Genomic DNA, 144,179 nt, shown 5'->3' on the forward strand with positions numbered 1-144,179 from the left:
TTGAGAATGGAAATGGGGAATGTGTCAAAGAGACAACAACCTGACCAAAAAAAAACAACAGCAGAAGGTCACCAACAGGTCTTCAATGTAGCGAGAAATTCCCGCACCCGGGGGCGGCCTTCAGCTGGCCACTTAACAAATATATACTAGTTCAGTGATAATTAATAAGACTAGAACTGTTATTTAGTTGTTCGGTGAACAACCAATTCAAGGAAGCTAGAAGCTCTAAAGCTTAACTATAGGACTATGTATCTGATATCTTTTCCAAGCTATGTTTATTTCAATCATTTACAGCTGACTTGAGTGAACCTTTTACGTTATTACTAACGCCATAGTTAATAGTAAGTATACAATTTACTTTCTACATTTATAAACTGATAAATCCTCAATATATGAATGTTTATACATGTAGTAAATTTACATGAATAATTAACATTTATTCACTTGAAACAGTAACCAATAATAAATAACAAGACATTTTTTTCTAGACATATTTATTATAATCATTGCAAAGACAGCCCAAAATGACTATGGGATGGAATAACTGGTTTGAGCAAGCACAAATAATACATCTACACAGTGTTAACTCCTTACAGTATGTGATTCTAGTATTAAACAAAAGTCTACAAATCTAGAAAATAAAACCGTTCAGAAAAAGATCCAAACAAAAACCAGACATCATTCCTTGATCAAAGAAAACATGGACCCAAACAAAATAAAGAGAAAGATAAAAAAAATTCAAAGATATAAATTCAAAATAAACAGAAACAAATTTTATTTACTTTATTATATTTGAGGGACATGATATCATGTACTCAATGAAAATTGTTGGTAATTGTTATTCTTAAATTCTTGCTATCTGCCCTTTCATTATTTTTCATGTGTAACAAGTGGAATGATCTTTTTACTATAGACCTATAAAATAATTTCACAAATATTTGCAAGCAACAGGAATTAACAAACTTTCACTTATCATGCTTGTGAGACAGCAAATTTTTGTGGAAATATTATCCAAAGCATGCTGTAGTTTTTTTTTATTATAACAGTTTTTAACTGAAAACATGAAATATCAATCCATATTTAAAATAAAAAAAGATAAAAATATATTAAAATTTTGTTTTCTTTAAAAAATATCAAAATTGAAACTAAAATAGAACTCTGATGAATTATAACTTAGTCATAGTGATAAAATGTTGAAGAAAAACTAATAAGGTCTGCTTGACATGGAACAAATACATCAAATTCAGTTTTTTATAGTTCATTATTTTCTCTTTTGTTGAAAGATTATCAACTGATATATCATAACATGTTTATTTTGGTCATAATTTTTCTCTTCATGTAATAAGATCACCTTAGCACAACCATTTTATTTTTTTCAATCAAACCTGAAATACATGGACGGACTAAACTTCATAAGGTGTTAGTTTTTTATCATATAATTAAAGTAACATTTTTTTGTAAACATTCCATCACTTCATTGAAGGCACTCTGTAAACTATTATAAGATTTTAATGACCCGCCTCTCTATGGAAAACTGTCAGGAGTAACAACAAAGTGAACATTCTCAAATGACTTAAAAAAATAGATAAATCAGTACTATCATAATAAGGTTTACGTTACCAGTATATCTGTTTTGGAACAACAAAATATTACCATAACATGTTGGTCAGAAATAAGTCATCGTAAATATTAAATCAGATTAACACATTATAAGCAACTTATTTTGCAGATTATCTTTAATTTTATATGAAAACATCTTTCAACTCAAAAAATTGTTGACTTTCTTTTTAATTGAAGTTGGTTTTGATGTTAATTATCTTTCACTTGTTGAGCAATATATAATTTGACTGAAGATTGATCAGTCCTGGTTCTATTATGTGCCTCCAATAGTTTGTTGCCAATATTATGTTTTAAATTCTATTTATTAAATATGAAAACAAACTAAATAATATGATGCAGCTGTGGAATTTATTATTACTTTCGGTGGATTGAGGATTTTTTGGGGTATCCATGAAAATTTTCTAACTTAAATGCACATTCTATTCATGTGACAACATTTTAAAAGTCACATATCAATTGAAAAACAAAAATCAACGGATAGATCCTTACATTTCATAACAAATACAAATTGAGATTATCAAGTGAGAGATTTCTATAGGGTTGAAGATGCTAACAAGTCTGAATAGAAGATTTTTCCACTTACCAATGATAAATACAAATATTATTTACAATGTCACACGTATCTATTTACATTCTCAATAACCTAACAAGACTTGTACTAAAAAATACTGTACATAAAAAAACAATAACAAGTAAAATATGGACGGAATAGATGAAAAAATCTGTAATAATAAATAATTTATGTGAATAAAGACATCTGTTTTAGCAAAATGATCATTAAATACTTCAAACTTACAAACTAAAATGTAATGTATATTAAACAATGCATGAGCTTGCAAAAATATTTGCCACAACTCATATCAAAAAGCACTTGAATTAAATTACAGCCGTTTGGTTAACAAAAATCTGATGAAAATTATGCTAAAATACAATGGCATCTATATGCAAATGTTTCACCTCCTTTATACTTGACTTAGAAAGTCCTACTTCACTAATCTGGATTATATTTAATGTAAATATCCTGAATCTAATATGTATTATCTAAACCTGAAACTAGTTTATACCTGAAACAACTTAGTGTTATCATGAAACACCTTAGAGGTTATTGGTCATTTAGTTTTACAGTGGATAAGGGGTGATCTAAAACCAACAAAAATTGGAATCTTTCTGAAAATAAATAAGTTTTGACAGCAAACTGGATTTTAAATTCAAAAATAACAATAAGTAAAAGTTCAAAATGGTGTTACTACTACTTTTCAAATGCAAAAACTGAAATTTTTGAACATACATCAAAAGCACTTTTGTAACTGATTGAGCTAAAAGTATCAATCTTTGAAATTAAAAAAAACAAGCTTACATTTGATTAAATATTTTCAAAAGATATTTTCCAAAGCTGAGACTAGCAGAAAGATACTACAAATAAGACGTTGTATACTACTTTACTTGCAGTGAGATAATCTCTCACTAAGTCTTGGCCAAATATATAGTATATAGTTAATGATGGAAGCTGAATATAAATATATAATTAGTTTGCTTTTCATTATATACATCAACTATGTCCTCTGTTACAAAAAATTAAGATATGATAGATAAAAATCGAGTGATAAAAATCAAGAAATTTTAAAACATTAATTAGTTGAAGTTAAATACTGCATTCATTTGTTTTTTTTATGTTTATGTTGATGATGAAAACTGAAAAATAAAAATATAAATGCAAACATGAAAAAAACAGCATTTCCAATATACATGAAGTGCATGTTCTACTTTTTTTACGAAATACATATAAATATCCTTGAATAGTTCTACTTATGATGATGAGTCTACAATGATAATCATTATGAACATGTTTTGAAGCCGTCAATTATATTTTTCTTATATACTGCAAATATTATATCTACTTTTCTTATAATTGTATATATTCACTTTAGTCATAATCAAAATTTGTATCAAGTTTCATAAAAACATCTAATATATTTTATTATTAGAAAAGTAATAACTATGTGTATAAATTAGTACATTGTAAACATACAGGATGTTCCTATCACAGAAAGTAAAATGTCTACAAATGCCCTAATAATACTAATACTTTTTACATCGGTGGACATTGTAAAACCTAAAATAAAAATTCCAACATATATTTTGCATTATAAAATTAATGGAGTAAGGTTGTAAGTTGAAACTTAATTTAAGTTTGTGTACAATGTTTTAACGAACAGATATATTCTAACACTGTACATAACACCAGCAATGCTGGACTAACAATTATCCCATAATTATCACATAGTTTTATAGCACTTGACAAGTATACGAAAACACATTCACTCTATGTATTCTTTTTCACAGCAAGCCTATCCTCAAATCTGTCATATTCATTCTAATAAATAAATAATGTGCACTCAGTAAAATCCAGTCAATTTCAGTCTAATATCTGATCTAACAAACTGTAGATTTCAAACTAACAAATGTTTGGGAAAAAAGAATTTACTTTCTAAGCAATAATTTGATGTTACATGGATTTTAATAAAAAGAATGACCACAAATAAAAGTAAATTATCTAATTTAGTTATAGGGCAACAAAAAGCATATTTTTTTTATATGATGCACAAAATATCAAAAATTGACGCATACAGATTTTTTAATTATCACTCTTTCTTTCAAAGGGGAGAGTGTCCAAAGCTTTTTGATTTTTTATATAGATTTTCTTTACCTGATATCTTGAATCTACTTCATTTTAAATCGCTAACAATTCTGAGTACCCAAAAAATGAAGGGACTAAATTGACCCGTTTCTACCCAGTGCATACAACATAAATATGGCTTTGCTGCCATTAACAACAAATGACCTTTATAAGAGGTCAAACAAAGTTATCACAGATCAATTTCATCTCTCCAACAATTCATTCAACAAGTCTAAGTGTCTGGGTGTGACACTAGCATCTGCTGTTGCCTTATCCATAAGTTGTGATCCCATTTCAAAATGTAAAGCATGGACTAATGCATGTGTGGCTGTCCGAATACTAGAACTTCCCCCTTGTACAGCCCCACTACTGTTGGTGGCTCCAAGTAAATGCCACAATAGTGGCAACACATGTAGCACCACTTGTTTTTGTTTTCTAGAATACACAGATCTGACCAATTCTACAAAAATAAAGAATAACATCTATATTGTCTTTAACTAATTCAAACAAGTGAAAATGCAAGCTACTGCTCACTGATGATAAACCCCTGTCGCAAGTAATAATAATTAAAATAGTGTAAAAATATGCAAGTGTTCGGTATACAGGAACTGTTGGTGATGAATCTGAAAACGCATCACACAGTATAGCTGACTTATATAAACCCTGAAACCAACTTTCAGAAATCCATATGATGTAGTTTATGAGAAAAATGCGATGAAAAATATTCATGGGATGGATGGACAGACAGAGAGGTAATACAGTAGACCCTTCATATTTTTTTTAAAGCAGGGGTATAATAATAATTATGAAGGTAGAATGATGACCATTGTTTCATAATTCATAAAATTTAATAGTTCACTAATTATTTTCAGTTGGCATTTAAAATCATTACTTAGTAAATGAATTTCTTTGATTTTAGTTTTTCTTTCAACTTATATTGCATATCATTATTGTTTTCCCCCATTTAAAAAAAAAATATTTTTAGACTAAGGTTGTGAAAGCTTTATAAAGATCTTACCTGCTACTTTGACTACTAAATCAGGTTTACTTCTTGCACTTGCTGACTGTGCTTGGTTAGCTAAAGGTTGTAACAATAATCCACCATCTATAATAAAAAGTTAGACTTGCTCAGACATTTGAACACAAACATTGACAAAACAAAATATATATAATGTAGAAATGCTAAGTTTGCTAAGGGGGAGATGTACATTTTATACCCCAAAAAGTTTTTTGCCAGAAACATGATGATGAAAAAAACAAGTCATTTAACCAGCTTGCCCTCTTTACAATTTATCTGCATGTTCAAGCCCTTGTCTGCAAAACCCAGGAAATTGTAATACTTAAAGCAAATATAGCAATGTTTTATTATAGTACATGGATTCAATATTTCATTCTGCAAATTTAAAAATGGTTGACTTTAAGTCCAGTTTCTCCTTCACATAACAAAATCGAAAAGAAATTGTTTCAGATAGCATCACATTCCAATTTAATGTTACTGAAAGGCCCAAGAAGCAGCAGCTACCAAGGTGCATCTGTCCCCCATTAAATTTCATAAAATCTGACAAGTTAGAACAGTCCCAATACAAATCTGGTTATGTCAATTGAATTAGTTTTATCTAATATAACAAATGCTGAAAACCTATTAAATGTATTTCACAAAATTCCATTAACTAACACTCACCAATATGCTGCATAAGGGCACTGATAATGTCCATTGCAGTATTATAGATCTCTTTATTCTTTGATGACAAGTTGGGAGCCACATTCCCCACTGCCATATTTAAAACAACAGCTAAAGAATCGGACATTAATGGTATTATCTGCTGAAAGACTTGTAGAGCAAACAAGTTCACTTTACTGTTAGGGTCTTGTAGTCGAGGTAAAAATTTGTCAAAAATCTGAAAAAAGTAAAAGACATCTTATGCAAAATTTCTTAATATATTATAATTGAACTTCTGTTTTTGTGCACATCTTTAAGATTAACAAAATAAAATTTAATTTATATGAAAATCTAAGAATTGTATTTTAAAAACTAAAATTATTTACTGAAACATACACACATATTATTTGCAGTCTACAAATATTTGTTTTTACCTTTGTAGCATTAACAGCAACAACCTGTGCATGGGTTTCACAAAATTCTAGAAGTTGTCCAATACCCTGGTGTCTTTCTCGCCAGTCATTAGATGAAATCAGATTAGACATTCTTTTAATTTCATCTTGTGTATTTTCATCTGTTCTTACAAACTTCTTTGGAGATGGATTATTAACATTTTCACTGAAAAATAAAAATAAAGCATAAGCAACCTTTTATAAAGTTTCTACAGGTAGAGAAATGGAGAGAAAATACAGACATGTAAACATATTTAGGCACATTAGCTTCAATACAGCTTTTGTTAGTTGAAGCCAGATCAACAAGTGATACTATGATATCCCGCCAAGATACTTGACAGAAAACATGTTGTTGAAAGATGAATCTGAAAAAGCAACAAACAGTATAGCTGACTGATATAAAACCTAAAATAAAATTTAGCAAATCCTTGTAGAATAGTTCCAGAGAAAAATGTAAGGAAAATTTTCAACTTGGATGTCATGAGTAAAATGATGCAAGTGTTCCAGAAACAGGAAATTGTTGAGTAATAAATCTGAAAACACATCACATGGTATGGTATAGCTGTCTTATATAAACCATGAAACAAAATTTAAAAAATCATTGTAATGCAGTTCCAGAGAAAGCAGGGGTATTTTTAAAAGGGGTATAATAATTATGTTTATCAGCAGAAGTAAGATAAAATGAATAGGTTTAGGATTGATACCTATAAGATATTCCAACGTTTTTAATTCTAATCTTATTCCTTAGCACATTTTAATATGAAATTTCACATTTTCTTATTTTAAAACCTAAACAGAAAAAGGAAATTTAGTATGGGACATGGAATTTGAATGAACTGCCAGACTTTTGTTTTAATGCCTACCAAATTCTGATATGTCCTTTACTCTCAATTACTAATTGCAGACTGCACACTCACACCCAAATAATTAGTAATTTACAAATGGTTTCCATTTTGGATTAATTGCAAATGTTGTATTTTTGGTGTGTAATATTTGCTTATTTGGAACTCATGGAGTGTTCTAGAAACATATCATTTTTTTTCTGACAAAAGTAAGCTCATCAGGTTGATAAAAACAATAAAATAAGTACAATACATCAAATAATTTATATTACCATATAGATACTGATTTGAAAAACAAATATTAATTTGATTTGCCTAAATATTAATAATTATTGCTAAATTGTTGAGTAAAAACTTGAGTCTGTCTAAACTTTCTCTTTATCAGCTGGTACATACCTGCTTGCAGATCCTCCTCGTAAAGTAGAGCCAGCTCTACTACTGGGACCAGACCGCTGACCTCTGGCTGAAGAGGCTTCACTTGGTATGTCTCCTAGACCCTGTACCAAAAATAATAATACTTAAAAATTTGATTACAATTATCCTAGTTATGTTTTCAAAGTGTGTCATTTAAACTTGGAATATATCTTTTACAAACAAAAAAGTTAATCTGAATACTCAACAAGTTGGAAATTTTCTATATATGAAGTGACAGAAATCAACTGTTATGCTGGCTGTGATAGTTAAGGTATACAGCCACTAATTCATTTATACGCATATAAGAATTTTAAAATCTCACTTGAAAAACAATTTCAAACCAGTTTAGTTAACAGTCTAGCTGGGGCATACATAAATTGCTCTTGTTGGTCCATGCAATAACCAATAAGTATGCTTTTTGTTTAATAAAACACTCCTTTTTCAAATTGCAGAAAAAATGATGGACACCTACCTTATTTTTGATGTTATCTACAACTTCTTTGATATTTCTAAGAGTATTTGCTGGCAAGTGTTTTTCTAACATTTTATTAAAGTCTGGATGAGACATCAAAGTGGCTAAAATTCTTCTTCCATTAAACCTGAAACAATGTATGACTCAATTAGTAAAAAACTTATACCTAAACTCTAAATACATAATAATACAGTATTATAGTTTAATAGATAGGAAAGAAAATAGTGTTACAGAAAGAATATTCCTGTTTTTTTTTGGTTTTTTTATTCTATTACAACCAACATTCAACTGAAGGTGTGTTTTATAATTATTTCAGAAAGATGAAAAAATTAAGAATGTCACTCAAAGTTGACCTAACTCATTATCATAGGAATCCCCAAAGTAAAAATGTGAGACAAGTATTTTAAATATATGACATATTGCAAATTAAAGTATTAAACAAGTGTTTCTATGATATTTACCTAGTTTTTGGTGAGCTGTCCAGACAGAAGTGGGCTGCTGTTGGTAAAATACGATCTGTGATATCTTTGACACCACTTAACACTTTCCCAGGACCCATTTTCTCAACAACTCCAACAACATAATTAGAAGTTGTTTGCCGCACAGCGGGATTTTTATGACTGAAATTAAAGAAAAGAAATCTTTAAAATCTAAGATAATGCAAAAAAATAACAAACAGCTAGTCTGCAAACTTGTAAAAGATATTATTTTGCTTAACATTATTGAATTCATTACAATCTAACATATTGTAGCCGATTTCCACCTGACAAGTAATATTTGATTTTAAGATGAGGTAGATTCTGTGTGTCAGAGATGATTTTTCTCTTTTTTGTCAAGTCATTTAGAAACAATGATTAAAACTTATATTTTGACTTTTTTTGTAATTGATGTTTTTTTCACTCAGTTTTTAACAAATATCAAACTTCGTCTTTTACTAAGTGGTTGTGTTTTATTTTTTGGTTTATTTGTTATTTTTAATTCTATAAGTTATTTAAGCAAACAAAAACTATAGAAGCCTGATGTAACTATTATGGTAATTGTGTATTTGACTATTTTTCTATTTCTATACTTACGTAGCACCACCTGAGATAAGGGCTAGAAGAGAGCGTTGTGGAGTGATATAGTTAACCATAGCCTGAAGGACTTTTTTCTATTTCTATACTTACGTAGCACCACCTGAGATAAGGGCTAGAAGAGAGCGTTGTGGAGTGATATAGTTAACCATAGCCTGAAGGACTTTTTCTATTTCTATACTTACGTAGCACCACCTGAGATAAGGGCTAGAAGAGAGCGTTGTGGAGTGATATAGTTAACCATAGCCAGAAGGACTTTTTCTATTTCTATACTTACGTAGCACCACCTGAGATAAGGGCTAGAAGAGAGCGTTGTGGAGTGATATAGTTAACCATAGCCTGAAGGACTATTTCTATACTTACGTAGCACCACCTGAGATAAGGGCTAGAAGAGAGCGTTGTGGAGTGATATAGTTAACCATAGCCTGAAGGACTATTTCTATACTTACGTAGCACCACCTGAGATAAGGGCTAGAAGAGAGCGTTGTGGAGTGATATAGTTAACCATAGCCTGAAGGACTTTTTCTATTTCTATACTTACGTAGCACCACCTGAGATAAGGGCTAGAAGAGAGCGTTGTGGAGTGATATAGTTAACCATAGCCTGAAGGACTTTTTCAACATCCTCACGAATGAACCCATTACTTTCACCACTCTTTGCCAGTAATGCTTTTGCAGTTATATCAATATCCTGAAGAGAAAAAATTCTACCTGATTATCACTTGTGACTTCAGTTATATACAATATTTTCAACCAATTCTCTAATGTTTATACATTTTTCAATTCATGAACTTATATATGGTGAACCAACACCTTAAGTAGTAATCGTGCTGTTGAATAATAGTGGGTGGATTTTTTAATTCAGAAAGTATATACAGAACAGCAACTGTTGTGAACCAAATAATATCTTTCTAATTATGTCAATCAAAACCCAATTAATGCTTATGCAGTTCTATCAATAAAGTTTATCAACATAATACTCACTGCATCCATTTTCTTGGTGAGATGTGAAAACATGTCTCCTATACTGACAATGGCTAATCTAGATACTTGTGACCGCAAATTCTTCACCTTAAACAGAAAATGATAAGGCTAACATACATGAACAAAGATGGCTTTCAAAAGTAAGATAATTTCTCTTCTATCAAAGCTTTGGAACATATTTTTTCTTCAAAATTGACAAACCTTTTTTTTTTTAAAGTCCATGTTAATCAATTGATCTTTTTGGTTCAAAATAACGCAATCTAATGAAGATTATCATTTCAATTTAACATCTGATACATACTGTAATAATTACATACCTCTTTTAATGTTGCTACCAATATACTATGTAATTGGGCGGTGACTGTATCTGGGTGAAACAATGCAAGGCGTCGAATACTGTTTAAACCACTACATTTAACTTCCCTAAAAGATAACAAGTTTCATTTTTATTTAAAAAAATACTGGCTTCTACAACATTTTGATACATTAATAGTTTAAGTTTTGCTGAAACAGCTTCATATGGTCGTGTTCATTTATAGTTTAGCTGTCCGTTTTCTACAAATACTGGCAAAACAACAATACCAACCTTCTGTTTGAGGTGTGTAACCTTGTTGTACAATTTCATATATATCCATGCATTTTCTCTTTTTTTTTTATATAGATTAGACCGTTGGTTTTCCCGTTTGAATGGTTTTACACTAGTAATTTTGGGGCCCTTTATAGCTTGTTATTCGGTGTGAGCCAAGGCTCCGTGTTGAAGGCCGTACATTGACCTATAATGGTTTACTTTTTTAAAATTGTTATTTGGATGGAGAGTTGTCTCATTGGCACTCACACCACATCTTCCTATATCTACTTATACACAAATTGTAGTCACGAAATTACAAAAATGTTTTGCCTCTATTCCCTAAACTTTTAGGACAATAAACCCAAAAATAAATCCCAACCTTCCTTTTCTAGTATGGTACCTTCAGTAATAATTTCATAGATATTTATAAACTTATATTCAAGATATTGTCTGGAAACCAAATGTTTTCAGATGATAATATCATACCATTACACGATTGAAAATATTATAGTTAAATAAAAGTAATATTATTAGCTCTCTCAGAAGACTATTTAGACTTTTGTGGATAGGTGTTTCATTGGTAATCATACCACATCTTCTTTTTTATATTGTATCTTTAGTTCCAAAGATAGTAAGAGGACTTACCATTCTTCACTTGAAAGACTGTTCATGGCATCACGTAATGCATGGTCTGGATCACGATAAGGCTGCCAATCATCTGGGTTATCAGATTCTAACATTGATTTGGAAGTATCTGATGTTTGACTAGAACTAAAAGAAAAATTTCAAAATGTTATCATTTATAAATTGAACTTCCATTCTTGCTATCATCAGATTAAAAAATATCCACGAATTATAGAATCAGACCTTTTTTCTTCCATATTCCAGTCTCATATTACTTTCATGCCTATTATCCAAAAATTGTCATTGAAGTGTGTTTCTAGTTTTTACGTTCTGTTAAACAGATTAACCAATATTTCAATCTCAATTGACTTATTTTCAATAAACATTTCACATACCTTTCATGATTAATGAAGTTCGAACAAGCACCAAAATCCTTTGTGGATTTTGTTCTATACCATTTTTGAATCAATAAGAGATTAAAAAGGCACATAACCATAAGGCTGTTATAAAAATTTGTTAAGGGTTCCCATACTCAATTGCTATTGCTGTTGTAAGTTTAAAAGTGAAATAACCAAACTTATGATTCAAATGTTATATCTTAACCATAAAACAAAGGCCAAAGGTTCATCGAATTCTATGAAGGTTTGAAAAAGTTTTTGATGTTGGATAAACATTAACCCTAGACAGTATCATATTGCTCAAGACACTGATGACACAATGTAGGAATGCTATGTCTCATTTCCACAACAAAGTTTTGTAAGTTCGACAAAAAATGAAGTCCAAGGTCTTAGACAAGACATGACTGTGTTATATTAAGTTGGTTCAAGCACATTCCATGGAAAAAATTGTGAGCTAAACCTGATTTCAGAGAGCAATACAAGAAAAAAAACTTTGAAGCCAGAACAGTCAATTGAAAAATATTTAGTCTATGAGCTGTTAGACTAAAAACTTTCAGCCAATCAAAAGATGTGTTACATCCGTAACTAAATTATTTAAATGTAGAACTTACGTTTTCTTTATAGATTTCCTTGGGGACAATGAAGGAGAAGCTCTGGTTTTGGGTGTAGGAGGTCCTGGTTGGGTAGGAGGTCCTGGTTGGGTAGGTGGTCCTGGTGGTGGGTTTGGTATCGATATTGCTGTAAGAGAAAAATCATATAAAGTAGGAATAAATATAAATAATTTACTAACCGCTTTTAACCGATTAAGTCATTACGACTTGCACTCTAGTTACATAACTCTATAATACAGTGAAATCTATCAACATAATGAGTCCTCAAATTCAATGAATATTTAATTTTCATTTTTCACCTTTTCAAGGAATTCAGTTAAAAATGTTGCTAAAAACAGGATGTAAACAAATAAAATGAAGTTAACAACTGTTTTATTACAGTTTATAATTAGTCATCAACAACCTTCAATACAGATTAAATCCAACTATGCACAATCACCGTGAATGATCAAATTTATAGGATTGTGAAGAAAATTCAATTCTTTATTACCAGCTGTTGCTCCCATTCAGATTGTCAGAATAGTCAAAGATAATTCCTTTACTGATTTAAGTATATCAAATCAAATTTGAAAAGCTTCTGTCTTGCATTCTTCATAATTTGGTTGGATGACATTAGCTGCTTTAATTTAATCAGCACCTTATAAATCTTTCACTAAATACGTAGTAATTAACTTGTAACAGTCGATGCGAGACACAGAAACAAAGCTATCTGATTAATCTCATGGCAAATTTATAAACTATCAATATTGTTTCAGTAGCCTAGATACAAAAGGTGTACTCAAAAATTAATGTCTAGACATAATTATTCTATTGAAGAGGTCATAATTGTATGAAGGATGAAAAAATCTTTAACTGACAATTTTGGCCTATTAAAGTCAATAACAGCATTTTGTAATATTATGACTTTAGTCCCCTTGATAATACCTAGGTTTTCTGAAGAATTATAATAATATGGAATGTAGTATAAGAAGGAATTTTATTTTATTTTATTTGTGAATCTAATAGCATTTTTTTTTTCATTTTCTTATTTACTAGTTTCACATTTCTAATTCAAACTCTTTACACTGGGTTTCCAGTATGAATCTAGGTCATGAGTTTATGTATTGTTTCAAATCCCTAGATAATACTTAAAATTTTTACATCTTTTTTTTATTAAACATTTCACCAATTGCTCTTTAAATAAGTAACCATCAAATTCTTAAGCAAATACCAATATAAACTTTAAAATGTCTTATTTATTAATCAATAAAAATAATCTTATACACCTAATGTAACGGTACCCAAATTGCACCGAGTACCCAAATTGCACCTATTAAGCCAAAATAGTAAAACTAATCATACAAGATTTCCTAGAGACCGTAAACAATTTGTATTTTTATGATTTGATACTATGCGCATCTTCCAACATAGGTAAAATTATTTAGATATGCACAAAACGTTCACAGTATTTATCAACGGGTGAAGTGTTTACTGAAAAAGCAAAATGTACTGAAACGTTGCCATGCGACGTCATCAAAACGTCATCTTTTTAAAATGATCAAATACGATATGTTACAAGTATCCATTTAAAAAAAATAAAGAGTAAGCATGGACTAATATCCAATTGTTCAAAATATTTGAAAAATTAAACAAAAGCTCTGTTATTAGAATTTGACAGTGCGAATTTAAGCATGGATGCAATTCGGGTACTCCTCATTTCAGAATCATTGATGGTTTGGAGGTCAGTTTAGACCAATTTTTCTATGATTCCATATGGATTAAAAATCAAATTGGTGTACCTATATAATAAAGAAGGATACCGCTACAAAATAAACGTAGGTGAAAAAACTGTCAAAATAGGTGCAATGTGGGTACCGTCACGTTAGTGGGGTTGGGGGGAATCCAACCAAAAATAAGTACTCCTATTTATTGTGAAAGCTATAAAAGTTTTGTGTATTAAGGTAAAGAAACTGATTAGTATTGAGTACTGAGTGAGAGGTATATATTGCTGTGCAGCTAAAGACTTACACTCAATACCTATGCTCTCGTTTGTATTTAAACGACGTAGTTTCTCTTGCTGCCTCTCACGTTCTTTCCGCAATTTTTCATCATGTTCTTGTTTTTTCTTTTCCCTTTCAATTCTCTGAAGTTCAGCTTCTTCTTCTTTCTTTTTCTTTTCTCTTTCCAATCTTTCTCTCACAGCTTTGCTCATGGATTTATTTAACTAATAAAATAAGAGTTTATGTAAAATACTTTGTTACTTAAATAAAAGGCTTTACATGATGTAAAGTTATATAACATAATTCATTTGTTGATTACAAGTTGTAATTTTTTAACCACATTATTTTACAAGGAACAATTAGAGCTTTAAACTAAAAGATATGTAGCAATGAAAATTATCAAGAGTAAATTATACTAAGTAAAATTGTAACAGTTGAGTTACCCAGAATAGCTCTGGAATCAAAATTTATCAATTGAATCCAGGAAACAGGTTGTGTGTGTGTGTTAAACACTTTCTAACTAACTTTAAAACAATCTATTTATATGATAGTAGTATTAGAGAATATACATATTCCTGACAATTTATACTCTTGTTATCATCATACTTGCATAGATAAAAAGCGTGATAACATTTTTTTTTAGGTTTGCAGTATATACAATCAATCTCTATATAGTGTTTGGTTGGTATGCTTGAAGTTTGATATCTATTTATTTTTATAAAATGTCTTACGTCTTCTTCTTCAGCGTAATCATTGAAGAGTTCATCGTTAGATCCTGTCCTATTGTTGACACTGACACCCACAACACCACTGGTGAAGTCTTTTCGGTCAGATCGCTGTGGTTTTTTATCATTATCCTTAGATGGGTTATTTCCATTTGATGAATGCTCAAATCCATTACTAGAATCAAACATTCCTAAAAAGATGAAAGAAATAAAAATAATTAGGTTATATCATACAGGGAAAATTAATTGAGTATTGTGTGTCTATTCCTTGGAAAATGGTAAGTAGGCCAAAAATGTTCTAATAATAAAATATCTTGAAATGGCACCATAAAGGAAAATGCTAAGTCAAATTACGTAGATATGATTCCATGAAATTTGGAGTTTGACATCCATGCCTACTGTTTTCAATGGTATGTTGACCTTTAGATGTTACGTTTGTGTTGTTGGGTTGATATTGCATTGTGGTTTACCAGCAAATTTATTTCAAATGCTAATTTTTATATCAAAAATTTTTAGCCAAAAATTACCATAAGAAAGTACACCAGTATGAGATTTACATGTGTAAAGAAGAAAATTATAAAAAAAAAGTTTACATATTCAGCAACTTTTATAAATTGATATTTACCTTGAAAACATCTTTCCTTCATGTTGAATATTTACTTTAAATTACATTAATTCCACATATTAACACCATTTTCCTTGATTTAAATGAAATATGAATATCATATCTTGTTGATTTCTTTGCAATAATGAACGCTTTCTTCACATTTAAATAATTTTAAATGTCGTTTTCGTAGTGACAGAAGATGTTTTAGATGCTTTTTATTGATGATATCACAATATGTTCATGCCTGACTGACTTGTTAATGACTTTTTTTCTCAAAGAGGTATTTGAACCTCCATTAAATTCCAATTAGCGTGAAATCCATTCTATTTTATTTACCTATTAAATTTGGTGTAATGGAAGAACTGCATTTCCTTTTTAGTCTTAATGATGTGAATAAATAGGTGTTCCAAACGTAATAAATTTTCTTTGAAAAATCATATAAATAGTTTATATGGTGCCATATCAAAGCAATTGGGTCACACAGCAAAACAGATAATAATGTTACAAACATGTCAGAATAGCAAGGTATAAATTGTAACTCAATAAATAAAATTTCTTACATAATAATGCAAATTTATGTCATGACTGCAAACAATTAAGTGCAGGTACACGTACACCCCCTGACCACATATAAAGCAATTTTGTGTTCATGCTGTTATCAAATTGCCATTGTCAAACCAATAATGTGAAAATGAGATGAGAGAAATTTCAAATAAAGACAAAAACATTGTTTCCTATTGACAACTAACAGGATTTGACTTTTAATAAGAGTCTATATTGATTTTATATAAACACATTTCATTCATTAGGCTTATAAAATGCACTTGATTCAGTAAACATTACATGAAATGTATTTTCTGCTGATATCAACTCAAGGTAATGTAGTCACCCAATGTACTTTTACAGTTCATATTAGTTTCATAACACATTTCTGTAGTAGTCGAAGATGACAATTGTTTGAACTATGAAATATACAATTTTGTGTGCACATAAAGTTATAAACATTTAGTCCATGCTTGACATTCTTATATAACCATCTTTCTATTTCACACTGTGATCTACTGACAAAAAATGTAGTTAATAGATGATAAGAGCAACATTCTTCTTCTCAAGTCTTCAGATTTGTATTCAAATAAATGTTTTTGTTAGTATTGATAGGCATTATTTCAGGAGAATATATTTCTTCCAAGAACCGAAAAGTATAATTGCATCGTATAGCTTCAAAAACTTCTTCACAACACACAAATGCACAATTATAAACAGCAAATAATTATTTCTATGCTAAAGTACACTATATATAATGTCTACTACTACTGTGAAAATAAAAAGATTCACTTCAAAGTTTGCCGAGTGAATAAAATTAAATTAAAAGTTCTCCTCTACCTATTTAATAGATCAAGAGGTTTCTAGTTATTACATGCTCAAATTTGAGGTAAAAGTTTACAGAAATAAATGTACTTTAATTCACTGTTAAAATGCACATGCATGGATTTTGTCATTCTTTAGCAATTTAAATTCCATTTGTTGTATTTCACGGGAGGAGAAACCATAAATAAAAGAAAATATAAAGAAGCTAAAGAGTATGAATTGCCCACATTGAAATATCCTTCAGAAAATTTAAAGGAAAAGAATTTTAAGCAATTTCCCATGTGGCCAAAACTTAGATAAAGAAAAAAGGCTGAGATAGAAACATGTAACAAAATCAACTGCAGTAAACTAAAATATTTTTGAAAAAACCCACCTAAAAGGTACATGTACATTCAACATAATATAGTTCCAGACAAAATATCAGAACATTCCTTTATATAGAAGCTGAGTAACATATATTATAATAAAGGTTGCTGACATTTAAGTCATCTAGGAAGGAGTCCCCTGTGGATATTGCTTTTATCACTTTTAACCAAATCTAGGCTATATCGCTGTGTTAGACTCTTAAAAATTTTCAAATTTTGTTACATCGCTGCTTTAAGTCTCATAACAATTTCCAAATTTTGTTCATGTATTTATATTTGAGAAGATCCAAATATGACAACTTCGCAACAATTTATTTTCTCGCAAATCATTAATTTGTTTAAACATTAATAATAAACGCCAAAATCAAGAGATAATATCATTGGTCAAAATAGGGGACACCCTTACTGCAAATATAACAATATTTTTATCCAAAAAATTCTGCTAAGAAATATTTGTAACTTAGGTTTGTAATGTTTACACCTACATTTAAGTGTATACCAGCTGGTTGGTGAATTAATTTGGACTTCTTTTAAGATATTTTTTTAGATGATTGTGCTTGTTTACAACAGGCTTAGTGGTTCTAGGAGAAAATTGTTTTATATTAATGAACAGCAGACAACAAGCAATGGTAATAGCACCAAATAGAACAGTGAGCTATATGCATATAAAAAAGATCCTTAAGATTTGAATGTATAAAAGGTAAGAAGACTACATAGATGTTTTGGACTATGCAGGAAATATGGCTAATCTACTATAAAGCAAAAGTGTCTGAACAATGACTCCAGATTGTCAACCTACCCTTGCCAATAACACCAATACCATCTGATGTGGGGATTTTATCGTCATCCCAATCCAAAGCACCGTGACTGTTTACAGAGGCCACGCCTAATGGTGACAAAAGCGGGCCTGCAAACACAACAACAAATGCAAAGGGTAAGTGCTGACTGGTCAGTGATTTTAACCAATCAAAAGGTCTCAAAGGTGAATAGTAACATGCAGTGAATTTCAATGTGAAGGGACGCAGGGAGGGATTTGAACAAAATATTTGTGCACAAAGCATCTAATTACCACAATTTATACAATGATGTGAAAATAATAGGAGTGTGCTTTTTTATCTATCTACAGCAAATGAATAAAATATTAGTTTAAATATGATCAAATGGTGTGGGGGAGTCATAATTAGCTGTCTTATTTTAGCATCAATGTCTTTTCTGTAAAAATCAATATATCAGGGCTTTGTATACTTCATCAGCCTTTATATAAAATTGTGAAGACTGCACCACTTTCACTGAATGTTACTTTTCCCACCAAGTTTTGAGGCCCCTTTCAAATACCATAACACAATGTAAGTGATTAAAAAATCATATGCCTAATAACAAATTGTAACAGTAAATGTTTGTAACTTAACATCTTTTAAATAATTATTTTATCTTACTGAATCAAAACTCGTAAAAATACTAAATACAGAAACTGTTAAAAACTTGAAAATTGAAATTAAATTGAAAAGAAATTTATTTGCATCAAAATATTAATCTGATAATAATAAACATTAAGCAAATAAAAATCTTCACTAAAATAAGATAAAATCAAAACTAGTTTTACTGATTAATTATGAACTTTTAAGTAGCAGTCCAGCTAAGAATCATGCAAAGGGTGATACATCCATAGTGAAGGATATCCATCTGCTATAGTTTAATTGATTCAACTTGAGGCAAAAATAAAATAAATGGCAATTTGACCACCAAAAATCAACCCGTTGCTATGGAAACGGCTGTTCCTAGCAACAAGGTGTTTAATGGCATTAAATACCCAAAATTTGTATATTTTTTCTAATTGGAAAAAGTGCAATACTGATGAACTGTAAAACAAGTATATACCAGATCCTTCAATCTATAATGTTCAACTTAAATAGGAAACATTTGAAAAGATGGATGCAAGAAGGGAAACTTGGTTACCATGACAACCAAATTAACAAATATTTTCAAGTTGGAAAATTGTCAAAAATTCGAAATTTTCAAACTCTATTATCTCCCTAGACCCTGATGATAGAATTAATTTGTTTGATCATTCTATTTCAGTTGACTCTTGTCTAAAACATATCAAAAATAAAAATATGTAGCCTAGTACAGAATTTTCATAAAAATGTTGATCATGTCGTCACGTTTTTTACAATATTTATGCACTTTTTTCTCAAAAATTATATAAATACGCTTTCTGTAGATAACCTTATTTCCTTTTTACTGCTAGTTTAAAGTGAATAATGTTTTTAAACCATTTTAAAAGATAGTCTGTTGAATTCTGAAGCAAAAGCATATATAATTTTTGTGAATATGGACTTTTTAAGGTAAATACGATCCGGTTTTTTCAGAAGTAGATTTTCAGGTTCATGAAGACACTTAACTTAGTAAAATGGTACAAATTTATGTGGCTACACTTATTTAAAACAACCTTTTCTTAATAGATAAATTGAAAAAGAGCATGTCTTTACATCTTAAGAATCAATTGTCAGGGGGGGAGACTTCCCTGACATAACTTAAATTCATCAGTACTTGGACGTGTCAGAAGCATCATTGTTTTTAATACAAAATGGAAAGATAACGAATTGTCATACAAGTGGCAGGTTAGCTTATGCTTGCTATATAGCTAGGTTTGACCCAACATTCTCTTTGAATGCTATCTGTATCATGTAAAAAGAGAAGGGGCAGATCCTAAATCCCCCCCCCCCCCCCCCCCCCCCCCCCCAAAAAAAAAAGGGGGGTCTAATTCAGAAAGCGGAATATATGTTGCATACCGGTAAGCGGTAACTGTATTATAGCATAGTCAATTTATGACTTTCTTTCAGATATTATTGTGTCTGGGAGACGTAATTGATGCCCCCACAGATGCAAAAGTGTTACTCTAAAAATAAATTTAACATTTAACCCCTTATACCATAAAAATGACAAAAGTTAAACTCCCGCTGGCATCTCACAAAAGAATAAAAATCAAACCCTGACGACATTCACATCTTCAATATATGTACAAACAGATAGCAAAGTGAAAACTTTCTAGATTTCAAACTTTAGGAGGAGTTAAGCTGAATAACTATGTACCCATAAAGGGACAAACATGGGTAAAACAATATGCCCCCCCCCCCCCCCCCCCAATGTCCAGTTGCGGGGGAATACACATATTTATTTTCCATGGTATACGCCATCTACCCAACACAGCACGATTATCTGTTTTTTAGAACATCCAGTGGCAAATATTTCATGCGTGTTTCTGACAATTAATTTTAATGAAATATGAATGATAAAAAAACGACATTTAGTCTTTTTTTAAACTGCAATATGTGCAGGCTGACAAGTTGTAAGACTCCACAAGAAGAAAAGTACCTAGACCAAAGTATTTTTCTGACTACTAGCAAACATTATTTAGTACTAATATTTGCTGCTACTTTAAAATTTTCACGTATTCTGTCTTGTACCAGCTGGAGATGGATGTAAGTAAGTACCCGACAAATCTCAAAATTATACACCTTCTAATACCTTTGCTCTCTAGAGGTGAGGTGTCTCATACCACAATGACATCTTCTTTTTTTTTCATAACATATATTTCAACTCATAACACTTAAGATACTGACCAAATATACAATTCTGTTAAGTAGCGAGGAAATTATTATTAGAGTTATCATGGTCATAAGGAAGACTAACAGAAGACGGATTTACAAACGTATGGACAACATTTAGAGCATCTTGCCATGAGTGTGATTTTTAAAAAATGCACAAAACATGAGATGAATTTTGATGTTTAGACTGAAGTTTATTCATGCTGTTTGGGTCAGCTTACAATGTAGCTTAACATTTGACACAGAAAGCTAAAAAAACATTACTTATTGTTAGATCTGAAACTTCAAAACAATGTCGATACCTATATTTTAGCATTGCACAAGCTTGTGTTTTTCCCTGACTGTTTAAGACGTCTGTACACTTGATTCATTGGATGTTGGATGTGTACTGTAAGTGTGTTGTTGAGTTGCTGTCTCCCTAGTGTATACTTCAGTTGTTAGGATTATCTCGTTTTCTTTTCTACATACCTTCTTCATGTTCTTGATACCTTGTAAAACTGATGAGCTATCAGTATTAAGGTTGTTGGGAATATAAACATTGTTAAAAGGGAGCCACATTTTTTTGTTTTAAACCAAATACATGTACCCCTAATCTATTCAAACCATTGCCTTTCTCAATTGGCTTTGTTGTTTCATAATAGATGTGCTTGTGTTGTTTGTTTTCTGTTTCATTGACTTATCCTTTCTTTCATATAGAGTTGATTTTTTATTAGTTGTTAGTGGCTTTGAACAAGCTGTCATATAACTGCAAGTACTCTCAGATCTATTCATTGTGTCTTTTTGTGTCTGGATGTATAAGTACCCGACCACGTCTACTTGTATTTATGTCTTTCTGATGAGTTAAGCCTTTTTCAACTGATTTTTATAGTTCGTTCTTATGTTGTACTGTTATACCACTGTCCCAGGTTAGGGGGAGGGTTGGGAACCCGCTAACATGTTTAACCCCGCCACATTATTTATGTATGTGCCTGTCCCAAGTCAAGAGCCTGTAAATCAGTGGTTGTCGTTTGTTTATGTGTTACATATATATTTGTTTTTCATTCATTTTTTGTCAAGCCTGCGACTTTTGTCGCAGAAAGCTCGACATAGGGATAGTGATCCGGCGGCTACAGGGGTGGCGGCGGTGTTAACTCACTTCTTAAAAGCTTTATATTTTAGAAGGTGGGAGACCTGGATGCTTCATTCTTTGTTTATGGATGCCTCATGTTATGAAGTTTCCGTTAGTCACATGTTTGTGTCATTTTGGTCTTTTGTGGATAGTTGTCTTATTGGCAATCATACCACATCTTCTTTTTTATATTGAAATAACAGCAAATGCCAAATTGTGACAATAGCACCTTTGGTAATTTATTTGGGGAGGTAAGAAACAGACAAGTACATTAGCTATAGCTAACAGCTGGTATTGTAATTGACTTTTCTAAAATCCCATTGCAATATACAAAAGTCATGTACAAAAGATTAATATTCAAAACAAGAGGAAATGAAAATATGTCTTCTCAAAAGATTTATTATTCATTTATAAAGTTAATATTTTGATATATTTCAAAACAATGTGAGCAAAAATCTTTAAACATTTAACATTATATATTTATATATATATATATCATATTCAAATATCAGACAAGTAAACTTTCAGCTTCATATTTTTTTTGTAATATTTGCTTTGTATATACATGTATAAGAATATATTCCTGTTCTGTGTTCTTAAGCTTCTTTCAATCAATCCCTCAATGTTCTGTGTACTGTAAAATGTACATCATTTATATATAGATAAAGACAAGCAAGAACTTTCTCCAACAAATCACTTCTTCCTTTCACATGAACCACCATTGTGTGTGTGTGAAACCTGAAATGAAAGACAGAATTTCCTAATATAAAAGAATAAAGTCAGTGCATAATGTATTTATGTAACTCCCCTTTAAGATATATGAAAGTAATCATGAATGGGAAAACAAATATAGCTTGATCAAATGTAAAGAGTAGTAGATCAGAAACCTTGGTTAGCAAAGATGTTACCTAATGAAAACTGAAGAAATTTATTAACGGCTCTCAATCTCATACATACATGTATATACATACAATTTCCAACTTTAGAGAGAAAGTTGAGAAAATCAAGTGATGCTTGAAATCCAAGGGTGGATGTACAATATTTTACATTACAAAATTCCTAACATGCTTTTTTAAAGTTCATTGCAAACATGAACAATGTACATGATGTACAATTGTATAAGTATAACTGTATAAACCAGTTATTTTTTTTAAATATCAAGATAAATGTATATGCTTTAATGAAACAATTGCACTGTATACATTCATGACATTGTAGGTACATGTACACATGAATTGCTGAAAAATTGACCATCAGTTTTATAATCCATTTAATATAAATTATTTATTAAAAAAATATCACTTACCTTACATGCCTTATTCAGTACTAGTTTTCTTGGTAGACTGTGGGTAACACTGGTAATTAGAAATACCTAAAAAAGAAGACATAAAATGTTGAACATAATTTACATATACATGTAAATGTACATCATGATCAGTACATGTATAACATAGAAGATACAAGTTTTCATTTTGTTGAACAATGTTAAAAGATCAGGATGATCTTCAATCAGTTAATACAATAATTTGTAATTATAACATTTATTACATAACAATTAATAGAATTTATAACATACATGACATATGGGGAGGTGGTTTTTAGTATTTAGTCATTAAAAAAATGTCATTTGAGTGGTCATGGTACAAATTTATAAAACTGATAACTGATATATTTTTCTTAAAAAACTATTTGATCAATTATACATTGTGTAGCTTATCCATGCTGTAGAAAAACATGTAGTTCATTACATTTACATGTACATTTTATACCTACATTGTACCTATTTCTTTAGAATAAATGCAAGTAACTGTTACTATACATTTTATTGTATTATATTATGGCATGTATGGTCTGAAATATAGTTTGGAGATGAGTGAGGTTTTGGCAATTATAAGATTATTAGGCTATACCCCATTTACAAAGTCAGGCTAAATCATTGTAAATCATATACATGTACATGCATTTTAGTCACATTTTGCCAATTTACCCTTTTTTGTGTGTGATCATGGTGCTGGTCAACTCCCACAAAGTTTTAAGAGGTACATGTAGTTACTAGTACTTGTTTTGAGATGAAACATAGAAAGTGGAGGGGTTGGGTAATGATTTACAGTATATAAAACATTTGTTTTAGTTCACTGTAGGTAACAATAAGTTACATCATTATTATTAGACACTTAATTTACTGCACTCTAATATCATTTGAATTCATTATCTCAATATAAATCCATCCTCCATAAAAAAAAGATCATTTAAATTAAATTTATTTAGTATTACTATTACTTACTATATATATAGCTATTACTCCATGGTCTAGGGATCTTTCTGTTTTGGTCATGCCTGGATACTCCTGTTATTGCTCTTCCTTTTCACAGTGGATAGAGGGTACATACACCATGTACACTGTTTTCTTTGATTTATTCCAATAAACAGGACACTGTGTCACACAGTCATAAGACAGTCAAGTGAAAAGCCACACATACAAAAATGTCCTTAGAAGTTTATATCAAGTTATGTCATGCTTCATTTCTTGCTCATGCAGTCATGGACATTGACTATGTAATCTTGGTGCTTCTATTCAATGTATGAGTTGCAGTCTTATTGTCTGTCTAGCTGGTCTTCGTTGGAATGTTTTTGATCATGATACAGTCCTGATATTAAATTGAAAACTTCAACAACAGGACTTCTCAAGCTTCTTTACTGGCATCGGACTCGGTAGCATGGTATATATACACATCAACAAGGCATTGTTCATGACATGCCACTGGAAAAGTTGTGAAAGGACTCGCCTTTGTCTAAAAATGTTCTAAAATATCTCGACATCATGCACAGTAAAAGATATGGACTCCCGTAACAGTAAAAACGGAATAAAACTGTGTAATATCTAATAAAACACAGCAGATGCAAAATCTTTGCAAACAGGAAATGAGTAATTGTAAACATTGCAGTTCAGGGGTGAATTAAGAAAATATAGTCTTTATACTATTTATTCGTTTTAATTAAATAGGAACCACTCTGTATTTTCATAAAAAAGATAGAAAATGGCATAGCTATGTTTAATTCTATTAAAATAACGCCTTTGGATGTTTTTCAGTCACATGGCAACTGTTGTTATGTAAGAGAAAGTTATGTTTCTTGGAAGGAGTTATCTCCCTTAGACCAGTTTGAATAAAAAAGAAATCAAATTTACTCAAAATCAGGACTAGGCTACATATTTTATTTTTTGATATTTTTTAAAGAAAATTATCCTCTTTAGGTTGCATATAAACATTTTCCTTAAAACATCCGGTCTTAGGAGAAAATAGTGAAATTCTTACACTGCAATAAGTGGGGAAAGTTCATATTTGTCCAATATTCAATAAAGCACCAAGAAAAATATACTGTGTTCAATGGTTTAATATTACAAATTTAGCTCTTACTTCACAATATCTTTCGGCACAAAAAGTATTGTGGATTTCTGTGATACAGTGTGTATCACTATTTCATCATTTTGCATGATTCTTAGCCAGACTGCTACTTAACAGAGTGCATAAAAAAATAAATCAATAAATCGAGTGTTATAAAATTTCCATAAAAAAAAAGTGAAAAATATCAAAGGTGTGATAAGAAAATTCATTTTTCATAGCTATTCAGTGACTGAAAAATTGTTAAACTGGAAAACATTGATTTGGTTTAGAAAAAAAAACTTGTTTGAAGTAAATTAAACTATTTTTCAGTGAGAAATCACTTTAAACTAAGATTTTACTTGACAATATCTATATTTTTATCAGAAAAGCACACTTTTCAGATTTTACTAAAATATTTTTGTTCTCCAATGACAAGACTTTCTGTAAAACAAAACAAGTAATACGCATGTGAATAAGTTACATGATTGTCTAAAAATATTCTGAAAATTTTCACTTCTTTTTTTCTTTAAAAGAAAAGTCTTAAATAAATTTTTTAAAATCTACTGACTGTTACAAAGAGTTATTGAGGCATAGAAGTCCATTATGAAAATCTCTTCAGCTTGTTAAGGTATCGAATTAATACTGATTTTTCTCCAAAGCTGCTATCATTTCTGCCGTGACACACAGTAATTATTGATTATGATTAAGTAATGTGCCAAAAAGAAGATCAGTTCATTAATTATCTCAAATGAAACATCTGGATTTTTTTTTATAATATATCAATGAAGTTAATAAGATATTTATCAATATAAAGCTTTCCTCGACTGACAGATGTAATTAATGAAAAATCGGGAAAAAGCATGATAAAAATAACCTGTTATTTCCATTCTTATTTATATTACTAATTAATAGATATTTTGCTGTACTTGTAAGAATGTTTTAAAAATTGAACTTATAAAATTATAAGAATGTGATCTTCTTTTTAACACAAAAATTGCTTAAATTAAAGTGCTTTATGCAATTTAGGTCAAATTATACACAAAAAATTGTGAAAAATATAACAAATAGTTGATGTCAAAAGTACCTTTAGGTTGAACACGCCTCCTCCGACCATTTGCTCCCATTATTATTGGTTTTGTTTCATTTGGCTCATCATTATAACCTTTACCAACAACCTGGACATCAGACGTCCTGTTTTCACGGAAAGTCACACCACTTGATGGATTATAATCTATACGTATCACAGATGATTTTCCTATTTCATTTTTATTAGTATCCACGATAAGGTCGTGTGGTTTACGATCAAGTGAGTTAGTTCTTGCTAATTTTGGTTTTGATTCAAACGGTGATTCTGTTTTCTTCCTGAAAAACAAAAAAAAATCATTGAGAACTTGAACTACTGCTGTAATAATTCCAGTTTGTTATTCTTGGTTGAAATTAAACTTGAAATAGTATATGCGAAAATTATGTCTAACAAAAAAAGTGCCCATAGTAAAAATTTCATATAAAAGGGAACATGTGCACTAAGTTTCAAGTTGATTGGATTTTCAACTCCATCAAAACTAGATACCATTGAGATGGGAGCCATCTCTGTGGGCTCCGATGTCAATAACGTGGGGTAAATAAGTTGTATGGATAATCTGATATGAAGCATTATTTGAAGTTATTACATAGTCTCATGTGTGATTTCATACATTATGACACATTCTCTGGTGTTGGTTAATATATATGTTAAGTTGAAAATGTTTGTCAGGTATAAAGTATGAAATAATAATATAGTGTGGATCAAATTTGTTAGCGATGGACAGACCAACAGACAGACAGACCTTTGACCTAGGAAGTTGTACATACATCATGACACACCCTCTGGTGTTGGTTAAAATGGATGTCAAGTAAAATATTTGAAATCATAACGGTTCTCATGATATAGAGCGGACACGATCTGCACCACAGGACACAGGGTTGTCAACTGAAACCAAAGTTTTTTTGACCTTGACCTTTGACCTAGGAAGTTGTACATACATCATGACACACCCTCTGGTGGTGGTTAATAAACATGTAAAGTATAAAGTATGAAATCATAATGGTTCTCTAGATATGGAGTCGACACAAAGTTAAAGTGATACGGACGGACGGACGGACGGACGGACAGACTGATCACTATAGGGCGACCCGCCTGAAGGCGGGGCCCTAACTACCTTGACCAAAAACTTTAACCTGAAGCAGAACAGACAGACTAACAGACCGAAAAACATAATGCACCTAGGAGGGGCATACAAATCTTTTGATTTAACGGACTTGAATCACCAGGTACTTGTCAGTATTTGTTTACTTCTTTTCAGTATCAAGTGTAAAATTGGTTTAAATCTGACATGTATGTGTTCTATGTCCATGCTGACTCAGAAATTTGTTACTAACCATACAACTAAAATTTATTTCAACACCTCTCTGAAACAGACAGATCAATTTTGGCAACCCTGATTTTTTGTAGTTGACACTTATTTAGTAAATTTTGAACATGCAACTGTAACAGTGTAGTAATCCCTCTGCAGGTAAATAGCTCTTGATATTGCAAAAGTGTTCTGATTTATATTTACTATTGTGATATATGCAAAATACTTGTAAAAACACCAACTATAAATTTTCAGTGTGTTTGTTTCTAATCAGTATAAGGCAGAAATAGTGCATCCCATTCTATATCCCTTTCTGAATCAAGATTTTTTTCCAATTTGAAGGCTTTTTCAAAACTCATCTAATAATGTTTTAAAGAACAGTTTTCATCATCATTGTCAGTAATACCTACCCTTTCCTGCCACGACTTGATAAAGAATTAGCATCTGACTCAGAATCTCTATTTGAAGATGCTGTGCTCCATATTCCACTTTCATGTGTGTCAGGTGATGGTGACCTTGATCTGGAGGATATGCTTCGCTGACTTCCGTGTCTGCTACTTATTTTTTCTTTCTTTTTACTGGCACTACTCCTGATACTCTTCAAGGAATGCATCATCTTAAAAAGATCATTTATACATTTTGAATCCAGGGATAAATGTTGATTTTCATTGTTATGCATTCATTTTAAAGACTGTACTAATGTTTCTCTAATTCTATGGAAATTTGTCCTTTTCTGAAAACCATTGTATAAAAAATATAGTCAACTTATGGTTGCCGGTGATCTCAAAAGATCATTGGATGATTTTAAGGGTCATTACCTTTTAAGCTAACTGGATGAATCAAAAAATGCTAACAGGTGTTAATGAAATTGACAACTTCATGAAATGTGCAAGGCACTCGGAGGGGATTTTAGTTTACAAAAAGAAAATTATTTTATCAATCATTAGAGAAACATATTCTTACATAGTTACTAGTAATTAACAGATTTATCAAATCTCAATAGTTCAATTATAAATATTAAAAGTCCTCGCCGCGGCTCGAACTTTATAAAGAATTTAACCAAATCCGATAATCCACTGGTATCAATGTAAGAATATATATATAGTTCTTCCCTTCACTGCAAAGTATAAAGCAATTAAGAAGTTAAGAGTAAAAGAAAATTGATGCTGCCATTTCTTATACAAGAGAGGATCAAACTATCCTTTAGTCTTCCTTCCCTGTAAATTCTGTATCTATTTTTGTTAAATATAGTTTATCATGTTTTTTCATCTATACCTTGATTTTGGTGAAGCTCATGAAATATACTTGTATACACCTAATCATAGAAAATTATAGGAATTTAATATATATACTAAATAACTTGGTAACCTTCAAATAATTATATGAAGGCTCCATGTGCTTATGAACAGCAATTACTATTATTTGATAAGTTTAATATGAACATGGAAGTAAAAGTGATGACGTTATTCTTATGTTTGTTTCATTTCTACAAGCACATTGATAAGTTTCTGATATTCACACTAATATGTCATTAAACGATAAATAAGGCAATGAACTGATATAATTAACTGTCATAATAATACAGCTCTCCCTGCACTGTTGTAAAGGAGTTCATTCTGAGTTTATTATCCTGAACCTACATCCTGACAATCATGTTCACATCAAATTCATTAATCTCATGTATTTATTGTGTAAAAGTATTGACCCCTCTGTATTCTATAAAGTTTTTTTCATACTATTTTGAATACTTTGCAGGAAACCAATAATTTTCTATGTAGAAACATCTTGAAATTGAAAAAAAAACATAAAAAAATATTGAAAAAAAAACCAAACCAATAATTTGCCAACATTCTTGCAAACTAAACAAATATACACTTTCTTGTCTATGCTGACTTAGAATGTCAATTTTACCTTTCAGGATATTTTCTGCAAGAAATGATACCTGAAACCTTCATCTACAGCTAAATTGCAAAGCAATAAAAAAGCAAACTGTTTAACATGAAACGTTATAACGAATCTTTCTTTTATTTCAATAAAATGATACATTTTTGATGTACATCAAATTGAAATAATAAAAAGAAATCTTCATCTATATATCATATGTAGGTTTGTTTTACACTTTTTCATTTTTTCAAATCCTTAGTAAAACCTTGTGGATGGGATTATATGAAACCAACCTTAGGGCCTCCATGGATACTCTTCAAATATTTCATCATCTGTCAAATAAAAAAACACGTTTGGAAAATGTTATTAAGGGTGCAACTACACATACCTTCAAGCTTTCCATAGAAACAGCAAGGATATGAATTTGTAAAGTGATACATGTATAAGGAAAGTTTAGCTAGCCTGATGTTAATTGTTTTTATTTACAACTTGACAACTACAAAATTAAGTCCAGAAGAATTTAGAATGGTTTTTTTTATCATTGGAAATTAAAAGCCACCTATAAGATATATTGAATTAAGTGCTTTAAGGAGGCCAGAACTTAGAAATATACATTTTGACACCAGAACTTAAAAATATATCTGGGTTTTTTTTTTATAAAGGGAGCCCCTGGGTTGTTCATTATATCGTTATATAAATAGTAAATTGTGTCTTTTAATTCTTTTCCTAACAAAGTAATAAAATCTAGGAAAGAATAGAAGATTCCCTCTTTAATTATTAGATAACAATTAATTTTTTACTTAATGTTACAATAGTATTATCCATAATTGCTTAGACTTTAATTTCATTTTACTGAATATGTTTCTCTAAATGCCTTTGCTTATACATGTTGTTTAAAAGTTGTCAAACATTCAGTTATTGAATAATACAGTGTTAACACAGATAAAGCTCTTATGTTATAAAATTTCTTATAAAGTTATAAATAATAGTCTTCATTCTGGTTGACAAAATTTAAAAGAATTGTGCCTCAAGTTAAAAAAAAACCACAACTGTGAAGTTTTTTTTTAGTCCCAATGCCTACTACTGACTTAATTAACATCAAGCTAGCTAACTAAATAGAATCTATTATACAATGTCATGCACAAAAGATAATAGAATATAAAGATAAACAGTACATGAATAAACAAAAGTAGACAGATTAATAGTTCTGCATGCTTAAAAAATCTAGATATCTAAAGATGACTAAGAAAGACAAGACCAGTAGCAAATTTTCAATCATTATTTTAAACTTCTTTCATTTGTCACAAATATTACTTCAGTGAAAGGTCAATCAGAATTGCATTATTCTCTCCGACACTATTCAGTTTGTTTTATCTAAGTTTCTAGAATTTGTTTTGTTTTTAGTAGATTTTTTAGCCAAACTGTATTGTGGTAAGCCAGGGAAAGTGTAGGAAATACCTGGCCATATCTTGTATTGAAAAGATCTGAATCTATCAGTTGAAAAGTAATGTCTATTGGTTGCCTACTTCTTATTTCTAGTATCCTATACTATGTATTTTAGTATCAAATAGAGCCTAAAAGGTTTATCTGCTGACTAACTATACTATATTTTTTAGTATATCTTTTCTCTTTTAGATTCTATGGAGCAACATAATGTTATTACAAAATATGTTTCTGAAAGGTCTTCAATACTCCTGTCTGCTCAATAAATTAGATAATGTGTAGACCTACAGCTTAACCTCTGAATCTTAAAGAGAGAAGAAAAACTCTTGCCAAAGAAACATCTACACTCGAAGGCTAGCGAAAACTAACAATATGATAGTTTAATTACCTCCAAGTGTGATTCCTCTGCAAGTGTACTCTCTAGGGATGTGGCATATGCACTGTCACCATCGTCATCACGTTGATGGCTTATCAATCTCTCTGTAGATTGTGCGGGTATAGGAGGAACTTTCTTTGGAGTACTTCTTTTCGTAGCAGATCTTGCCAAGGCTGCTTTTGTTGGTATTGGAGACTCATCATCTTTGCCTGTTAAAGTAAGATTTATTTTTTGAGTATTTTGATTATTCATAAATTTGCATGCATGTATGCATATTTCATAATAAATGGTCAACAATGGCATATAACATCTCTTACATAAGCCTTTGATTATTGGTTGCTTAAAGTCTAGCTGCAAAATTTCATGCACATTCAAGTCAAAGACATAAAAATATTTTGAAATCAAATATTTTGTTTGAAAACTGTACATTCAGCAAAGCTTCAAAGATGTTGAAGTAATACCAATAATGTGGAGTAATGATTTCCATTTATTGTTTAAATATCTTAAATCCCACCTGCGACTAATGATTTATGCAATTTTCAAAGATTTTGTAATAAGATTTCACAAATTTATTATTTCATATGGAATTCAACAATGCAATTGGCAATTTTGGTTTCCTTTGATAGAATTGATTTATGATTTACCCCGATTTTGTTTTTTGTCCATGGATTTATGAGTTTTGAACAGAGGTATACTACTGTTGCCTTTATAGATCTTAAAAAAATAACTTTGTTCACTATAAATTGATCAAAAATGAAAAAAAAAATTAACAGTCAACTTGATAGCACTGTTCTAAATTTGTGACATTTCTATTAACCTTAATGATGTAAAATACAACAAAAACTCACAGAACTTTCAATAAACTACAAAACCAATGAAACTACATTTTAATATATTTAGGGCCAATAAAAACTCCAATTTACAATGCTGGTTCATGTTTTCACCTGGCAAAATTGAAGTAGACCTATATATTTGAAAGACATGCGTAATTGTATACAATGTCTGCATATATGACCTATCATGACAGGTCAATACAATTACCATCGAACATTATTCCATAGTTACCACCCATTTAAGGTGTCTACTTGTACAAATGTTTACTTATACTAGGAGAAAGTTTTTTAAACTTTTGTTAACCAGATGATTACAAATATAATCCACAAATCATCTATTGTGTCTCTTAAATGCATTTTTATGCTCTGAAAACATGAAAACCACCCCCTGTTTGCAGACTGTTGAGTCTCAAATTTAGGTATCAAATCCTATGAATTTGTACACTGTCTATACATCTTTCTATATTATGTTTACAAAACTTATAATTGTGCACATAAAACCTTCTTATAACTGTCTTCCTCCCAAAATCAACACGAGTTTAGATAAATTCTTTAATCTACATGTACGTACTATCTTAATAATTTAATTGACCTTTTCTAGAATTGCCTAAATCAAATTTCCTTTTTTTCTTTTGTTCTGAAAAGTATATTTATATCTTAAAACCCAATTATGTTGAATATATAATAGTGGGGGCACAAAAATAACCGTCTTGATGTTTCCCTTGGACTGTGTTTATACATAAAACTGACTACCTTCCAAGTATAATGGAGGTCTTACCTCTCCAATAAGCCTCTTCATTGTGTGTGTTAGGTGGGAGAACGTCAACTACAATAATAGTTAGTGCACAGTTAATATTCTAAGTCACACAATTAGTAACTAAATGAAATTATATACGTGTAGATCTATTAAAACTAACCTGTACTCTTGAAGTTAAACTAAGTTTTATGGATTCATTGATTTACGAGCGTACCAATTTTAATGAATTGAAGAAAAATTATTTTTTTCTGGATTATACAACTTCATGGTTTTACTAAAATTTGCATTCAATCCTATACATAATTGGCACTTTGTTCAGCATCTAAATTTGTGATTTATCTTTATCAACAAGATCCAAGGAAAATTGGTACCCAGGAATATTCTTGAATCCACAAAATAAAATAAATTTTTAGTTGGTAAAATTATTCAAATAACATCTACATAATGGGGTACACATGAACTGATTAACAAGGAATAAATCAGGAGGAATAATAATGAAGATAAGATCTACTCGGGGAAAAAATGAGGAAGATAAATGATCTAGATCTTTTTTAAAAATTAGTAAAAAAAAAAGTGATAACACTAATCAGATCTTCGTTGATCATTAATAAAAGCATATTTCTAACAAAATATCATATGGAAGCAATGCATAACAAATCTACTCAACATTAGCACAAAATACATAAAGCTGGTTTCAAAATGAAATTGTGGTGCTGTTTTTATGTGTGAAGTGCTATAAAGTTTGTATTTCTCAAGGCTTATATCCAACTGTATTCCAACAACTGAATTTTCCTTACTAACCCAAAACCATTTGTAAGATTCCTATTTAACAAAAATCTCTTTTCAAATTACATTGGTGAATACTTTTGAATCATTTGATAAGATATGTGTACTGAAAATATCCTCAGGAAAAACCCAGTTAAATTCTCTAAGTAGCAAATTCTTAATTACTGCTATCAATATCTAAAATTATGTCTTACAACAGAGCGAATCTAAAAATTAAGTCTATTTATTTTCATTCTATTCATGACAGGTAAATAAAGCGTTCAGTCGAGAGCAAGATTACTTAGATTGAAAACTTCAATTAAAACCCCTCAACACATGTAATCATTACTTAAAATGTCAATTTTTGTTTGTAATACGAAGATTTTTTTAACCTTTTCAAACTAATATGGAGAGAAAGAAACTGCACCAACTTGTACAAAGACTGATGACATGATATGGAAAGTCAATCGAACACTTCACGTCCACATACAATACAGAATAGTTACAGGAAAACAAATACAACAGATTGAAAACATGATGTAATTTTACTACCTTGAGAGAACGTTGGTCCAAATATTATGAAATCATTATGGAAATCACAATTATTTCTATCATCAAAATAATACAACACTGAATTTTATTCACTTATTAAGAATAACCGACTCAATTGCCAATTGTGATAACAATGACCTATTATTTAATGTTAAATCTTTGACTGAATTGCAAATTTTGATCCATATCAACATGTTATTAATTTTCAATGGAATCACTTATTAAATATTACTTTCTAATGAACTTAACCCTAGACAGACTGTCAATTTCTAATATTGAATGCAAGTCTTTATTTATTTGATATATTTTTAAGATTTTTGCTTGTCATAGTAGATTTCAAGGATTTAGAAGCCTTTCAATCAATTTCATTTCTGAATACACCCTACCACAAAAAAAATTGTCAAATGTTTTCTGTACTGGTATTTATAAATTTTGGTTGCAAGTTGTTCACAAAAAAGTTCAAAAGGTGCAAATTTTTCCTTCATTTTCTTCTTTGTGTGGTCTTTACTTAAAAACCGAAATCTTTTACATGTGGTCAATTTCATTATTAAATGTCACTCTACTTAAATCTTTACAAAGCAGAAATAATAACAAAAGAAAAACAGAGGTTAGATGACTCAGTACAAGCTAGGTAAAAGTTATTCAATGTGCAATTAAAAGAAAACATAGAACTTAAAAGAATTCCATAAGCAAATAGCTAATGTTTGTCTCGTCAAAACCACTGCAATTAGGATTATTTTTCTTCTTCAATTTTGCATCATAATTGCTAGTTTAAACAAATATCACTATTTTGTTTTGAAATTCCACAAATACCAAAAAATAATAGCAGTACTTTTTGACTCTTAATTTCTTTTTTTCTTGGATCATTCAGGACATATATTAATTTTGCACAGAAGGAATAATTTATAGAACATCTCACAGTAATTAACCTTTCTGCTGAATAAATGGGTAATATTAATGTGAAGTGTATAACTCATCCATTTTCAATGATAGATTTGTGTTTGTTTAGCCCATCCATTTTATAAATCTCCTGCTACAAGGGCTAATAGATTGATGATATATCACTTATTTGCCTCATCCTTACAGAAGACCATCAATTGTTACATCACTGGCATATCCTATCAATATTCAATTATCTTTAAAACTAATTCTGATGCAACTAAATTTCTATGAATATGTAATATTTTCAATTCAGACCCACCAATCATTACTCTTATTTCTTAAAACTGTAAGTACTAGCTTGCAGAGAAAAACATGAAAGATGAATCATGAACTCAATTGCTGCTAACTCAACTGGGAAAAGTAGGTCGCATTCCCTCTTCAAATTTAATTTAAAAAAAAACATAATAAAAATCACTGGAGCCACACTACATGACCCTGATATGCCTGATGGTTTATCAATTTTCTATTGATTTGAACAATTAAAGTTAGGTCATGACAATGTCTTGGAAACACTACAATTTGACAGCAAAAGTCATTTACCTGTGTATTGTATAAGTTTTTTTTAAAGTGTTCTGATAATGCTGTAACAGCAAAATGACCATTAAATGTCTACTTTATTACAACACGTTTGTTTGATGAAAGAATATTAAAATTTCACTGCCCAGAAGCATCAAATGTTAAATTCATTAACACGAATATTACAAAATTAAAAAAGGTACTATTCCATATTTGACTTGTTTTATCGTTTGGTACTAAAATAATCAAAGCTGTAAGTTCCTTTGGGTTATTTTTTATGTCAGCATTTACGTACCAATAACTGGTGGTGTCATCTCAAGGGAAAAATAATGAAAATAATTCTCTTTGAAACTTTTAGTAATCAACTTGTTCAATTAACTGAATCATTTATTTCAATAAGTAAAAAAAAAGTAATAATTGGGTTAAAACACCCACTAAATATCAATGTAACAACCAATAATTATATCAACTTGGCAACTAAAATTTCTAATTATAGAAAAAAAAAAGTTTTACTGATTTTTTTTATTTTTTTTACAAATTACAGAAATAAAAGAGGTCAAATGCTAATGTAAACTATTTAAACTATTATAAAACCAACCCTGATCTACTTGCAGCAGTCAAATTCTACTCAAATATATATTATAGATTAAATGATTTATTTCAAACTAGACTATAAATAATTATTTCTATAAAATTATTGCTGCAATTAGACAATTAAAGCCATAACCCTCTAATAGCAAACATAATGCAAACCACACAACCACCCAGTGTTAAGATGCTAAGCACACATTAAAACCTTTCCCATGCTTGCCTATACTATTATCCTTCATATGGATTATTGCACACATTGTACAGTACTGGCATTTGTTCTGGTACTTGTTTGTATGAATGAATTACATGCTATACACACACTCAAAACAGTTCGAACCTCATACAAGATATCTATTCATATTCTGAATGAATCTTCTTTTTGTCTAATTTTTCAGTTTAATAAATAAATGTAAGTACAAATTCATCATGTTCATATGAATTATTGTGCTGTTCTGACAAAGTGATCAATCATATTTTCATAGAAGCAAATTTTTTCGTTTTCTTTTTATTTCAACAAATTTAATATCATATATAAGTTACAAGATGTGACAAGCTTTTAAAATGCTAATGAAATTAGAAAAAATCTTAATTCTTACAATTTTCTTTTCAAATTTCAAATGCTTGTGGGGTCCAATTTTTTTCACAAACCTATATAAAAAGAAATTTTCAAGAATATGTAATCAAATTCATTTAAATTGACTTTTCAAATCTTAATGACCAAAAATTAAATGAATATTTTATTGCATATAACCAATCAATCATTGTACAAGAAATAGAAGGAGTTAAATCTTGTATGAGGACTTGTCATGAACTGATAAACCGCACACCTATTTTATCATGCATGCAATTCCTACTTACGATTTCCAGTAACCTCTAGGAAAGGTCGCACTTGTGGTTTGTATTGACCGTGTTGGTTGTGGTTCAACTTAATTTTTGATTCTAACAAACAGAAAATGGAAAAAACTTCTAAACATTTGCTTTCTCTAGTAGAAAATGTAGGTATATAAGTAAATAGTCTGTTCTCTTATAAGTTGTAAAAGGAACAGATCAGACAGTGGATATGAGTGAATATTATTTGATCAGAAAAAAAGGTTAATTTTTTAGGGGTTTTATGTCAACTGTTAAATAATTATATACTGCCATCAAGACTCTTACAAGTGGTAGCTTAAATCACCTTTTTTGTCAACCCTGTTCTTTGTAATTAAATGTTCATCATGTTCAATAACACTTAACATTATCAAAAGTCCCAAGGATTATATCCTCAACCTATGGGTTACCATCTACCAACTGAGAGACCTGATATGGACAATAAAAAGATGCTATATTTGTCTCTATTTTAATTCTATATAAAGGTAACATTTTAAAGTGACACTAAAACTAATTGGTTATAAGTAAGACTTTCTTTGAGTCATTCCTGCATAGAACAACTTCAGGCTTTATTAACTGTGTAGGTTTTTAAAAACTCTTTATTATCACTCAACAAAAATAGAAATACCTGTAACGGATACCACTACTTTTTGAGATTTTAATCTTGTTGAATAAAAGTGAAACAAACACTCATATTGAATAGTGTCAAGTAAAATAAATTTTGCTAGTGAATTATAAAATGCACCTGCCTGGTTCAAAGATCTTAAAACATAACACTCAAGATCAAGACTTGAAGTGAATTAAACAAAAACTAAAATTCACAACAGACAACTTGAAGTGCTCAAAAAATATAAATTGAGAGCTTATAACTAAACAAAGCTTTGATACACCTTTTATGTTATCCTAGCAACTTGTTCCTGTATGAACTTTGGTGATATATTTTATACAGAAAACATAGATCAGTCACATAGTGAAGTTTAACAAAATGTCTACTAAAAATTTCAAAACTAAGACTTTATATACTTTTCATACCTTTTATTATGTCATTTATTGTGAAATTTTGATTTTTCCTAAGTCACTCTGTTATTTAACTAGTTTGAATTGTTTCTACTTTCCTCTTGTTCTAAATTTTAAGTATTTTATTTATAAGTTAGACTTAAATTTCAAACTTTCATTACTTATTTCTAGACATTGTACTTTTACGATAAAGTAATTATATTCGAATCCCAGTAATATATACCTTAGCAAAAGGTTAAATATTTGACAAACACACCACCCCACTTCAGAACAAGGGTCAATTCATGGCCAAAATATTAAACAAATGCCATCCCACAACTTAAATAAGAAGTACAATAATGCAATAAATCTTGTAATATCTATAAACAAAAATTTCTTAATCCCTTTAATTTTCTTACATATTTTAACTTCACAAGCCAAAATTTCAAATACATATAATGATACATGAACTTCCAAAAGGTGCTTATACACCTAAATGTACACATATTAAGCAAGTTAATTTTTAGAAATTGCAATTTTTTTGAAATGCTAAAATTTACTATTTCCCAATAAATAATGAAAATGTTTACCGTTTGAAGAAGAGCACACTAGTCCCATCCCATTACCAAAAGTCATAATTAACCATCAATATCCACATATGTTATCCTTGCAACGGTATCGGTAATAACAATAAACATTTCCACAGTCATCGTCAAAATATCCAAAATAATTCAAATTTGTTCATTAAATAAATCTTCAAATATGGATAAACTGGATGAAGAAAGTGCCAGAATCACGACTGTACAATCATGTGATATTCTAATATAGTTAACCGTATTTATAAATGCAGTCAATGGATGTAAATTATCCCTACAATTAAAGTCATAATTTTCCTCTCTCCAGAATCAATCAAGCATGAATTATTACTATATCACAAATTAAAATCAATAAATGATTGATACAGGTTGCCATCTAGAGTCTTTCTCCGAGAAGATATAACTAACATAGAAGCCTTTGCGTAGATAACTGTTGTTACCGTTTTCAAACATTTACTTTTATCTTGATAAATTACATTTTTAAATCCCAAGATTCACTTGAAATAGTATTATATAAACCTCCTACAAGATATTGTACTTTCAAAAAGACAGGACACAGCATAAAAAAAATCTAAATAATTATGTCAGATTGGAAATGAAAAAAAATTAAACTTTATGACTTCACGATTGAATAAAAAACTTTTAATCAAAATATTCTGGTTATTTCTAGTGATCAATTTACTCTAGTTCTTCACTCACTGATTTATAACAAAAAGATCATGATTTGGTAGAAAGGTTTCAAAAAGTCTCTTGTAACTGTGACAAGAATAACCTGACATTATTTCAACATATGTAATTGTATCTGTAGGACAGAACTGGAATACAAAACAAAGAAATTCCTACAAGATTGCTCAAATATTTGACAGGGTGCGTAAAACTGTCAAGGAAAGTGAAACAAATACTTCACTCAATAGTTCCAACCAATTCCTACTCACTTCAATAAAAATATTATTTTTGTTTTTGAACAGAAAGGAATTTTTTTTCTACTAACTTCATAAACCCTGTACTGGTTTCTTTGTTTTGCCACTGCTTATGATTCAAATTTTAAAGCAGTATTATAAATTACATGCAGCAATTTGTTTCAATGATGCTGTAATATTAATAGATTTTTTTTCCCTAGGAGCTTTATAGTCAACAGCTAGCAGATAATCACTATATGGAGAGTTGGCAAAGTGTTACTATGGCACATTTATCATTCTACATAGAATAATACATGGCAAAATCTGTATGGCATACTGTATCATCACGAGAAACCAATATTAGTCCCGAGGGCTGATATTGGTAGAGAGGTGTAAATGTATTATTCTGTTTATCATATATTTTAACAGAATCAGATTTATGCAATATCCTTTTTGTTTTAAATCGTCCAAAAATATAAGCAAGAAAAGAACATTATGATTTTCCTGTATTTTTTTTCAGCTGCCTTTTTCTTTTACATTTTTTTTACTGCCATTTCTACATCTTATTGTATTTATTTTTTATGAAAATCGCTAGTAAAGTTACTGGGTAATAATTCTTTTTTAAATATCGATTTAAATTAAAATGATAGTACATTTTTTTAGTAAGAACAGCAACTGGACGTCATAGGTCAAACGTTGGAAGTCATTTGAATTGTGACGTCATGCAAGGTATGCGATACAGGTTTAACCGTGCGATACGGGGTATGCGATACGGGGTATGCGATACAGGGTAGGTGATACAGACTGGAAAAAAAGAACCTTTATTAGATATACGAAATTGATGTTTTTTAAGTTCATGAAGCCCTAGTGCCTTAAGAAAACCTCAGACCTTTGATAGGAAAACTGACAATCCTAGCCAATTAATATTAGTTTCTTGTGAATAGGCACAAGTAGGGTTCATCTCACAACCTCAGTGTTGACTGGCCAGTGATAACAGGAGTAGGACTACTTAGGCCACTTTGAAACTGAGGCCCCCCTCAAAAAATATGACAAAATCTATCATCTATCTATCTATACAGCTTTAATTTGCTAACCAAACAGCACTAAATGACAAAAAGTTCATACAGAGTTAAAATTTCTCAATCATTTATTAATCCTATTAAGGTTGATGTAATTTTGGTCTAATACTGTGCAGAGTATAAAAATTAAAAGTTCAATAAGAATCAGGAAAAGATGATGAAAATTAGAATTTGAATAGATGTCAGATGTCAAGGTACACTGATGTCTTTCATGTATTACTTTGGTAAACTGCTCTTCAAATTTTAATACATGTACTGTAAAGCATTTCCAGCCTTTGGTTTAGAGAACTATTGACAAGAATTATGTTTTAATCCACAGAAGGTGCACCTAAGTTAATTCAGTATGTTATAATTCTGCACTGAACATGGTTTAATAGGGTCATTCTTGTTACTAGGTATATAACATTTTTAAATAGTCTTTGTACCTTATCACCTTAAATAACCTACTGTTAGAAATATGATAGAGAGATTTCAGAAAATTAAATGAAGTTAAACTAATGAGACCATTACCACCAGGAAGATATTAAACAAATATCCTCCTCCATCCATCTTATTTATCTAATCTTAGATGCAGATATCATCCAATGAACTTATAGGTCTTCCTTCAAAGCCGTAAAGACACTTGTAAGTTTTTAAATGCCAATAAGAACCCTAGGTTTTAATCATAGGTAACCCAAACTAATAATATATGAAAGTATAGGCAATGTCTGACCACTGTATAGAAAAAGATGTCAAACACATCCTAATATTTGCAATTCATTGAATACACAAATTTCGATGAAAACAGCTGAAATTAACCCAATACCTATGATAGTAATGTAAACACGTCTAAATAATTAGACTTTTTATTTACATCAGATTGAATATCTTTCTAAATCATTTTAATATAGTGTACATTGAAAGCTGAATCTGTGTTAGGTAAACTATGAAGTAGCAGTACTTTTATTTCTAGATTATTAAATTACATCTCTGCAGGACCAAATTAAAAATGTTCTGGCTATTTATCACCACAAAGACATGATTAATAGAAAAATGTTGGCAAATTCAAGTAATTATATTTATTCTATTTTTTAATCAAATATATAATAAAACTTATTAAGCTTCAGGTTGGGTCTAGACAGGTTAAATAACACAATGTTCACAACTATTTGAAACTTATAATTCTTTATGTTTTATTCATTATCAAGAATTAGATGACCATATACATCTACCAGTTGTACATAGTATTACAATGTATATGAAAACTATTGGTAACCAAATAAAATTGCTGAAAAACTAGGAACACAATATAACTATCAATATAGGCTACAGAAATGCAAGAATCTGAAATGACTCTCTACTAATGAAATGGTACATGTACCAATCATATTGGACCTGGAAACCCTTGGTCACAGAAATACAACTATCTATATGACCAAGGGAGGAAAATTGCAAGTATTTATCAGAGTTGATCCTGGGCTACAGAAAGACAAGATTCTGAATAGCAGAACAAGGGCTACAGAAATGCATTACACATCTTAGTTTAGGAAATATATTAGTTTTTTTTTTAATTTCTAGAAACAACAATTCATCTTTAACACAAAAAAATTTGTACCTATTTATTCCAACGTTTAGAAACAAGAAAAAACCAGATGCTTCGCAGGGCGTAGCTTTATACGACCGCAGAGGTTGAACCCTGAACGGTTGGGGCAAGTATGGACACAACATTCAAGCTGGATTCAGCTCTAAATTTGGATTGTGATTCAATAGTTGACACAGCATAGGTTTCTGACACAGAATGAATGTGTTCTAATGAACTTAATTTTTTTGTTTTCTCTTAGAGCAATTCACTATGCTGTTCAATATTAATCCTCTCAAAAAAATGTTTGAAGATATTTTCTTTTTATTTATGAAATTTCAAATGAGAAAAATTGAACCCAATTTTTTAATCACATCCCCCTTTCCCTTATTCCAAAACTAATCTCAATTAAAATATTCTAATGGAGTTTGCAACAATTACTTCTCATTTAAATACATCATAAAATATTAAGATGTAAAAAACTGCTTGTTATCACTGAATGGTAAAGATTATTTAAATTTATCAGTTGGTAGTAAAAAGTGAATATACATTGTATATTGTATATAACAAAGATTTAAGTTGATTCTGGACAAAGAAAGATAACTCCAATTAAAAAAAATCTTGCAATAAGATAATTCTTGCTTACTATTTTGGACAAAGAAAGATAACTCTAATTAAAAAAAAAATTGCTATTTCACAATATTGTGAAATTAGATATTTCTTGCCATTGCACAATACTGTGCAATTGAAAAGACTTGCTATTCCACAATACTTAATATAATAATTTTAGATCCTGATTTGGACCAACTTGAAAACTGGGCCCATAATCAAAAATCTAAGTACGTGTTTAGATTCAGCATATCAAAGAGGCCCAAGAATTTAATTTTTGTTAAAATCAAACTTAGTTTAATTTTGGACTCTTTGGACCTTAATGTAGGCCAATTTGAAAACGGGACCAAAAATGAAGAATCGACATACACAGTAAGATTTGGCATATCAAAGAACCCCATTTATTCAATTTTTGATGAAATCAAAAAAGTTTAATTTTGGACCCCGATTTGGGCAAACTTGAAAACTGGGCCAATAATAAAAAATCTAAGTTCATTTTTAGATTCAGCATATCAAAGAACCCCAAGGATTCAATTTTTGTTAAAATCAAACTAAGTTTAATTTTGGACCCTTTGGACCTTAATGTAGACCAATTTGAAAATGGGACCAAAAGTTAAGAATCTACATACACAGTTAGATTCGGCATATCAAAGAACCCCAATTATTCAATTTTGATGAAATCAAACAAAGTTTAATTTTGGACCCTTTGGGCCCCTTTTTCCTAAACTGTTGGGACCAAAACTCCCAAAATCAACACCAACTTTCCTTTTATGGTCATTAACCTTGTGTTTAAATTTCATAGATTTCTATTTACTTATACTAAAGTTATGGTGCGAAAACCAAGAAAAATGCTTATTTGGGTCCCTTTTTGGACCCTAATTCCTAAACTGTTGGGACCTAAACTCCCAAAATCAATACCAACCTTCCTTTTGAGGTCATAAACATTATGTTTAAATTTCATTGATTTCTAATTACTTAAACTAAAGTTATTGTGCGAAAACCCAGAATAATGCTTATTTGGGCCCTTTTTGGCCCCTAATTCCTAAACTGTTGAAACCAAAACTCCCAAAATCAATCCCAACCTTTCTTTTGTGGTCATCAACCTTGTGTCAAAATTTCATAGATTTCTATTAACTTAAACTAAAGTTATAGTGCAAAAACCAAGAAAATGCTTATTTGGGCCCTTTTTGGCCCCTAATTCCTAAAGTGTTGGGACCAAAACTCCCAAAATCAATACCAACCTTCCTTTTATGGTCATAAACCTTGTGTTAAAATTTCAGAGATTTCTATTCACTTTTACTAAAGTTAGAGTGCGAAAACTAAAAGTATTCGGACGACGACGACGACGACGACGACGCCAACGTGATAGCAATATACGACGAAAAATTTTTCAAAATTTGCGGTCGTATAAAAATTAACTACAGGTTTATTAATTTGCTTTCAATTACACATTCAAAAAAGTCATTATTGCATAAGGAAGGTATTTTAAATAAGGCCATAAAACTTAACACAGTAACTAACATTAAAAAGTATCATAAATGATTTTCAAAATTTAACAATAAATATTATGGTTTGTTATAAATAATTTGTCAAATTACTATTTTTCTATTGAATACTGTGTAAACTAGTTCTCAAGCATTGTCAGAATTACATTCAAAGTGTTCAAACCCACTCTAGACGGATCTTTAAATTTGATTTATTGGCAAGAAAATCACTACAATAGAATTTTTTTGTTTGTCAGGTTACCAATACAAGGATTGTAGTGATTGCGAACAACATAACACTTGTCTGACATTATAATAGAATATGTATTTTATGTATTATCAAGGATCTGAAACCTCAGGGAAAGACTTGTCTGACATCTTTAAACAAAATAATAATGTGTAAAACTTTCAACTGTATATCAAAAATATGCCAGAGCCAGAAATCTGGTATGTTGCTCATACAAAACACAAAATCTAAACCGAAGAGAATCCTCCAGAAAATATGAGAAATGTACCGTAGTCTTGATGAAGAAACTTGAAAATTGTGTGAAAAAATGATAATATACTAAAGCATGAGTGACTGTTTCTTATACAAAAGAGAATGGTTTATTACAAGACCATTCTGATATACATGTGAAGCTATACAATAGTGTGCTTGATTAATTGGTTGGTTGTTGTTTGCTCTAGTCCAGTGGAATATATGTCATGGATGTTCAGGACTAGAGTAAATTAAAAACAAATACAACTATGCAGGAGTAGGATCTGAAAATATGGATCAGCTAGCATAAAAGGCCTAAAATGTGATCTACCACTGTAAAATGAGGGTATATATTGGACCGGGACAGACATTTACCCTTATCTTACTGAAAATGTCAAAATGCTCATGTCTGAAAATGTGGCTGTACATCATTTTTATATCAAAAGTGTGAACTGACCAGTACTAGCAGGTCTTGGTAAAAATAAATATCTTACAAACACATATATGTTTGAAGTGAAAAATAAAATTGGCAGAAGACAGCCAAACATTTTATCCATATCTACCACTTGATCTTTGAAATTTTCTAGTAACCAATATTACTGAATTACCACATATAATCTGCTGATACCAATTGACCGTAATTCTATCTACTTAACCTTAAGCCAAATAAAATCTACTCAAATCTAAGTTGACTTTTTCAATTTTAAAGCAAAACTGTCATAAATTTTATTCTGACAATTTGTTGATAACAACTTGCTAACATATTTTTGTATCATAAACTATGCAGAGTTATAAATGAAATCAATAATCCACCCCCTGATACCTTTGAGATAATCCTTTAATTCAACAGGCTAACAGTTTCTCACATTGGACATAAATAATACTAAACATGGCTCTCACCTTACTTAACCAAAGCCATTCATATACAATATTTATGAACTAGGGTCAATTACTGTAATTGCAATGGTTGAATTTAAACGAAGGATCAATTCCCAATTGTTGGTAGTACTTGCTTACAACCACTCGTAAACAGAATGCTTTTCAAGCGAAATTCTTAATCAATTGAGCAACATGAAAAATTGAACAGGGTTAATTAGCTGTTCTTGTCCAACAGGATAGAACTCATAAAAATTTTCACTTCCGCAATTACTATACATAAGACAAAACTTTGTGGATATTAATAACATATTGATCACAATGAAAGATTAACACAAGAAAATGACACTTTATTGATATTTCATATCTTTTTCATTCAGTATATACATAATGACATTGAATCAGCAATCAACAACAAATCAAACTCTAATATGTACCTATTCCTCTAAAGAATCACAGATATTAACAATATTCCCACTACTGTACTTCAGAACCTTAATCCCAAACCAATCTACATCGTACAAAGCCCTAAACACTGAATAAAACATTGACAACAGAAATCGAATATTCATCAAGGCATGGAAAAGAATTCATCAATTAAAATCTCTAACAGAAATCAACATTATAAACATTTAATGAAGGTTACAGCAATCACGTTCACACAATTTATAAAGCGTAAACAGCACAGATACGTCAACTGTATGTGTAAACAAAATCAGTATCCCATTAGACTGATTTGTATTGTGAAACGAGGCTATAAATTTATCCTATGTTTGCTTTTCATTCATGATCATAATATTTAATTGTCAAAGGATGAAATACACATTATAAATTTACATAAAGGTAACTGTTGAGGAACCTAGTAATTTGTAAATGTCTTTTCAACTTTCCTATTTAATACAAGAAAACTATACAATAGTGAAAGAAAACTTCACAATATATATTTTATCCTACAAACAAGATAACTGCTTATAGATATAAAGATTAGTTCTAAAGGGTGTAATAACGCATATTGCTATTAATGATCAGAAATTAATTTTTTTTTTTTTTAATCATACACTATATTTCATCTGATTCCAAATAGAAAACAGAAAATAAGAAATTTTAATACTGTATGTGGATTGATTAATTTAGCTATTTATAAAGAATATTTGATTTTGTGGTTTTGTCATTTATTTAGCTATTTATAAAGAATATTTGATTTTGTGGTTTTGTCACAGTCTAAAACTCTAAATACAAATATTTAGAAAGTAATTACTTTGCTGAAGTTCTTAATTATGGTGTTCCCACATTGACAAAATGCTTGAATTGGTATCTCAGAAAAATGCATGTCAAGTAAATTCACACGTGACAGTAGTGTTTTCCTATGCCTTTGTTTAATGAAAACAATTATCAAAGAAGTTGGAAAGATTCAAAACTAGAATAGAAACATACAGCACACTGAAAAAAATACAGTTGAATAAAGTGAATTTCACAGAAAACAAAAGGTAAAAAAATAATCTACCAGAGGAGGACTTTGAAAGAATGTTACTAAATGGATTACTGCAGAGGGTTTAACAACAAAGGAAAAGGATAATATTAAATAATGACCTCCACCTCTATTCTACAAAATACAGTCATGATTGTTGACTCTGAAGTTTACCTCTATCTGTCTCGGCTAAATCTAAGCCTCCAAGAACACTGGAGTTGACTTTTGCACTTTGGTTATTCTTCTTTCTATTTAGGTAATTCTGTGTGTATGAGCCTAGACAATAGCAGAGCAATGTGTAATTAGTAATGTGCTCAGTGAATACAGCATTCAACACTGGTAAATGAAAGCATTAAAGTTGTGAAAATTGAATGTTCCCTTAAAGGCCTTTTTACTTGATTGTGATACATGTATGCTTCAATTACTTTTTCCAGAAAGAAAAGGTGAGGTTACTCACCTTAAAATAATTATTTGGTCTATTAAATCACATGCAAGTACCTATCATTCAAATAATTCATAATCTTGCTACCTCGTACAGGCCTCTACATTATCATTTTTTCTCACTTGTCCCTTCGGACAAGTTGCAAGAAAATCAACTTGTCCGAACTCTCAACTCACTTGTCCGAATTTATAATTAAAAATCCTCCATATTGATTATACATGTCATATGCAATAATAAACTTGCCCTTTGATTGTTCCTATTAAAGATCAATTAAGGGAGCATTTTATTAAGTTATATGAATACCACATCAAAATTCATTTTATTATTTCAGACTGAAGGCTTATTTGCAAGACTGAGCTCATTGTCACTATCATGTGTCAATCATTAAATCATATATCTCTTCCCATACCACTAGGTTCTCCTATTCATGGACCTATATTCATTCTTAAGTAGTGGTATGGTTTAAACCAAATACACCTGGCTCCTTGTTTACAAATAAATCTTTTTAATTTATTGATGGTGCCAAACAAGATTTTACAATTTATCTTGATTTTTACATACATTGATATATGATCATGAAGTTCATAAAACATTTTAGTAAAAAATTTGCCTTTTAAGATTTTATTTAATTTTTACATCTTAACTTTTTTATTTTAAAATGTAGATCTCATTAAATAAAACCTTTTTTAATTTAATGTTATGCCTTAAAGCAAATCAAATGATACAAACTTTAATTCAAAATTTTAAAGTTGAGGTAAAACTCCATATCATGCATATGGAGGTGCTCCTAATTCAAGATGCTCCTATTAAGAAGAAACATTTACATTGGTTTCCTTCCCCTTACTTATTTTCCCCTGGTCAATGGCTGCCATCATGTTCAAATACGTTCAAACAGAGACAAATTAAATAAGTTTATATGTCTCTGGTTCAATCAATGAATATTTATTTCATTTTGTATGATCAATAAAACAATCATTCATATTTTTAGGAATGTATAAGTCTTGAATTTGTTCTATTAACATCTGACATCGATTTTTTCACTTGTCCCATCGGACAAGTAGTATGATGAATTTACTTGCCCGACACCTATTTCCACTTGTCCCGGACAATCGGACAAACGGTAATGTCGAGCCCTGTCGTAACTACCCTGTAAATGGTATTGTTTTTCAGGCTTTTAGAAAAGAAATGATTTAAAAGTTAAGATTACTACATTCAATTTTTTCAACCTCTTTTTTAAAAGCTAAAATCTTTTAGTTCTTTCAGTAGACCTTATCATATTTGGGTAACATCAAACTCAAATGTATATAAGAATTGATAAATTGAAATTAATTTTGAAATTTTAAGTAAATTTAACAAACTGAATAATGAAAGAACACTTCAATTAGCATGCCGCATATAAAAACAGTTTTTTGAGCTTCTGAATATTATCCACTGTTTACTTTTACTCGAACATTCCAAATTAATGTCTGAACAGCTATTAAACCAGATGCTCCGCAGGGCGTAGCTTTATACGACCGCAGAGGTTGAACCCTGAACGGTTGGGGCAAGTATGGACACAACATTCAAGCTGGATTCCGCTCTAAATTTGGATTGTGATTAAATAGTTGACACAGCATAGGTTTCTGACACAGAATGAATATATTCAAATGAACTTAAAATTTTTGTTTTCTCTTAGAGCAATTCACTATGCTGTTGAATATTAATCCTCTTCAAAAAATGTTTGAAGAAATTTTCTTTTTATTTATGAAATTTCAAATGAGAAAAATTGAACCCAATTTTTTAATCACATCCCCCTTTCCCTTATTCCAAAACTAATTTCAATTAAAATATTCTAATGGAGTTTGCAACAATTACTACTCATTTAAATACATCATAAAATATTAAGATGTAAAAAAACTGCTTGTAATCACTGAATGGTAAAGATCATTTAAATTTATCAGTTGGTAGTAAAAAGTGAATATACATTGTATATTGTATATAACAAAGATTTAAGTTGATTCTGGACAAAGAAAGATAACTCCAATTAAAAAAAATTCTTGCAGATATTTCTTGCTTACTATACTGGACAAAGAAAGATAACTCTTAACTAAAAAAAATTTTGCTATTTCACAATATTGTGAAATTAGATATTTCTTGCCATTGCACAATACTGTGCAATTGAAAAGACTTGCTATTGCACAATACTTAATATTATAATTTTAGATCCTGATTTGGACCAACTTGAAAACTGGGCCCATAATCAAAAATCTAAGTACATGTTTATATTCAGCATATCAAAGAGGCCCAAGAATTTAATTTTTGTTAAAATCAAACTTAGTTTAATTTTGGACCCTTTGCACTTTAATTTAGACCAATTTTAAAACTGGACCAAAAATTAAGAATCTACATACACAGTTAGATTTGGCATATCAAAGAACCCCAATTATTCAATTTTTGATAAAATCAAACAATGTTTAATTTTGGACTGCGATTTGGGCCAACTTGAAAACTGGGCCAATAATCAAAAATCTAAGTACATTTTTAGATTCAGCATTTCAAAGAACCCCAAGGTTTCAATTTTTGTTAAAATCAAACTAAGTTTAATTTTGGACCCTTTGGACCTTAATGTAGACCAATTTGAAAACGGGACCAAAAATTAAGAATCTACATACACAGTTAGATTCGGCATATTAAAGAACCCCAATTATTCAATTTTGATGAAATCAAACAAAGTTTAATTTTGGACCCTTTGGGCCCCTTTTTCCTTAACTGTTGGGACCAAAACTCCCCAAATCAATACCAACCTTCCTTTTATAGTCATAAACCTTGTGTTTAAATTTCATAGATTTCTATTTACTTATACTAACGCTATGGTGCGAAAACCAAGAAAAATGCTTATTTTGGTCCCTTTTTGGCCCCTAATTCCTAAACTGTTGGGATTGAAACTCCCAAAATCAATACCAACCTTCCTTTTGTGGTCATAAACATTGTGTTTAAATTTCATTGATTTCTATTCAATTTAACTAAAGTTATTGTGCGAAAACCAAGAATAATGCTTATTTGGGCCCTTTTTTGGCCCCTAATTCCTAAACTGTTGAAACCAAAACTCCCAAAATCAATCCCAACCTTTCTTTTGTGGTCATAAACCTTGTGTCAAAATTTCATAGATTTCTATTAACTTAAACTAAAGTTATAGTGCGAAAACCAAGAAAATGCTTATTTGGGCCCTTTTTGGCCCCTAATTCCTAAAATGTTGGGACCAAAACTACCAAAATTAATACCAGCCTTCCTTTTATGGTCATAAACCTTGTGTTAAAATTTCATAGATTTCTATTCACTTTTACTAAAGTTAGAGTGCGAAAACTAAAAGTATTCGGACGACGACGACGACGACGACGACGACGACGACGACGACGACGACGACGACGACGCCAACGTGATAGCAATATACGACGAAAATTTTTTCAAAATTTGCGGTCGTATAAAAACTCTAAAGAGGGCAAACAAAGGACGGTTTTTACTCAAAACTTTTACAATACATATATGCATACATTAAGAACATAAAAGTAAGATAAGTGAATGTGAACATCTGCTACAATGTTAAAGAAGCATGTTGAGCAAAAGCTGAGGTAGTCAATGATATATATATATACCATAGAACTTTTACCTCAAAAGTTATGTACATGCAATGCATAAATTTCACATGCAAAGTTTTTATTGACTTATGTACAAATATTCACAATGATGAAATTTCTGAAATTAGACGCAGGACAAAATTTAATGAACCCAGTACAAGTGCTATAAGCACACAAAAAAAAATGTTCTAAATATTGTAGTTTCTCTGCATGCATTTCCTGTATATAAAATTCTAATGTCAAAGATCTGAAAATAAACAGTTTTCAGCCAAATATGTTAACCATACTCACAGAATATATGCTTTTTAAATATGTTTAAACAATTCATCATTCAGCAATTAGGAAAATGGTTGAACTGCAGAAAATTTGTCCATTTTCCACAGACCTTAGCAAGAACAAAATTAGTGGGTCTTGCTTATTTTACTTTCAAAAATGGGTACAAACCAAATTATATAATTTGCATCATTACAATGAAAATATATAGATTGTTATAATTGTCTTGAAACATTATCCCTGCATGTAATTGCTTTTTTAAAAAGATCAAAGTGATTTTTTCAAATGCGTCACCTGGAAATTTCATTATTGTAAGCACCTGTTTTATGAAATTGGCGAGACCTTCTTATTTAATTATACTTATATTCTACTGCTTTCCTTATAAAATTTGCATAGTCATGGATCAGACTGCTACCCATGTCCGTTTAACAGTTGATTTGTTCTTTTAAAAAACGATAACTTTTAACAACATTATTTATGTATGAAACATTTGCAGTAAAATGCACTAGCACTAGGATAGCCCTTAACTACTTATGAATGATGTCCTTTATTAGTAGCTATTGTTACAAGCAAAGTAGTACATGCTGTACACATGAAATAACTTCTACTTTCTAGCTGACAATTTTTTTCCGCTCCCCTCAACAAAATATCAGCCTAGACTAGAAGTTTTAATCTATGTTATAAATGATATGTCACATGATGATGATTGTTAAACAATAGCATAAGGCAATCTAGCTGTTACACTTTAGTGTTAGTATGCTTAATTTACAAAGAAGAATAACAAGGGCATAAACCAAATCCTTTAAAATTTTGAAATATTTTTGGTCTCTAAAAAATGTTTTTTTCATTGAGTCAAAGTCAACGTTATTACTTAACCCACACATTGCAGTGCGTTCTATATTTTGTAGTTGAGTGATTTAATGTGAGGAACAGTCACATAAGTACATGGTTAGTGGGAGTGGTTATATAATACCTGGTATTTCTAAAATTTCACATTGAACAATATAATTACTGTAAATTTTCAACTAAAAAACAGAATGCTATTACAACAGCAAATAAAATTTTAAGAGGCAAAGACATTTTTTTTTTATTGATCTTATAATATTCAAGTGTTGACTAGTCCCATTTTAACCAGAATTTTAAGAAGGTTCATGTAGGTAACAACAAACAGGTAGATAGATATATGTAGGCTCTGTCTGTCATGTGTCAAATTTAAACAGTTTGCTAATTTTTGGTCTGACATAATTACAATCCATTAGTACTTTTGACAATAATGTAAGCAATTCTATCTTGGAGCAAGTGCATTCCAAGCCCTACCGACAGGACATGCAGATGAGTTTTTGGTTATAACATGCAGTATTCTAGCCCTTTAGCCTTTCATTTCTATGTATGCATACTATCCCAGCTAACTCTGATCCAGGTACAAATGAACACTTTAACAAATCATTATCTCATTGTGGGGTATAGTGAGGCAATTTGTGTTTCATTTTGGTTCAAAATACTGTAAAATTTCTTGAATGACTTTTATATTCTGAAAACTATGCTTTCAAATTAAACAACATGTTGTAATTAAACTGTTATTTTGTAACATAAACTTCCAGAAGAAAATGAGTGAATGAATAGGGAGGTATATATGCCTTCATATAAGGACTAGGCCAGTTCCAAAACAATTTTGTACAAATGCATAAATGCTTTTAGAAATATTGATTTTAAGAAATTTTAATATAACTGACTATGAAGACTTTAATCACAATTGAAGTTGACAAGGTAGTACAGGTTATAGATACAACAGATTTTAATTTGAACAGCTATTAACATTTTTTTCTTTTCTATATATTTTTCAGCAACAGTTCATCTTAGTTTATAGTATTTTGAACCAGGAGAGTGCAAATTACACTTTGAATTTATTTAACTGATTAATATGGGGAACCAATTGTCCACAATAATGATTTTTGTACCTGGTTCTTGCTGAGCTTCTTCTACAGCATTAATTCCCACTACAGTTATTCTACGTTTAGGGACACGTTTACCATTGCTAATACTGTCTTGTGATGGTCCACTATCATCACTCCACATGTTCCTAGCCTTTGGAGGTCCATCATTGAACGACTAAAATATAGAATAATAATTGTATAACAATACATGAAATAATTTACTTTTTTATTTGTACACTAGCATGACCATGATGACTAGTATTATTGTAAACATGCATCAATACTTATTTCACATAAAGTCTCGTTTATATTAACAATGTACAAAGTATGTCACTTGATTTATTAATTTCGTAGTTATCCTGTACTATTTTGATTTAGAATTACCATTTTAAGTGATTTTTTTCATAGGAAAACATAAAATATATTCTGTAGATGCACTCTTTGGTCATTCTACCAATATACCTTTTAGCATGAAAGGTTCTTCAATTTACTGATCATATATGCTCCCATTTTAGCTTTATGGAGCTGTTAACAAAGTCAAAGTTCAAAGAATATCAGGGATACAATATACATATATGTATATTATAAACAAATATGAGCTACAAAGAGTGACTGTGATTTTTAACAACATATCTATTTACTGCAACAAAATCTTTCTTTTGTTCACTGGAAATCACTTTAGACTCTGAAAATGGTTGCCTTTTAATTTGTTCAGAATATTTCTTTAGCAGAAATAATTTATACATAATATCAATATTACAATTTTTAAACGAGAGCAAAATATACAATGACAGATCAACAAAGACCTTTTAAAGTCACAACAAAGGAGATCCGACATGTTCTTTTTAAAACTTACAACTGTAAAAATATTGACTAAATATTTGATCTCTATTGTTATACAGTAAGGATTTACTTGAGCTAATCTAATTTAAATGATATCGTTACAATCTTTGAATGGATTACTGCAAAATAATAATAGATGTTGAATAATAAGTTGTTCCTTTACTACAGTGAAACCTGTCAAAAATAAACCATGCACTAACCTAAACCTGTTTAAAGCAAACCTTAGCATAAAGCGGGAATCTGTCAAAATTGAACTCTTGTATCGTTGCATGTCAGTTCTATTTTACATTTATAAAAAATTCAAACAGCACCTTTGTATTCAAATGGGGTTTAGCTAAAACAGGTTGTACAGTAAAAACCACATAAAATGGAAATCATTCCTTCAAAAATGTATTCTATTCATACATGTACCGGCACATGTCTTTCGGAAGAGTAGCATACATGTATTATATAAATTTACAAACAAAAGGTTGCAATCAAGTAACAATGGAATGGTGACACAACCAAAATTCACACTTGATCTGAATTTTGTGGTTATAAGCATTGTGTGAAAGTTTCATGACATTTTCTTTGAAGCAAGTTAAAGATAGAAAATGAAAATGTAAAGGGGCATAACTCTAGAAGGATTTATGTGACACACCAAAAAATCAAAAGTGATCTGCGTTTTGTTGAAATAATCATTTTGTATCAGTTTCATACCATTTGTGTGAGGCAAACTAAGTTAGTGTTAAAAGACTTTGGGACATAAATACAGGCAATGGCAAAAAAAACTTAATGCCCCCTCTGCTACAGCAAGGGGCATAAAAAATGTAAATTTATTTCTAAAAATCATTCTTTCCTATATGGTGCGAATAATACATGTATTCTGTGTTAAAAAATAGCTACTCATACTAATTGTATGTAAACGCATATTGACAAAAATTTAATGCTTTGTCAAATTGTTTAAGTTTTTTTTACAAAAATACCATGCTTTTGATAGGCAGACATTGAATTGAATCATGAAGCTTTACAAAAATATATTTCATTTTTAATAAAAATTCAACACGACTGCATGTGCACTCCATGACAAGATAACAACAATACAAAGGTAAACAAATGTAAAGCTTGATTTAACAAATAATTTCATGGTTTATAGCAGAAAACTGTAATTGAAATCTTCTCTCTTGTGGTTAGTTTTAGTTCTCAATAGACTCCTACGGTCTATTTCACAGTAAAAGATGATGTCATATGATTCCCAATGAGACAAATCTCTCTATAAGTCAAGATACATGTATAAAGATGATGTCATATGATTGCCAATGAGACAAATCTCTCTATAAGTCAAGATACATGTATAAAGATGATGTCATATGATTCCCAATGAGACAAATCTCTCTATAAGTCAAGATACATGTATAAAGATGATGTCATATGATTCCCAATGAGACAACTCTCTATAAGTCTAGATACATGTATAAAGATGATGTCATATGATTCCCAATGAGACAAATCTCTCTATAAGTCAAGATACATGTATAAAGATGATGTCATATGATTCCCAATGAGACAACTCTCTATAAGTCTAGATACATGTATAAAGATGATGTCATATGATTCCCAATGAGACAAATCTCTATGGCCAAGTTCGGATGGATATCTAGAGTAGATTGGATTGACACGGTCATATATAACACCTGTTATGATTGGATATAGCTTTCCCGCCATTAACACTCGAGGAGCACTGGGTAGTGGCAGGGTTCCTAGAGATGGACTCGATATCCCGGATGTTATGACGTCAATCCAATCAAATTTGAATGTAAACATATTCAGAGTAGGGGCCCTGTACTTCCAGTAATCTAGAGACCTTACTCTTTAAAATTATTTACCGTTCATATGGAACTCTAGTGAGAACTCTAGTTCCATCCGAACTTGGCCTATAAGTCTAGATACATGTATAAAGATGATGTCATTTGATTCCCTATGAGACAAATCTCTATAAGTCAAGATACATGTATAAAGATGATGTCATATGATTGCCAATGAGACAACTCTCTATAAGTTAAGATACATGTATAAAGCAGACCAAAATAAGTTGTTGACTGTTCCACACCATTTGTAAGCTATTGGCTATACAAAAGTGGCAGTGTTTCATTGGTGGAGGAAGTCAGAATGCAGTGAAAAAACAACTGCCCCTTAACAGGCAAACAAGACTTTAATCACAGATTAAAATTCAACATATTTTAAATCTGCATTAACCACAATCCTTTTCTTGTTTGATACATAACTGATGAATTTTTTTTTAAACTGTTACAAACATGTCAGGTCCCACTTCATACAGTAATTGTTTACCCTTCTGGAGGACCTGTGTTTACCCCATCGTCATAGCCATAATTAATTTATTAAAGGCACAGAAAAAGTAAGAACACCAATGGAAAAAGTACTATCCCTCCAACCATCAATTCTAGTTATTTGTCCAAGCCAGAGATAAATTTATTTAGAAATATATTGCGACATTTTAAGTACAGTATGTTTGAGTAGGACTGTCAAAAACAAAAGTAATCCTATATTATACAATTATTTCCTATTTTTAATAGACATATAAAAGTGAACCAGCATAATTACCTCTTCATCAGAAAGGAACAAATCCTCAACATAGGGTTCAACCCTTCCAATTTTACAAAGCTTTGGTAGACAAGCCCATACACACATTTTAGCCAAGTTTTAGACTATAAGACATTGAAATATTATCTGCAAATCATCAGGAATATATCCCCATAATTTATCCTATTTTTTTAATTTCCAATTATTGTTATGATAATTCTGTGTTTGTTGTTAATTTCTTTGCCAGACTCTTGAGCTTCTAAGCAGATGACGCAAGTTGATTTCTAATTTATTCGGTAATAAATTACTGCAAAAATTATTCCTAATTAAATCTATTATATTTCCAGTCGGTTATTATCCTGGTTAGCAAGCACCTAAATAAAACTTTTTGTTCAGGATAATAGTTATTGAGCTGGATATCACAATTCAATGCCCTGGTATAATTTTACACTTGATTCTTTTCAATTTAACACATATGTAAAATCATAACCTATTGCCTTTAAAGAAAGTATTAATACCACTTTTTTGAAATTCTATATGCTGGAATACGTAAAACACTTTGCTAAGATTTACTTAACTTTTCATAATTTTTCATGGAAGAACGGCTTTGCATGGCAATATATGTATATCAATAGTATAATGTCGAAATTGTTATGAGCTCCTTACACCTCAAATTTTGTGTGATCTTCATTTAAGCATATTAATGCTATTTTATTTTCTGAATAAAAGCTACAAAAAGTAAAGAAATGTAATAATGAGTGTATTGAATCTGGATAGATTTATGAAAAGAGAGGCAGTCATGATTTTTGAAAAGATTGATTTAAAATGTCTGTGAATGCTTATAATTCTACATTTAAACCCATCAATGTATTGAATCCAAAATAAAAATCAATTTGAAGGAATTTTTTTTCAATCAACTTTTTATACCAAAAACACCTAATCTACACATAAATCAATTACTGCTAGTTAAATCTTTGAGGGAATGCATGATGATAGGCCCATGTCTAGGTCAACACTGTAACCATAGCAATTACACAAATCCCTATATACTTTCATTTTTTATAGCTTAGCACTATTTATTTCTTTTTGACTAATGTGGATTATCATTGATTCAAAATTGACTGCAACAGAAGAAGTGGGATACAGTCTTCAAAGATATTTACTAGACATTCAGAAAACAACTAAAAAATCAAAATAATGCACATTTTAAAATCATTCAACAAATTAAAAAACAATTATATTTTTTTTAAAACAATATTTTTAATCTGTAGTATGTTTCAGTTCAGTGATTTGAATTTTTATAACAATATAAAATATGATTGCAGGACTAAAATTTAAGCCAAATAGTAAGACAAGGGAAGTAACTCTATTAATTATGATTTGATTATGTGAAGTGTGTGGCTATTTATTAATTAACATATCTACGACAAAATTGTACTAATAAAACTTAGGATTATTGTTTGACATTGTATTTCACTTATTGACAACTTGGGTGAAAATAATATTAAAATAATGATACAGGTTTATTGCTGGCTTGAGGCTGCATTTAATTTCCTTTGTTCTAGGTATAGGAATATAGTTTCCAAAGTATTATATAGGGTATTTATTCTGAGTTTTCTTGCTGCTTTTTTCTTTGGAAAGGTTGCTTTTTTGCAAAGTATTACCCAGGTACAGGTTTCCCTAGGCTTCGCAACACTCCCATAAAAAGATAATACTTGGAAACAATGTACGTGTTTCTCCTTTTTCTATAGAATAGACCGTTGGTTTTCCCGCTTGAATGGTTATACACTTGTAATTTTTGGGCCCTTTATAGCTTGCTGTTCGGTGTCAGCCAAGGCTCCGTGTTGAAGGCAGAACCTCTATCTATTTTGGTTTACTTTTATAAACTGTTATTTGGATGGAGATATGTTTCATTGGCACTCATAATGTATACCCTCTATTCTTATGTGAACAAGTAAGAAATCAAATTAAAAAATAAATTTGAACACCAAAAAAAGGTAAAGTTATATATAAATTGCTCTGCAGGGGCAGGGATAACCACAGGATCAAACCCTGAAAAGAAGAAGCAAGTATGGACACATTATTCAACCTTGATACAGCTCTGAATTGGGGTAGGGATTTAATATTTGACACAGTATTATCCCATAGGTTTCTGATAAAGAATGAATGTGGTCTATTTTAAAAGAACTTAAAAGTTTGAAATTTGATATTTCCTTACTACATGTTCTGAATACCAAAGCACCCCAAGAAATCCTTTTTTTTTATGAAATCAATCAAATTTCAATTTTGGGACCCTTTGAACCTCAATGTGGACCAATTTATCAAATATCTATTATATAGTTAGAATCATCATATTAAAGAACCCTAACCAGGACCATACATATTATTCATTAAGTAGCAAACATTTATAATCAAAATACTCATATACTGAAATATTGACAATCATTGGTTCTGCTCAAAAATATTGTCAGCAGCTGATGCTATTTATAGATTACCGTGATCATTTCATGAGATTGATTTTTTTCAGCTTGGACCAGTACTGCGAAAGTGAGAAAAGCAATTTTAATAGTTGAGATGACCAATGATAATCTGTTCATTGCTATTTTACCTATGGTCGAACATTGTTAATTTCACAACGCCATTTGCCCCCTTTGTTTCTAGCGACACTTTTTTATATCACTCAACTCCGCTGAGAAAGGAAATTTTCAGTAAGCAAGATCAAAGAAAAATTTCCTAATATAGCGATAATAAATGATATCATTAAACATGTTAAATTAATTAATATTATAATCATGATAATGTAACAAACATGTACATGAAAAAAAAATATGTATAAAAAATTCTTGATCAGAATTTTAATAACCTACAGAAATTTAAAAAAAAATAGGAATTCTAATTTGAGTTAGATGTTTAATAATGATATGTTCTGGGGGATTATAAATCCATTCTGGGCATTAATCCAACAATGTATTAATAGTTCCAAAAACGATTATAAATTTAAATTATTTTTACTGTATGTACTTTGGTATTAACCTTTAATGATAATTGTTAGAGTATTTATTAAATCCTTCAACATAACAGACTGAAGGTTTTGTGTACATGTAAACATTTTCTGTGATAGATATTCCTCAGTCATTGACAGTGTGATAGTGTCGGTCTTTAAGTGAAGATCGCCCTCTAAGTATTTTATTGGCCACATGATGTACATGTACATTGTCATGTATTTTAACCCAATAAATATTGAAAAGCAGCATTCATTTTATATCGAAAGTTTTACACTCTCTGAAACTTTAATCCCCTGTCCTTTCTCTAAAAAATGTTTTATGCTGGTTAAATTTGTATTCATAACAGTCAAACAAATGATTTTTTATTATGTATCAGTAGGTAGTACTAAAAAATTGTCACACACTGCAGTACCCATATAAACAAATATTGAGAAGTATATGTATATCGAAGATACATGTATATAAATAGGGAAAAGGCTCGCCCCTCGGTGTAAAGTAACAGTTACCACTGCAACTATGTATACATTATATATCTGAACTCAAGGACAAATTTAATCTACACATACAATATGAATGTACACAAACAGTTTTATGCATTAAGTATATATTCTTTTCTTATGACATGAAAAATCTAAAGTTTGCACGACACACATTGTGAACAAACATGAATATGTCTACATACAATTTTAATACCTTTTGTCAAAAGAAAATTTATGTGACAATATTTGATGGGCTGGCAAGAATTTACTGTTGTAGTTTATTTGTTTTGCGATACTTCACAGTAAAGATTTTTTCATTGAATAAGTGATTTTAAAATTTAAATCTATTTTATTTGATTTATCTTAATGCATGATGCACTAAAAACACAGGAATTCTATAAACAATTCTTTAAAATATACATAGATGTCCTGTTTACATGGTGTATACATGTATATGTACATGTTTGTATTTTCTTCTTTAATAAATAATTCTTTTATTAAAATAGGCATCTTTAGATGTACAAATATACATGAACACAAACAAATGTACAACTCATTGAATAATGTTACATGGTTGGCAAAAAAGTGTTCCCTGCATACTCATTACTGATAAAACTTTCAATATGTTTAACATATTTTATAATTTGATGGTTAAGAGAAGTAACAAGTGAAACTGCGAGCTACTGCTAACTGATGATACCCCCGACGCAAGTGGATAATATTAATAGTGTAAAAATATGCAAGTGTTCGGTAAACAGGAAGTTGTCGAGTGACGAATCTGAAAACGCATCACACGGTATAGCTGACTTATATAAATCCTGAAACCAAATTTCAGAAATCCTTGTATTGTAGTTCCTGAGAAAAATGTGATGAAAATTTTCAACTTGGCTATCATGTGTAAAATCATACAAGTGTTCGGTAAACAGGAAGTTGCCAAGTGATCAATTTGAAAACGCATCACATGGTATAGCTGACTTAGATAAACCCTGAAACCAAATTTGAGAAATCCTTGAATTGTAGTTCCTGAGAAAAATGTGACGAAAGTTTCATGGGACGGACTGACTGACGGACTGACAGAGGTAAAACAGTATACCCCCCCATTTTTTTTAAAGCGGGGGTATAATTAATTTGGGAAACTTCATCATTAAAGTTGGAAGAAGTTAGGGTACAATCTGAACTACGTGTACACCCGACCTGACATCCACATGCATTTCTATGACTAGGACAAGTACATTTGTAAATGCCAGGTCTTTTCTTATTTCTACCCCTGCATGAATATATACATGTAATCGATAAAAAAACATTCACATAGTAAAGCTAAATTTCATGAAGCTTGTTTTAAACAAAGGAGTAGGTTCAGAAAGACCCCTTTTTGGCCCCATAATATAGCAGTTTTACAAAATTGTGAAAATGTAATCTTTTAGCTATTTACTGGAAAGCAGAAAGCTGTTTTTGACAATACAATGCACATACATTGGGTATTAGCATCATTAAGTAATGCTAAATTACTGAAATCTTCACAATTTGAGCATTTTAGTTAAATTTAAGACAGTTTCCGTCTTTATTGAAAGTGGCCACATTCGTGTTCATCCATAATATTGAAATGTAAGTTGTATTTGATGATTAAACATAACTTATATAAGGGTTGAGGATTAACACAGATGCGGCTTCTTCCATTTTAGACAAAAACCATCAAAAGTGATGTTTTTTGGCTTATTTAAGCTATAATCGGAGCGTTTTTTATGACTTAATTAGTTAAAATCTTTCACATTAACTAATTGAATAAATTGACATAGACATTGACATTGACATTGTTTAAAAAGTGTCCACAATCTTTCCTTAGATGAACCTAAATATGAGGCCAAAATTGGCCCTTACCGGACCTACTCCTTTCTGGAAGCTACACCATGATAAGAAGTTCATGAGCAAAATAGGACAAAAATTGCATGCTACAAACAAAGGTAATACTAAACCACTGTTTTTTGAGTTTGGGTATAATAAGAATTAATTAGTGATAACAACCAGTTGTATATGGTCAAACTTCAGTGAAGAGAACTTAAACTGATCATGTACCAATAAACATCTCTGTTCAACTATAACACTGGGCAAAGGATTCAGGTACATTTTATAATCCAAAATGTGAGTCCTATATTTAAAACTACACTGATATATTATCAACCATTTATAGTTCTAGTAGTCAACACGCTTCTGTCTTTAAACATGATAAAATCATCAAGTATAGACATTATTTCTTAAGTTTAAAAATTACCTGGACAAAAGATATACAAGTACAATGAATCACTACTTAAATATTTTTAATTTTGTTGTTAAAAACAAAGACTGAAGAATCATTTAGCAATATCAAACAAAGTTTTACTATCAGACATCAGCCAGTGAGAAAAATGTTCTGATTTTAGTACTGATTTTTATGGGGTATTAATATATGTTTTTATACTATTTCCCATTTTTAATAGGATGCGAATCGAGGTGTTTTGACACAATGAATTACCTACTAAAAAACAGCTATCCTTTTTTCTTATTTTTTCATATATTGCATATGATCACCTTAAACTAAAAGCCCATGAATTCATGTTTACTGTTTTCAAAGCACATTAAGATAAATATTCAGACTTAATTCAATGTACATGTACATATGTGTAGAGTTAAAAGACATCATTGACACTTACTCCTTTCATTGTGGTTTATACACTGTAGCATGTATAGTGCCTTATGATGATGGTATAAATATTGTTTGGCTTAGAAAATATAAGGGACTGCATGTATATGTACATTATAACATGTGTCATACATGAAAACTTCTGAAAATGAGTTATGTTGTCTAAAAAAATTGGCATTTTGAAATCCTAGCAGGGCCTACAGTGGATATATTTTTTGCCTAAGATTTTCCTTTGAATCATTGAATTTTAAGGCCCCATTGTTTTTAAACAAGATGTGTCCCAAGTACATGGATGCCCCATCTGCACTATCATTTTCTATGTTCCGTGGACCATGAAAATGGGATTAAATATCTAATTTGGCATTAAAATTAGAAAGATAATATGCATACCATAGGAAACATGTTTACTAAGTTTCAAATTGATTGGACTTCAACTTCATCAAAAACTACCTCGACCAAAAACTTTAACCTGAAGTGGGACGAACGGACGGACAGGAGGACAGGAGGACACACAGACCAGAAAACATAATCCCAATTTAGCTATACCAAATACATGTACTACAAAACTTTATTGAAAGTCATTGTAATTTATGACCTAGTATTTGATTAATAAACTGGAAGATACAATTGTTCACCAATTACCATCCAGCATTGGTTTTTAACTGGTATGTTGAACCATTTTATATGATTTACATCAAACTGTAAACCAATCAGACCAAGCTGGGCTTACAATTCTCCAGAATCATGGGGAGAAATGATTTCTAATTTTGAAACTGAAAAGTCAATTATGGTGATGCTTGTATGCTTACTAAGCTATAATATTTGGTTTAAACAATAATTGTTTTATATATAGAACCTTATTCATTCAATTTCTTCAATTCTTTTTTATATTGTTGAATTCATACCTGAGAAAACAATTAAAGTAACAGTTGTCTCAGTTTGGGTCTTAAATGGTCGTTTATAATTATGTACACAGTTAATAACATTTTTTCTAACTTTCAGTAACAGATTCATTGTATTATCTAAGTCTCTGTCAGAAACTACATACAAGGTTCCTACTAAATATCAAACACTATTTGCTTTAAAGATATTTTTTATTAAAAGTGAGATGAAATTATCTTTTATCAATAACTTTTCACTAGGGAATAGTCTGAATACTATTCTGTTGGTGAAATTCATTGTTTCTCATTAATCAACCAGATGCTCCGCAGGGCGTAGCTTTATACGACCGCAGAGGTTGAACCCTGAAAGGTTTGGGCAAGTATGGACACAACATTCAAGCTGGATTCCGCTCTAAATTTGGATTGTGATTAAATAGTTGACACAGCATAGGTTTCTGACACAGAATGAATGTATTCAAATGAACTTAAAATTTTTGTTTTCTCTTAGAGCAATTCACTATGCTGTTGAATATTAATCCTCTCAAAAAAATGTTTGAAGAAATTTTCTTTTTATTTATGAAATTTCAAATGAGAAAAATTGAACCCAATTTTTTAATCACATCCCCCTTTCCCTTATTCCAAAACTAATTTCAATTAAAATATTCTAATGGAGTTTGCAACAATTACTACTCATTTAAATACATCATAAAATATTAAGATGTAAAAAAACTGCTTGTTATCACTGAATGGTAAAGATTATTTAAATTTATCAGTTGGTAGTAAAAAGTGAATATACATTGTATATTGTATATAACAAAGATTTAAGTTAATTCTGGACAAAGAAAGATAACTCCAATGAAAAAAAATTCTTGCAGATATTTCTTGCTTACTATACTGGACAAAGAAAGATAACTCTTTATTAAAAAAAAATTGGCTATTTCACAATATTGTGAAATTAGATATTTCTTGCCATTGCACAATACTGTGCAATTGAAAAGACTTGCTATTGCACAATACTTAATATAATAATTTTAGATCCTGATTTGGACCAACTTGAAAACTGGGCCCATTATCAAAAATCTAAGTACATATTTAGATTCAGCATATCAAAGAGGCCCTAGAATTTAATTTTTGTTAAAATCAAACTTAGTTTAATTTTGGACCCTTTGCACTTTAATTTAGACCAATTTTAAAACTGGACCAAAAATTAAGAATCTTCATACACAGTTAGATTTGGCATATCAAAGAACCCCAATTATTCAATTTTTGATGAAATCAAACAATGTTTAATTTTGGACCTCGATTTGGGCCAACTTGAAAACTGGGCCAATAAACAAAAATCTAAGTACATTTTTAGATTCAGCATATCAAAGAACCCCAAGGTTTCAATTTTTGTTAAAATCAAACTAAGTTTAATTTTGGACCCTTTGGACCTTAATGTAGACCAATTTGAAAACGGGACCAAAAATTAAGAATCTACATACACAGTTAGATTCGGCATATTAAAGAACCCCAATTATTCAATTTTGATGAAATCAAACAAAGTTTAATTTTGGACCCTTTGGGCCCCTTTTTCCTTAACTGTTGGGACCAAAACTCCCAAAATCAATACCAACCTTCCTTTTATAGTCATAAACCTTGTGTTTAAATTTCATAGATTTCTATTTACTTATACTAACGTTATGGTGCAAAAATCAAGAAAAATGCTTATTTGGGTCCCTTTTTGGCCCCTTTTTCCTAAACTGTTGAAATCAAAACTCCTAAAATCAATCCCAACCTTTCTTTTGTGGTCATAAACCTTGAGTCAAAATTTCATAGATTTCTATGAACTTAAACTAAAGTTATAATGCGAAAACCAAAAAAATGCTTATTTGGGCCCTTTTTGGCCCCTAATTCCTAAAATGTTGGGACCAAAACTCCCAAAATCAATACCAGCCTTCCTTTTATGGTCATAAACCTTGTGTTAAAATTTCATAGATTTCTATTCACTTTTACTAAAGTTAGAGTGCGAAAACTAAAAGTATTCGGACGACGACGACGACGACGACGACGACGACGACGACGACGACGCCAACGTGATAGCAATATACGACGAAAATTTTTTCAAAATTTGCGGTCGTATAAAAAGATATATAAATTTAACAAATTTGAGCAACTTAAATCAATAAATTGAAACAATGCATTTCTATGGAAATATATATCATATCTATAAACATTTAACTAAATGTATGTGGAATGTATATATATTTGACTTTCTGTGATCATTATTCTCCTGTCAGCTGAGACATTCACTCATCTGTAGTTATTATCTTAACTTAAGAATAAGGAGTTTGGTTATAGCTGAATCAGTACACAGAACAGAACACATTAAAAATTTACAAATTATAAAACTCTGCAAAAGTGCTTCGGAAAGGAAAATAACGTATTAAATGCAACCTGTTATATCTTAGGAGTAAATATTTTATTTTCCTGAAAATCTGAATGTTTTGATCTACACTTTGGAGTTACAAGTACTGGCTATCAAATTGTAAGAAAGAACTTCACAAAAAGCTGTTCCTTGAATGTAAAGTATGACCTTTTGTAAAGTCAATACATTCACCACAGTTTTCAAACAATAAGTTGTTTCTATCTGATCATGAATACATGTACATGTATCTTCATGATCAATCTTCAATAATAAAGAAAAGTCCCCCCAGTTGGCTCTTGCTCTGTGTAATATTATTTGTTTTCTCAAATTTATAGAGTATTTTCATAAAAACAGTTTGAAGAAAGAAATGTAGTCAACAAATCAGACACCTAATTAAAGTTATAATCTAATTATTGTTTGAAACCCAAATAAAAATAGTGTGGGTATAAATTAGTACAGCTTTCAACAACAGCGTTAACCTACAAGAAACAGACAATACACATGATATTACAATGTATATATATTTATATGTAAATCATAGGGACACCAATCAGAATCTCATTCATGTATCTACAATGTAGCTAAAATATTAAATTCCTTCCAGCAAAAAAGTATTCATGTTTCATACATGAACATTAAATGAACATGTATATATATAAATTTTGATTCTGAATTCTTATTGATTACACTTACATTTGTAAGCTGCAAAATGAGCTTTTACATATCTGAAATATGACTGAGGTCAGACTTAAATAATTTTTACCTGTGTCATAGATTTTCCCCTTTCTTCTTGGTCCTCTTCCCATGGTAGTTTACTACGACCTCGACCAGCACTTAAAAATCTAGTCCTGTTGGTTGGAGTCAAACTCTCACTTGGTATGACATTAGGGGTTGACCTGGCAGATGAAGACACAGACTCTAGTTCCATGGTGTCTTGTCTAGAATACTGTCTAGCTGAGGAACCTGACCCACCAACTGCCATTATCCATTCAATGTCAGCACCATGAACATACTGGCTCCTTGATGAAGCTGAACTCGGCATGGGTGTGGCATACTCCACTAACCGATCTGAGTTCAATCTTGGTAGTTGTCGTCTTGCTAATCGTGCCTGAACAGCAGCCATGACACCTTCCCCTTCATTCATTAATTCAACTGTGTCAACAGCATGTACTAATGGTTGCATCCTTCCCTGTCCCATAGCTTGGGCTATCACAGCAAAACATTCTAAAACAGCCTGACGCACCTGTCTTTTACTGTCTGTTAATAATGGTGCAATAGTTTTACAAATTTTGGGGAGATCAAAGTCATAACTTGGGAATGTAAGCAATGCTGCAATCAAAATATTGATAGTTTCTTGTCGCACACGTGAGTTTTTATGAGTCAAATTGTTTTCCAGTATCACAGATAAGACAGGCTTTGCTTGATAACTCTGCATCATTTTTATGGCTACCTTCATCACAGCCTGACGCACAACTATTTTATTGTCCCCCATTCTTTTAGCCAAGGTTGAAGATAAAGGTTTCAAAAATTGCTTAACATTCTGGCCTAATTTTTCCACCAAAATTTCTAGAATTTCTAATGTTACTGTAGTGGTTTTGAAATAATTGTCATCTAGCAAATTATTAAGAAAACTTATGAAAGGCATCATGTGGGGCAGAAGGTTTCCTGTAATCTCTTGATGTTGCAATTCTCCAACAATTCGCTTCATTTCCTCAACTCCTTGAGCACGTAATTTGAAATTCTCTTGGTCATTTATTTGATTCATTACATGACTAGGAACTATTCCAAATTCATACGACTCAACATACTGGGCACGACTGCTGTTTGGCATTTGTGTTGACTTGGAGAATGGTTTTGAATTTCTGGGTGTGGTTGATCCTGAGTTATAACCATCTTGCAAGTCGATGTCACTATTTGTTAGTTGACAGTAATACCGCCGAAGTGGCACTGCAAGTTTCTGAATGTAAGAGGTAAACTCCCTCTCACCTACTAAATTACGTATTTTCTCCATAGTAGTGAGAACGTTTTCACGAATACTATCTTCTAGAGAACTGTTCAGTAATTTTCTTGCCAAAGATTGAGTTATGTCAAAAAAGTTTTCCCGTCCAAACTCTGGTGTGAAAAGCATTGGTAATGCAATTATTGTTTCTTTTTCAACACGTGTATCATTATTATCTAAGCCATATTGAACAATAGCTTTCAATAGCCCTTGCACTCTACGAGTATGTTTCATATACACATGCAAGGTTTGAATAACTGCTCTTCTAACAGTTATTTTGCTCTCTCCAATATTTGGAATAAGCTTGCCTAAAACAACTGTCATGCATGGGTCTAAATCATCCCCAAATTGAGGAATGACTTCATTTATTAATTGTATGCATTTCAGGCGAACATCCCAGTTCGAATCTTTAAGAGCCTGAGCTAAACCATTGAATATGGCCTTTGGATCACGATATGGCAGTTTTCCACCACTTCGTCTAACCTTGATAAGCAATTGTTCGAGTATTTCAACTCGATTGTTGAAGCTCTCGTCATTAAGTTGGTCGAGAACTTCATCTTCTTCCATATTCCAAACCCTCGATTGGTTTGTATCTATATATGGGGCATTGTTATATTCGAGACTTGAAAACTTTGTTACATGCAACTTGTTGGCTACCTTGCCAGCCATCTAAAAATCACCTGAACTACGACTGAAAAGTTTGATTTTGTGTCTTTTTCAGAGTTTTTGACACCTGCAATCACGAAGGCAGAGAGTCTTGTTGATAAAGGATTTGAATATCATTCCAAAACATGGTTGTCGAGTTTTATTTTGCAGTTGCACATTGTTTTTTCACTTCAATTCACGATTTACCTGTCAAGATGGCGGATTCTCTGACAACAACACAAACTATGGATGTCACGTGACCATTCCCCGGATGCTTGGTAAATATATATTGCGAATTTGTGTATTCGATTTATTGCAAAGAGTTCTTACCTGATACCAAGGACGAATAACTGATTTTTAGATGTCCTTGCTAATCATACTCAGCACGATACTCCAACAGGTGAAATTTCATGAAGAATTTCCCCTTAATATGCATAAAAATCTTAAAATATCAGTACGGTCATTTGTTAACTCAGCCGGTGAGGGACACCGTGACTATATATATAGCTCACGGTGACGAGAATGCGGAGATGATATATATATATAATCTAAGTATGAGTTTTTTGTTCAATCAGTAATGAAAGTGAAGTAATAATTTGCTTTTAGCAGCCAGTATGGTTCAATTTTGTCAATTAAGCTAAGAAACATAGATCATGATGAATTACTGATTCACTTGCAAGTCATTAATTCGACATGAATCCGTATTCGAGTGAACTTCAGTTTAACTCCTTAGCTAGAGATGGATAACGCATGAATTGTACGTGAAAAAATCACATCTCTTTACCAAAAAATGAGGTTAATATACAGAGATATTTTTCTAAGACAAGTTCGTTCGTGGATGATGAATAAATGACAGGAAATTCAGCCCCACCGTAATGACTTTTATTTTGTATTCATACAAATCAGTATACCAGTCTGGTCTATTGATATATAATATTATATTAATAGTTGTATATTACAGTTATATGTATGTATAATGTTAATAAAATTGAGAACGGAAATGGAGAATGTGTCAAAGAGACAACAACCCGACCAAATAAAAAACAACAGCAGAAGGTCACCAACAGGTCTTCAATGAAGCGAGAAATTCCGCACCCGGAGGCGTCCTTCAGCTGGCCCATCAACAAATATATACTAGTTCAGTGATAATGAACGCCATACTTATTTCCAAATTGTACACAAGAAACTAAAATAAAAAAATAATACAAGACTAACAAAGGCCAGAGGCTCCTGGCTTGGGACAGGCGCAAACATGTGGCGGGGTTAAACATGTTTGTGAGATTCCCAACCCTCCCCCTATACCTCTAACCAATGTAGAAAAGTAAACGCATAACAAATTACGCACATTAAAATCCGAGTCTGATGTCAGAAGATGTAACCAAAGAAAATAAACAAAATGACAATAATACATAAATAACAACAGACTACTAGCAGTTAACTGACATGCCAGCTCCAGACTTCAATTAAACTGACTGGAAGATTATGATTTCATCATATGAACATCAGGCACAATCCTTCCCGTTGGCGGTTTAGTATCATACCATCATAACATATATGAGAAGAAAATAACCCGTGTCATGCCAACAACTGTTTTTAGAATAAATGTGTTTAGTTCCGATGCAACTAAACCTTATCAGTGACTCAATATTAACGCCAAAATATGCAATCTTTAATGACTTGACAACAGTATCGTAATTATATCCCGTCTTAATAAGTCTATTCAAAATTCATGCATTTGTATGTAATTCCATTCTACTATATTAATAATAGCAGAGACATATAATTTATTGTATTATATGTCTCTGATAATAGTGACAGGCGCAACAAAAAAATGGGATTTGATTTTGTGAGATTTCAACCATTCCCATATTTCCAACTGCATGGTCTTAGAATAAATGTGCGTATATTAACTTTGCAATGAGCTTATAAGTGAATCACTGACATTAATTCCCAAAAATGACATATTAAATGACCTGGGCAACAGTGTCATAACTGTTTCCCGTTTGAATATTAGTAGCTTATTTTAAGAGGTGAATGGCGAGGACATTGTTGTGCTTAGTATAGAATATTACCAGAAAAGATGGAGTTGTTAAATACCTGAACGTATAAATTGTCCGCAAGTTGATTTATATCATATACAAATGATGCCCTTGTATCGATGATCTGCATGCATAATATTATATATAGACCATTATACAATTGAATGGATGGTTATTAAAACAGATTGTGTCTTCATGGTGACTGGTTAAGATAAATTTGAAAATCTTATATAAGTGTATTTTTTTTTAACCAAACTTGAAACACAAACACACCACCGTTTTGTCAAGGATTTCCTGTAACATGCACAATTTGTTTATGTATTGTATGTTTCTTGTGACTGCAGTATATTATATGTCTGTATTTTAACATGTCAGGTTTTTACTTTTTGAAATGAAATTTATATTGAGTAATTGTTACTGTGAATTTAGAAAAGAAAGTTGCAAACAGTTCGGAAGAATGATAAGTGCAGTTTTCGCTCCTTTTAGAGGCCATGTGATTCCCAAAGTTTTTGTTTTTAACTTAATTGATTTGTTGCTAGTAATAATGGCATTATGAGATTCAGTGTACTATACTATTCGAGAATAGTTGTTTCGAATTTACTCAGGACAGGAAGTGATTGGAGATATTGTAGTTTAAACGAACCCTCTTTAATTTCAAACATAGTCATGAATGAACACAGGATTTAAAAATAAATATAATTCGGCAGATTTATGCCTATGTCCAAACTGACCGCTTTAGTCATTGTTATCATATCGTGGAGAGAGATTTGCAAAGTGACATCTCAGCCATTTAATCAAACATGACCTCATAATAAACCGAAAGACAGGTCAGTGCGAATCTTTTTGAGTTCCTTATCGTAATTTAAACACGTTAGTGTGATATCTATAATTTATATACTACTGAACAAACTACGTGATTTAGACCACGTCTTAGTTAGCAACCCCCAGGATTGGCAAAAAGATGGATTGAAAAAATAGAAAATGAATTGATACGAATCTGTCAATCCTTGATGTATTCCTCATTGGTTATTGCGAATTTAACTTTGTGAATTCCGACATACCTATGGTACCCCAAGCCCCCACCCATCGATGTGAGCTAAATTTACATACAATAGGTTGCAGCGACAATATTAGTGTATGCGGTCTTAGTATTTGATTATGCATGAAACATTCATGTGAAGTCAAACAAACGCTCTTGCAGAACTGTAAAAATGCTCTTATATTCTTATCCCATGCTGTATAAACTCATGTAAAGAATTCGCTGCCCAGTTTGTTTCACTAGGTGTATTACAATGAAGACCATGAAATTCAAACTGACAATATCGAGAGGTTCGTGTTACCACTTTAACCGTCCACCGTTGTAGTAATAAGTATATGTCTCCTGTTTCAAAGTGTCGTTTCAATTTTCAATTACCGAGATTATTTCATAATTTTTATAATGATAATAATGGTATTGAAATTTTATCGTTCACAATATGATATGAGATATCAACATTAAAATGTCTTTTTTTTTGTTCTATTGTCTATTATCTAAATTTAAAAATTTACTGAAAAAAACCAGCTCAAATTAAATTTCAAAATGATTGGGAGAAAATGCGAGATTTTTATTAACAGAATCAAGGCAAATTGAACACTTATTTTTCATTCAAAAGGTCATTTGACTATGAAAATTATTTAGATTTAAAGCACACACAAAAACAGTTGTTAACAAAATACATACTCAGCAATCACTGTTTAAGAATAGAAACTGGTAGACATGAACGAATTACCAATGTATGTGATTATATCAAAAAATATCCCAGTTAAGATAATTTGAATAGAAATGATCTTTTTTTTTATTAATGAAGATAGCAGGTTTTTATATGTTTTATGTGCATACCTCGATATTCTAAAATATTTGTGTTTATGATTGTTAAACGTACAACCAATTTTAAAACTTGTGACAATTCAGCTTCTTCCGGACACTAGAACCTAGTTGAAAAATTCGGCCAATGATGACCCCACAATTTGTTTTGGGAAATAAGTACTTAGTAGTTTGTATGGCCATGTTCTGTATATATGTGTCTTGTTTCTAGACAAACATCAGAAGAGATATCACTGATTATATAAAAAAAATACCTCAGTTTAGATAATTTGAATAGAAATGATCTTTTTTCATGGATCATGATTAATGAAGATAGCAGGTTTTTATCTGTTTTATGTGCATACCTCGATATTCTAAAATATTTGTGTTTATGATTGTTAAACGTATAACCAATTTTAAAACTTGTGACATTTCAGCTTCTTTCGGACACTAGAACCTAGTTGAAAAATTCGGCCAATGATGACCCCTCAATTTGTTTTAGGAAATAAGTACTTAGTAGTTTGTATGGCCATGTTCTGTATATATATATGTCTTGTTTTCTAGACAAACATCCATTTCGGGTTCCAAAAATCTTCAATGCAAACTGCTGATTAATCAAATAATAAGCAATCTGCAATATCTTATCAAAATCACTTCACAAAGTAAGTAAGAGACATAAACATCACAATTTCAAGGCCCATGCTCTGACTGAATACTAATGAGAAATCTTTTACCATTTGTTACAGAATTTTTACTTCTCAGTTTGCAGAATTCAATACATCTACTTTAGTAGTCTCAGTTCTATCTCGCCTATCCAACAGTTGAGACCATCTAAGTTAGATTTTGATTTGAGACTGGTGTTATCATAACGTAAGGGATTCTTGTAGGATCCATCAAGGCATTGGCAGACACTTTCCCATATGATGCGATTCGTTGCCAATAAATTCTTCTTTCTGTTGTCCGAGTTGCTTACCCTTCATCTCAAAACCTTCCCTTTTAAGGTTTATGGACCTATACTTAAACCTAATCTGACGTAAATTATATGTCTACGTTTCCGTTTCAAGTAGTTTCCCCAATTCAATACAAGCATGACAAAATCAAATAACTTTTAGAAAGTTTAGGTTATGAGGTGTATAATCAAAACTGTTCATTATACATAAAGTTGTTTGTGTTAGTGTTTGTATCAGATAGCACACCAAACCAGGAAGGAAACGTCAGACAACACACAAGAATTTAAAAATCTAATTTCAAATTCCTGTTATTACATTTTGGAGTAATTTACGATTGTAAAATAGATAGTAAACAAGATAAAATTATCAAAATTGTAAATGGGTATCAATAGAGTATTGCAAACAAATTTAAGACCCAACAGGAGGCATTTCATTGGTCAAGTCATTTAAATATTGAACATGTACTTAATAAACCATGCAAATACTACATACGCAAAAACCTGATATGTTAACTCAGATAAACGCACGAAGAACAGATTATTTTTGCAAATAAGAAATCCTTTTTAAATAATTAATCTCTGAATAGTAGATATACATTTGAAGAAATTGGATTTTATAGAATATAAATGACAATGAACACACCAAACTTGAAATTCTAAAAATACGTGTTGTTTACTATAGTACTTAAATCTGCCATTCTGTGTTGGATTTATACAGATAAGAGTTCTGTAGAACGTACGTCCAGAGAAGGACATTATTTAACTAACAAAATCACACCAAGAGCGTAAAATGTAAACCTCTTCCAATTTCATATAAAACAGCATATTTTTTTTTAAATTTGCGCAAGTATTTGTATAGTTAATAATATACAAATGATTGCTTTGCAGTATAATATGAGAACATCCTGAGATAGAAACTTTAGGATAAATAAAAGTGCTTGTAATCATAAAATGGTAAAGATTGCGTCAATTTATCAGATGGCATTAAAATTAAATGATTGCATTGTATAAAGCATTGGTTGTAGTTAATTAAACTAAAATTCTGGACAATGGGAGATAACTTCGATTTTATAATTGACGATTTCAACAATGACATCAATTTTGTTTTTAGAACAGTTATTAGATTCCTGCACCTTGTAAAAAATATGTAATTTTCTTGACAAATGTGAGATCATTTTGTGACTTGAATATCTGAGCATTTAATGCCTTGATAAATTTCTGGAAATGTTCATGGATAGGATATATAGAATGTTGTTATCAATACAATACATTATGTGTATCAAAAAGGTAGTGATAAGCCTTGTAAGATTTATATATCAAGTCAGTAACATATGGGGTTTGGTTGCATGGTATGCAATCTTTACCCCCCCCCCCCCCCTAAAAAAAAAGAAGAAAAAAAAAAACAAAAAAACAAAACAAAAAACAAACAAATCTGAATGCTCTGAAAACATTATATTTTAATCTGTGTCAATTATTTGGCAAGCTTTATCTGGGAATAGTATATCAATATATATGTTCCTGCTATATATACATGGGGATTCATATTTATAGTCAGCAACCCAGGCACGAATTGTAAATCCTGATGACATAAATGTTAAAACAAAATCTGAACAGTAAATAGATTAAGTATTGAAATACAATACTGTGTTTCTGAACCAGTGGCCCTAAAGAGCATATGCCCTTATCTATGTCTATGTGCATATCAAACAAAGGACACTCTCCAACATTGTAGATGAGAATAGAATTCATGACAAAAATTCTCTTTTTTGTTGATCTTTTTTGCTGATAGATTTGTGTGTTTTCTTGCTACATATGGTTTATGGTTATTTTTGCCCAAAACACAAAAGTTGTTACAAAAAGTCCTCATTTAAGAACAACTACTCCTATTATGAGTGACATTCAATTTAAAGTTTCTGTGTATATTTTTTTAGGGACAACATCAAAAGTTCAATGCAGGATAACAAACTTATTTCACAGTTTTTTTACTTAACCCCCACCCCCCTCTTAACTTAATTTGGGAAAAGTTGATTGACCCATATGGATATATGTAAAATCAATGTAGGATAAATAAAACTTGCAGCAAGTTTAACCCCCACCCCCAAACTATTTGAATTAAGTTTTTTTTTATCCTTCATTGATCTTTTGATGTCATCCCTTATTTATAAAGGTTTTGTAAGTAATAGACAAAACTTGCATTTTACTCCTTATGCTCTTTTTTTAGCTTGTCAGTCATCTTGATTGGCAGGCACTGTCATCAGAAAATTTTTAAACAAGATACCCAAGTGATGATTGTGAATTAGTTTTGTTGAATTTAGTCCAGTAGCTTTAGAGCAGATTCTTGTAAAAGATAAGAGACAACAACAGACAAAAAAACACCAAGTGATGAGGAAAGCTCACTTCGTCCTATGTTTTAAAAATGATTTTATTCCTGTTTTAATGATATATCAGAAGAAGAGGCCATAAGGGTGCTTTTTGGCCTAAATTTAGTTTGAATAAGCATCAACTCAATTGATCTCTCCCATTTTCCTGACACAGTGCGTTTGCAGCAAGGATTAAACACTCTTCTTTCTGTGATTGTATATATATGTTATGTTAGTGTTTGAAGCTTTTTAAAAATATCTTGTTGGTTGTGGTATTTAATCTTTTGTATATGAGGTATGTGTTTTAACTACATATGTCATCTTTGGACCATAGCTATGTATTTTTTTGTTCAATATAAAAGCTTTTTTGATTAGCATTCATTTGGAGAAATAAAATATAATTTGTTTGTTATTGCAATTAATTTGTTCTCTATTTATCTTCTGGAACCCAAATGTGTGATGATGAACAGACATACAGACATAAGGGATCCTTTATACCTCAGATTCTGTAGAGCGGGTGTATATAAAAAAAAAATAACACTTTTCAGTCAAGTTTTATATTTAATCTAAAAATAAATATTAATCACAATGATTACACAACAAGAGTACAATGTATATAACTTCATCTCAAACAAGATATAAGATATGTTATTGAGCCAAATTATGGTGCCCATTGCTGATCATAGTAATCATTTATAACAAATTAAATACAATACACAAAATTGAAATCTTTGATTAACAGTAAGTTAATGAAAATGACAAAATAATAACATTAAGAAACAAAATTATAACAAAAAGAAACAAAATATGAACATGTAAGAATACATAAAATTTAATACATATCAATTTGTATAAATAACAATGTAATAGACCACTTTCGAGTTCATCCGTCACCGGCAAAAACTCGTCAATTATGCACGCCTTTATGACGTCATTTACCAGATAGAGGGGCTCGCCTGTATCCCTGCACTATTTACGTTCATCAAGCGTCTTAGTGAACGTCTTTGTGCATGATAAACTAGAAATAATGGTTGCTCTGTAGGTACTTACTGACAATTCCCTAATGACAGCAGTGTTGATTGTCAATTTTGAGAATTCAATTTGCCGAATAATTCGTACAATATAGAATTATAGTTTTCCAACCACTCGCTCAACATTGGAAGGGAAGTGACGACGCCCCTAAACGCACAAATGACGGTGATAAAGGCGCGTATAATTGACGAGTTTTTTCCGGTGACAGATGAACTCGAAAGTGGTCTATTTACCTACTAGTCACTCAGTGACATATTAAATCCTGATTATGATAAATACTAGTGTTGTCAAATCGTACACTTTTGTCTAACCGGTTACTCGGATAATCGTTCGACCGATTAACCGGTTAACCGGTAATTTAAGTTGGTGTTTGAAAGCCTACTCAATAGAACCCTACACATAGATATAAGATGTGGTATGAGTGTCAATTTGACAACCTTTCATCCAAGTCATAAATACGCTTTTAGAATTGAAGTTTTTCCTTTAGCATTATAAGGCTTGTCTTTGAGGATTCCTGGCGAAGTTTGACTTTTAATAATCAAATACACCGTATCAACTATAGCGTTTGTACCAACTGCAGATTAAAAAATCAAAAAAAATTCTTAATCTCGTAGAATTGAATATGTCATATGTCTGAAACCGATTATTCTTTCCTTTTCTCTTGTTGTCTCCGAAAATCATGGGGTGTGTTTCAATTTGAAATGATTAATTATAAAAAAGAAGATGTGGTATGATTGCCAATGAGACAATTGTTCACAAGAGACCAAAACGACGCAGAAATTAACAACTATAGGTGCATGCATATTGTACATGCTGTACGACCTGTTTCTTCACTGTGTTTGCTTTTTTCTTTAAGCATGTTACTCGTACTTTCACGTATACGTTGAGTACATTCACATTGGTTTGCATTTCACATTTTTTTTAATTTAAAGTAAGACTAACCCTTGCACTACGGAGGTTGCACATTCAAATGTAGGTTTACACAATATTATATCGAAAACGAAATAATGAAGTAATTAGTAAAATTAAATCTCATTACTGATTTAAAGTTACTGTTAAAAAAACATGTTTACTAATTATGTTTCTTACAGATCCTGCCCCGAACTCTAATTAATTTTATGTTTTCAGGATTAACAATAGCAATCAATCTACTGGACAATTGATCTGTCAAACTAATTACCACGACGACAATTTTTAAATAAACATAACTATTTAATGATTTGATTTTCAACACAAATTTTTATCAAATCTATCGAAATTGGAAAAAAGTCCGGTTAACCGGTTAGCGCTTTTGGTATTCGGTATTCGGTCGTTCGACCGATTAACCGGTTAACCGTTGACAACACTAATAAATACTAGTTGTATTAGTGAGACTACCTTTTCAATAAGTTAATATTAAAATATTTTTATATTTGAGATAAAATTTAGTGCAAGTTTACCATTCTGTCTTATCCATATCATTGTAATGAGATTTTTTAAGCACAAAACTAATTTAATCCTTGAAATCTATTGCGTTACTTTTGCTTGTTATGTAATGAAATAAAATGTATTTCTTGATGAATGAAAATAAATAACAATAAATTAAAAATAATCCATTTATTGAAATCCTAGGAATTCATTGATGCGTCTGTTGAAATGTTCCCATCTACTTTCACCATTCAATCTACTATGTGATATACCTTCTCTAGAAGATCTATGACTAGAATCATGAGAAGAAAAATTGTCTTCATCTCCTATTCTGAAATATGACACGATATAACCACGGCACATTGGGCATTTATCTAACTGTTGTAAACAAGTATCACAAACACATGCATGACGACATGGTAGAATGGCTATTGTTACATCTTTGGTTTGACACACTACACATTCTGATGAGTGTGTCTGTACATTTTTACCATTAGATCCTGTATGAGGATGGTCTTCACTCTGAGGCTGTCTATGTAAATCACTGTTTTCAATTATACTGCTATGTTGTGCTACATTGTCTTGACTGACAGATGTATGTGAATCCACATTGTCATTATCATTAATGGAGTTATCTCCTCCTGGGGATACTTCACTTTGTTGTAACTGTGATACAAACAGAGGCTGAAAAAAATGGAAAAATTCAACAAGATTACTTAGGAAAATAGTCTTAGGCCTTAGGTGAAAATATAAACTATCTAACAAGAGAGTTTAAGGAAGTCAAGAAAAGATGATTGAAAAGTTCCCATCATAAACTTGCTACTAACAAACTTCAGAAGATCCAATGAAAGGGGGGATAACACAAATAAAGTTCCCAATTAAGGAGCTGTGTAACATATTTCTTTTTTGTCCTCCTTATTTTGTACTTCATTAGGCAGTTAGTTTTCTCGTTTGAATTGTGTTACTTCTGTGATTTAGGGCATTTTTTTAAGCTGACTATGCAGTATGGGCTTTGCTCATTATTGAAGGCCATATGATGAACTATAGTTATTTATTTCTGTGTCATTTGGTCTTTTGAGGAGAGTGTCTCATTTGAAATCTTTCATCATCTTCTTTTTTTTATATATTATTTGCAATTGCTCTAGGCTCAAAAGAAATTTCTTTATCCACTTTTGTTTCTCTTTATCATAGTCCAGTAAATCAAAAAGGTCAACTACCAGATGAAGAGTTATAGTTTCCATGTGACATAGTAATTTAGTCAGCACTCTATTCATGGTTATTTTAAAAGCAGTCTGACTAAAGACGGCCCCCACTATCTACTTGAGTGTGTAAGGTGGGGCTGGCTTTAGTCAGGCTGTTTATTTTAAAATTGAAAGTGATTCAAATATCTCTCTTTAATTTAAAATGAAAATCAGATGTCATAAACCTGTTTAAAAGTGTCCTATGGAAGTTAAAAAAGAATCTAGCCTCAGATTTAGGTGTGACAAAGTCAAAATATTGAACTCAGAAAAAAAATTAATCGCATGCATTTTCAATTTACATTCACTTTTATATGCAATTTTTATGTACAGGTAACTTATTTGTCAGATATCTCATATTCTGTACTAGAAACAGTGACTGATTCAGAACTTTTCATTAGGGAAAAAAAGGGGGGGCTGTGATACCCTATATAACTTACAAAATCTTATGGGGGGAGCTCCTTAGAGCCCCCTGGATCCACTTTGAGAAGTAACACTTCACATTAAACAGCTTCTAGTAAAGACTGAGAGAACCATGTTAGCCTCTCTAACAACAAACTATTTAGTGCTATATTTGTCTTCTTATATGCAGTTTAGAAATTTAATAAAATACCAAAATTAGTTTTTAGTACAACAGTATATTCTCTTTACTACATAAACCTTTATTATATAACATAGAAATAGGAACCAAGGTTAAAGACTCACCTGTAATGTTGTCACCTGGTCGTCTGTTGTTTTAAGATATTGGTACATTATGTGTGTATCACTATTACATACTGTATCTTGAACATGTATCACAGAAAATACTGCAACCTGATAAATATAAAATAATTCAAGTTTTCAACTAATTACTACAATAGACATTTTGTAACTTTTATATAATAATATATTTAGTAACTTAAATCAGTTGAACTCACAAAATACATGCCAATCCCTTGGTCATGCCCTTTGCTAGTGTACACCCCAACATAAGGAAGAATGTTGATCATATAAAAGGTCCACAATGCCATATTTCTTAATGAATCATTGAATTCACTGATTTAAAAGGAATTGCAAATTCATAATGCAGATGGAAAACACACCACTAAATTTTCAGATCCCAGAACAAGCAAATTTTGCATGATTGAACTAGAGGCTCTAAAGAGCCTGTGTCGCTCACCTTGGTCTATGTGAATATTAAACAGAGGAATCAGATGGATTCATGACAAAATTGTGTTTTGGTGATGGGGATGTGTTTGTTCATCTTACTTGACTGTACATTCTTGCTGCTTACAATTATCTCTATTTATAATGAACTTGGCCCATTAGTTTCTGTGGAAAATGTTAGTAAAAATTTACAAATTTTATGAAAATTGTTAAAAATTGACTATTAAGGACAATAACTCCTTAGGGGGTCAATTGACCATTTTGGTCATGTTGACTTATTTGTAAATCTTACTTTTGCTGAACATTATTGCTGTTTACAGTTTATCTCTATCTATAATAATATTCAAGATAATAACCAAAAACAGCAAACTTTCCTTAAAATTACCAATTCAGCGGCAGCAACCCATCAAAAGGTTGTCCGTTTCATCTTGTCAGATTTGCTCTAAATGTTTTGGTTTTTAAGTTATAAGCCAAAAACTACATTTTCCCCCTATGTTTTATTTTTAGCCATGGCGGTCATCTTGGTTGGTTGGCTGGGTCACCAGACACATTTTTCAAACTAGATACCCCAATGATGATTGTGGCCAAGTTTGGTTTAATTTGGCCCAGCAGTTTCAGAGGAGAAGATTTTTGTAAAAGTGAACAACGACGGACGCCGCCGAACGCTGGACACTAAACGCAAAGTGATGGCAAAAGCTCACTTGGCCTTTCAGGCCAGGTGAGCTTAAAATGAACAGATGGACCAAAGAGAAATTAATCTTTAGCCATAAATTTAATAAGAACTGAGCCCTTTCCATCATGAAGCATAGCTAAATATAATCACCTACAATTTGAGGATATGAACTGCTGGTTAAATCTGATATATTTTCTATGACTGTTATAACTATTGCTGGGTATCTTTTTCTTGGTCTAGATCCTAAAAGCTCTCCTGTCACTTCTGGTTGGTTTTTCATGAGTTGTTTATGTTTTCCTGGACTTAATCTGGAATTTAACAAAAAAAAATATCATATTGCTTGCAAGCTCTTTACCAAAGTAATGTTGTTAACATGGATGAAGTTGTTTGATTTCTTCTTAATTTCAAGAAATTATTTAATGAAAGGCAATGCTATTTTTTAAAATCTTATTCTTGAATTGTCATAAATTTTTCTTCCTTATCTGTATTTTTTGTCTATACTTACTGTGCTTATCCAGTGACCTTTGGGGTATCACATTTGCAAAGACCAAAACAGTTTACCAAATTGCAGTCAGATTTCTACTCCAACTAACTGATCAACTGGTAAAATATTTTAGCAGATTGCTCAAGTGAAATGTTGTTAGTATGAAGTGAGTGCTGTAAAATAAAAAGTTATACTTACCATCCAGATCCAGTCAGTTGATACCTTTTTCAATCATTTCTAACACAAATAATATCTTACTATAGTATGAGTCACTAAATAAAATGGTCTAATTTTAACATGGAAACTTCTATCATAAATAAATATTATAAATGAATAGTTCAAAACATTGTTTTGTAGGTGTATATTCTATAGCTTTGTCTTCTAAGATGAAGTTATTGTGCAATTGTGATTCGAATAACATTTTGTATACAAATTACTGATCTACTGGCAATAAAGGGAAATAATTTACATTACAAATAATCAGCAAAATTTTGTTCTGTCTGACAAATATCAAATTTCCCCATTTAATTTGTTGTAACATTATTTCTGTTATTATTTAACTTTTATCCTCTGTTCTAAAACGAACAATGAAACTTATTTAATGATGAAAGACAATTAACAGCTGTTTTGCAAAATGTTGAATTGTTCAAAGTATAAAGAATTGTCTACCAAGGAGTACAAGATATCTTATAAGCAGTATTTTGCAAAACCTTTCTAATTTGTGTTTTACATGCCCTTCAATTTCATACTAATTTTGCATTTCATTTTTTTTTTATGAATCTTTTGTAGGCAAAATCATAAGCCTCGTATCATTGATTAAATTTTATGTGTACATTTGAACTCAATATAAATTATTTCCCTTTAATGACAGCAGATCAGTAATTTGCATAGAAAATGTTATTCGAATCACAATTGCACAATAACTTCATCTTAGAAGACAAAGCTATAAAATATTCACCTACAAAACAATGTTTTGAACTATTCATTTATAATATTTATTTATGATAGAAGTTTCCATGTTAAAATTAGACCATTTTATTCAGTGACTCATACTATAGTAAGATATTATTTGTGTTAGAAATGATTGACAAAAGTATCAACTGACTGGATCTGGATGGTAAGTATAACTTTTTATTTTACAGCACTCACTTCATACTAACAACATTTCACTTGAGCAATCTGCTAAAATATTTTACCAGTTGATCAGTTAGTTGGAGTAGAAATCTGACTGCAATTTGGTAAACTGTTTTGGTCTTTGCAAATGTGATACCCCAAAGGTCACTGGATAAGCACTGTAAGAGACTTACAATGTAGCATTTTTTTTAAATTATTGATAAAGCATAGCATGATTAAACTAGGAATGATTACTAACTTTTGAACTTATAACACCAATTAATGGTATTGGCTAAGGTAGCAATAAACAGTTAGGAAAAAATACTAAAATTTGCCCTTATGAATTTTACCATTCCCTTTTCATTGCTTTCTTGCAATATCAAGCTTACTGTTTGTGTCATATATGGGCATATGTATGTAATCAGAATCCTCCATAGATTTTATTTCCAGTATATAAAATTGCAAAATATAATTTCTTTTTGGTGTATCCATGGCAACAATCTGCATTTATTTGTTATAAAATATTGCAAAAAGGGGGGGAAAGATGTCACATATTTCCCCAAAATTTGGCTAAAAGTCGAATTTCAATCGCTTGAAGTAATACCTTTTCTGAAACTGTGTACATATATCATTCAGCAAATCCAATGAAAATCATATGTCTTTCGTCTCATTTTTTTGTAAAATTGCGTCAAAAACTTCGTGTAGAAAAAGAGTGTTTGTAAACAGTACATTAATTTCTGGACCGATGGCCGGTCCAGCTATGAAAATACGGACTGAAAAACAGAAAACAGCCCATAAAACATGTCAAACATAATCTTGATGCTCTTATAAACCACCTTTGAAGGCTAAATTAGCACTCATCTGTCTAAAAATGAATTTTATTACATAATAACTTTCCTATTTGAAAAATCCACAGGGGCCATAATGCGAAACTAAACTCCTAACTGTGTATTACTACCTAACTTTTGGTTCTAATAAACCTGGAGTGTGCATAGAACAAAATAGTTTATAATCAAGGACAAAGAAATCAAGATGATATAAAAGTACATGTATTTCTAACTGACCCATTTGGACACATAACTAAATTTTGCTCATTGATGAAATAGTCATGCAATCTGATATCAAAAACTCTTGTTATAATTTAAGAGTGTATGCGGTTAACTATCAATAAACTCATCATAGATACCAGGACTAAATTTAGTATATGCCAGACGCCCGTTTCGTCTACAAAAGACTCATCAGTGACCCTCGAATCCAAAAAAGTTAAAAAGGCCAAATAAAATATGAAGTTGAAGAGCATTGAGGACCAAAATTTCTTAAAGTTTTGCCAAATACAGCTAAGGTAATCTATGCCTGAGTTAGAAAAGCCTTAGTATTTAAAAAAAATAAAAAATTTGTAAACAGTAAATTTATAAATATTTTTTTTTTATAATGAATTTTCTTTATTGTAACAAATAGACTAGCACAACATGTATGAACAAAGGTGTACAGAATGGCATTTTAACACAAAAGAAGTATTATATAATAAAACAACAATTGAATATATATGGTGGTGCAATAGTAGCTTAAAAATAAATAAATATCTATTAACATTGAAGTCTTACTTGTTCTTGCGATATGCATAAGTGGTGTTTCAATCAAATTTTAACATTTATTATTTATTCTATGATAGGGGCCCATTTATAAATATAACAATATCAATGACAATTCATGTCAGCACAAAAAGTGCTGACTACTGGGCTTGTGATCCTTCTTCCTATGTTAAATATGATTTAATCAGAATTATAATACCATCTTCATAAATTTATCTTATAGTTTTTACAAAAGGAAAATTACTTGGTAACCCCAGAATTCAGCTTGCCTGATTTTTCCTTTTTCACCTTAGCAGTCATCTAGGTTGTTACTACATGTATATGTATTTAAGAGGGACCTGTAACCGTAGAAAAATCCATAAAAATTGTACTAATAAACTCAAAATCGTTCAAACTTTTTTTTGTCAAGTTTTGAATTTCCGCAGTTGCAGAGAAATCTACAATGTACTTCCTTTTTCCAGTCTCGTTTGCATGAAACTTTGAGTAAAATAATATATCTATCAGTCTAGTAAAATATAGGCTTGATACTCAATACCAATTCATTTTTTAATATAATTGTTTGATATGAAATAAACATTACCTGATGAAAGTGTTTCTTTGTTTACATTGAATATGACGTCATAACTTAAATAATGTCACAACTAAATCTCTAACAACAGAACTAAAGTCGGAAACATTACGGTATTTCTGTTTCTTTTATTTTACATGTTTTAAACATGTTTGAATTGAAAAAAAAACTAATTTATACAGACTTTATCCCAATTCACAGGTTAAGCCTGCCTCATATGTTAAACTGTAAACAACTGTTCTAAAGCCTATAAATAATTATAAAACTTAACCAAATCTATTGTTTTGCTTTAATAGTTTCACCACCTTGATTCTAAGTAAATGCTTGTCAATTTCTAAAACTATAAAAACTGTTACCCAGGAACAAAAGTTTTACATTTTAAATAAATTAGGGTAGTACAAGCCTTTCCCTTACAATACAATGTGTTTATCTGAAATACTTACTGTATCCCTGTTTCTACAAACAATGTAGACTCTTTCAACCACTCTCCTGCTTTTAAGTTTTCCAGTATATCTAACCAAGGCTTTTGAATTTCTTGGAAAAATTCTGTGATCACAGCTCCCCAATAAATGTATATCAAGCAACTTTGCTTTAAAGACAAATCTGAGAAAAGAAAACCAAAAAGATTTGTTGTTAATTAGTTTAAAGATAACTCAATTTCTTTTTTTGTGATCCTAGATTTGTTGTATTGAAGGTTATATACTTCAAAAAGCCTAGCCCTGAAACTAGAAAATAGAAGACATGATTTCAAATTCACTTGTGAAAAGACTTTTTGTTTATGAAGTTACACATATTTATACAGCTATACGTTTTTTTGTAATTATGCTGCCATTCTAGGTTGTCTTTGATTGACAATTAAATTATTGTTTTGTATTGTTTTGTTTTAGAGTACAAATGACAAGAATTAAACCTGGTCACAATCTGTTGAAGGAATAATTTTATTATATTGAAACTGAAGAAATTGAGGAGTTTGACAGTAAAGGTGAAAAGAAACTTGCAAAACTTAACATTTAATCCTATGGCACTATCGATAAGCATGTACCTAAGTGTTTCAAATCAGGTGATAGCACAATGCTGAATGGATTCTGTAATTTGTATCCTGGTTGCTCCATTTTTTCTTCAAATCTAGTCACTGCACCAAAATTGCGAAAAATATTTTCATCATTTAATCTGCAAACATATAAAGAAGATTGTATTTTAACCCAAATATATAGTTATACCAGAGACGGATTTAGGTGGGGGCTAGGGGGCTTGGCCTGGCTTGCCCCCCTTTTTTGGAAAAAAGTTGGTTGCTTATATAGGGAATCATTGAAGCGTCCATATAGTGGCCCCTCTTAGGCAGTCAATGGGCCCCCACTTATGAAAATTTCTGGATCCGCCACTGTATACTACTTTAATTCAAAATAGCCTGATTTTTTAAATGAAATAATAAATATAAATAAAGACAATCAAGTAAAGTACTGGTAACAGAAGATATCAAAAGACTTGAAAAGAAAATATATATGGTACCAAAAGAAGAGTTGCCTGACAGAATAGACAAAACATTTATGTATCATTGTCATTTTGCTTAGTTTCTTTTGTTACCTGTTCTGACATCTAAGTCTGATTTCTTTTAAAATGAGTTTTACTGTGTGTATTGCTGTGTGCTTGTTTTTTTAACATTGGCTAGACAATGCTAGATGTATAGGGGGAGGGTTAAGATCTTACAAAAAATGTTTAACCCAGCCACATTTTTGGGCCTGTCCTAAATCAGGAGCCTCTAGCATTTAACTGTCTTGTACAATTTTTTTTTATTTTAGTTCATTTATATATTTAGGAGTTTAATAATATCACGTCTATTATCACTGAGCTACTGCTAGCACACATCTTTGTTTAGGAGCCAGCTAAAGCATGCCTCCAGGTGCAGGATTTTTCACTGCGTTGAAGACCCTTTGATGGCCTTTGGCTGTTTACTGCTCTTTGGTCGGGTTGTTGCCTCTTTGACACTGACACATTCCCCATTTCCATTCTCAATTAATGTATTTACACTTATTGTATTTAGCTGAGTTTTGTCTCCAAATGATCTTAGATGTGGCCCAAATAACCTTTTGACGTCTATCAACAACCACTGTTTAGTTGTTAGGTCAAACTTTTAAAATTGTGATGTCAAATTCTACCGAAACTTGTAATATTTTTATGAAATGGTCGGCAAATTTGCATACAAGTGTAAATATGTCTATATATAAGAAACTGGAACCACCTAGATGACACAATTATGCAGGTAACAAGTGTTGTGTAAAGAAGATGAGTGTGTTGAATATTATTGATTACCTTAAAATCCCAAAAACGATCAGAATGAAACTAAGAACGGTTCCCAAAATTGGTATATAGTTGGTGTAATTCGCAAATGAGAGAACATTTGGGATTTCGTCTGTCATTTTTAATTTTCTGCATCTTCACATTGAAGAGTTCCATCTCGTTTAGCTACAAACCCAAATATTTCTATAATCAAAAAACCACAAGCACGTACTTTTTATATCTATCAAGAAGGCAAGGACGTACGTTGTGTTCTTGTTGCTGGTCGCTCGATTTTAAAGTCAAAGCATTTTCAAAACCTTAGTATTCAATTCTTACTTAGAACAAAATGAAAAAATAAATAAATCACCTTTTGAATATAAAAGAGAAATACCGAAAATTTAAACACATAAACAGAAGAAGCCAACTTATCATTCCACATGGAATCAATTATATGTATATTTCTTATAGTTATATATATCTGATATTGACATATGAACAACAAAGGTACTTATGGACTGGACAATTTCCCCTCCCCCTTTTTTCTAAAATCCTTTTTTTCCCCTTCGTTTTCTATTGATTTCAATTATTTTTGCGTTTTTTCTGTATCGTTAGAACATAAACATACTCCAATTAACTTGTATTTGCTATTTACTTTCAATTCCAAGTTAAATATAAAAACACTATGGACGTCGTTATGGGGAACACATTAGTATTATGACATAACGTCATTGTTCGTAACATATTACTATTATGACACAACACTTAGTGACAAACACTTTTATGAACTTACAAAGGTAATTGTGGATGATGATGGATGAAGGATGATGATTGAGGATGGATGATTGAATATGATGGAGGATGGAGGATGATGGATGATGGATGATGATGGACGATGGGTGATGATAGACGATGGATGATGGATGATGATGGATGATGGAGTATTGAGGATGGATTATGGATGATGATGAAGGATGAATGATGATGGACGTTGGATGATGATGGATGATGGATTATGCTGGAGGATGGATGCTGATGGAGGATGTATGATGGATGATGGAGGATGGATTATAAATGATGAATGATATATGATGGAGGATGGATGATGATGGAGGATGAAAGATGGATGATGAACTATTGATGATTGAGGATGGATGATGAACTACTTGTATTGATGATTTAGGATGGATGACGGATGATAGAGGATGGAAGATGGATGATGATGGAGGATGGATGATGGATGATGGAGGATGGATTATAAATGATGAATGATATATGATGGAGGATTGATTATAAATGATGAATGATATATGATGGAGGATGAAAGATGGATGATGAACTATTGATGATTGAGGATGGATGATGATGGAGGATGGATGACGGATGATAGAGGATGGGAGATGGATGATGATGGAGGATGGATGATAGAGGATGGAAGATGGATGATGATGGAGGATGGATAATTGATGATTATGAAGGATGGATGATGATGGAGGATGGCGGATGGATGATAGAGGATGGAGGATGTAGGATGATGATGGAGGATGGGTGATGATTGAGGATGGATGATGATTGAGGATGGATGATGATGGAGAATGGAGGATGAATGATGGATGATGGATTATCATGACTCTAGGACAATCAATAAGTACCTGTAATGTCGATGATGATGACGATGATTATGATGATGATGGACGGTGGATGATGGATGATGATAGAGAATTGATGATGGATGATGATGGAGGATGAATGATGGATGATGGACTATGGATGATGATGGAAGATGAATGATGGATGATGGACAATGGATGAATGGAGGATGGAAGATGGATGATAGAGGATGGAAGATGGATGTTGATGGAGGATGGATAATTGATGATGATGAAGGATGGATGATGATGGAGGATGGCGGATGGATGATGATGGAGGATGTATGATGATGATGATGGAGGATGGATGAGGATTGAGGATGGATGATGATGGAGGGTGGATGATGGAGGATGAATGATGGATGATGAATTATCATGACTATAGGACATTCAACAAGTACCTGTAATGTCGATGATGATGACGATGATGATGATGATGGATGGTGGATGATAGATGATGATAGAGGATTGATGATGGATGTTGGATGATGATGGATGATGGATGATGATGGAGAATGGATGACGGAGGATTAAGGATTGAAGATGGATGATGATTGAGGATGATGGAGGGTTGATTATTGATGATGATGGAGCATGGATGATGGTGAATGATAAAGGATATATTGAGAATGGATGATGATGGAGGATGGATGATGAATGATTGATGATGGATTATCATTCAACAAGTACCTGTAATGTCGATGATGATGATGATGGATGGTGGATGATGGATGATGATAGAGGATTGATGATGGATGTTGGATGATGATGGATGATGATGGAGAATGGATGACGGATGATTGATGATGGAAGATGGATGATGATGGTGGAGAATGGATGATGGATAGAGATGGAGGATGGATGATGGTGAATGATGGAGGATAAATGGATGATGATGGAGGATGGATGATGAATGATTGATGATGGATTATCAAGACTATAGGACATTCAACAAGTACCTGTAATGTCGATGATGATGACGATGATGATGATGAGGATGGATGGTGGATGATGATGAATAATTGATGATGGATGATGGTGAATGGATGACGGATGATAGAGGATGGAGGATAGATGATGGAGGATGTATGATGTATGATGATGATGATGATGATGATGATGGATGATGGATGATGATGGAGGATGGATGATGATGGGGGATTGAGGATGGATGATGATGGAGGCTGGGTTATGATGGAGGATGGATGATGATGGAGGATTGATGACGGATGATGATGAAGTACGGAAAATGGATGATGGAGGATGGATGATGATGTAGGATTGATAATAATGGATGATGGATGATAATGGCGGATGGATGATAGTTGATGAATGATGATGGAGGATAGATAATGATGGATGATGATGGAGGATGATTGAGGATGGATGATGATGGAGGATGGAGAAGGAATGATGAATGATGGATTATCATGACTATAGGACATTCAACAAGTACCTGTAAATTTGATGATGATGACGATGATGATGATGATGATGATGATGGATGGTGGATGATGGTTGCTGATAGAGGATTAATGATGGATTTTGAATGATGATGGATGATGAAAGAGGATGAATGATGGACTATGGATGAATGGACGATGATGGAGGATGGATGATAGAGGATGGAAGATGATGGAGGATGGTTAATTGATAATGATGAAGGATGGATGATGATGGAGGATGGATAAATAATAATGATGAAGAATGGATGATGATGGAGGATGGCAGATGGATGATAGAGGATGGTGGATGGATGATGATGATGGAGGATGGATGATGATTGAGGATGGAGGATGAATGATGGATGATGAACTATCATGACTATAGGACATTCAACAATGGATGATGAATGGATATGGATGATGATGGAGGATAGAGGATGGAGGATGATTGAGGATGGAGAATGATATAGGATGGAGAATGATGGAGGATGATGGAGGATAGATGATGATTGAGGATTGAAGATGGAAGATGATGATGGACGACAAATGATGGATGATGCTGGAGGATGGATGATGTTGGAGGATGGATGATGCTTTATGATGGATGATAAAAGAGGATGGAGGATGGGTGATAACGAAGGACTGAAGATGGATGATGGAGGATTAAGGGTGGATGATGATTGAGGATGGATGATGATATATGGATAATGGATGATGATGGCGGCTGGATGTTGATGAAGGATCGAATGTGGATGATGATTGGTGATGGAGGATGGATAATAAGGGAGGATGGATGATGATGGTGGATGGATGGATAAGGGAGGATAATAGAGGATGGATGATGGCAGAGGATTGATGGTGATTGAGGATGGATGATGGAAGATTGGTGATGAATGGATAAGGGTGGATAATGGAGGATAAGTTGTTGAGGATGATGGAAGATGGATGATGATGTAAGATGGATGATGATGGAGGATTGATGATGGATGATGATGAATGGATAAGGGTGGATAATGGAGGATAAGTTGATGGAGGATGATGGAAGATGGATGATGGGTGATGATGGATGATGATGAATGGATATGGAGGATGGAAGATGATGTTGGAGGGGGGTGATTGATGATGCTGTATGATGGAGGATGCATAATGATGAAGGACGGAAGATTGATGATGGAGGAGGGATGATGATTGAGGATTGATTGTGATGGAGGATGGATGATGATGGAAGATGGATGATGATGGAGGATGGATAATAATGGGGGATTGAGGATTATGGAGGATGGTGTTGAGAACTTTAGCATGACGTCCTGTGGACGTCGGTAAGGAACTTTCATTGTATTGTCATTCTTTTGTTGTTGTTTCTTTATACCTGAATGTGGCTACTGCAATACAAAGATACAGCTTACAACTTTTGTTTCCATTACAATATCCGGGTCACGGAACCATAATACTGTGATGGATATGGATGAAGGAGGATGGATGATGATAAAGGATGAATGATGGATGATGATCAAGGATGGATGATATTTTAAGAAATTTTCTTTTCAATTTCTTAAATCTTGGGTACAAATTGTCCCACCCCTAGTTCTTTTTAAACCTCACCCTTTGCCAAAACAATTGTTTTTGCCTCAAGATATGGTCATAATCTCAATTCAAATTTCCAATGAAGTCTGCAACCATAATAACCCATGTAAATACTTTATTAAAATAGTAAGTTCTAAAAATAAATTGACAGCTTATCACCTCCATTGACAATGTTGTTTGAATTACCTCCCTTACACTGCTTTTAAATAATGGTTTGTGCTTAAGTAATTTTCCAATGAACCAGGATAACCTTGATCTTCTCCCTATGTTGACCCTAATTCCTAAACAGTTTGAGCAATAACCCTCCTGTAGATTGTTGTGTTGCGTTGTGTATTTTGATAGTAAGCTTAACTAAAGTGTTAAAGATAGAACTATGTCTGCCATTATAAGTTCCTATGATATCGACATAAAAGTATCAATATAACGCGACTTCACAAAGATATCAACCATACCCTCTCAAAAAGGTACAATAATGTAAGCTCAATTCTTCACACCCTCAAAGCCAATTCTTATCCCTTTGTGGTATGGAAACTTATGGTCTAATTTCAGAGAGATCAATACACCATTCCAAAAGTTATTGTCTGAAAACTATAGAAAAATGTCTTTTTGGGCCCCTAACCTGTTGGGACAATAACCCCCAAAATCAATCCCAACCTTCCTTTTGTGTTTTAATTACATAGATTTCTAATTACTTATACTAACAATATGTCTGGAAACTAAATGTCTTGGGATGACACGGATAACAATGTGATACCAATGTACGACCACATATTTTTTTTTGTGGTTGTATAAAAATTTTACATTTCAGGGGCAATTACTTCAACAGGTTGACAGATTGTTCTGAAATTTTCAGGTTTAATAAATCTTGTCACACGTACATGTAACATTTTTTTATCATCAAGGAAAGGTGTGTGTCTGAGGCTCTCACAGAATGGTTTTGTCCAAATGGTATACCTATTTTGAGTACCAATATTCGTTTTCTTTATAAATAATGAAATTAAGGATTTGTTTGTTTCATTTTCAGATAGGGAACATAGCTTTTTTCCAGTACTTTCTTGCACAGATTGTCTATCTCATGTTATCTACACCTCATTCAGTTCACATGAGGTGTCCATATGGCTGAGCGGGATGTAAAAATACGGACCCATGTTTGACAGATTATGGAATTTAAAAAAATGATGCTTTGCATAGAGAAAGAGAGAGAGAGTACCATGCAAACTTTTAACCATCAAACCACTCAATCATCTAAATAACCAATCAAACAAATAACCAACCAATCAATTAATTAATCAATCAAGCATGCATGTTTTGATCCAAAGTATTTAATAGGGGGTCCAGATCTCATTTCTTTCTGTGTAGCCTGTTCCAGAGACCTATTCAATATTTCAGAAATGACTTTACAATACGCTAAGATCTATGCCTGAATCTAGGAAAGTTGTGATTTAATTTGAAAAAGAAAAATAGGTCTACTGACAATACTGAAATAAGAAGACAGACTAGACTGAAACAAATATTCATTTATTGCTACTTCTATGCTCTATTTTGTGATAAGTCATTCAACTTTAGGTAAAGAGCTGTTAACTTTCTTTCTTTGCTTTTAAAAGAAGTCTCTAAAAAGCCTGAATCACTCATATGCATATATAATTTTTACATTTATTGCAATAAATTATGGTGGATTATTTGTATATCTTATTTAGAGTACATTTCAGATTTGCTTTGTTTTTTCATACTGTGGAATTTTTAATTTTTTTTATACAAATTTCATGGATTTTGTGGGTAAATGAAACAATGAATTTAAATTTTCAATAAAGCACAAGTTTTCTATTGGGCTTTTGTAAAGTTTGGCAAAACCATGAATTCAAATATCCAGGAAAAAACAATTTCTTCTCAATCCAAGAAAATTAGTTCTATAAAATCAAATGAATCAACAATACATGTATTTTATACAAATATATCATGCTTACAAGGGGTATTTGCCAAAAATACCGGTTGAGAGGTACAAATTTCCAGAGCCGATAGGTGAGGGAAATTTGATTACCTCGAAACCGGTATTTTTGGCAAATACCCCTTGTAATCATGATATAATTGTTTAATTCCGCCGAATGTTCAACCCCAGTAAGTTTATTATAATCAGGTCTCATATGTTAATTCTTCTTGAATGTATAATTTTTGTATACACTGCCGCTGTGCTATTACATTGACCGTATAATCATTTCTTATCATTTTTCATATGTACAGTCACTATAGCTGACCTTTGTATGATAATTTGCTGATTCTCGGCTGACTACCAAATTTAATTCATCAGTTTGAGTGAAGCGTAATACAAGTGGATTCCAGTTTTATGTGATCAGTTGACAATTCATTTCCGTTGAATTTTATTTATGACATCATTAAAAGTACAGGTTCGCGGAATTTTGACGTCATTCAATAATGATGCTTTTTATCCTTAAAATATTCCATCTGGAACCGTATATTTAAAATGACCATGAATTTGTCATATTAGAATAAATAATTCATTGAGTTATTTTTAGACATGGTGTTCCCCATCTGCCATGGTATTTGCTAGGGTATTCCCCATCTGCCATAGTATTTGCTAGCAAATACCCTGGCACATGGAATTCCCTAATGACAAATACCCTGGCAGAGAAAAGAAAATCTCAATACATAGAAATTGTTAAAAAATACCATGGCTCTCATCCAATCAAAATACAGCATTATTACATAAGGTGGAATTAACAAAAAAAACCTGCATTTTAATTATGTGTTCTATTTCAGCAAAGGCAGCCATGTTTGTTGATGAATCAAATTTCCAGATAGAATAGTATGGAATATTCGGCTGAATTTTGGTTATATTTCAATTTGCCGAGATGATTTTTTTTAACAGACAAAAATGACACACCAACAAACGCCAAGTCATGGCAAACTCACAATGTCTTTTAGGCAAGATGACCTTAAAAGCCGAAAACATGGTAGATATATTGGAAAATGATAATAACATGAAAATGAAAAGTAAGGAAGACAACAGGCATAGCACAGTCCAATTTCTTTTTCTTAAAAAGCCATAAATAATTATCTTTTATTTGCATTTAATAACATTATGTTCCTTCTTGAGATAAATTGACGTTTTTTAAAGAGTCTGATGTCTCTTGAACTTCTGAAGGAGGTTCCTGTGATGTAACAGTACTTGATTTTTTATCTGAGTTTTTAGATTCACTTTTATCTTTACTCTTCTGATCTCTTTTCCTTGCTGCCTCTTGCTTCCTCTCCTGTTTTAACAGAAAATTAGGATCCTGAAAACATAAATAGAATTAGCAATCACTATTTAGATAAGCTTCTAACTTAGGATGAGAGGATGTAATTTATTGTTCTGGAAATTTAAAAAAATAATAATAACTAGAATTGCCATTGCAAGCAATAGCGGATGTCACCCTTCCTTTATTGCCCCTAAGCAGCAGCCATCTCAAAACAATTTAACAGTAAATTAAGCAGATCTATGAATTGCAATATATCTTTCTGTAAGTTTTCAGTACATTTAGAGCATTGTTTAAAGTTTCATAATTCTACTGTTTCCATGGCAACGGCAGCCATTTTGAAAATTCCAAAGTCGAAAGTCTCATCTGTACATGTTAGTTAACAATAATATTAAGTTTCATTAAGTTTGGAGCATTCTGAAAAATTTTGACATTTCTGCAGTTTCCATGGCAACGGTAGCCATTTTGGAAATTCCAACTTCAAAAATCTCATGAAGACCTGACAGTCAACAATCATATTAGGTTTCATTAATTTTGGAGCATTTTGAAATTTTGGAAATTTTTGTCATTTTGGTTGGTTACTTTGGTAACAGAGACCTTTCCAAAATTTTAATGGCAGATACCACATTGGTACATGGGAGGGAACATAGGGAACATACCATCAGAGTTTCAATGGATTTGACCTACCATTTTAAGATAGTAAATGCCACTTTTTAAGGTTTTTAAAGCGTTTTGACCATTTTTGCCTTGTTTCCATGGAAACGGCAGACATTTTGGAAATTCCAACGCCAAATTCCACATCTACTCAAGTTGCTCATCGTTATGCTAAAGTTTCAAAAGAATTGGAGCATTTTCATATTTTTGAAATTTTTGGTGTAGTATCCATGACAACATAGTAGTTCCAATGAATGCCAAAAATCATCCAAAATAGGTATATAGTGGGCACCTACATTGTATCAAAATATAATGATTCTAAGTTTAAGCATCTCCAAATAATTCACCAAAACAAAAAACTGGAATTTTTCACACTTGTTCCGTTTCCATGGTAACGGCAGCCATTTTTAATGGTCTTGAGACCTACTGCAACCCGGAATTTTGTGTTCCTCATTATAGTTGACTATCATAAGGATTGGTTCCATTGGCTCCAAGAAAACTGCCGGACAAAATAGGTGGAAAAATAATAATAATACAGAAAAAGAAACAGAGGAAAAGCAATATGTCACCCGACATTGTCGATATTGTCGATCGGGTGACATAATAAAGTCATTAATTTGTATAAAAAAATGTGAGCATTACCAGTAGTTTAAATAACCAGTGACCAATATGGTGTCAACATAGAACTAGAGGCTCTAAAGAGCCTGTGTTTCACACCTTGGTATATGTGCATATCAAACAAGGGACACAGATTCATGGCAAAATTGTGTTTTGGTGATGGTGATGTGTATGTAGATTACTTAACTGAACATTCTTGTTGCCTACAATTATCTCTATCTTGAATGAACTTGGCCCAGAAGTTACAGTGGAAAATATTATGTAAAAATTTACAAAAAATACAAAATTTATGAAAATTGTTAAAAAATTACTTATTTGTAGGTCTTACTTTGCTCATCATTATTGCTGTTCACAGTTTATCTTTATCTATAATATTCAAGATAATAACCAAAAGCTGCAAAATTTTCTTAAAATTAGCAATTCAGGGGCAGAAACTCATCAACAGGTTGCCTGATTGGTCTGAAAATTTTAGGGCAGATAGATTTTGAACTAATGAACAAATTAATCCTGTCAGATTTGCTCTAATTGCTTTAGTTTCCAAGATATGAAACAACAAGAGCGCACATACTGAAATATCTCGCCTTCTTTACTAATCATTGATATGATGTTGATAGTCCTAATAATAAAGCTTTATTACAACTGACTCATAAACTAAACATAAAGCAAGAGAACTAAGCATTGACCTTTGAACCATGAAAATGAGGTTGAGGTCAGATGAACCATGCCAGGTAGGCTTGTACAGCTAACAATTCTTCCATACAACAAATAAAATTGACTTATTGCTTATAGTTTAAGAAAAACAGTCCAAAACAAAAAAGCTTAACACTGAGCACAGAACCATGAAAAATGAGGTCAAGGTCAAATAAAACCTGCGCGACTGACATGAAGATCATGAAATATTTCCATACACCAAATATAGTTGACCTATTGCATATAGTATTTGAAAAAAAGGCCAAAACTCAAAAACTTAACTTTGACCACTGAACCATGAAAATGAGGTCAAGGTAATATGACACCTGCCAGGTAGAACTGTACACCTTACAACCATTCCATACACAGTATAGAGAAGACCTATTGCATGCAGTATAAGAAAAACAGACCAAAACACAAAAAACTTGACTATAACCACTGAACCATGAAAATGAGGTCAAGGTCAGATGACACCTGCCAGTTGGGTCAACTTTTTTAATTAATTTTCCATAGGCGACAATGGTAACGTTTTCCTCCATTGCTCAGTCCACATCGTTTACTTGAACATGTATGATGGCTCATATCGAAGCTGATACATTTATACATGTCTGGTTAAATTTTCGGGGTGGCAAGTGAGATTACTTTTTTCGCAAATTGCTGGACCCCGGAAGATGGTGAAAAATGTCACTCTCCACATGAAATAATCCCAAAATTTTGATCATAAAACTCAATAAAAAAATTGTCCTTTCTAATAATTTATTTCAGGTCAAATCTACATATTTCTTTTCTCATCACATCAGCTCTATAAAACAGTTCTTATTGTTCATTAATGTCCATTTTTAAAATCACAGCATCCACAATTGTATGGCGGACTAATATTGTTTTTTAATTACGTCATCTGAGTTCCTCATCTCAAGGTCTATTAGGGATCCTGACCCAGTTGGACATGTACACCTTACAGTGCTTCATACACCAAATATACTAGACCTATTGCTTATAGTATCTCAGATATGGACTTGACCACCAAAACTTAACCTTGTTCACTGATCCATGAAATGAGGTCGAGGTCAAGTGAAAACTGTCTGATGGGCAAGAGGACCTTGCAAGGTACGCACATACCAAATATAGTTATTCTATTACTTATAATATGAGAGAATTAAACATTACAAAAAATCTCAACTTTTTTTCAAGTTGTCACTGAACCATGAAAATGAGGTCAAGAACATTGGACATGTGACTGACTGAAACTTCGTAACATGAGGTATCCATATACAAAGTATGAAGCATCCAGGTCTCCAACCTTCTAAAATATAAAACTTTTAAGAAGTGAGCTAACACCGCCGCCGCCGTAGCGGCCGCCACCGGATCACTATCCCTATGTCGAGCTTTCTGCGACATAAGTCGCAGGCTCGACAAAAACTGTATTTTACCTATGTACTATTTTTAGCCATGTCCGCCATCTTGGTTCATGGGCAGGGTCATTGGACACATTTTTAAACTAGATACCCTAATGATGATTATGGACAACTTTGGTTAAATTTGTTTTAGTAGTTTCAGAGTAGAAGATTTTTGTAAAAGATAACAAACATTTATGAAAAATTGTTAAAAACTGATTATAAAGGGCAATAATTCCTTAATGGGTCAACTGAACATTTTGGTCATGTTGACTTATTTGTAGATCTTACTTTGCTTAACATTATTACTGTTTACAGTTTATCTCTATCTATAATAATATTCAAGATAATAACCAAAAACGGCAAACTTTCCTTAAAATTACCATTTCAGAGGCAGCAACCCAACAATGGGTTTTCAGACTCATCTGAAAATTTCAGGGCAGATAGATCTTGACCTATAGCACAATTTTACTAAGTCAGATTTGCTCTAAATGCTTTGGTTTCAGAGATATAAGCCAAAACCTACATTTTACCCCTATGTTCTATTTTTAGCCATGACAGCCATCTTGGTTGGTTGGTCAGGTAATTAAACCCATTTTTTAAACTACACATTCCAATGATGATTGTGGCCAAGTTTGGTTAAAGGAGTAGGTTCGGTAAGGACCGATTTTGGCCTCAAATTTCTGGTTCATTTGACGAAAGATTTTGACCACTTTTTAAACAATTAAGTGTCTATTTCATTTGATTCAATTAGTTTATGTGAAAGATTTTAACTGATTTAGTCATTAAAAACGATTCGATTCAAGCTCAAATATGAAAAATCTACCAAATATGTTAAAAAATGTAACTTTTCTGATGGTTTTGGTCAAAAATGAAAGTGGCCCCATCCGTGTTCATCCTAAACCTTTATATATGTTATACAATATCGTCAAATACAACTTACATTTCAATATTAAGGATGAACACGAATGCAGCCACTTTTGTTTTACACGAAAACCATCTAACATTTAACTAAAATGCTAGAATTGTGAAGATTTCAGTAATTTAGCATGACTTAATGGGGATAGTACCCAATATATGTGCAATGTATTATCGAAAACATCTCATATTTATGTAGCAGAAACATTTTATTGTCCAATAAATATCTAAAAGTTTACATTTTAACAATTTTGTAAAACTGCTATATTTTGGGGCCAAAAAGGGGTGTTACTGGACCTACTCCTTTGACCCAGTAGTTTCAGAGGAGAAGATTTTTGTAAAAGTTTACAGACGACAGACACCAAGTGATGAGAAAAGCTCACTTGGCCCTTTGGGCCAGGTAAGCTAAAAATAAAGACCGAAACTAGCTGAAACTACTAGGAATAAAAGTAGATTAATTATTCTGTTCAAATCTAAAGTGATATGAAGGTAATTAAAAGTTAGGGCCATTTATTATCACTAAATGTACTCTATCCTTTGTTTCAAACTGGGGTTGTTATTTAAATTCAGATTGATTATTTAATGTTCTTCAACAATTATTCCGTGTTGATTTATATTTTATTTGGGTCATTATCTCATATAATAATGAGGGGCCTGATGGGGGGGTCTCATCACGATTCACGAGTTGATTTTTTTGTCAATCACGAGTCACAGAAAATAAATTTCCATGATCACGGATCACGAAAATATAAAAAGAGTATCACCAATCAATCTCGATAATAGAGATTCAGAAGCTGGTTGTTTGTGTTGTAGATTGGTGCAATTAAGCTACAATCAAATACATTACTGACATTACTGGCTCATTACTTGTTTACATGTTGAATTCTCCCAGGTTCTAAATTAAATCGTTAAAAACAGTCACATTCTGACTTCTTTTATTGTATAATAATAATATTTCATAAAAATGTTTTCCTCAATGCTCTTCAACTTCGTACTTTATTTGGCCCTTTTAACTTTTTTGAATTCGAGCGTCACTGATGAGTCTTTTGTAGACGAAACGCGCGTCTGGCGTATACTAAATTTGGTCCTGGTATCTATGATGAGTTTATTTACTGGCATAAATACCACGGAACCACATCTGTGTTTTATCGTGAGGCTAAACTAAGAGATTATAAAGTATATATATTTATTTAGTCAATAAAATTTACTGCTGAGCCTGATTGTTCTCCCACTCCTGCTGGTTGTCCCTTGAAGAAAACTAAGACATTCTGGGGTGTCAATAACATTGTCCGTTTCTTCAGTGTAGTCCACATCTGATTCTGAATCATATTCAGAAACTTGATCGAAGTCCGTGTTACTTTCTTCAGCTATTGAAGGAAATGTGATTTTTTCACTCGTGGTACTATAAGTTGCATTTTTGTACATATTAAGTGGTAATGTGCCAGTGTTGTACATTGTCGTTTGCTGTCGTACTGATCTTTGTCGAACACACTTTCCGAAGTCCTGGGCCCACTCACGCATTTCTCGTTCCTGGTCCTTTGACAGCAGGGCTTTTGGTTTCAAGTGCTCCATAGCACTCAAGGACGACAATGGCATGTCATTTTCAGGAATAGGGTAATACGAGGAGGGATGCGTAAAGTAGTAGGCAGCCCACAGGACACTCCTTTTTATTCCCTCATACACCGTATTGCTTAAGTTCCGGGCATGTTCTAACATAGTTGGTAATTGGCATTTGAAATGTCCAAGAGCATGTAAGTTTTCAACGCATACAGTGAGACAAGACAACATGTTAATGGGAATTGACGAGTTAATTGACGTTATTTGACTTTGCAAATAACTCAGTTCACTATGGATCATGTCTACGGACTTCAAAGTTTTCGATGATATGGTTCCATCTGGCCCATTAAGTTGTCTGTCTGTGTCTAGAATAACTTGAACGCTTCGTACAGTTTCATGAAGATAGTCAGATAACCGTCGAACCAGGTCTTTTGCTTCCTCAAGATTAGCCCTTTCGACATTTTGATGTTTGAAATGTACCCCAAAAGCTTGATACAGCAATTTCAAATGTGTCAAAAACCTGACAGAACCTTTCATGTCTGTAATAACCTTCACACAACCGGTTTGGGCATCGCAAACAAATATGTTTTTCATTTCAGTACAGAGGGAGAAAAGCTGAGAAAATGAAGCTTTGTCACAAGGTCCATTATCATTACCTATTTGTCCAGTACCAGCTACAACTCTAACCGATGGTCCAATAATTTCTTTGACTTGATTGCTTCCCGAATCACAGAAAATAACGGTTTCGCCATATCCAGATACACTTGAACATAAAGTACACTCCCCAGTACCATTAGTTAGTTTTCTTACTGCTACGCCGGTTGCCATATCAAGTGTAACTAAGCCTCCTGGGTTTCCGTTGTGCACCATGTATGCTTGGTTTTCATGCAAAGCCATGCATGTAACTTCTCTAACGTAAGTTGGATAATTTGCAATATGATTTACAACTCCCTTCATAATAACACCATCAGAGTTAATATCTACTGTGCTAAGCATTCTTTCGATATCAGAACTTACTAAAAGCATTTGTGCTGCTGCTTTGGAAATGCACGATGGTAAATAATCTGCTATATCAACAGTGTCCATCTTTATCCGTCTCTCCTTGTAAGTCTTTTCCAGGCTTTGTAGATAGTTTGTTAGTCTGTTTTTCAAATCTGCAACTGTTCCATTTGTTGGAATATCTCGTTTTCTAGCTTCTTCAATAAGTTCGCCTTTTTTTAGGTTTTTCATGTTCAATTTTCCTGTGTTTTTTGGGTAAACTGAAATTGTTTTGTTGTGTTCACAAATGTACACTGTACCCTCAATATATGCTAGACTTCTTGCATCACTGTATTCTCCAACAATTTTAACTTCGGCTGGGACATGCTGTCTTATCTCGAGTAATCTTGAAGAAGAAGTTTTCTGATTGTGATCTATAACGTATAGGATCCCTAGGTTTGCAGCAGTAATGGCAATCGGATGTGGATACAGTCCAACCTTGTTACTTGCGCTTATTTTGTATTTATCAGGGATTATTGTGTGTACTATACCATGCACGGATTCAAGAAATGTAAGAACAGACGATTTTGTCAAATGAAGTATACAATTGATATCCATTCTATCCTTGTGAGTGACCGAATCCCTAGGTAAAATTCGTTTCAATTCTGCATGTGCATCTCTCACAGTGTGTACAAGTGGTAGACATGATCGTTGCGTTTCCAACAAAATGGGCCAGTTCGCAAAGCTTGCTTTCAAACTTTTACCAACATGCACTGCATCAGGAAGAACAGCAAATATGTACTTTGATTCCAATATACCAGCCTCTCGGTCAGATATCAACAATTCGAATGCCGTTTTGTTGCCCTGTTCACAATCTGCCGTGATGACCAGAACAACACCCCTTTTACATTGAACACCGTTTTCAATACACCTATTGCATGCACGAATTGAGGGAATATGGCTCAAATGGTTTTCGTTTTTACAGGCGTCACATAGTTTGCCTTGTTCAGTGCATTCACTGCAGCTGCTATTACAATTAGAAACACTGTCCTTGTGTAGGATATGTCGTATACTAGTCGCTTGTTGCAAACACCTAAGACATGTTTGAACTATACAAACTTCGTAGAGAAACTGGGATTTAATGTCTTCCCCTGTTTTACCAGATTTTGGTTTGTATGTCACTGCAACAGGTAGACTTATATTATTGTCAATTGTAGAAATGTAAGTGATGTCTGCATCTGTTACAACATTCTGTCTAAGGAAATCTGGATCCGGATTCGAATTTTTTCGAACGAAGTCGAAACTAGCCGTGTCCTTAAGACCAACATTGACCTTTTGGTGTTCATCATAAATTATGCTAGGTTTGAGAGCAGTCCCATCATTTGCCATCGTAAGCCCAATTACTTTAACAGTTGATGATTCTACTAAAGGAACTACTTTACTATCATTGGTTGCCAGTTGTAGCATTGATATTAGCCAAGGTTTAATAACGCCACTTTCTGTTGTATAGCCAGATGACCTTTTTAATCGAGCGTGAGACGAGGGTCCACCAAAATTAAGTTTTGCGTCATCTGGATTTTTCAATCCACCCGTGCCTGTTCCGTGCCACATTGGTCCACGAAGGAAATTAACAGTTCGTTCTCCTCCAAGATACTTTATGGTGTTGAAAAACTCTATTACTTCAGAATCATAGTGATGATTAGGGTCAACCAAAACGCTTGTTACATCATTCAAGTATTTGTACAAGATTGTGTTGGGTGTGATTTTACCATTTTCAATCAATTCATTCAATCGAATGCACATTTCATTTGCTGGTTTTACTACGACTGGAAAAACTAAATATTCTGGATCAATGTCGGTCTCGCTGTCAGTTGTATGATCGTCAGGGGACTGTAGTTCAAGTACTGATTCATTATCACTCTCTGTTTGAGGAATGTCGAATGTATCGACTTCTAAATCACTGTCATAGTCACCAGACCTCATAATGCTTGGTCTGTAAAGAAAAGATGTTAACATTCAGGACTTAAACAATCACAAGTACATAGATCATATGTATTTTATCTCCTTTTTCCTAAATTTGATAAAAAAAGTTTGTTGAAAAAAACCGTAAATAGTTATCAAAAGTACCAGGATTATAATTTTATACGCCAGACGCGCGTTTCGTCTTCTTAAGACTCATCAGTGACGCTCAGATCAAAATAGTTAAAAAGCCAAACAAATACAAAGTTGAAGAGCATTGATGACCCAAAATTCCATAAAGTTGTGCCAAATACGGCTAAGGTAATCTACTCCTAAAAAACATTACAATAATTCCGGAACCTATGACCGCCATGGATACCAAAATGCGGACTGCAAAGCATAAAATGGCCTATAACACATGATTAGTACATCTCCATGGTCACATAAAGACACTTTGAGGACTAGTTTTAACTCCAGCTTTCTAAAAATGAATTTTATTTTGCAAAACATTTTATCTTTGAAAAATCCACCGTGGCCATAATGCGAAACTAAACTCCAAACTGTGTATTGCTACCTAATTGCGACAAAAGTCGGACGGACGGAAAGGCGGACGGACAAGGATATTCCAACATACCACCCACTTGTGCGGGTATAATAACAAATTTTCATTGTTACTTTCTGCGCTTAACATAGCCAGTACCTATATAGAAAAGCGAATACAACATTCATTAAACACTTTACTTTTAATATCAAGTGTAAGAGTACAAAACAACGATAGTAAATTCAAATTGTCATATCTTTATCTTAACTTCACAGAGCACTCACTCCAACGATTCGACAACATCGTATGGTTGATTATCAATGTTATCGATATCCTCATCAGCTTCTTGGGCCGTATTTTCACTTGTTGCTTGTAGCCAACTTTTCATGACAGTTTTCATTCCCTGAACATCTTTATCTCTTATTAACTTTTTGTCATTTTTTGCACTTTTATGTATGCAGGACTGGTCGAAATGTTCTGAAATAAATTAATAATACGCATTACAGATCATTGCAGAGATGCTATATTGTTAATAATCACACATTTTGTACTGATATGTATGTTTTTGCATGGTCAGATATAGTAGGAAGTCAAAGTAGGCTATTTGCCAATATATATATCAGCCCTTGAAAATCGATATCAGCCCTTGAAAATCGATATCAGCCCTTTAAAATCCATATCAGCCCTTGAAAATCCATATCAGCCCTTCAGAATCCATATTAGCCCCGATAAACTTGAAAATATGTGATAAATAGATAATAACATGTCATTTTCCATATCGGCACTGGAATCAGCTAGGGCCGATATGGAAAATGCCATGTAATAATCTATAAAAACACAAGACGTTATTATAGTAATGGTGTACATATACAGCTACAGTTGACTAAAATGTGTTTGTATTTAAACTGACTATGTAATTTTTTTATCTTGTTGGTTGAAATACATAATTTTTCATCTGTCTCTCTTAATTGTGTACAAGTAGCATGGAGAGAAGTACAATGATTTGCCTTGGAGTAAGATTTAACTATTAACATAATTTGTTTCCGGTGCTGCATTATTGACCATTAATATTGCAATCTAATTTAAATCTAGATCTCTTAATATACTCTTCCACGGTAGCGTATAGTGAGAGATCTGATTTTAATGAGATTGGATTTTTTGAGAAATAGAAGAGGCCGGGCAAGGGGTATAACTGTTATGCTGTTCTGGGCCAATTTAAACCTTTGTTACCTATTATTCTGAGAAAAAAAAATTGCTGTTATCTGTTATTTACTATTCCTGTTGCCTTTTATATTGGACTTTTATTTTTTTTGTTATCTGTTATTGTGAGAATGTATTTTCTGTTAACTGTTATTGTTGCCCCTTGCACTGAGTACTAAAAATTAAAAATTGTGGATGCAGCATCAGAAGTGTAGACAACCGACGCGATATTCAAGATGAAGGGGAATCTATGGACAAAATAAAAACCCTGGAACAAATATGACAACATTGACAAACAAAAACATTAAACATTGAAAACTAAAAAAAAATGAAAAAGAAGATGAATAAGAAGACAACGACGCAAAAACTAAAATCCATTTATTTAGGGGTCGTTTTTTTTAGATATAGTTTATTTCCCTATTATGATCTATTATGGTATATTATCTGGTTGTATATATTTAATCAAAAATTACCATTCTCCATTGCTTTAAGGTTAGCTTTCTGTCTTTCATTTCTTTCTACCGTGTCTCCCTTCTTCAATTTCTTAAACAGTTCTTCATCCTCGTCCTTCACCAGCGACCTCTTCCGTCCCCTTTTTGAATCTTTACTGCACATTTTAATCTGGCTATCAGCAGCAGCAACCACTTTTATGGTTGGATGTCCTTTAGCAAAGACTATTTCCTTTTTCAGAACAAACACTGTAAAGGAAAAAATTGTGTTGAAATAAGAGCTCAAAATGTGTTGGTTGCAGAGTTATCATGATTACAGTCAGGCTGCAAGATACCGTCTTTTGGTATGTATAACGCGCACATTTATACCCTAGCTCATGTTTCTTGTCAGAGGGGTGCGTGTTATACATGACCACAAACAATTTCTTAGTTTTTTTTCAGGTCCAAACTCCGACAAAGAAATTTACAAGTGAAGTGAAGAGTACGGAATATTTTTGCTACAACCTCCATTGTTTTTATGTTTTACATGTTATAATTGTAATATGTATCGTATTGTTCTTGATTTGTCATGTTTTATTCAAATAAAATACATTTTATATCTTTGTTGTTACGTTTATTGTGTAAATTTGTCCATCTGTTTTGCAATCCGGAAATTTGCCAAGTCTTAATAAAGACACAATAAAGCTTTTGCTGTCGATTAAATTAGCCTCTGTGTTCCTTGTTGTCATTCGAGGCCTTTTATAGCTGACTATGCGGTACGGGCTTTGCTCATTATTGAAGGCCGTACGGTGACCTATAGTGGTTAGTCTCATTGGCAATTACACCAAATCTTCTTTTTTATATGTATAATGTATATAATATGTAAATAATGTGTTAATGAAGCCCGGCAGCACACTATGCACTTTTGCATGGTTATTGCTTAATGCATATAAGACATATAATATTTTTGTAGTTAACATAAATATTATCAATTAATCGAGAAACGGGCGGCTTAAAATTATTTGGGGAGATTAAAAAAATACAATTACTTTTAACGACCAACTTCACGTATTTCAAACACAAGAAATTGTATAATGTTCAGTAAGAAAAAAACCTAAATTCCTTCTCATTGTGCTACAAAATCGTAATATAAAAATTTTCAATGAAACAATATATTAAAAATGTCCAAAATATAATTATAATTTATAGTTCACACGCCCATTGTACCATATCTTAATCTCTAGAGTGTGCACTTTGTTGTGCCAGTGGTAACTGGGTTTCAACACAAAAAAAAATATAGGATTTTTGTTTTAATCTCAGAAAGGGCCGTTTACGAGCACGACTGAATATATACATCCCGGGGGGAGGGAGGTACTGACAATCATTTTGGGTATAACTGTGCCGAAAGCACTTGCAAAATTATACCCTGTTCTAACAGAAAAAAGTTGAAAAACATACCCTGTTCTAGACATGCTCAGAAAATGTATACCCTGTTCTAGACCCCTCAGTAAAAATGTATAACCTGTTCTACACAGGCTCAGATAATGAATTTTTCCACAGGAATCTTGAAATTTTATTGAAAATTCTCACACCCATTTTTCACGTTTAAGGGATAAAATTTCAGATTCCTGTGCCTTTTCTAACTAGCTAAAATACGTGTCAGGAATATGTGAACCTGTTCTGGACTGTTATGTTAAAAAACAGACCTGGTTCTAACCAGCAGGTCATGAAAAAGGGACCCCGTTTTGCGGCACACTCATACCATTAAAATTATAGGAAGTAACACCCCCCCACCCCCCCCCCCCCCCCCCCCCCCACCCCCGGATATATATATGGCATATAACATATATTTATATTTAATATAGATATTCATAGATGTGGCAGGGTCAGATACACAGTAGGATCGGATCAACTGGGGCCGGCGGATGGACTGAGGTCTGAATCGACCTTATAAATAAATACATATACATTATTGATCATTATTATAGCAGTGATAATTTTTAATACCTTGTATACTACACCCTTTTTCTATTTCGGGAAGCTCCAACTCCCATGTCGCCTGCGTGGAAATGCTGTATGTTTTAACACCCTCTTTTGTCTTCTCCAATCTGCTTATTTTCACTTCCACTTCTTTGCCCAAACCTCTTTGGAGAGCTTCCTCAACAAGTCCGGTCTGTTCTTTTAAAATTGAACAAAAAGTTCTGAAAACGTTCACATCCGTTTTTTTAACACTGACCCTCTTTCTTTCTTTTCCTCCAATAAATTTATTTTCCTGTCCAAAACAGGTTGGATCTACATAAAATATCACAACCTCGACAATGTTATTGCTGTGGCTCTCAGCCATGGGGGCTGCCATAGCTTGCACTAATAAATGACCTAATTGCACTTTCAAAAATATCGCGCCACTTCAACTTTTTAAGCCAAGAAAGACAACTCAATGGAACTCTTTATTTCCGTAATGAAAAAAAAATTCACGAGAACAAAATATATGTCTCAATCACGAAGAACGAACATAAAATTCCAATGAAAACGATTCACGAACAATGGTTTCATCACGAATCACGAAAAATATATCTGTAGAAAAACGGATCACGATCGCGAAAATGCGCCGATCACGAAGAACGGAAATAACCCATCAGCCCCCTCAATAATAGCCAATCCCTCTTCTGTATCCATTCCTTTCAGGTACCTCTCAATTGTATATATACTAGAACAAACGCACCATGTCTATGTATACCTTCAGTAAAGGGGGGGGGGGGGGGGGGGGGGGGTAAACACACCACTTCCCCTTTGGCATTCAGAGCGTAGTTGAAAGTATGTAAAGTGTTGTTGGAAGAATTTTGAAAAAAATTGAATGACTGGAGAATTTCAGAAAAAATGTTTTTTTTATTATCCCTCCTTCTTTATTTCCAAAATTCCCAATTTTGGTTTTCTATCAATTTCAATATGAACATAATAAATTTAGTGGGGAATTTCAGCAAAAGTATCATAAGTCATAGGTTATTGGGGACAGGAAAAAGTTTTGTTGAAGGTCGTACGGTGACCCATAGTTGTTAATTTCTGTGTCATTTTGGTCTCTTGTGGAGAGTTGTCTCAACATGGCTATCATACCACATCTTCTCTTTTGTAATCAATGAATTTTGTAAAAGATTTAATAACTGGAGAATTTCAGAAAAGGTATCAAAAGTTCACTTGAATGATTTTAGCGCTTATCTGTATATTATGAACATTCATTACTATATAAATATACTGTATTTACTTTCAATTTTAAGTTTACTAATCGATCCATGGCGGTCATTGATATACTATACAGACCCTCTCTATTTAATAAACTATGTGACCGCGTGGATATATAGTAAACTTGAAAATGGTTGTCGTTTGTTTATGTGTTACATATTTGTTTTTCGTTCATTTTTTGTACATGAATAAGGCCGCTAGTTTTCTGGTTTGGATTGTGTTACCTTGCCAGTTCGGGGCCTTTAAACGCTAAGTATGCGGTATGGGCTCTGCTCGTTGTTGAAGGTCGTACGGTGACCTATAGTTGTTAATTTCTGTGTCATTTTGGTCCCTTGTGGAGAGTTGTCTCAACATGGCTATCATACCACATCTTCTTTTTTTGTAATCAATGAATTTTGTTAAAGGTTTAATAACTGGAGAATTTCAGAAAGGGTATCAAAAGTTCACATGAATAATTTTAGCGCTCATCTGTATATTATGAACATTCATTACTATATAACTATATGAATATAGTGTATTTACTTTCAATTTTATGTTTACTAATCGATCCATGGTGGTCATTGATATAGTATACAGACCCTCTCTATTTAATAAACTATGTGACCGCCGTGGATAGTAAACTTGAAAATAATAGCAGATAGAATTCTTAAAATACAGTATACAGAAAAACGCAAACCGGAAGTCTAATCAGACTTAAAATTTCGTCCAATGACGGGACAATATCTGGATGCCTTTTTCTCGTTTTTCTCCCAAAATAACTCAATCTGAATAATCATATGAATGGATGACAAATGCGACTATGCACTGTACCTATAGGACACAGAGGCATGTTGATTAATTTATTGTGGAAAGAAGAGAAGCGACACCAAAAATGAGGTCTTCTCGTTTAATAGTATAGATGGCAAACAATATATTATATTATATTTCATAAACATTTACCTGTAAACTACTTGGAGTATCTAATGGTATGGTAACAGGACCATCATTCTGTATATGTATCTGCATGTAACCTCCAAACACACCACCTAGAATAAAAAGATCATAATATTAGTTCAGTTTACACACTATGAAGCACAAATTTGTGTTCCTTTCTCAAAACATTTCCACTAAAGACTTTTCTCATGGTTTATTTCAGCCATTAGTGCTTTCTGAAGTGGGACAAGCCTGTTAGTATATTAAATAATGGATTTGTCAAATTTCATAAAGATTTTCCAGTAAAGCTAAATAATAAAATGGTTTGAATTTGATTACTCTTCATTAGTCACCCAATTGTTGTATATAAATCAAAAGAAGCATAACATATATGTAAACCTTTGACTTTTCCTGGTTTATACATGGATCTCATCAGATCTAAAAATTCATTGTAAAATGGTTCTGAATATTCAGGATTCATGGCATCATGGAAGTCTGGCTTATTTCCCTTCATCTCTAATGCTAAGGTGAACTGTAATAGAAGATATTTCTTCATGTTCACTCTTTAGAATGCCATAGTAATATCACATTTCATTACACAAAGTTCTATATATTTAATTTGCAGGATAATCTAACCAAAATTCATATTATAGTACATGTACATGAAATTAAAGATTCAATTGATCAGTACAGATGTTGCCAATTTATAAAGACAAAAGGTATCCAAAAATTATGTATGTAACCAGTAAAATCCATGTCAGTCAAGTAAATGAGATTAACTTGATCATGGTTAATCATATTATTATTGATTTTGTAAATATTTCTCTACTGGGCTGAATGTCAGAAAAATTAAAACTGGTATAATAGATAAATATTTTCTTAGTAGCTTTCTACAGATGTTTCTGTTTTTTGATTAAATTAAACCAAGCAGTATTTATTTCTTTGTAAATCTGTTGATGAAAATCAGTGAGAACTACATACTTTTGGTCTATAGAATATAAGCATTTTTCTTTCAAAACCATTACCAGTATCTGTATACATTAATTTTGACAATACTGAATACATATCACATACACTTTGACGATAGATAGTATTGCCACGGTAGAGGAGTTTAAAATTATATGGAGAAGCAAAGTTTTTTTTTTAAATTATTATCTTATAACCCTACTTTCAGATCATTTTTTTTTATCTGTTTTAATTAAGATATAATTGATGCAAGCTATACTTTATTGTAGTTTTAACATGGGTAAGCATGATATTCATGATTATTTATGCCGGAGCGACAGTGAGGGCTAAAATCACACGAATATAATGCCTACCCATGCTAATACTACAATAAAGTATAGTTTGCATCAGTTATTTTTGATTCTGAATAGAACAATTAAGGTATATTCTATGTTTGATGTGTATAAGGGTAAAGCGATTGTGTAGGCTGTTCCATGAACCTCCCTTTTTTGTTTGTAAAGAAGAAAATAACTGTCACTGTGATTTTTCAGAGGGCGGAGTTTTTGAACAGCCAGCATGAACAGTTGTCTTATCCATAGGTCAAATATGTCAATTTCGGAATGCAACACATTACATTCATAATAAATGAATTAGTAACAACATGTGCATTATTTAAAAATTGGAAGTGTTTTGAGTTAATGAAATATATTAAATGCATGCCAACTTGATAAAATTCATTATTCTGCATTTATCAATATACACATGTGCAACAACAAAAAAATTGGATTTAGAGCATGGGTTTTTTCATAAAGCGAAAAAAAAAGTATGTCATATTAGAATAATGTATACAAGATAAAATCAAAATTGAAACATTGATGAAATTTATATCAGATAAGGATAAGTGACTATCTCAAAGATTTTCCTATAAAAATCTTACCTGACTTATACATAGAATTTCATATCCCAGGTCTTTGACACTTTTATCCCATTTTTTACCATCATCATCCCACAAGCGTATATTTACTATCTTTTTAGCTCTAAAATAGGAAAACTTAATTAGTAATAAAGAACCTGACATAATAAACATACATGTGTTTTGATATGAAAATAGGTTAATTGATGCATCTTATAAGGTTTAAATCATAACACATTTTCCAAGACACTTATCTTTTTCTTTTTTTTCTCTTAATTAAAATTACAGGTACTCCAATATAGAAAACCCAAATAAATGTATATTTGGTGACCTTCTGCTGTTGTGTTTTTTTATTTTTGGTCGGGTTGTTGTCTCTTTGACACATTCCCCATTTCCATTCTCAATTTTATCTATAGTTGAATTATTATGAATGCTTGTAACTTTAACAGCATTTATTTAATAGTTGAGAATTACTGGAATTTAAAAGTATTTTACTAATTTAGTCTCTTTTTAACATATGCATGTAAGTCTAGACATGTTGTGAAAACACCTCCCATAAAAACAGTATATTATTTGTTTACTGCACATTCTGTCTCTTGTTTCATGCACATTTCAAACACTTGATGACAATTCCATCCAAATTATAAAGTTCATGTAAAATGATAAATGCTTAAATTTCTATTTTTAAACTCACAAATAGTCCATTTCACCAGCTTTATCTTTCCTGGTGATCCCAACCAATACACACAAGCCTTTACCAATAGAATTAATAATTTCTCCATCAACTGAAAAGATAAATATTTTTTTTAATTAGAAGCTATGCTCATTCAAAATGTGTCCTGGACATTGATAAAAGTTAAATGCAAATCAAAAGAATCAGAAATGTTTATAAGCTTCAAAGTCTTATCATAGCACATGTAATTTCCTGTGTTCCGCCAGACTCTGTTTTCTGTTTTCACACTTAATTATTTGACTTTCACATGTCACACTTGAAACAATCTGTCAATCCTGCGTCACGCTTAAGTGAAGGTTTTCATCATTATTATATGTTTCCTTGTAAAGCCTGGAAAGTGGTGATAAATCAATATTTGGTACTGAATTGATCAACTAAATGCCGAAATGACTTTAAAACAGGTGTTGATTTGACCAGATGCTACTGATTAAAATTATTTGACTCTTTCTACAGCTGATATGAGTGGGTCTAAGGGGGTCTCATTGGGGGGTCTAATCTTAGATCCAGCTCACTGTTTTGTCAGATTACTGTATCAAGCCAACACTATGTACATAAGCAATTCTCATTTCTTTTGTTATTTCTCGTGTCCCGCTAAACTTTATTTTCCGTTTTCACGGCACAATAACTTGACATCACGCGTCAAGCCTTAAAAATATGGGCAATCCCTTGTCACGCTTAGACCCCAATGAGACCAACTCTAAGCGTGACGCTAGTTGTCAAATTATTGTTCCATACATAGTGTAAGAGGGAAATGGGAATCTGACTTAACAGTAAGCGGGATCCGGGATCAGAACCCCATATGATCCCATAGCCTGGGACTAGTGCTGTTGACAGTGTTGTGTCCATTTTTAGACGAAGGTTGTCTTAGCTTAAGGTTCATCATAACCTTTTGGCTAAAATGGCCGTATTTACACCCCAAATTTTACTCTTAGTACATACTAACCTATACACCTGCAACAGTTTTAAGGGATGGCAGGAACTAGATAAATAAATTTTAAATGCATTTTATGTTTCAGAAAATTATAAACTTTTCTAGATTTTGCTATCCATTTTTTTTCGTTCCTGCAGAAGGTGCAAAAATTAACTAAGTAGTGAAAACGATTGAGAAGCTCCCCTCATATAATCAATGTTGTGAGTAGTATTGATTTAAATGGACAATAGACACCTGTAAACAATAGGTGATTTAACAGGTTTAAACTGTGTAACTGAGTGGACCGTATCAAATGAAACTCGGGTGTTTGTTTATTTTGCTATCTTCTGCAGACTGGAAAAAAATGGACATCAAAATCCAGGTAAGTTTTTAATTTTCTGAAACGTAGACTTCATATAACTTTTATATATCTAGTTCCTGCCATGCCTTAAAACTTTCCTGGATGTACCAGTTTGTCTGTACTCATAGTAATTTTTGAGGTGTAAACACGGCCATATTTTTCAATTCCTTATGATGAACCTTATGCTAAGACACCCTTCGTCTAAAAATGAACAATTTATCATTTTAAGTATTGAAGATTTCTTTCTTTATCTAATGTGTCGTTTCACCTGTCACGCTTGCTTGCATAACACGTTGAATGATAGCTTTCATTTTTACAAGTTAAAACTTTGTTTATGTTTTTTGACAGGTGCGCATGGTATGCCAAGGTTATTTCCAGATTGTTATCCAACAGAATCATTTGAGATGTGACTAAAAAAACAAAATAAACAAAATTATAGAATTCACGTTTTTTTGTCAGTTTGTTGGCCATTTTACTTAAAACGAGTCATTGATATCCAGTAAAAATTGTATTCTTAAAAATCTTTTTAAAATCATTTAAACATATTTTTCTGTGATGTAGTATTAATGAATCCATGACAAGTCGCCCCACTGGCAAGTCGCCCCACACCTAATCGCCCCACTTTTTCACCAACTCGCCCCACTTTAAAAAAAACCCGCCCCAACCTGGATCACCAACTCGCCCCACTTTTTAAAAAATCGCCAGTGGGGCGAGTTGTCCTGCTTCCGTTATAATCATTATTACTAATGTACAACTATATATTAAGACATATAAATTATACTATATATATATCTTTATTTCTCAACAAACCAAATTACAATGGTATAGAGATACACACAATAATTACATAGTTCATATGTACAAACATACAAAATTATACGAAAGCAAGAGGAGGTACATATCATATATTACGATATACATATTAAACTAAATGATATCAAGTACATGAATTACCCAGGAGAGCCTAAATGAATATTTACAAGTCTTATATATTTGCACAAGTTATTAAGATCAGAAAGATTTTTACTATTCATCAGTTCATTAAATTTCAATGCATTTGGTTGATTTCTATATTTTTTTTCTCAAAAACTGTTTACGATCATCATTGCCGGAATACAGAACACATAAAAATATAATGAAATTCATCTCCGATGTCTCCAGAATTATTAGAACTAAGTAAAGATTTAAATCATATTTTTACCAAAGTAAAATTATATTTTTACCTAATTAAAATTATATTTTTACCTAATTGAAATTATATTTTTACCTAAGTAAAATTATATTTGTACCTAATTAAAACTATTTTTACCTAAGTAAAATACTGACTTACTTCAGTTAAATACTGATTTATCTAAGTAAAATTAGTTTTACCAGAGCCAGATACATATAATGCAATTATCTGTCTCTGGTTTAACCTACGTAAAATTCTGATTTACCTAAGTATAATATTCTTTATTGCCTCCAGGAGGAGAGTGAACATAATGAACATGATAAACACAATAATTAATTAATTGAACAAAATAAGCAACTAAATTAAATCAGAAAATGTCATGATCAGTTGAAGTGAGTAATTGTCAGTAACGGATATTACAGTTATATTAATCTTGTAGTAACGTCCCAAATTTATGGATATATCGAACGCATATAGCTTGGAATGTCTCTAGTTGGTCGGTTTCTAGTAGAAAATTATCCGAATTGCAAGAAAGTAAATAATGAAATAGTTCTTCATCCGACATGTTTGATAGGAAGATACTAAAAGTAATTGGATCGATGTTTATAATTTCACACCAAAAGTTCTCACGTGTTTCGTCAAGATAGTCACACGAAGAAATAGTGTGAACTATTGGATCTAAAAAAAAATTACCACATCTGTCACATAGAATGTATTGCCTATTGTCATTGTCTTTTACTAAACAGCAGACAGAAATTAAGTAGTGTGCTTGTTTTCTTAGGTTAGGACGCTTCAATGCTATAGTCCATGCAGGGTGAGGTGAATAATCTTTTTTGATCATTTTAAAAGCAACAAAATCATCATCAATGTTAATACGTCTTGTCCAATTAACAATTTCAAAAGCGGCCACTGCAGTTTTGACAATGCGCTTCCATATTAGAGGTGTTGGAAAAAGTCCGGTTTCACAGAAATCGTTAAAATATGTTGATAACTCATACTTCCTCAAAATGTTTATAATGTCAACAGTGAATCCCAAATTTGAATGGCTTCCGTCGTTGTATTTAAAGTCGTTAACTCTACGAATTAATATACGGAAAGATATACTTTCGCACGGAAGATTACATATCCGTCCTAGGAAAAAAAGTTTCTTTTCGTCCACTTAACTTTCAATGCTAAACCAACCGATCATCGGAAGGCACATATCACTTCGTGTGCGCCGTGGTAAACCTTGAATGTTTTTGCAAATGTAGTGCTGAGTTCTTTCCAACATTAACCATTCAGTTGAAGTAAGTTTGCCCCATAGTTCACATCCGTACAACGCCTTCGGATAACACACTTGTTTAACGAATTTTGAACAAACAATAGGGTTTAAAATAGCTGGATGAACACCTAGACGGATTAAAGATATGACGGTTGCACGCAGTGTTCTGCAAACGTCTATTGTACGATCCATCGTCTTAAAAGGCACGTATAAAGATTAATTCCACAATGTTTCGCCATCTTAACTGTCGATATTGGTTCATTATATAGAAGCACATCGGTTCCAGTTGTAGGTTTACCAAAATGTAAGAGCTGACTTTTTCCTGCTGAGAACGAAAAGCTCCAACGGATGCTGTACTCTTCGCAAATTTTGACCATAACTTGTGAAGATTGGCGATCAGTTGTGATTATTGAACTTGATATCGTCAGCTTGAACAGGCGTGCTGGCGTTGAGATCATGTATAAAAGCACCTTGTTGGCTGGACTTTAATTTGTCAATTAGGTCGTTGATAAAAATTAAGTACAGTTTAGCTGAAAGTACACTTCCTTGCCTAACACCACGATGTAACTTGAACCAATCTGACAACTTTCCACCAGAGAATACCGCACTCGTGAGATCATAATACATATTATCAAGAAGACACCATAATTTTGCGGGAATGCCATATTCGTACAATTTGATGCGCAAGCCGTCGTGTGGGACAGTGTCAAACGCCTTAGTACTGTCTAATAGAACGATTTTGACGGGTCCGCCTTTTTCAATGTGATGAAATTTAACTTCTTGTAAATTGTATGATGCATTCATGCTACTCAGTTGTTTTTGATAAGCAACTTGCTGGTGATTCGGAAAATCGGGTCTCAATTTTGTAAGTTCGTTCTCAAGCAGTTTTTCAAATATTTTAGCGATACTTGGCACTAGAGATATCCCACGATATGAGTTAGTATCAGTGCGAGGTTTTTTTCCACCCTTAAAAAGGAGGAAAATAATGCTTTTTCGCCACTCACCAGGTATATATCCGCATTGTATTATCATGTTGAACAAGTGATGTAGATGTTTCAAGAGTAGTTTTCCTCCGTATTTGATGTGTTCATATGCGATACGATCGTGGCCACACGCCTTGTTGTTTTTCAAATGCGAACAAATGTTAATGACATCAGAGTAACTAAATTGTAAATCATCCTTCTCGTTGAGAGTTCTATTTGTTTCACGAATGGTTGATACGCGGTCTGATATGTAGGTTTCACGATCTGGTTCACTGTACACAGATTGCGAAAAAACGTTTTGAAAATGGTCATACCATATATTCATTAGATCGTTACTGTCCGTATATAGAGTGCCATCTTTCTTTAGAGCTGAACAGGTGTGTGGCTTCTGTTTCCGCTTATTAAGAATGATCCATACTGACTTTTGGTCAACGTCAATGTCATTTTCAATTTTCTGCGCAATAGCACTTTCATATTCGTCAATTGCGGATCTTTGAGCATCACGAAAAGCCTTTTTGGCCTGCTTGTAATGATTGAACGCATCGCATTTTAAATCATGGCAGTAACAGTTGTTTAACCATTCGATTCTTTTCAAACGCATTATTTACAAGTCTTATATATTTGCACAAGTTATTAAGATCAAAAAGATTTTTACTATTCATCAGTTCATTAAATTTCAATGCATTTGGTTGATTTCTATATTTTTTTTCTCAAAAACTGTTTACGATCATCATTGAATACAGAACACATAAAAATATAATGAAATTCATCTCCGATGTCTCCAGAATTATAAGAACTAAGTAAAGATTTAAATCATATTTTTACCAAAGTAAAATTATATTTTTACCTAATTAAAATTATATTTTTACCTAATTGAAATTATATTTTTACCTAAGTAAAATTATATTTGTACCTAATTAAAACTATTTTTACCTAAGTAAAATACTGACTTACTTCAGTTAAATACTGATTTATCTAAGTAAAATTAGTTTTACCAGAGCCAGATACATATAATGCAAGTATCTGTCTCTGGTTTAACCTACGTAAAATTCTGATTTACCTAAGTAAAATACTGAGTTATCTAAGTAAAGTTCTGATTTACCTAATTAAAATTACAGTTTTACCTTTATAATAGTAAAAGACTGATTTACCTAAGTAAAATTCTGATTTACCCAAGTAAAATTCTGATTTACCCAAGAAAAATTACAGTTTTACCTAGGAATAATTGTATTTTTATCTAATGCAATGAAGATTAATTCGTTTATTATTACCTATGGGCGGATCCAGCTATTTTAAAATTTGGGGTTCCTTACCAAGGATAAAGAGGGGGTTATTATAACAATAAAATTCATCGAAAACTGCAAGATTCAAACAATTACCATTGTGATTATTAGGACTAATAATTTAATACATTGTAGAAAAAAAAAACGGTAATGTTGTTAAAACTGGAACATAATATTTTAATCGTCGTAGGTTTGTATAATGATCCAATTTCGTTGGTTATAAATTATATTTTAATTGATTCTGTTAAGAAATAATCTGTCTAGAACATAGTACTTGCTAAGTTCTCGCGTTTAATTCTACCACCGGAAACGGAAATTGGAAAGCATCGCCTTGGCTACGGCGGCAAACGATATTATTTGGTTGAGAGTCAGAGTAGATATTGTCATTGAAACTTAAGTAAGATATATGTGTTGATTATAAGATATTGCAAGAATTAATTAAGAACGTAATAACCGTATCATTACTAATATGACTGATTCTGAAATCAAGATTCAAACATGACAAAGGATACAGTTTGCAATAGTTTTGACTTGGTTTTAGGTTTGGATTAGTTTTTAGCAGTTTAGTTTCAAGCGTACCAGCCAATATCTAGAACTTTGAATAGCATTTTTCTCAGACATAATTAAGACTGTATTTTGAGACATCAGACATCTAATAAAATTGAGAATGGAAGTGGGGAATATGTCAAAGTGACAACAACCCCACAATAGAAAAAAACAACAGCAGAAGGTCACCAACAGGTCTTCAATGTAGTGAGAAATTCCCGCACCCGGAGGCGTCCTTCAGCTGGCCCCTAAACAAATATATACTTGTTCTGTTTTGGCTGTAATGGCTGTTTTGCCAGATAAGCTTGGGCTGTGGGATATCAGACTGTCTCAGAGCTCATGCCATTTGAAAAAGATGATATCCTGTCGAAAATAAATGCCCCCACTTTGTTGCTTCTGGAGTTGACTGACAGCCTTCAACTTCAGGATCCATATAAATCGAGAATCAATTTGTTCATTTTTCATTTTGTCTTCATTTATGTAAGTCTTACCTACATGTACCTGCAACGGTTTGTATTCTCATATCTAGACAGTTTTCACATTGTTTATGTAGAAGTACAAATCGATGTTTTTCCTTCATGGTCTAAAATACAACAGAAAAGGGGCATGGCACCATTTTTTTTTCCTAGAAAGGGTAGGGGGCCTAACAAGCCAAAACTTCCTGCTGGAAACACAATTATGCAATTTAGAAATCTGTGCCGATTCATACAAGAATCTGCACAGATTGAACTATTGATTATCATACAACATCAGCAATCACTTTTCCATTAAATTTTTCAGGTATTTTCTTTAATGGCATCAAAATGTTACATACTATCATGTCCAGCCTAAAAAATTGGCTATTTTCTAAAAAAATGTGTTTTCTATTTTCTTGACTTTTAAAATAATCTACATGTTCTTTTTTGAATAATGGATAGATTTTACCGATGTATGGTTATATTTATTGCTAAGAAAATAATAAAGCACTGTGAAAAACATTTATTATAAAACACTAGAAGAAAATAAAGCAAAACCTGCTTTAGAAGAACCGATTTGTTGATCAATTAAGATTGAGAATGAAAATGGGGAATATGTCAAAGAGACAACAACCAGACCAAAGAGCAGATATAACATCCAAAGGCCACAATGGGTCTTCAATGCAGTGAGAAAATCCTTCACATAGATGTGGGCCTCAGCTGTCTCCTAACTAAAAATGTGGACTAGCTCAATGAAAATGGACTTCATACTATACTCCAAAACATATAAATGAACTAAAATTAAAAACACATACAAGACTAACAAAAGCAACATAAATATAATAGCTAGTATGCTCTCATTATATCAATTATAAAGTTGGGTTACTGAACAGTTGCATTTCTTATGTAAACACTCATTGTCTTTTTCAATATCTTTAAACACATATCTGATTTTTTTTTTTATAGAGATATCAAAATGGCAGATGCAGACACCACTGGAAGTAGGCCTCCAGAGCCAATTTCTATAACAGTACACAGAGTAAAAAATCTGGTATGTTTTTTCCTTGAAAAATCTCATGTATATATATTTATGTTGAATTATTATCTTATAAGGAAATGAAAATAACAAAAAGCAGAAAACTCCAGCATGGAAATTAATATTGTATTAATTATACTCATTGCAAATGTATAACATTGAACAAAAATGAACAAAAACCTGCATAAAATATTCAGCAAACAATTTATAGTAAATGTTTACTCCAAATCAGATGTTTTGATATCAGTGTCTACAACGATTCAGGTTGAATAAATATACTGAAATTTTTTTAAAAGATTTATTTACTTCCAGTTAAGAACATATAGAGGAAAAAAATATTGCTTAAACAGTTGACATCTTTTACTTTACAGAAAGGGTCCAAAGGTGACAATGTTCAGGTCATGGTTAAAATGGAGTTTGGTGATAAAACATTGCTTACGGGGGACCCACCAAAGGTAGACTGTAGTCCAGATGCACCAGCAGAAATTAACTATACAGAGACAATCAATGTTAATTATGATGATTCCAATGTTCTGGATGAGATAGCACACAAGCCTGTTGTTTGTATGTAGCTTGAATTTAACAGTGTTGCAATTTGACTTCAAAATGATGTAATGTTTTTAAGCAGCTTATAAAATCTCAATAATTGTTGATACACATATATACCTATATAGTAGATAAATATGCTTGATTTAGCCTTGTGATAAAATCTTCAAACTGAAGATGGGCTGACACACTGGAAACTGGCTAGTGACTTAAGATTAATCCTAGATCCCAACATGACAAAAGAGTTTTCCAAATAAATAATATATACTGTGACAATATTTAATGTGTATATTTGTTTTTATGCCCCACCTACGATAGTAGAGGGGCATTATGTTTTCTGGTCTGTGCTTCGTTCGTCCATTCGTTCGTCCCACTTCAGGTTAAAGTTTTTGGTCGAGGTAGTTTTTGATGAAGTTGAAGTCCAATCAATTTGAAACTTAGTACGCATGTTCCCTATGATATGATCTTTCTAATTTTAATGTCAAATTAAAGTATTGACCCCAATTTCATGGTCCCCTGAACAAAGAAAAAGATAGTGTGAAGCTCAGGTTAAAGTTTTTGGTCAAGGTAGTTTTTGATGAAGTTGAAGTCCAATCAACTTGAAACTTAGTACACATGTTAACTATGATATGATCTTTCTAATTTTAATGCCAAATTAAAGTATTGACCCCAATTTCACGGTCCAGTGAACATGTAAAATGATAGTGCGAGTGGGGCATCCGTGTACTCTGGACACATTCTTGTTTTTATTGTGATCTTTATATACGAAAATGCATTTTATGTTTATGTTCTTTAAAAAATGCACAGCCTATGATTTTCCATTTCATTTTTGCAGTGACTGTAATTGAAGTTTTACCAAAAGAGAAGAAGCAGAAAGAAGAAAAGATAACTCCTCTTGGACAAGCCACAGTTGATTTACTGCCTTTACTTAAAGGTGAATATTGAACAAACGAAATTTAGATATCAATTAGGAATGAGATAATATTTAATATAAGTTGAAACAGTCTCCAGAATGATAAGTTCAGTGATTCAAGCTATGCCCCATCTTACTAGTGAACAATAACATGATCACCATGAAAGCAGTTTTAATTAAAAAAAGAAATAAGTACATGTATATAATTCCTTAAATATGTTTTTCTTTCAGGGAAAACAAAAGAAGTATATTCATTGACCATCAACCCATCACCAGGTTCACCATTAGAAAGTATTCCTCCAGAAAATCCAAGGGTAAGTCTTACAACTATTTTAGGCTTCATTCACATTTTGGTTCTCTGAGAAATATGTAAAAGGACTCGTATAAGTTCTTATAAGATGATGGAAATGAAGAAAACTTCATGTGGTAGCTGTAGCTAAAAAAATGTGGTAATTTTGAAGTATTTCAGGCCAAAACACCATAGTATAATAACTATTTGGTGAAAGCTGCAGTTTTTTTGTATTTCTTATTGAATGTAACCTGATGACAATTTTGATGTACATAGCTAGCTATACTGATAATGTGAATAATACTGGTTTTCTTTATCATTTTTGTATTTACCTGTGCCTATTTTACCTTGCTCAGTCTCTCAGTAATTCTTCTGTAACAGATTTGAAATGTCAGGTAAAGGTACTAGTGGTATACCAATATATATGAGAGCAGAATATTGTAAAATAGAAACAGATTGTCAATAAAAATTAAGATGCCTTTCTTTCCAAATTAAAATTTGCTTAACATTTACAATATATCTTGAATCTTTGAATTACGCAATCACATTATTATTTATTTTATCCAGCCAACAATAGATGTGACTATTTGCGTCAATGATAATATGATGGATGTACAAGAGCAAGGAGTAGGTAATTTGATGACTGTTACAGTAGAAACAGTGTATGCACCTCCTGAGTCATGGACAATGGCAGGGACCCAGTATGCTTATGCTACAGCATTACCAGTTCCTGTGGCAGCTGATGTAAGTCAATATACTCTTTTAGGGTTTTATACTATTATCGACTTTATTGGGTAAAGGGTGAAAAGAGAGAAAATTGAAATTATCCCTTAATTCATTATTACCATTCACAATAATTCTAGAACTTTTGTATATCATTACCTCAAAAGGTACTGTGGATTCATTATTATTTGTTAGGTATTTATTTCTGTTGGTTTTGTAGGTATAAAAGTATTCAGAAGAATAAACTTTGGCTATATCCTTGACCAAATCAAATATTGAAGGAAATACTTTTTTGGTTTGTTTCAATCCTCAAAATTGGTACAAGCAAAAATAATAGAATTTACAGCATAAAATAAAACTGAGAAAGGAAGTATGTTTTACTAAACTTTTAAATGTCGAGAAAGATTACATACCTAATATTGAGCAACACATTGGATATGGGGTGGATGAACACTTGGAAATATTATAAAAAGGTGAAGTATTTATTTACAGTTGGTAACCAGTAAAGCTTTATAGTGTAAGGACTAATAATGTTTAAGCCAATGAAATCTTCATTGATGATTTGGAAAAAAATCTTACCATTTATCTTTTGTATTTATGACTTGTTTATTTTTATTTTTAGAAAGAAGTACCCGTTGTATTTGCTAGTGGTCAACTGAAACCTGGTACTGAAAAAGAAGTGCCAAACAAGCAGAAGAAATGGGCATCTCCTGGTTCTGCACAAGGGAATGCTGTTTACATTCCAGAAAGGTAAGTCCATTTGGTATAACAATATAGCATTGGATCATCATACTTGTTCAAACCTACCTGAGATTGGATCATCATTCTTGTTCAAACCTACCTGAGATTGGATCATCATACTTGTTCAAACCTACCTGAGATTGGATCATCATACTTGTTCAAACCTACCTGAGATTGGATCATCATACTTGTTCAAACCTACCTGAGATTGGATCATCATACTTGTTCAAACCTACCTGAGATTGGATCATCATTCTTGTTCAAACCTACCTGAGATAGGATCATCATACTTGTTCAAACCTACCTGAGATTGGATCATCATACTTTTTCAAACCTATCTGAGATTGGATCTTCATACTTGTTTAAACCTACCTGAGATTACTCCTGGTTTTTGATGGGATCTTGTTGCTCAGTTTTTACATTTTCTATGTAGTATTTTGTGGATTAATATTTGTTTTTTCCTTCTGTTTTTTTTTTTTATCACAATGGCTTTGTCAGTGTTTCTTCCACTTATGATTTTTACTTTCCATTAGGAGTCTTCTGTTTCGTTTTGTTTGTATTTTCATACATTTGTCCTACAGTAAAATTATTTCTATTGAAAACATAAGTCAAATCTAGCATTTTTTATTTGATAAAACCTGACATTCATTTCTCGTTATAGTTTTATACCAAGTGACCCTGTGGAAGATGAGGATGGTGATCTCCGTGGAAAAGAAGAACGAGAACACAGACACTCGGCTGAAACAGAAAAGTTACGTGTCACATGGAATACAGAAAGAAGATGTTTTATGGATATTGCTGCAGAAAAAAGGTGAACACTTGTTTTGTTAATAGCTTAACCTAAAGTATCCAAACATATGAAACCAAACTCAGACAAAATTGACCCAAGATAGTTTTAACTATTAGAGTTATGTCCCCTTTGGTTATATTGTTCCTCAAGAACTTTTTTAAAAGTACTCAAAGACCCTTGGCTTTGAAATTATGTTATATGAGTATTCCTGATTAAGGTAAATCCAGAAAAAACACTTCAGACACACCAAATTTATAAAATTTTATTTGTATTGATAAAGAGTGTTCATTGGTAAATTCATCTGTTCTGTAAAAATGAAAACTGGACTTTTGCAGTTTTGAAAGTTGCTTTTAATTTTGTCAGTTTTCTCATTGTTTTTTTTAAGCATTTTAATTTATCCAACATTATGTATTTTATAAAGCTTATTTTAATATTATAATGTACAAGGACACTTTACCTATCTTATTAGCTTATTTTTCTTCACAACTAAACATTTGGAAATTGAAGTTGACCATTTTGTCAAGGAATGTTTGTCTTCAGCTAGTTTTTTTTGCATTGCAGATGTATTGCTTTAAACTTAATGTTTTTTCTCCTTGTAATAGTTTTCAGGATAAGATTGCTAAATGTCGTTACTGGCCAGTAGAAGTTATGAGGTTGCCTCAACCAGCAGCAGCTAAAGGGAAAAAGGTACAGTATTATTCTTTTCTTTCAAGATACATCTGGACAAGTTCAGTTAATTGGAGTGATTGAATATAATGGTAAAATGAAATAAAATATACTAATTATGTCAGCCTTCTTATAAATGCAGTTAATTTAGGCTTTTCTCATATGCTAAATCATTAATAAATTGTTATTAAATGTTACTTTAATATGTTTCATTGGACTTTTTTCTAATTTTTCATATAAACAGTTTTAACCTTACAAAAGGAGATGAGAAACCAAAGAAAATACTATAATATATGTTTCATAACTTTAAAAAATTGTTAGTAACACAATTAAAAGTAAAACTTTCTTGCAAGTTGCAACTACTGATTTATAAAAAATATTTAAGAATTCTAATTCAATAGCAGTAAAAAAAATCTTGCAGAATAATTCAAGTCAAGCATTTAAACAGGTATTTAGTTGTTTGAAAAGCCAACAAATATACTGGCTATAATAATGTATCTTTGCTGAGAATTTGAAATGTATCGAAACAATTGTTGCTTTCATATACAAAGTTACTCCTTGAAGGATTTTACCTAGTCTTCAATTAAAAGTAACTTAAATTATTTACTGAATAAACTGCATAAGCATCCATATACCAATTTGATAAGATGGTTTGAATATGTTAACTCAGATAAACTCTCAATTCTGCATGGAACAAGAGGATTAGCGCCGAAATCTATTAAATGCCACATATGCATATGTAAATTGGTCTTACATATGAAATAAGGCCTTGACCATATTTAATGCTGTTTTTTTGTTTGATTTCTGTTTGTATATTCATGGAATGTAGGAAAAGTTTGAGCCAACAAATCTTGATTTTTTTCTCATTTTAATTTTTAAATTTTTAAATAAATATATTATTCATCATACAGGCAAACCTGCTATAAAGATCACTTCTATTTAACCTGTATTTTCTGGTCACTGCCTTCTTGTCTTGCTGAAGTGATAGTTGTGCATTTTGAACATCAGTTCAAACATCACCCTTCTTATTAGGTCAGTTTTCTCTTGTCCCGAGGGTGACTTATATATACAGGTTTGACTATATATTTTAATAAAATTACTTTTCTAAATGATTGAGATATATTTTAAAAATGCAAAAAATTGAAAGTTTTAGTAGTAAAAATGTGGAACTGATTTGTAACCTCTTTGAAAAAACATTTGATTTTAAGCTCCAACTGACGTTCAAAATCATCAGCGGACATGTATTAAGAAATTGAATTATTATAGCTCTGCTATTTAATGAAGTACAATATTATTTGTTATTGATAATTTCATATATTTTCATATCACAATTTGTAAACAGTAGAATGATTTCCTCCAGAACAAATCTTGCTTTAGAAATTAAGTCAAGTGTTATAAATTAAATACTGTATCTGAAAGGGGGAGTAACTAGTATATGACAGCATCAAAATTATAATATAAATAGAATGACACGTCCTGGTTATAGAATATAAATTGATATATCACTTTACTGTACAGGGTGCACAGACAGTAAGTACCGAACATTTTATCTCCCATTATTATGTCATGTGATCAGCAATGATTTAGTTGAGCAACAGAGAATTTTTAGTTATTTCTAAGATGTAACCTTCCCGTAGATAAAATATTATGTGGTATCCTTTATGTTTTTGAACATTTAATTTTATTCCACAGTTATGATATATTTTTTTCCCAACAATTACCTTATATGATTTGAATTTACCCATGATTTGTAATTTAAATCTAGATTCCAATGTATGTATTTAAAAACCTTTAATATTAGATTTTTTTCATCAATTTCTTTTATGGTTGCATTTGAAATTTAAAAAATCCTCCAATTTTAATCTAATTTCATTTCTTATTATATTGTTGATCACTTTTGAACAGAAGTAATGAGACACTTTTCTTTTAAATCTGCACCAATTAAACAGAGATTGTACTTAAACAGTTATCTAACATGCAAAACAATATATCACACTAGTAGATTCTTTAGAGGGATAACAATAAGCAAGATTAAAAAAAAGCTAGACTGGTGTTGCAATAAGCTTCATATAAACATTATATCTAGGTTTGCATAGGAACTGGTTTTGTTTTGGATCGTCTGTAGTCCTTATATAAGGTTTGAAAAAGGGATATTTAAGACTTTTTTTAAAATTTTGAACATTGTAAGAGCAGACACAGGACCAATGTTCTATTTTGATTCATTGGTTAATATTATAAATTTATATTAGATTTATTTTTTTATCTATAATGCATAAACAGACTTCGATTGGGAAATACAAGGTTTGTTTATATGGTACAATATAAAAAATATGATTGTTAAAGTGTAGATATATTTTATGTTGTCTGATGCTACAATTTTTAGTGAATTAGGCATTTAAAAAAAATCACTGTTTAGGAATGCATGGTCTTGAATTAAAGTTTAAGTTTTATGCAAACCCAAAGATGGTCAGAATGTGTCCTTGGCTGGACATATCTGTCTTCATATAAGATACAAAACACTGCCCAAAAGTCAGTGATTTTGTGCGATCACAATATTTATTAAAAAAAAATGTACAAAATTGAAAAATTTAGTTCATTTATAAAACCTCATCTTTTAACTTGACAAGAATGATAAATAATAAATTAATAAGATTTAAAGATGTCTTATCAAAATCAAGAGTACTTGCTATTGAAAATGTTGATAGGCTTGCTCAATTGTTTGAGTAAGACATGCTTTCAATAGTACATATAAGACAAAGGAACTCCTTGTTCATGAAATGACTTGTTCCGTCACCATTCTTTAAACACATGTTATGTTATACTGCATGATGAATGGGGGCTAACAAAATTTTTTTTCTGTGGTTTCACCGGCAGCTAAATTTTTTTTTATGTACCTCAGACAACATTGTTGGTAAACATGGACTTATTTGTAGCATGAACACAATTATAGTATACTACACTATTTTTGATTATTTTTAAGTTACCTGTACCAGTATGTATTCTACTACACTTAAAAGGGGGAGGTATTTTTATAGATGGTTTTTGGAGTGGTAGAAGACCTTTTTTTGTGTAGAAATTTTGGGAATATATTGTAGTTATCAGAGAGTAAATTGTTTTATATTAAGAAAATTCTTTCCATTTAAAATTGCATTCTTGCATATATATTTTTTTCGTATGACAAAATTATAGTTAGCCCTATGAACATTTTTTTCATATACATGTATATATAACCAAACAACTTCAATTGACTGTAGCAATCTGTAGGGTCACCAAATTATTAATACTGTAAAGTGGAGAAATTTGGCAAGATATTTATTTTTGCTAATTTCACAATAACAATCACCAAATGTTAATTTGAACCCAATAAGATTAGAAAAACGGACTATTTATTGCCAACAGGTTTGTTCCTTGAAATCATTAAATCTAAACACAACACTTTGCAGTAAAGTTATATTACTGTTTATTCTAAATAGATATGCACATTAATAGACTGAGCACGTTCATTTAAATATTGCACTTGTAGAGATATATATTTGAAAATATTTATTATAAATTCATATAAAGATCCTGATTTTAGACTGAACAATATTTGATAAGTATTGATGTTACCCACTTCTGTAAATATTTTCTAAAACTATCCACCTTGTAAATTACTTATTTATGTGACTGTTTTTACTTCTGAAATGAAAGAAATTATTTTCACTTATTGATGAAATAAATAACTTAAATACACATAATATGTAAAAAAAACCATTTTCCAGTTAGTGGTTTTAAAATACTGAAGTAATGGAAATAAGCAAAAGTTATGTATAGTACCAGTGAATTGATAGATATGTAATTCTTTCACTTACTATAATGTTTGTTTGTAGGATGATGAGGGGGCCATAAGTTACCATGGTGTTGCCTTTGTTAACCTTGCCCCACTGTTGTATCCAGGAGGTAATGTTTTGTCAACTTTTCTGCTTTGTTTGATTCTTTGCTCATTTATAATGTTATTTCACAATTTAAAAAAAAATCCTCTATTAACAAGATCTTCATTGTGTACAGTTTAAAAATTGATGAAAAATATTATTGAAAAAAAAACCACATTAAAAGGAAACGGCAAAGTAATTGAACTTCAATTTTAACATAGATGTGTTGCCTGACCTTTGTATTTTTAAATGAAAACAACATAAAACATTGCACAGCAATTAAGTTTCTGCATGTGAATGATGTACCAACAAAATTATATAAATTTGGGATCATTTTCCAGTATAAAAATAGCAGATGTTGTATTATTGACAATGAAACATTATCCATCAGAGTCCAAATGACATGGATGTAAGCAACTTAACATGCAAGAAATTAATTCAACATATGGGTTAAAAAAAGCACATTGTGATCCTTCACCATTTTTTTTTATATTTCAGTAAAGAGAATAAGAGGAGCCTACAAAGTCCATGCATACACAGACCATGCTATGCACGAAAAGGTAATAAGATCGTACACTGAGCAGGGTTTTTCATTTCATTTATAATAAGTGTGTTGTTGATAAAATAGATTTGAGAAAGTTTGTGTATCACAAATATGACAATTCAGAGGCTCAAAGTTCATCAATTATATAAAAAGGCATACATATGTAAAATTTAAAAGGATAGTTTTCTTTGAATACCGTTTCCAGGTAAATATTGGTTTCTTCTTGTAAAGTGCAATTTCTGTTTTCTTCAACTAAAGAGCTAAGTCTACTTATCAAAACTGTTGTCATTTACCGATTAGAAATATACTTGTTAAAGTAATGCCTTTTTAATCTACATAAAACAGACGAAAAGGAAGACTGGTTATGGTGAGGAAGCAGGGCGGATTGCCTTTAACATTCTAAACAGGAACAGTGCCTCTCCTTTCCCTAAGAAGCCTGGTAAAGACAAGGATGATAAGAAGGACAAAGATGTTAAGAAGGGGGTAGGTGTTACATATAGCTAAGAAAAAATGAAAAAAGCGTGGACAAAATTTTGTGTTATGAATTCGAATGATTTTTTTTGGCAATTAACTGCTAGACCCATGCAAATCAGTTATGTTCTGTATGTGAAATATAATGATGTCTTTAAAAAAAAATATTATAGAAACTGGCAGCAAGAAAGAATCTCATTGGTTCCTCAGATTTAGTTTGAATTTTTTGGTCAGGTCTGTTTGATAAAATTGTTAAATATTTTAAGTTAGTTTTGTAAGGGTGCAAAACTCTTTTGAACAATGTGAGTATTTCTTTAGTCACTGTCCTTTCTTCGTACCACAAAGATATAGACTAATGACTATGTTTACAGATGATGACATTGATTCCCACCCTAATGAAAAGTTGTACACCTACACTAGTACTCCCTAAGAGTAATTCATTCCACTCTGAGGTATTCAATATCATATTAGGGAGAAAGTTGGAGGTGTATTTTTGGTTATAAAAGGTTTAGAGGATAATGTTAATTTAATGTGTAGAAATAGAATATTTCATTTTTAATGTTATATTGTTCTTATTTTTTCTTTGCTTACAGTAAAATTATTAATGGGTATTTGGTGGTTTTTAGGTTTCTTAAAGTAGTTATTAAACAAATTTATTGTATCAACTGCAATGAAAGTTGTAAAGTAACTAATTATGAATCATTTATTATTTAGATTGAAAAGTTTTAGTTAGTGGAATAATTTGTTTAAGTAGTTAAGTTATTCTTTCTAATCATGCTCGGATGGTTAGGTAAATTTCTAAATAATCAATTACAGAGATCAGGTAGTATTTTACATCATGGCTCAGCAGTGCCTCATGAGGTTAGTCAATGGATAAAAGGAAGATTTTGCTTTAGGTTTAGGTCTGCTTGATCATAAAGAATAATAGAAAGATAAAGCATACGGTTTAGGTCTGCTTGTGTTGATTCCTATAGAGAATGAAACAAATATTTAGTTTTAAGGTTTTCGTCTGCATGTTTTAATCATAAAATGTAAATAAAAGATTGAGCATAGGTTTAGGTCGGCTAGTTTTACAAGATAGTCATAGTGCTAGGTTTGGAATTGCTTGTTTGAAAGGTTTACCCTACCTTAAGGTTATGGTTTAAACTGTATAAAGGTGCTAATCTGAAGAAAGATTTGTCATTTCCATATTTAGTAGCTAGCATCTTAATCATAAAAAATGTATGTCATGCATCAGATAAATATTGGAGCATGATGAGCTGTCTGCTTAGTTTTAATTTTTACATGTGTAAGCATGGTTTTCTGTAAATGAATGGTGCAATACATGTTTCAAATATCATACAAAGACTTCTACTTTATTCAGTGACAAATAAGATATTACATTCTTAGTAAACTTTTACAGACTGACATCAAAACACTAAAAGAGGTTGTTTTTCAGTTATAAGGAACACAAGTTTAATCTTACCAAAGCCATCTTGCATCTCCAGTTTCTGTTTTCTCCATATTTTAAGTATATCTTCTCAAAATAATTGGTTAAATGAAACTAAATTTATGGATAATATATATATATTTTAAGGTGCACAATTTAAGTTTTGTAATTGGCTCAATTTAGATTTAAAAAATGGTCTAGATTATGATCGTTGTGTTTCCAATTTGATCTGCTTAAAAAATACCATGGTTGCATCTTTTCTGACTTTATTGCTATGATTATTTAGAGTCTTCGGAATTTTTATTTATTTCATGTTGATAGTAGCTATGATGCTGCACTGGTTTTTGTTGAACCCTATGGGAAATCATATTTTCAATTTCTTAAAATTTGCTCTGCCAGTCTGAAAGATATTGGAAGGAAAATATGTGGAAGTCCTATGCATAAAATCCTTATTCAGTTTCTATGAAAAAAGACCTGAACTTTGAACACCATCTCTATTTAATACCTACATTTTATGCATTGGAATATGCTCATCATTTTAATCATCATTAAAGATTTGTAAATAAGTGAAATTGTCATAAACTAATCCACATCAGTGCTGACATTTGTTTACTGTTATGTTTAGAGACTATCTTCAATGGGTTCTTCCATGGGCTCTACCTCTAGAATGGGTCCCTCTCGGACAGGACCATCTAGAAGTGGTTCAGCAATACGTGCTAATCAAACCTCTCAGTCAAAACCAACTTTAATGATTTTATCTATACCAGAAGATGATGACTTTGATAATGTTGGACCAATGCCTTCTAATAATTATGGTCCATTACTAACTCCTACTATATCATCACGCATGGGTTCATCACGATTGGCTGGACGTCGGGTTTGTTTTACACAATACCTGCTGTACCTTTGTTTGTTACTATATTCCTACAGTACGTTTAAAGGGATGGGAAATTAAATGAGATTAAGTAAAGAGGCCTAATGAATCTAGATAAGTTGTAATCATTTTTGGTTAAATTGTGTTGGAATAGTTTATTAAGACGATATTATTGAAATATTTTGGAAATTTGGAATTGCTGAATTATAAGTAATCTGGGGCGCACTTCCTTTATAAATTGTGTTGTTTTCATTATTTTGGTATCACACATTTATGGACACATTGCACTTCAGTTTGTTTGTAAAATAAATTTTAGATTCCATCACTTAACACTGATGCATTATCTGCAGAAATGCAGAATGGGTTCCAAGAAACAAAATTCATTTATCACTGGTTACATTTAAACTAAGTCTGTTGCATGATAAGTTGTATTGCATGACATTTGTATCACACAGTCATCTTTACAGAGATCAATGAGTACAACACAGCAGGCTCCGCCTCCACCTTCCAGCCAAACACCAGCTGAGGTCAGCCTTGAGTGACATCCACACAATCCCACCCTATATTTTTAATTCACCAATCACATTACAATGTTTTAATATCACTATGTCACATATGATTGAGAGTGTGTTTGCTATATTTTTAACCAACAATGTGTCTAATGCTTTGATGTGCAAAAAGTATTTTTAGCAAATAATTTAGTTTATATTATACATAGTTTCAGCCTGCTTCATTTTGTATATGTTAAGAATTGTTAATGTGATGTTAGTTGTTTCTAAGGCTTTAATTTAAACTGAGTGAAACAATTGGCCAAAGGGTTGACAATTCTTAATTTCTAAAGAAAATACAGCCATTAACTTTTTTATTATGTTTTTTATAGACCCTTTTACGTTATACTGCATAAAAAATGGTACTTTTTGTATACTTATAGATTATCATTGGTCATCTCAACGAGATTGATTTTCTAGCTTGAGCTGAATGGTGAAAGTGTGAAAGCAATCGAGTTGATATGACCAATGATAATCTGTTTATCCCTATTTTACCTATGACAACGTTGTTAATTTCCTCAAACCATCCTCAAAAATGTTCATTATATCAATATCCATTTAGACAGTACAAGACAAGACGAGAGTTGTGATTATAAAAGTTTGAATATTTCAGAAAATAATAAATTTATCCAAACTAAATATACGAATACGAATATCAATATTACATGTGAAAAAATTATTAAATTTGTTTTTAAACCTCTGTCAGATTTCAAGAATGGGATTGTTTAATGAGGTAAAGATCTTTCAATTTACTAGAAACTGCAACCATATTTCCCTTATAAAAATACCTAGGACTTACAATATTGTGTCTTGTAGTACACCTCTTGAAAGCAAAAACTATCAAAATGATGTGTTGTGTCTCATATTAGGTCATGATTTAAATCTACATAGCTTGAAATAGTGTAGCACTTGACTTTATTTTTTATTGATTGTTAGAATAGATTTGATGACTTTCAATGGTTTGATAACTTTTTTCTATCTTATTTTATTTTTGTTGAATTCTGTGCTTTAGTTTTTTCTGTTTTAAACTTTGTCTTAAGCCAGCTATTTAAAGAGAAAATTTGGGGATTAATTTGAATTGATCTGGTACCAAAAAAAAAATATATAAGTAGAGTAACTTACACAATGAATTTCTTTTTTAATGTTTCATAAAATATGGCTATTCACAGTAGACAATCATGTAAGTAGTTCTTTGTACCAGCAAGTGAGGCTCTAAACCAGTTTTGGAAAAGAAAAAGAAATCCTATTTTGATACCTATAGCTATTGACTAGTTAAAAAACTATAAGCTCGGGAGTATCGATTATGCCCTATGACCTAAACAACTAAAATATGGTGATATTAATCATATTTAAAAAACAAATGACTATAACAAACTAGGTTTAAACACAAACTATGCCATTGTGCTCTATAACTTTGCATATAAAAACCTTTTACAGACAAGATTTATACTTTAATAAGACATTTCTTTTGAAGTAATGAAGCTTTATACAATTATGGTCTGATTTTATTTTTACTATTTTACATCTCAAAGTAAATATAATCTTTTTTTGCAGAGGTATGACAAACTTTATATTTATATGAACAGATAAAATGAATTATTAAACTATAGTAGTATATGAAGTCATGGTTCAGGTCATTTTATCCAGCACAAACACAATTTTTGATTTCCTAATCCATTTTAAAATTTATATCTGTCCAACTTGATTGTTCTTATGATATTTATGATTTAAACAGGATAAAGATTTGCATAGCCTAAGCAATCAGTCTGAAAGGGTAAATGTGTGAAATATATTTTGATAAGTTTTGCTTGGTAAGGATGCCACTTGAGGAGCACAGCATATATCTTATAGTGACGTTCAAAAAGCTTTGTCGGGAATGTTTGCCAGAATTTTAAAAGCCATTTCTCAATCTGAACCAACCACTCTGTTTCAAAAGATTGAATGGTAGCAACAAAACTGTATTTTAACATATATGATTTGTGGGTTGACAAAAATACACAACATTATACACTTTTTAGATATGACATGGTTGCACTATTGGATAGATTTGGTGTGCTTTTTTGTTGTTGTAAAGTTCATTGTATGGAATATACGTGAAGGCAGTACATAGGCGTAACTCCCATTAGTATCCACTGTGATGTCAGTGGCATATTATTTTTTTTTATCATGATGATTTCAGCATGAGACCATAATTAGTTTTGATATTCAAAAGCACTCTGTATTGTTCACATAATTTGGTAAAGAATATAGCAGTAATACTTCAATAACTTTAAATGTTAACTGATTGTTATAAAGGTTCATCATAAAGACAGTTTTTATTTTTATTTTGCTTTTCGCAGGTGACATTATTTCTGTGTAAAAAGTTTTGCTTTTTTTTTTCTAGACTTGACTATAATAGATTTGAAATTATGTAGAGATATAGTACTTTTAATTATTTAAGTGTTAGCAAGAACATGTACTTTATTTTAGTGTGGAATAATACAATTGGTATAGTACAGTTAACATAGGTTTTTAAAGATATTTGCACATTCACATGCCTAATTTTAAACATGTTATTTTCTTTATTTTTATTTTCTTTCTTTCTTTTTTTATTTAAGATAAATTGTTTTGTAAAAGATAAACAAACAAACTGTGACTATTTGTATTTTGTGCTTTTTAGATAGATTATTTTCTTATTTTTCTTATATTCATTTCAACAAATGAACATATTTTGATATTGACACAGATTTAAAGTAATGTTTATTATCAGGATTGAAAATTAAACCTTGAATGACTTACTCATAATTATATTGCATGTAAACAATGCTACTAACCTGCATGGGGATTGCATGTTTTATTTTAAACATGATTTCCATGACACAAATTTCATTAACCCTATGTCTTCCTTATCCTATAGGCATCTCAAACGATAAAGTCTGATACCGGATCAGAGATGGAGGGACAAGCACCTGTCAATGTGGAAGGACAACAATATGTTGAGGCTAAGTCTTATGTCATGTTAGAGATCTGTCTGGCACACCCACTTATCCCTAAACGTCCAGCAGAAGAGCTGGCTAGAAGGTAAATAGACAAAATAATATGATGTTAGTTTGTGAAAATTGATTTTATTGACCTCTAGGGTAAACAAGTTTACATTTGAATAAAATGGCCAAGATATCTTATACCAGTACTGAATGTCTGTGTAATTGAAACGTGATCTAGAAAATGAAATTTTGAAGGATTTGAATAAGCTTGATAAAACTGTTACTGTAAATATTCTTTTTCACAATGACTTATATTTAAAAGTAGAACTTCTATTATACAAAATGGTGTATGATCCCTCATATGTAAATAAAATTTCTATATTTTTCTGTATATAACATTTAACTTTTATAAGCGAGATTGTTATCCAATAATTGTCAATGTATTAATCCAAATTCATTAAATTTATATTTTGATAACTATATTAGTAAATTAGGGTAAGTTCATAGAGAGAAGTAATTGTCTAGCCTATTATCACAAAGCATTGTTGTATTCACCTTCAATAAGAAAACTTTGTATCAATATTCACTTGTAGATCACTGACCTGGCTGCAATTTTATAATTTTTATATTTCAAAATAAATGACTTAACAAAAATCTTTATATGAATTTGAAATTCATCTATGTTTATTTGAATTACTTTCTATTGACAATAGAAAACATCTGAGTTGAAATTTGTAAATAAAAGAGCACCTTTTCCATGTCTGTGATCATGTTTAGCCCATAAAATTCGATAGTTTTTTAGAAAAGAAAAAAAAAACAACTGGTATTACAAAATATTTGAGCAGATATGATATGTCTATGTTGTGAATAAAAAACTCTAAAAAAAATAAGATATCAGTCTATGGTTATACACAAAGTGTTTGCTTTTTTCCAGGGTTGCTGAATACATTCCACCAAGACCACTGTTTCCAAAGAGAACTGATGGAGCCGTGAGGGTGAGTTGACCTCTGTCTAAGAACCTTGATGAACAAAATATCTTCATTTGATTGACAAACACAAGAGAGTGATTTTTACCAACTCGTTAAGTGCTATTTTAGAAGGCAAAAAAAAAGATTTTGTAAAAGTTCGAATGAAACCTAAAACCTAAAGTTGTCAAATTTAAAAACTATGGGTACACAACTACAGATATAAAAGGTAAATGTATTTTAAAGTTAGGTCTATTTTTCCAATGACCTTTATATCCCCTAATAAAGTTTGTAGTAATTTTCAGAAGTTTTACATGTAATAAATGTTTATGAATATATTTCCAGTCTGTAGAAGATTTCCAAAATCAAGTGGCTAGTGTGGCTAATCTGATCCTCGATGAATTCAGGTATATTTATTAAAACTATACTTTTAAAACTTTTTCTGTTATATAATGCTCACATTAAAATGATCATTAAGAAGTTGAATTATTTTGAAAATGACAACTAGTCTCTAAGATAGGTTATCTCATATATACATTTGTACTTGAATATTAATAAAAGGAGACATAGGACAATATGTCACTGAGAGAGCAACTTGATGACACAAATAGCCATTAGGTAAAATTTGCAGAAATAAAAGTATTATAAAGTTTTATTATAATCATTTGGATATCATAAATAATTGAAATTTAATTCTTTTTTCTTACAGGGATCAGTTTGGTGATGATTTCAAACCAGATGATACAGAAACATCAGAGGCTATGGAAAGCAGGTAAGACATCTTTGATATTCATCACGGAATCTGTATTCTTTAATCAAGACAATTTCATTCTCTTTGTCAAACTTTTGACAGAATAATGAACTTTGAATGTTGAGTAAAATAGGAGTCAACAGGTGAAGTGTCAATATAAAGCATGACAGGAGGATACTTGATTCTGGTGAATTCTGTTCAAAATCAGTTGCTTACTGTTATAACTTTTTTTAAGTTATCTTTATTCTACTGTTTTGATTTGCAGGAGACAGAAACTGATTTATGAACTGAACTCTTCAGGGAAATATTTTGCATTTAAAGAGCAGTTAAAACATGCTGTAGTAAAAATTGTAAGAGAGAAATACTTAAGGACGTCAACTTTTGAAGACAGACAGGAATTACAGGTAATGATATCAGTGACATATTGTTAATTAACTTAGTACATTTGTGTATTCTACAATCAAAACTATATACCTTACTGGATTTTACATCGGTAGTTGACCTCACTGCAAATAAAAGTATGGATCTGGAATATGAAAACCTAAAAGGGGCCATAACATAGTTTCTGAATAAAAACATTTCTCAATCCTTATAACTTTTGTAAATAACCAGTGTTTATAATGTTTAACCAAAAATCATGTAAATACCTTTTTTTTTTTAACTCACTGTGTTAATGCCTTGTCCCTTAGGTTGATCTATTGTAATCGACTGAATGTACACATATTTACAGCAACATATTTGCTTTGATTAAAAAAAAATCAATTGTTTATACTTTATATTGCAGACATTTTTAAGTGAGTTATATGTATACCTGATTGATCAAATGCATGTAGCTCTTGGAAAAGTTCTAGCTCTTGAGGACCAACCTCCTATCCCAGAGCCGTTGACAGACTCAGCACAGCTGAAGCATTTTGCCAGAGAGGCTGAAGTCAATGATAATTATGAGCTGGCTACTAAATATTATCAAGAGGTAAAATTAGTTTTTTAACATAGTTTTTTTTAACAAACCACATACTAGAAGCAAGTTAACAAGTTTATGGTTGTAACTTATGTTACTTTTGAATGTTAAAGATTATTGTTGTCACTAGCTTTTAATGACAATGCATGTTTAGGTATATAAAAATGTTCATGATCTAATTGAATGTTATATGCAGTTTGTAAACTTGTTAGAATCGCATATGTATACCCCCGCTTTAAAAAAGGGGGGTATACTGTTTTACCTCTGTCCGTCTGTCAGTCCGTCCGTCCGTCAGTCCGTCCCATGAATACTTTTTCGTCGCAATTTTTCTCAGGAACTACAATACAAGGATTTCTGAAATTTGGTTTCAGGGTTTATCTAAGTCAGCTATACTGTGTGATGCGTTTTCATATTGATCACTTGAAAACTTCCTGTTTACCGAACACTTGTATGATTTTACACATGTTAGTCAAGTTGAAAATTTTCGTCACACTTTTCTCAGGAATTACAATACAAGGATTTCTGAAATTTGGTTTCAGGATTTATATAAGTCAGCTATTCCGTGTGATGCGCTTTCAGATTCATCACTCGACAACTTCCTGTTTATCGAACACTTGCATATTTTTACACTATTTATTTTTTCGTCGCATTTTTCTCAGGAACTACAATACAAGGATTTCTGAAATTTGGTTTCAGGGTTTATCTAAGTCAGCTATACCGTGTGATGCGTTTTCAGATTGATCACTTGAAAACTTCCTGTTTACGGAACACTTGTATGATTTTACACATGTTAGCCAAGTTGAAAATTTTCGTCACACTTTTCTCAGGAACTACAATACAAGGATTTCTGAAATTTGGTTTCAGGATTTATATAAGTCAGCTATTCCGTGTGATGCGCTTTCAGATTCATCACTCGACAACTTCCTGTTTACCGAACACTTGCATATTTTTACACTATTTTTTTTTTCGTCGCATTTTTCTCAGGAACTACAATACAAGGATTTCTGAAATTTGGTTTCAGGGTTTATCTAAGTCAGCTATACCATGTGATGCGTTTTCAGATTGATCACTTGAAAACTTTCTGTTTACCGAAAACACTTGTATTTTTCGTTGCATTTTTCTCAGGAACTACAATACAAGGATTTCTGAAATTTGGTTTCAGGGTTTATCTAAGTCAGCTATACCGTGTGATGCGTTTTCAGATTGATCACTTGAAAACTTTCTGTTTACCGAACATGTATGATTTTACACATGATAGCCAAGTTGAAAATTTTCGTCACACTTTTCTCAGGAACTACAATACAAGGATTTCTGAAGTTTGGTTTCAGGATTTATATAAGTCAGCTATACAGTGTCATGCGTTTTCAGATTCATCACTCGACAACTTCCTGTTTACCGAACACTTTCATATTTTTACACTATTTATATTATCCACTTGCGGTGGGGGTATCATCAGTGAGCAGTAGCTCGCAGTTTCACTTGTTTTCAATGTTATAAACTATACGATTTTATTATGATTTCAATTGATTAAATAACTCAAATTTTACTTTATGTATAAGAATGAATTTACTACTTCTACCACAAAGTCGATCAGAATTTTAATTGGAATGATTTTTTTTTTTAGAGGATAGCTAGGAACAAAAATGACCCGTCTCATTGGTTTGACTATGGAACTTTCTGTTTGTATATCAATGACATCACTAAAGCAGAGGAGTGCTTCAAGGAGTGTATAGCTATAGATCAGAAGCATTTACATGGGTAAGTTCTGGATTTCAAAGGGAGACTACTGTGTGATTGCTATGAATAAACTAATCATATATACCACGATTGAAATTTTATATTTGCGCTAGACACACGTTTCGTCTGTATAAGACATTAGTGAGGCATGAATAAAAAAATGGCAAAATGACAAAAAAAAGTACGAATTTGAATAGCATTGAGGACTAAAATTACAGCTTATAGGGTAATTAATTCCTGAGGTAGAAAAGTCTTAGTAGTTCAAAAATTCAAAGTTTTCAAATTATCTCCCATGCTATACTAAACACATAGCTATATAAAGCATATTTACAATAGGTATACTGTGGAATTAAGGGATAATTATAAATTTTTGTACAATTATGACATCATGAAATCAAAAGAGTGCTTCAAAGGATGTATAACTACAGATTAGAAAAATTTGCATGGGTTTGTTCTGTTTATCAAAGGGAGGTTATTGTGTATTTGCTTTGAGTTATCTCCCATGCATTACTAAAAGCTACAGGAAAGTAGTATTATTTATTCTTGTATTAACGATGTTTTGACAAATTTCTTTAACTTCTTGTTTTAGGCTTTTGTTGTATGGTGTTGTATGTACCTTACAACAGAGACATGAAGCAGCAGAAACATTCTTTGAAGCAGCTACTTGTGTGGATCCAAAAAGTATTTTGGCGTGGACTATGTTAGGTATGTCCACATATTGTCCATTCATTCTGGTACTAAATTGAAAAATATGTTTAAAGTTGATGAGTTATATTTTGCTTTCATCTTGTTTATGTTTGCCATGTTTTAGAAAGTCAAAGAATAAAGTATATATTATCCAAACACTCACCAGATATCATAACTTCATAAGGCATCAATTGTTTGCGGTCCTACTTGCTTTATGAACATTGTGATAAGATAAGGATCTGCCCTGCAATCAGGTGACAATATACATGTAAAAAAAAGATATCAGTATCAAAATTCTATATATGAATATTAAATGTATCAAAATATTTATTTAATAACTATATATTTTTTAGGGTTATTCTATGACGCTGTGAACAATGAGATAGGTGCTGAGATGGCGTATCTTGAGGCTAATAAACTAAACCAATCTAAAGCTGTAGCTATAGCTAGGGCCTCTAGAGAGGATGAGCAGGCTAAAGAGAGGGAAGCTAGAGGTCAAGAGGCTGAGGAAAAAGGTAGGCGAACTATACCTCCATTGAAACACTGCATCATGTTTCATGTAGCCATAAAATGAAGGTTGCCATTATTCAGTCCATGAAATAATGTCAAATGACTTGACGAATTATGTAAAATTATTGTAGTTCTGTTGTACCAACTTTTATAAAAGAAACTACTCCTAATTGTAATTTAAAACCTTGACAAAAATTCCATGCTCCAAGTACATTGTATTGTGACACAGGAAATGACTGCCTATCAGATCAAAAAATGCATACACAACACAAGTATAATGGGGCTTTTCACTGTTAATTCTGCCATATTGGATAGGGGGCAGATTTTCATGATGGAGATACAAATGGTGTGAAAAATACGGGAAACATTGTTAAAACAGGGCAGTTGCTTAGAAACATGCATAGGATTCCCATACGTTCATACTGTTTCTACCTTTTTCCAAAAAAATCTGCCCCCTATCAAATATGACCGAACTAACTGTGGAGAGCCCTATTCGTTATTAAAAGTATTATCCCAAATTATTCCTTAAAACATTAGCTGAGTATTATATTAAATAGGTTTTGGTATAATATGTTGAATATTTATGATTAATAGGGGAAGCTGATGGTTCTCATGCTGGTGACCAGGGTGGCTTAGCACCCCCTCAACATCCTCACCCTGATATCAAGCAGCCATCACCCCCAGGCAGTGACAAACCACCAACTTCAGCTCGGTCTGGTGGACAGAGATCTATGTCAGATAGAAGACAATCAGCCACACGTAGATCAGGTAAGAATAACTATGTTACATTTTAGCATGGACCAAATTTACATTTTCTGTATTTAGGGAAAATATATATTTCTTTATATATCCTTATTTTTCCTGAAATTTAGATTGCTTGACCTGAAACTATATTTGTTGCATTGTTTTATATATATAACCTATTGTCCTATCCTGTGTTTTGATTTGAGTTTGAATTATTTACAGATAGATTAAAAGTGTAATACATACCATACCACATACCAGGTACACACATTTCATTTCTCAAAAATTTTGGAATTATCACAGCGTCAATTTTTATTCTTTTATGCACATTTTATATACATTAAAGTCTGAATCAGCTGTACTCAAAATTGATTGGTATAGCCTTAAAGTTTGTGATAGTTGAGAATATAATTTGGTTTTATTGAAATCGTATGTTTTTCATCTCAGAAGGAAGTCTGAAACTCCTACAACTACCATCAGGTAACCTATTAAGGGGAGTTGATACAGTTCAGGGGAGATAATTGTAAACACAAATATAGAATTTTAATGAAAATCCAATGACCAGAATATTATGATAATTATTGCATGTATGGCCATCTGATTTAGTTCAATTAAGAACCTGTTCAGCACTTTTAACTTTGGAAAGTTGTTTTCCCATTTCATATGAGGCAACAGTTGGAAGACAAGTGCATTTTTTTAAAAAGTTTTTTGTAAAATAATTCTAGCTTGGTAAAAAATAATTTTATGCATTTATTGCAAAGGCCATAATAAAAATCATTTCAAATTAAAGGTATTTAAAAGCTGATAATAT

General features: G+C 31.6%; 4 protein-coding genes across 31 annotated transcripts in view; 1 reads left to right on the forward strand and 3 right to left on the reverse strand.

The window, feature by feature from the left end:
- Positions 1–1,213: 1,213 nt before the first annotated feature.
- Positions 1,214–69,569, reverse strand: LOC134712176 (TOG array regulator of axonemal microtubules protein 1-like). 16 transcript variants are annotated; one of them, XM_063573451.1, is made up of 24 exons: positions 67,398–69,569; positions 53,859–53,937; positions 47,674–47,775; positions 37,448–37,528; positions 33,245–33,292; positions 31,646–31,842; positions 30,108–30,146; positions 28,341–28,546; positions 26,622–26,899; positions 18,238–18,345; positions 15,105–15,289; positions 14,402–14,597; positions 12,395–12,521; positions 11,407–11,532; positions 10,511–10,616; positions 10,194–10,280; positions 9,752–9,900; positions 8,599–8,757; positions 8,138–8,264; positions 7,648–7,748; positions 6,392–6,575; positions 5,979–6,195; positions 5,316–5,402; positions 1,214–4,757 (listed from the first exon to the last, which is right to left on the reverse strand). In XM_063573451.1, the coding sequence occupies exons 1-24, from the start codon at positions 69,300–69,302 to the stop codon at positions 4,501–4,503; spliced, it is 5,151 nt and encodes a 1,716-aa protein (XP_063429521.1). In that variant the 5' UTR covers positions 69,303–69,569; the 3' UTR covers positions 1,214–4,500. The 16 variants fall into 16 exon arrangements, with proteins under 16 accessions (XP_063429521.1, XP_063429517.1, XP_063429518.1 ...); XM_063573447.1 differs by having other exon boundaries at positions 53,787–53,937; XM_063573448.1 differs by having other exon boundaries at positions 14,411–14,597; positions 53,787–53,937; positions 67,398–69,568.
- A 9,286-nt stretch (positions 69,570–78,855) lies between these two features.
- LOC134712177 (cell growth regulator with RING finger domain protein 1-like) lies at positions 78,856–88,187 on the reverse strand. The gene is made up of 6 exons (XM_063573464.1): positions 88,033–88,187; positions 86,765–86,892; positions 86,166–86,325; positions 82,120–82,273; positions 80,852–80,959; positions 78,856–79,592 (listed from the first exon to the last, which is right to left on the reverse strand). Exons 1-6 carry the CDS (start codon positions 88,137–88,139, stop codon positions 79,098–79,100), a joined length of 1,152 nt encoding a protein of 383 aa, XP_063429534.1. The 5' UTR covers positions 88,140–88,187; the 3' UTR covers positions 78,856–79,097.
- Positions 88,188–95,736: 7,549 nt separating this feature from the next.
- On the reverse strand, positions 95,737–115,272 carry LOC134712179 (D-aminoacyl-tRNA deacylase-like). 2 transcript variants are annotated; one of them, XM_063573465.1, is made up of 6 exons: positions 115,142–115,272; positions 113,564–113,654; positions 112,894–112,993; positions 111,411–111,543; positions 111,039–111,124; positions 95,737–95,964 (listed from the first exon to the last, which is right to left on the reverse strand). In XM_063573465.1, the coding sequence occupies exons 1-6, from the start codon at positions 115,182–115,184 to the stop codon at positions 95,770–95,772; spliced, it is 648 nt and encodes a 215-aa protein (XP_063429535.1). In that variant the 5' UTR covers positions 115,185–115,272; the 3' UTR covers positions 95,737–95,769. The 2 variants fall into 2 exon arrangements, with proteins under 2 accessions (XP_063429535.1, XP_063429536.1); XM_063573466.1 differs by lacking the exon at positions 115,142–115,272 and adding an exon at positions 114,372–114,490.
- Positions 115,273–119,848: 4,576 nt separating this feature from the next.
- Positions 119,849–144,179, forward strand: part of LOC134712180 (cilia- and flagella-associated protein 70-like) — a 34,149-nt gene continuing 9,818 nt past the window's right edge. For 8 of the 12 annotated variants that reach the window (XM_063573470.1, XM_063573474.1, XM_063573472.1 and 5 more), the window contains exons 1-25: positions 119,849–119,968; positions 121,539–121,623; positions 121,980–122,172; positions 122,990–123,088; positions 123,299–123,381; positions 123,924–124,100; positions 124,702–124,829; positions 125,482–125,631; positions 126,213–126,297; positions 127,795–127,806; positions 130,146–130,215; positions 130,686–130,747; positions 131,077–131,214; positions 132,019–132,063; positions 135,789–135,827; positions 136,950–137,113; positions 137,951–138,011; positions 138,327–138,388; positions 138,691–138,753; positions 138,998–139,136; positions 139,517–139,702; positions 141,315–141,448; positions 142,017–142,132; positions 142,468–142,629; positions 143,219–143,392. In XM_063573470.1, the coding sequence (XP_063429540.1) occupies positions 121,549–121,623; positions 121,980–122,172; positions 122,990–123,088; positions 123,299–123,381; positions 123,924–124,100; positions 124,702–124,829; positions 125,482–125,631; positions 126,213–126,297; positions 127,795–127,806; positions 130,146–130,215; positions 130,686–130,747; positions 131,077–131,214; positions 132,019–132,063; positions 135,789–135,827; positions 136,950–137,113; positions 137,951–138,011; positions 138,327–138,388; positions 138,691–138,753; positions 138,998–139,136; positions 139,517–139,702; positions 141,315–141,448; positions 142,017–142,132; positions 142,468–142,629; positions 143,219–143,392 (2,617 nt within the window). In that variant the 5' untranslated portion in view covers positions 119,849–119,968; positions 121,539–121,548. Of the gene's footprint in view, positions 119,969–121,538; positions 121,624–121,979; positions 122,173–122,989; positions 123,089–123,298; positions 123,382–123,923; positions 124,101–124,701; positions 124,830–125,481; positions 125,632–126,212; positions 126,298–127,794; positions 127,807–130,145; positions 130,216–130,685; positions 130,748–131,076; positions 131,215–132,018; positions 132,064–133,972; positions 134,033–135,788; positions 135,828–136,949; positions 137,114–137,950; positions 138,012–138,326; positions 138,389–138,690; positions 138,754–138,997; positions 139,137–139,516; positions 139,703–141,314; positions 141,449–142,016; positions 142,133–142,467; positions 142,630–143,218; positions 143,393–143,815; positions 143,849–144,179 lie in introns of all 12 variants that reach the window. The other 4 variants (XM_063573467.1, XM_063573471.1, XM_063573469.1 and 1 more) reach the window with 4 other exon arrangements.

The sequence above is a fragment of the Mytilus trossulus genome, chromosome 3 (assembly GCF_036588685.1).
Source record: "Mytilus trossulus isolate FHL-02 chromosome 3, PNRI_Mtr1.1.1.hap1, whole genome shotgun sequence".
Classification (NCBI taxonomy): domain Eukaryota; kingdom Metazoa; phylum Mollusca; class Bivalvia; order Mytilida; family Mytilidae; genus Mytilus; species Mytilus trossulus.

What these genes read in the sequence shown, in the direction of transcription:
- LOC134712177 (XM_063573464.1), bottom strand. Translation starts at nt 88,139, where the DNA reads ATGACAGACGAAATCCCAAATGTTCTCTCATTTGCGAATTACACCAAC. An exon ending in TTTGTAGAAACAGGGATACA is followed by an intron (nt 82,274 to 86,165) that starts GTAAGTATTTCA and finishes GTTAAATTCCAG; the next exon opens with ATTAAGTCCAGGAAAACATA. An exon ending in GCAGTTCATATCCTCAAATT is followed by an intron (nt 80,960 to 82,119) that starts GTAGGTGATTAT and finishes TATATTTATCAG; the next exon opens with GTTGCAGTATTTTCTGTGAT.
- LOC134712176 (XM_063573447.1), bottom strand. Translation starts at nt 69,302, where the DNA reads ATGGCTGGCAAGGTAGCCAACAAGTTGCATGTAACAAAGTTTTCAAGT. An exon ending in GACAGCTCACCAAAAACTAG is followed by an intron (nt 8,265 to 8,598) that starts GTAAATATCATA and finishes ACATTGTTTCAG; the next exon opens with GTTTAATGGAAGAAGAATTT. An exon ending in TGCCCTTATGCAGCATATTG is followed by an intron (nt 5,403 to 5,978) that starts GTGAGTGTTAGT and finishes TTTTTATTATAG; the next exon opens with ATGGTGGATTATTGTTACAA.
- LOC134712179 (XM_063573465.1), bottom strand. Translation starts at nt 115,184, where the DNA reads ATGAAAGCTATCATTCAACGTGTTATGCAAGCAAGCGTGACAG. An exon ending in GCTGGTGAAATGGACTATTT is followed by an intron (nt 112,994 to 113,563) that starts GTGAGTTTAAAA and finishes TTCCTATTTTAG; the next exon opens with AGCTAAAAAGATAGTAAATA. An exon ending in TAAACCAGGAAAAGTCAAAG is followed by an intron (nt 111,125 to 111,410) that starts GTTTACATATAT and finishes TTTTTATTCTAG; the next exon opens with GTGGTGTGTTTGGAGGTTAC.